General features: G+C 39.1%; 1 protein-coding gene across 1 annotated transcript; it reads right to left on the minus strand.

Moving 5' to 3' along the window:
• Positions 1-20862: 20862 nt before the first annotated feature.
• FSHR (follicle stimulating hormone receptor) lies at positions 20863-99101 on the minus strand. The gene is made up of 10 exons (XM_008501146.2): positions 98921-99101; positions 70895-70966; positions 48634-48708; positions 48182-48256; positions 39756-39827; positions 37534-37611; positions 34541-34609; positions 34353-34427; positions 29405-29590; positions 20863-22422 (listed from the first exon to the last, which is right to left on the minus strand). The coding sequence occupies exons 1-10, from the start codon at positions 99070-99072 to the stop codon at positions 21195-21197; spliced, it is 2082 nt and encodes a 693-aa protein (XP_008499368.1). The 5' UTR covers positions 99073-99101; the 3' UTR covers positions 20863-21194.
• Positions 99102-144179: the final 45078 nt, after the last annotated feature.

Raw genomic sequence — 144179 nt, forward strand, 5'->3', positions numbered from 1 at the left:
ATTCAGCTCTTACACTCACTGCTTGCTTAGCATGAAATAGCCAATAATCAACAGTGGCATACAGGAAGGTGGTACTGCAAGGAACCAGTGGTATCTTCATGACTGATTCCTCCCCATCACATGGTTTAAGCACTTTATTATGAAGAACCACTGAACACCTCGTGCACGTATCTTTCCTTCCCTCACAAGCTATAAAATAAAATCAAGAAATGAGGTAAAATACTAAAACCTCCAAATACAGTGTACCAGTGGACAGCTGAGGATGTTTCCAGTATCCCAAGTCTTTCAAAGTGAAGTTTAGTTGGAACTGTTGTGAAGATTCAGGTTGTTATGAATAGGCCTTACCAAGTAACAAAGAAGATGGAAGCAAATAAACTAAATCAGCTGAGAAATAATGATCACTGCAAAGTGATCTGGAGAAAAACTGTTTCAAGTCCAGACTAGATGATGAGTTTGACCCTGAACAAATGAGGGTAGCAGGCCAGCTGGGCACCTAGGGTGGTGGTGGGGTAATGTCACTGAGCACACAGTATACTGTGTTCTGTGGACAAGCACTTGTGCTTTAGAAGAAAGTTGAAAAATCCCATCTCTTCAGGAACAAAAGATCCCCAGATTCTCTGTCCAAGTACTCTCAGAGATTTGAGGAATATGTAAGTGCAGAATAAATAAAGGATGAACAAGCATTATTTATAGACAAGCTCCAATCAACTCCCTGCCTTGCAAATACTTTGAAACTGGAGGTCTCAGGACTGATATAGCAGTCCTGTTTTAATCCCTTCTTTATACAATCCCTTCCATAAATTTATCGTCCTCATTTTAAAACAATGGGATGTCCAAAATCCCATTATTTTGTATGTAGACTGTTTCAAAGTTTCATTTTTTGTTAATCAGAGCCTTTTTCCCTATTTCCATTCTAAATTTGTTCTTGATTAATTCATATCCATTGGATTTTGTACCAGTATTTTTCTTCATAGAATAACAGAATAGCTAAAGTTTGAAGGGACCTTAGAGATTATCTGCTCCAATCTCCCTGCAATGGAGGAGATCTCATTTAGATGAGGTTTCTTAAGGTCACATCCAACTTGGCCTTGAACACTTCCAGGGAAGGGACACAGCATCTCTGGGCATTCTGTTCCAGAGTCTCATCATCCTCATACTGAAGAACTCTTCCTAATATCCAGTCTAAATCTATTTTCTTTCAGTTTAAAACTGTTTCCCTTGTCCTATTGCTGGACACTTATGAAAAGTCCCTCCCCAGCTTTCCTGTAGTTCCCCTTGGGTATTGAAAGGCAGCTATGAGGTCCTTCTGGAGTCTTCTCCTCTTCAGGCTGAACAATTCTAGCTCCTTCAGCCTCTCCTTATAGCAGTGATCATCTTTCTGGCCCTCCTCTGGACTCATTCCAACAGATCTATGTCCTTCCTACGGTGAGGACACCAGAACTGGACACAGTACTTGAGGTGAGATCTCACAAGTGCAGAGTAAAAGGGGAGAAACACCTCTCTTGTTCTGTTGGCCATGCTCCTCTTGACGCATCCTAGGATATGGTTGGCCTTGTAAGCTGCACGAGCACACTGCCAGCTCATCTTGAGCTTCCCATTGATCAACATCCTCAGGTCCTTCTCTTCAGGGCTACTCTCAACCCACTCTGTACTCAGCTTGTAATTGTTCCTGGGGTTGTTCTGACCCAGGGGAAGGACCTTGCACTTGGACTTGTGGATTCCCATGCAGCTGCCACAGTCGCATTTCTCAAGCCTGTTATGGTCCCTCTGGATGGCATCCCTTCCCTCAAGTGAATCCACCACACCACACAGCTTGGTGTCATAGGGAAACCTATTGAGGGTGCATTCAGTGCCATTGTCCATGTTGCTAACAAAAATGTTAAAAAGCACTGGACACAGAACAGACCCCTTGGGAACTCCACTTGTGACTGGAATTGAAACAATTACCTTTTTCTTGGTGTGAAGCTTCAAATTCAATTATAATTATAAATATTCATGATCATGTGCTGTTGAAAAACAGAATTTGGACATCCCCCATCTTCTGGCACCAAGAAGTAACTGTTGATTGACTGCAACTACTTCTGTAACTTAAATATTATTTTTTTTTTTGCCTAGTACTGCTGAAACATTCAAACCATCTCATGACAGACCTCTTGCAAGTTAGAAGTGAGAATATGATATAAATGGGGCCAAGATTAACATTTCAGAGACCTGGTCTCTCTAGGCACATGCAGTGTCCTATCGTCACAGGAGTTTTAGAGCAGAACCTGAGTGTGTTTTGAAATTCATCTCCTGCCCTTCCATTCTCACTCTACTTTTGATTCCTACTGTGGAGTAGCCTGGGGCCACATGGAGTTTTCAGAGCAAATTAGGGTCATGCAACTAATGCACTCTGTTCACTCTCCTTGTGGGTGCTGTGAAGTGCACATAAATATGCTGCTGGACCTCTGGTCTTCAGATGTTCCTCCCTGCAGTTCCACCTCTCTCTGGGCTGTGCTACCTGATAAACCTTAGATGTCCTGCATAAACCACAGCAGGTGAGCTCAAGAATCTGTGCCCCATCCTTGACATCTGTAAGACAGGGGTAAGTTGTGTTTTTTCTTGAGGTTATTAGAATTACCAGTGACTTGTGCCATGCACCTAAAGCAGTAGCAACTTTTGTATCCTTTTCATTTTTTGTGGCACCAGAAATTACCCATTGCTCATAATTACCAACAAACTGAACAAAGAAGGAAAAAAATCACAGAGAAGGAATTTACTGAAAATATGTTTTTTAAGAACTAAAAATAATAAGATGTTTTCTTTGAATTTATTAACTATTTTTGAAAGGAAAGAGTCTTTTGATATTTTGTATTACTTTTAAAAATTCACAGAGTACAAAATTTTTCATTTAAATGAATACAAATTTTATTTTAAAACATAAGACCTAACAATATAACAGAAGATCAACATATCCATATCAGAATAATTTGCTTTCAGGCAAAATATGCCATTTTTTAACTTTATCTAGCACATATATTTTCTAGAGCTTTTTTTTATTTTTCAGGTAAAACTCTAAATTTTCTTATCTGTAATAAGTTTCTCATGAGATTACCGAATAATCACAAAATAGAGATGGAAGAAAAAATCTGTTGATTCCCAAGCTAGCCAACAAAACAATGACAACCAGCAAAATAAACTGAGAGTAAGATTACTTTATCAACAAAAATCCCCACATAACACCAATATTCAGTGCAAGCCTCACGTGGCTGCTCTACATCGCTGGAGTGCAGTTTTGGATCCTAGAACAACAGTACTTTGTGCACTAATACATCATCAATGTGTCTGCCTTTGCCTCAGAGCTGGCAGAGCATCTCTGCTTGAGACTACAAGATGTAGAAGGGAAGAAGGGTTTGCAGCCTAGTGCAGCTCTGGCTTGGGCTGTCCATCCAGTGCAGTCCCCATAAACAACTACATGCTAAATATATGAGTATATTTAAAGCATTCCTCTTTTCACTGAATTAGACTCAGTTAACAACACAAATGAAATCTTTTAGTACAGTTTGCTAATAGTTCCAAATTAAGCCATTTTTTTTCTTTTTTTTTCTTTTCCTCTCATCCTGTGTTGAGAAACAAAGACAAATATCACTGATATTTTTTCTTTGTATAGTTGTGGCTTGAAATAAATAACTGGCCTCTACCCAGCAGTGAGAAAGACTTTCCATCAAACTCAAAAGTCTTATTCAACTCAACTGTTTTCTGGTTCTTGACTAGCTCCATCAGGATTTTCTTTGACATCTATTAGCAACTGCAAATCTTCTGCAGAAATAGCAAATGGAATAATTTATTATTAAAATGCTGCCTCCGGAGCAGAACAAATTTTCTGTGTCAGAATCTCATTGATTTATTTCAAGATCATTAATAAAAGTCACAAGGTAAATATTCTGGTCTTGCATTCACCTGGGCTTATATGCAGGAGCTAGTCTCAATGCCAGTTCCTTCTAGACATTTTTTAATGTACTAGATTCTTTATTTTCTTACAGCTTTTAGATACCCAGAGGACTGAATGTAAAAGGCTGCTCAGGTCTGTAAGACTCAATTCCCCAACTTGCCTACAGGAAGGGACACACTGATAAAATGTAGGGGGACAAGAAATTAATACAAGACTAGATGCCATAGAGCATCTGTTCATATTCTAGAAGAAAAGCAGTAATGTAATGTGTAGCAATATTTTCAAGAAAGGCTTTTTACAAAAATTGGTTTTGTTGGGTTTAGCTAGGGGAAACAGTGCTGGGTGGAGCTGAACATCTCACACTGCAATTCTACTTTGTGCCAGCATCAGTTATTTTTATTTCATCCTTGAGGGAGCAAATCAGCTGGGGAGCCTTGAGCTAGCCCTGAGAAGAATATAATCTTCTAGCAACCTGTAAAGAGTTGTGTACCTAATGGGCAACTGGATTGTTTTATCCTGATTTACACATGATTTAAGCAATGAGTTGCATAGATTTGCTCCTTTGCAGGGTTAAGATTAACCCCCTACTCTGATCATGTTACTAATGTGGTACTCTGCATATTAATATAATAATTCATATGCATCTTGAAAGCTTCAATGACAGAGGATGTGAGGTAGGATGTCCTTTATTTTCAAAACTTTCTCACTCTTACAAGATCAGTGGCAGGAAGGAGATAAGCAAGAAAACCACATACTCTAAACCAAAGCACATTTTATGTTCCAGATATTTCTTTTCTCATTATCTAATGAAATTCAGGCACTCCCACTGGAATCAGTCTCCAGTCTTCTGTAGGAAAGGCAGAAAACTACAGTAATTCCATTTTGCATCCAGATTTTCCTAATAAACAAAAAAAGTTCATTCCTCAACAAACATGTATACTCAGTAACACCATTTTCACGCAGAAATAAATATTTTACAGGGAAGAGCCTCTGTTTATAGCTACAGCTCTAATGGGAACAACCAGCCCCTTTCTTCCTCAGAGACTGACTTCTCTCTTTCGTCGTATTTTGCTGCTGCTGGCAATCCACTGAACATTTTCCTTGAAGCCTCATGGTTCATTGTTGTGTATCTGGTGCTTTCAGTGGAAAAAAACATTCCCCTGGCACCTTTCCCTTCTGGGTGTCAAAATGCACTGATGAGTTGTGCAATTTGCTTTGCAGGATATCTCCCTTCTGGAACATAATATTACACTTACTCTTCTAGTGTGGTGAGTGTTTGGAGTTCATGCTGAGCAGAATGCTTGCATACATTCCTTCCCTGAGATTTCAGACAAATATGACAACCTTTCCAAGAATAACTATGGGAACATGGTAGGTTTTGAAGTTTCATTTTGTGAGGAGTGTACTGCTGCCACTTTAATATTCAGACTTTTCTCTTTTTCTTTTTTTTTTTTTTCTCAGATAAATTATCTTTTATATCATTACCATTCACAAAGTGTGAACATGCTAGGCCAATATAAGACACTTAAATTATTGACCTTTGACTAGATAACAGAGACATAGCTAACAATTCAGAAATGTTATTCCTGTATTACTTTTTCAAATATAAGCCTGTTGTCTCATTATCAAAGATTTAATACAAATTTCTCAGCAAATTGCATACAGTATCCAGTGCCATAAAATCAATCAAGGATTAATCTTTAAAGAGCACCACCACTGCAACCCATTTAAACTGCCTGTACACAAAACTCAGTGAACAGAAACAGAAAGAGAAACAAAACAACATGTTTGAAGGAGATGATGGCAGAAGTTATATCAAAATGAGTATCTGCCTTTTTCCTGTGAGTGAGTCTCTTCTGTAAGACTCCTATAAGGGTTCGCTTATGTATGTGGGCAGCACTGTCTGCAGTTTCTCATCTGATATTAAATGTATACTAACTCCTGTTAGCTTCAACAGCACTGCCAGTAGAAATGAAATCTGGGGATCTTTGTAGAATAATTACTGAAGGTGACTTAGAAATTTAAGTTCTGATCACATTTTAGGGAAAGATATAGCATTGAAGCAGGGTGGAATGCACTTAAAGTGCATTGAACCATGATAATTCCCTAGAAAACCCTCAATATCAGCATCAGGGGAACACAGTGTGCTTACTAGAACAGAAATTGTATGGAGGGTGGAGACAACTCAACCAGGCTCTATGCTAACAATGGGATCCAAAGGTGCTATGGAACTAATATGCTGAATAGCATATGCTCTAGGCCAACAGTCTGCCACCACAAAATACCATAATTTAGGTGAACTTTGCTCATTATAATCACATTATAATACCAAAGCACACCCCTGTCTAAAAGGGCACCTTCCAGGTGCGACCACCCGTCACTGATCTTAAGCTCTTAATTTTCTCTAGTCTATACCATTAAAAACAAAGTGAGAGAACTTTGCACCAGTCATAATTAAGGTATGTATGACTAGAGTCACCCAAGCTCCACCTGTAAAGTAAAATGGTATAAAAGTGGTTTAAGGATGTTAGGGAAGATACTATCGCAGGGAATACCCCATACTCCTGATCTCTGGGATTGGTTGACAGACTGAGGCTCTCTTCCTTTCCATAGGGATGCCTTTGAGTGAGATTTGAATACTTGAGCATATCAGCTTCCTCTTTAGGAAGCTTATAAACCTTATAGAGTCACTTCATAACTTAATACATTTGTGGCCAGGCTGTATTACTCATATCCTTAGTATTTGCATGTGCTTTGCAGATAGTGAATTTATTACCTAAATGAACTTGTGCATCTGTTGCTTCAATAAATTACACTATTCATTAATCTGGCTCTAAGAGTTCTCCTTGAATGTGACCAAACCCCTTAAGAGTGCCCATGCTAGTTCAGAGGGATAGGTAGTAGTGCACTTGGAATTACAAGAGAAATTGAATTGAAATTGACAGGACTATTAATGCTGAACTGGATATCATTCAGGACCTAAGGCCAGCTTTCCCTGTCCCCCTAGGTATCTGAGATCAAACCAGAATGCAAGGGCATTTGTTTTCTGGCAAATTGCTTTGTCTTTTAAAGCAACAGAAAAATTTGCATCTCTGACAGGACTGTAATGGATAAACAGCTGCAAAAATATATCTTTCCCTTCCCAGACAGAAGCTTTAGAAAGCTCAGATGTTTTAGGAAGATGGAAAAGTTAATGATATAATTTGCAAAAAGGCTGCGCCTGTTCAGAAGCTTCTTATCAAGATAGGAAAAATAAAAATAAAAGAGAGCAGGACCTAAAGAAGAAATGGAGGGCAGAAAGGCAGGTGAATTAATACTGTGTTTGGAAATAGAGCAGCTACAAAAACAGTTACAGGAAGAAATGAGGAAAACCCAGGAGGTGGAAGAAAAAGTTAGTTATGCTTATGCATTCCCATCCCATTGACATTGAACAAATTAAGAAATTGATTGCCATCCCCTGAAAACTGGGATGGTTATATTTAGACTGATTCAGATAGTAAGAGTTCAGATGAAAATAACTCTCCATTTGTTTGAATCTCTGCAGTATATTAAACCAGTAGAAACTACCAGACTACGGGGTGGTGGGATGCCATACCAAAAAATTACAACACACAATCTGATCCAAATAGCTAATTTTCAGGAATGTTATGGCAGCAAACCAGAAGATGCTTCCTTGTTTCCCTTAGATTCCTTGGAATATGAGGCTAGACCCATCATTAAAGCAGAATACATTTTGCTTGGTCCTGGACATCTATTGATAAAAATTCCTATAGATATAAGAGCAAAAATTTCAATACTAACTTCAATACTAAGACAACAGACGTAGTATAGTTTCTCCTACAACCCTAATTATGGTCAGTGATCTGACTCAGCCCAGTTATAGCTTGTTTTTGTTTTTGTTTTTTGTTTTGTTTTGTTTTGTTTGCTGTTGACATGCATAGAGCAGTAAAAGCTGAGCACTGTGCTTGCAAATGGTATAAATTCAGTACCGCCTGCCTGTGCTGAGGTCCCTCTGATGGGCTTACAGGGCTAGCCAGGGGTCATGGTGAGCCCAGTGAGCATCCCCTCTGGTTCCCTCTCCTTCTCCTGCCATGTCAAACTTGAATGTGCGCTGTGGAGAGCCTCATGGTCCTTTGCTCTCAAAGCCCCAGGAGATGCTGGGCACCTTGGTGCTTTCATGCAGGTGGGACACAATGTTTCCATCATCCTGAACTGCTAGAAATTCTTCAAATTTCTGTGGCACAAGGTATGATTGCTCCACTAGCAGCAAAGAAGATGGAGTCAAGACAAAACTTCATTGCACACTTCATGCTCTCCCTAATCAGTTATGTCCCACAGACAAAAAAGTAGTGGAACAGCATGGACAAGGTCACAGGTATTGAGGTGGAAGGAGCTGGCCCCTCCCATCCCAACCTGCCAGCACCCTTGCATTTTTATCATGCTTCTTTGAGAAAGGCTTTTTGCTGTTGTCCTTAAGGCAAGAGTATTTCTCAGCATAGGCATGATGTAACAGTTTTTTCACTTCAGAGAGAAAGAAGGAGTTACAGTCTGTACTTTAACAATATCTCTGCAGTTAAATAACTCATTCTGCAGCTGTCTGTGAAAGCATCTTGCAATGTCAGTCTTGGAGTAACTAATTTTTCAGAGGAGGAGACTGCCTGGCAGAGGAATGACCTTGGATGAGGGAAGCAGCCAAGAGACAGTGTTGTGCTAGGGGCTGCTTTTCCCACTGTTTGCCATCTGGGAGTGATGACTGATCCAGGCAAAATCTCACCCCAAAGCATACTATGAACTGAGGCAGAGCCAAGTATCATGTTCCTGGCTCCTTATGATGACCCTGTCCTAAGCAGCTTGTTCCTCTGGCTCTGTGGCTCTCTTCTGAGCCAGAAGTTGCAACAGGAGAGAACTGCAGTCCCTTACCATTTTTTGCCCTCTGCAGGGAATTTCAGACATTTTCCAAGGATGAAAAATGTTGCATCATGGAGAAGGATGCCCCTTTCCACCACCATGTAAGCCTGAGGTGCACAAGACAAATGCTGGAAAAGTCAGCATGCCTCTAGGCAATGGGCATCACTGAGAAAGCGAAACATCCCTTAATGCTCAGCAGCTTGAAACACTCATTGGTGTCAGTGGCATGTTTTCCACAGACCAAGGCATGGGTCAACTCCTCATGCACCCTCATCTTTCCAAGCATGTTGGACATGCCCTTCAAGGGTGCTGCTCACCCACCTCTTAGGGCCTGTGAACCTCTGTCATTTAGCCTGACTCTTGGCCTCCAGGTATGCTTGTCATTTGTAGGCCAGCTTTCCTGGCCTTAGGCTCTGCTGTATTCCCATAGGCAAAACATCTGATTTCAAGGTTCAAAAGTTATATTTTGCTCAAAAAACTTCTGTCAGCTCCCACTGCTCAGCCCTGGTTTTCATGTCCTTCTCTGAGCCCAAGCCTCCAGCATTAAAGCCTTTTGAATTACCACAGAGCAAGACCAGAATTCATTAGTGTTTTTATTATTTCACTACCACAAAGTGAGTATTGTGAAAGCCCATCACAATAAATTCCTCTGGGATCTGATGGCCTGCACCTGATCAAAGATATTTGGGAAGCAGACTGCTCAGCAAGTGCTTGCAGCAAGCACACGTGTGCCAGGAGTGCCATCATCCCCAAGGACTGATGTGGAAGAGAACAAAAGGAGACCAGCATTGTCCTGAGAGCAGCCAACATGTGAGAGTTGCTATGGAAAAGGGAATGTGTGTTGGTTGGGGTTTTTTTATATATACCATACCTAAAAGCTTTGCAAAATCTGAAGTTCTCTAGCATAATGAGCACGTTTTCCTGAGGTGTGAAAACACTGGATTTGATAGTTTATAATATTTTTTCCAATGGAACTGGTTTGTAAACAAAAACCTCCCTGCAGGTACATGGTACCTTACTTTCCAAGAAGGAAAAATAAATCAGAAGTCAGAAATAATCTGTGGTCTAAGCATCTGATCCACTAAATTTTAGTTCAATACAATCTCTCATGTGCCAGTACCTGCAGCCTCTACAGAAAAAGTTCTACCATTTGTCCAAACTGGCTCAAGAGAAACTTGACAAAACTTACAGAGTATATGCTGCTCTTTATATTAAAAGCAACAAGTCAGACCCTTTTTTTATTTTTATTTTTTTCCTCTTTAGTACCATGTGCACTTTTTCATTAGGCTATGTTAAAATCTCACATTCTTCCACTAAATGAACCAGAAAAATCTCTGAGTGGAAAAACTTACCCCTAAGGGAAGAAGTCTGAAGGAAGAGAATAACAATTTCTTCACCCTCAGTCATGGCAAGAGAAAGCTGTCCAGAAAAATTTGGTGAGGCTGCAGGTGTGAGAAAAGAGAAAGCAATATTCACTGGTCTGAAAAAAACCCACCAAACAACCTTTAAATTCATACCTGGTATGATGCATGGGCTGAGTCTAGAAAGCAGAGCAATCATGTTATAAAAAATGCTGGCAACTAAAATAGAAACAGCTACTGGGGACCAGCAGTGGCTAACTGCATCCCATTCAGATGTGAAACACTGGATGCTGCAGAAATCCAGGACAGCTGCTTTATGCTTTCAGAGAAAACAGAAGCTTTTAATATGGATGGGTTGAAAATGGATGTTGTATGTAACTGGGAGTTCCTCCCACTAAAGGAAATGTTTAGGAAACCTTGATGAATCATCACCAGCACAAAATTAGCACGTGGTTACAAAACCCTGGTGCTGAGAGATCATAGTTGCATTTCACCAGCTCACCGCATCCTCTGGCCTCACCAAACCCAGCTGGCTAGAGCTGGTAAGCAGCGGGGACAAGCCACCTCCAGGTCCTGTGTCCTTCCTCTTTGTCTGCAGGGCTTACTGTACAAAGAACCAGGGACCATGAAGGTGCAAAAAAAAAAAAAGTATGTTTGTGGCAATTGCTTGGCAAGTGGCACTTCTTTTTTCTGGCAGAGCTGTTGGCACTGCAAGTGTGCCTTGTAACTTGCCGGACAAGCTGCTTTCTCCTGCTCTGACCAAATGGATGCTTTAGCTTTTAAAATGCTACATGTGGAGAATCTGTAGGCTTGGGGTGGAACCAGAGGGGCTAGTACCCCTCCTCTCAAAAAGTCAGGGCCAGCCCTTAAGTAGCTGTCAGGCTCAACTTGCTCCACAGAGCCTGCAGATCATTCCACTGAGTAATATTCAAACACCATCTTTTGTGTCCTGGCTCGAAAGAAGTACCAAGAACAATCCAGTACCAAAGCACAACATGTATATTTCTCCAGCTCCATTCTTTCTTCCTTGCTTATCGTACACATTTGCCCTAAAAAGACTGGCACTAGAACGAAGGACTTGCATGAAATGGAGAGCAGGGATGCTCCAGCCCTCTGTCTGTGCTCCTCCATGCAGCCCAGCGATCTGTTTTGTTGTAATGCCTGCACAAGAGGTGGGATGATATAAGTTCAAGTATTTCACATGGTTTTCTCTGCAAGTTACTCTGATGTGACACGTGATCAAAAGCAATTCTGCAAAGCACTGAAGTCTTGCACTTGTTTTGCAGTGCCTAATGTGCTGCCTGGGGAAAGCACGCCTTGCATATACATGCACAAATTTGCCAGGCTGTGCAGCTCCAGTGACCTCTGAGGAGTGGAGAAGAATCTTGAGTCAGTCCTCAGACAGTCTTGCCTTGGTTGATTTTTGGATCACCCAGGGAGCAGTGAGGGGAGGGGTCCCAGCACACGTGTCACCATGCAGACACAAGATGGACAAGGAATTTACTTGCTCACTAGAGGAGGCATTAGTACCACATGCAGACACAGGAAGTACCCGAGAGTGTCAAATGGAATGGTCATTGCAGACAGGCTTTTTGGATGTAGGAAATATTTGGCTAGAAATTGATTGGGAAATAAAGCCCTGAGGTGATGAGGTAGTGGGGGAATTGCATTCAGCAGTAGTGAAAGTGATGCTTGGTGATGAAACAAGTAATTTTGCATGCATGTGTGCAAGTTCATCTGTAATTCAGCAGAAGAGCTTGTTTGGTTTCTTTCTAGGTAAGAATATACACAGAATCCCAGAAGGAGTGGCCAGCCCAGCTGCTTGGCTGTTGAGAAGACAGATTTTGTGGGCTCTCTCCTGCCCTCTCACCACCTTCCAGCCCTTCAGCCACCCTCTGCAGAGGGGAAGGGGTTTACTTGGAGAGGCTGGGAGATGAGAAACCCAACTCGAACTCACCTTCCCCTTGCCCAGGCTTGCTTCCCTTTATTTTTTTGTTCTGTGCAGCTAGAGCAGGCAGGAGCTCGGGTGACTCAGTAGTCTGTTTATCTCCTTTCTGGGAATTTCAACTCAAAAACCCCTATCCTTATCCCAGGTAACAGGCAGCAGTTACCTACTTTTCAGGGAAGAATTTGCCATGTTTTTTTTTTTTTTTTTTCCTCCTCTTTTAAACAGCATTTTGCTCTGGTGCTATTCTGTGATGTAGAGCCTCAGAGCCAGAAGGGCACATAAACAAATATGTGTTGGGAGTGGCTGGAGGTGATGGGGCAAGCATGGGCACTTTTTCATAGGTGAAAGGCAAGCGGTCCCTCCTCAATATGCAATTCCCTGCAGTGCAGAGGGCAAATACTGAACTTACATATCATGTTTGCCCTGCTTTAGAAGTCATTTGTTGTGGAAATAGACCTTGTGCTGGTTCTCTCAACAGGGATAAATATTAGTCTCAGTGCACAGGAGGCCTGGCTTAGAAAAATTAAACGCTATTTTTCTATGAGCTCCCTCAGTGCAAATTTTTCACTCCCCTCATCTGTATAGTCTTATTTTAAATAAGAGAAATTTAAATCTGCCTCCCCCCTTCCTCCTTCCTCAACCCTGTTACTTCAATTTGCCAACACTAAAAATTAGTTAAACCCTCTGAAAGCCTCACTGGGACTCTCTCCTCACACAGGCATCTTCTCTTTGCTGGGTGAAGACCACAGGACAAGGAAGATTTTGCCCTATGATCATCTATAGTCTGGGTGCAGCCTTAAAAAATTGTACTACTTCTGACATATGGCAAAAGCTCCTGCTAAGTGCTTTCTTGCATTTTACTTTCCTGGACTCTATCCCTCCTTCTCTCATTTGTAATTCTCCTTACTCTGTTAGCAGTGAGTGCTTCTCCAGGCTTACCCCTCAAAAACCTTTTAATTCTCATAGTCTTTTGGAAGGGGAAGAAAGCCATGAGAGTAAGGACACCACTGGGTACCTGTCTTTGCATAATTAAAATAGGGCAGATGATCATCTTATCTCATGCAAAACTATGCACCCCTCCCCCAGACACTTTTCAGAGACTAAAAAGATGCTAAAAACTCAAATCTTCGAAGGAGATCTCCCCATGAATGTCCATGCATCCCGGCTACCTGATTCCTTAGATCCCTCTGAAGATTTCTCTCTACATTCTTCACTATTACCTACATGAAACTTATAACTGGAGCTTTGAAAGAGTGAGGAAAGTGTGGAGATTGCAACAACTCGGGGTACAAAAGAACCATGTGTTATGCAAACAGCCTCAGCTTGCTCACAGCCTTAAGCATTGCCATCTGTGTCTTCTTGGCAAGAGGATGCCAGAGAGAGCACTGCTGTCTCTCACCTTTTTAAGAAGTGACACGGGATCTTTAATTAGGAAAGAAATAACCAGAAGCCTCTTGGGCTGTGACTCACATGGGACACTTCACAGAAAGAAAATAAATTAATTGTTCCTAAAGAGGAAATGAGCTAAAGGATTCCTGGATGGTTATTTTCCAGAAATTAGGTCAGGCCTAATTAGTTGCATAATTTGTTGCCTGATTACCTAACTAATTAACTGCTAGTGACCTTTTTAAACTTGTGGTGACAACTGCATGCATATTTCACAGAACAAGTCCCACTGTGCTTTACAGACCACAGCTCCAAGGCTGTGAATTCTGGGACACAGCTTATGAATGGTGAATCTGCCCTGCAATGCTATGGGATATGTGGAGGTCTACCTAAAGCAACAAGGAGAGGGGCCAGATTGTAATAACAAATGTTGTGATTTGGCCTCCTTTTGAGGTCTTGGGGCAAAGATGAGACAGTTTTGAATGCAGGTTGCCTGTTTCTTCCCTTTAAGGATGGGAGGAAAAATAACTTCAAGGCTGGCCCTCATGGACAAAAACATTGATAAACTTTGAAACAGGACTAACACAAAGAGAGAAATCAAAATGAGAGATCACTTTTGAGGAGCTGAGAAGGGTGATGCTTGTCTAGTTAACAGTGCTACACAAAGAACAGAGAAACTGGGACCAAAGGCACTACTGAGCTGGTGACTTCATTTACTGTGGGCTATAGGATAGGTGAGCACTAGTTACAATCATGTTAAATATGTGGAAAAATATTCTATAGGCAGAGTGTTACCATGAGGTAGACCTCACCTTATATGAACAAATAGCATATTGACACCCTAAAAGCTTTTTCAGTGAGCATTTCAGTGGGGACTCTGTTGGAATCAGTACAAAAAGAAGCCACAGTCCAAAGTAGGAAGGAAAACTGATACTAAAAGGAGTGATATCAGCACTAGCAGTTGTTGAAGGAAGAAGAACAAGTAGCCCAGGAGAAAGGTAATATTGGGTAGCAAGTGAAGCTGAAGTTGCTGGAAAAGCCCTCAAACCTTGGTTAATTTAACATGGTGGTAAATGCACTGCCAGAGATATGCCACCTCTAGAAAAAAGTCTAGTTCTACTCAATCTTTTACCTAGTCCAGCCCTAATTTGGATGTACTTTTTCAACTTTTGGTGGTCCCATTTTCTCCAGACCATGTTTCCTACCTCCTCCTTCCCCAGGGTCCTCAGGGATGCCTCATGTCACCAAGCATTGCCATCTGTAGGGCAAGGCAGAGCTGCAGCTGACAATGGGAGGAAGGAAAACTCTGAATCAATTATGTAAAAAATAAGGTGTGTCTTTTTCCCAAAGTATCTAGGGAATGTGCAGGAGGCAGGGAGATAGGTCTATGTGTTTCATCTGACTTATTGAAGTCAGCTGGCCTGAACAGTGAATATTTCAGAGCAGAATGTTTTCAGCTTGGTAAAGGGCCAGTTGTCTTCACAACAAGTCACTCATACTTGTGACAAGCAAAATAGGAGATAAAAACTGGAAGGCAGCATACAAGGATACATGTATGCCAGTTCACAGAGAGCAGTGAGCAGACTTCTGATATTCCAACTACAGATTCACGTAGAAATATTTCTACAGAACACGTAATCTGTTCATACATGACTACAGGTAAAGGCAGGGCATTTCTAAGCACAGGCAGCATGAGCATTCGTCATGGAAAGGACCAAGATGGTTAAGCTGAGGCAATTAAGAGACAAGAGGACAGATGCTCAAGGGACACATACCTGTCCATACAGAGTAGGAAAGAAAAGAAGAAGAAACTGGGAACATTTAAAGGTAGTTAGGCATTTGTAGCTTACAAGTGATACACAGAATTGCAATGCAAAGGTGTAGGTGAAATGTGGAGCCTGGCTGGACACTGGAGGATCTGCTATTTTCTTTTTTCCAGAGACAGCGTATGCATGTCATTTAGATCTACCCTTTGCTTTTCCTCTTTAGCAGAGTTATTTAGCAATGAAAAAAAATGTGTGACCTGAACTTCCTTTTAGGTTTTTCCCTCCATATGATTTTCTCATGCAAATTTCTCTTGCTTGTTCTCTGGGAACTATACTTCAGTCAAAAAGACTCTAATGCAGATTTTGAGCTCTGGGTATTCGGATGACTCATCAGAAAAACCCATATTCCTCCATCCTGCCCTGCAGTCTTCCACCCACTCATAAATACAGCACATGCCCATGTGTGCATTGCTCTCACTGTGATCTTTTATAATTTTTCCTCTTCTTTTTTGAAATGGCTAAGACTTGCTGCAGGTATCCAGGTTGGGGTAACAATGATCCAAGTAACACACAGCAAACTCTGCATGAGACAGGAAAAAGGAAATACAGTATTTTAGCTATAATAAGGTTAAGTGAAGCATTCATTTGATGTGTTAGGCCTGGAAACATATTTTTGCATCCTCAACATAATTTCTCTTGCAAAAAAAAATGCTTTACAAAAGGTTTTCAATGGACTTGAGAGGTAAGGGAGAGAGGATCCCCTGCAGTTATTTAACGATTGAAATCCATTCCTGCGTACTTTCATGCCTTATTAAAGGTCACCTACTGGTTGGTGAAGAACTGCTAATGAAGAATTCAATTATCCAGCTGACAGCTATAAAATCCTACTCCTGTTCTTGAATATTTTAAAGTGTCAAGGCCCATAATTTTAAATATGTGCTTCTAACTGTGTACTTAGACCAAAAACTCACTCTGGAGAAGAGTATGTATGTGCAATTAACATTTGCATATACAATGGGAAATTACACATGCCTGTACTAAAGATGCAAATGGATGAGGAGGTTTGTATATGCTAACATGACCATTTGAACCAGATTCACCTTTCATTTTTCTTTTTTTTTTTTTGGGGATGGCTGGTTAAGTTATTCCTTGAGGATAAATAATTTTCCTTTATTAACTCTTTTTAACAACAAAGGTACATAAATTAAATATTAGATTATTTGCCACGTACTCAGTGGAATGATTAGAAGGGGATCTACAGGAAAGAAATGTAGTCAGATGATATGAAGGCTTGCTAAATGAGATGCAAAGCCTTACCTTGCATTCTTAGCAAGCTCATATGTAGACCTGCCTTCTAATGAGCAAATCCTGCTTGTTATAACTGTGCAACCCTCAGAACAACATTGTAAAGAAAATGGATTATGGTTAATTTTATCTTCTGAGTCAGGTTCTTTCTTTTATTGATGATTTTGACCAACTGCTCCCATTACCTTTACCTGCAGTGGCAATTTTTGTGATGTGGCCTTTGGTCCTCCAAGCAGAAGTGGCTACATTTCACACTTCTACCACAACAGCAGATAATGTGTTTCCTGGGGAGGTCAGTTAAGGGTTCTCAGTGTCCATGCCTGAAAAAGTGATGCTTCCATCAAACAGAAGAAGCTGTTTATTGTGTCGTCAAAAGCAGCAAATTCTGCCACCATAGTCTCTTTATGCCACTCTGACAATGTCACCATAAGGGCAAAGACAGCCATAATTCTTTATTTGGACAATTTAAGGGGCTTGGTGGAGATGGAAATGCAAGGGTCACATAAAGGTAGGGAAGACAACCAGAAGGCACTATGATATTGTAGACTGTTAGCCTTTGGAGTGAGCTAATAATGGGCTTCAACTTGGAGCAACTCTGAGGTTTCTCCTGTGAGTCAGAGCCAGGCTTTGACTCAGATTCTTTGGTATCCCTGGGCTATGTCTCCTACACACACATGCACACACAGACACACCCTTGTCTGGACAAAAAAAATCAATAAAAGAGAGCTTTGAAGCCCCCAGCTAAAAAAAAATAAAAAAATCCCCAAAGCCCACCAAAGAAAATCAGGCTGCTTTGCATAAGATGAACCATTTACATATATATTAAAATTAAGAAAAGCTCCTATCAAAGTTCTGTCAATGCTTTGTCTTATTTCACAAGAAATGTGCTTTATTAAGACATTGGTTAAAAGAAAGACAGCTCAGTGCTGCTACATTGTCTGCTTGAGAGCTTTCAAGCATACCTTTCTGTGCTTTGTAAACTCTCTGGGAGGCTACAGGAGCATTTTCTTTGCAGAGTATCTAATCAGCCCAATTTCATTTGCAGGTCATAGTGACCTGACTGTGGAGGCTGTGCTGCACAAATGGAGCTCTCCAGATAAGCAGAAACATTTATTGCATACTTCGTCAGCATATCTCTGGCCATACACTTGTTCTCAAGGCCCTTAGTTTTGATATTGGTTTTATTAAAATAGATTTCAGAAAGGGGAATGTAAAAGAGTTTAAAGATTACACTCATAAACATGTTGGTCAGTGATGAGAAAAACCACACCAGACACCAAAAAACCACACCAGACACCAGCAGGCTTTTTTTACATTACAAGTGTGAATAAGCTATATCTTGCTTTTTTTTTTTTTTTTTTTTTTTTTTTTTTTTTTTTTTTTTCCCCTTATGCTGCTTTTTTCAAATTAAAAACAACACTTTAAAAATTACTATAAACAGATCAATGTTCCACCTAGGGAAATATACAGGTCTTACAATGCCCCTGACAATTTGGAGGACGCTTAAAATTAAAATCCGAAAATAATGAAAACCAAGGACATATGAGAACTACAGAAGGATGCATTTGTCTTGGCAACCACCCAGACAGTTTCCCAGCTTTGGAGCTGCTGCCACAGCCTGAGCTACCCCCAGAACTCCTGCACAGCACCTGTGGGCAGGATGACTTATGCCTCAAGTATCTCTGTGCTGTTGTCCTACTAGGAACAAGGCAACATGAAGATTCCAGTTGCTATCCAAGTATCATCTCTTGTCTCCCTGGAGGAGGCACTGTGGGCTGGACAGCCTCCTGCTGCGAGTCCTGGTCTCACTCTGGCTGCAGGACACAATCCTGCAAGGTCTCTTCTCATGGGTTTTTATTGGTCAAGCATATTTAACTGGGTCCTGACAATTATCTGGGCAATGGTTTTGAATGAAGTAGATGGGCTGTATCAAGTTCAGGTGCCTGACATAGGTGTGAGAGGGTTTATGAAACTGGCTTCTAAACTATGCCTATACTGCGTCTAGTTATGGTATCCTCACTCTAAGAAGGATATAGATCTGTTGGAATGAGTCCAGAGGAGGCCCACAAAGATGATCCAGGGGCTTAAAACCCTCTTTTACAGGGAGAGGCTGAAGAACCTGGGACTGTTCAGCCTGAAGAAGAGAAGACTCTGGAAGGACCTTATAGCTGCCTTCTGAATTCAGAAGGGAACCCACAGGAAGGCTGGAGAGGGACTTTTCATAAGCGTCCAGCAATAGGGCAAGAGGAAATCGTTTTAAACTGACGAAGAATATATTTAGACTTCTTAAGGAGAAGTTCTTCAGTGTGAGGGTGCTGAGACTCTGGAACAGACTTCCCAGGAAAGTTGTGGATGTCCCCTCCCTGGAGGCATTCAAGGCCAAGATGGATGAGGCTTCGAGCAGTCTTATCTAGTTGAGTGGTGTCCATGCCCATTGCAGGGAAGTCGGAGTAGATGATCTCTAAGGCTCTTTCCAACCTAAGCCATTCTGTGGCTCTATGGTTCCTGAACTGCCAGATCTCATCATCTTGCATTCACAAATTGCCAGGTCCCAGACAAACAGGTGTGATGCACTATAAAGGATTTGCCCTATTCATCAACAAAAATGATCTAATATTTGCTAAACACCCTTTAATTTTTGATGTAAGAATAGATTCAGGAATTTATTTATTTATTTATTATTTTTATTAAGCAACTAGAATATTTGTCATTTTGGAACATCATAATTCAGATATTTCTGCCATGATGGGCTTTAAAGGCAGCACACCAGCACAATGTGTATAACATAGAGCATTTGTGAAATAGTGAGTAGTCAGAACACTTTGTCAGATATAGATTATTTCCTGTTTTGCTTTTTCATTTTTCCTTCTCCTGGATCTTGGAGGGTGTGTTACTTGTGCTGAATAATGAATTTTCCCTCCCCAAAACACACTGTCTTTGATCTCCCCTGTTTTATGCCCAAGGGAGCTGATGTTTCCTTCCCTGGTTAGGACTGAATGATTAATCATCTCCTGTAGGTATTCACATCAGGTTCAGATGCTGAAATGTGAAGCTGATGGCAGAAACTATGGATACAAGCATCAAGAACTGGCACTGAAATCTGTGGAGTAGTAGGCAGGAAATATTCAAAGCACACCACATTTAATCATGAAGACCCTAAGGTTTATAATCTTATGGGGCAAAACCATGAATTGTTTGTGAGGGAGGAATGAAGGTCAGACTTCCTGTCCTGGTGTTTTCTTTAAGCCCACATACTCACACAAATATCCACCCACCTAAACATACCCACCCACATGTAGGAATGAGAATACCCTACCCAACCCTAAATCTTTGGTGTGACTTGGAATGATTAAACATCACAAAGTTTGATATCATGCAGAAGTTCTGTATGCTCATTATATGCTATTCAAAACCCCTGTAAAATAAAGAAATCTTGATTAAGATTTTTTTTCTTTTTTGTTATTTCATCATATGCAGAGTATTTTTTCCTTCAGGTCTTTCAATATACTTAGTTTCATGGAGTTGTTTTGGTTGGAAAAGACCTTTAAGGTCATAGGCCATCAATCTAATTTGATCTGTCATCTGATAAATGCACACACGAAGGATTTGGGTTTTTTTTAGAAAGGAAAGGGCAAATAGAACTATTAGAATGTCACAAAAGCTTTTAGACATTGTCCCTTCCACAGTCCAGAAAGTGCAATACACTAATGCTGCTGTAAAGCAAACCTGTCTCAGGTATCACAACTCAGCACCTTACCATACCCAAAGGGTCCTGACACACGAAAGTGGTTTCAACTCAACTTTGTGAGGACAGCTCAAGAAACATTCCCCTTATGATGAAGGGTTTCTCCTGCTCTCATTCTTGCTGTTTCTCACCTTGAAAACAAACTCCAAACCAAGCCCCTTGATCCAAACCCAGATGAACTCTGGTTCTCTGAGCCTGCAAATCTAGATGAGCACAAATCCTACCCAAAGAGACACTTTTGTGCAGAGTAAGGCAGGTCCCTGCAGTGTGGAAAAGCAAAAATCAGTATAACTGGTGATGCCCCCTGCCTTTCTGCTGTGGTCAACAGAAATGGAAGCCACAGAAGATATTGTCATTCCTAGTCAGTCTTGGATGAAGAAGAGCTTAAAGTTGGCCTTCTGTCTCCCTTAAACCCAGGAGACAGGATTAACGAAAAGAGCTAATTATCTCTAATTTTTATAATATGCTTCACAGGAAAATAATGCTAATTGTTCTTTTCCTTTCGACTGTCCATAAGCACTACTTGATTCTCAATAAGCAGCTAACATCTTCCTAGAATTAAAGGAATCTCTGCCTGTATTGTGGGAGATACCAGTTTAAAATCTTTATTTCTTGAGACAATTCTACAAGGATGCTTTGGCATATTCTGAAGTTTTGGTTTTTGTCCTTCAAGAACAGGTGAAGCTGGTGTCTCATGTCTGATGGCTGTTCATTGAACAAAGATAGCAAAGTGGAAATATTTTTTTTCTCTTAAATAATTATACAGGCTAGGATGAAGCAATTATTCAAATTCACAACGAAAGTGATTATCACACTGCCTCAGACACAAATTCATGCAAGCATGTCAGTTCAAGTGATTCAGAGGAACCAATGAATAAGGAGTCCCATCACTTTTTTTTGATGCAGAAGGGCAGTATCCATTTCTTGTGTGGAAGATATGAGCAGATGAGGAGGTCTCTGTTCTGTAAATCTGGGCTTGCATTTCGCAGCAACCAAACTTGCTCAACAGAACAAAGAAATCCCTGCGGAAAGTCTTTGTAAAAATGGCATAGAGAAAAGGGTTAGCACAGGAATTGATGGGGTAAAACAAAACCAGAAGTATCTTGGATTTGGACACTGTGATTAGAGGAACCTTGAGTGAGGCTGATATTGCAAAAAAAGATATGGGTGCCATGCAGAGGAAGTCTGTGAAGATCAGTATGGCCATGCGCTTGGCAATCTTGGTGTCACTGTTTGAGGAGATGACATTGGGGTTTCTCACAGTAAAGTAGATGCAGATGTAGCAGGCACATATAATAACAAACGCGAGTACATTCAACACTAAAAGAAATATAACATAAGCCTGAGAAAATGGTGTTTCTATATCCATGGGCAAACAGATGCTGACCTTCATGTAGCTGCTGACTCCAAATATGGGAAGCAGTGCCACTGTGAAAGCAAACAGCCATCCAAAAATCATTATAATCACAGCATGATGAAATCGAACCTTGCGGTCCAGTTGCATGGCGTAGGTGATGGTGTGCCACCTCTCCAGAGTGATCACAGTCAGTGTGTAGACTGAGAGTTCACTTGCAAACACTGTAAAAAATCCTGCAGCATTGCATCCTGCCCCAGTTTGCCAGTCTATGGCATAGTTGTAATACTGACTTTTGGTCTGGATATCTACAGATGCAATAAACAACAAATAGATACCTATGCAGAGGTCTGCAAACGCAAGATTGCACATTAAAAAACGAGGTACAGTGAATTTGTATTGACTACTGATTAAAATAATGAGGACAACAATGTTCCCAGTGATAGCTAAAATACTGATAAACCATATCAGGACTCTCAGAATAGTGTATCCCATGATATCTTCACATGGATTGAAAGCATCAGGTTTAGGTGAGCAAGCTACATTAACTATTTCATTGCATAAACCATAGTCAAATTCACTCTCTGCTGGGTCAAATCCTATGCTGTAATTGGAAATATAATCTTCATCTGGAGATAGTCTTTGTATCTTGTTGCCATGCTGCTGATCAAGGTCTTGCTTGGCCTGAGGTATGCTACATATTGGATGCAATTCAGTGCTGAAATTGTAAAAAGAGTAGTGTTAGAAGTTAAGAGACGCAGCACAAACCATATAATAAACAGGAAAACACCCAGCTTTAATAAGCAGCTCAGTTTTTCTGGTTAGCTGATTATATAGCATAGCCTGAAGCTTGAAATTAATAGTCTGGTTCATCCCCATTTATAATATATTACATGAAAGTACAAATGATTTGGAAGCATCTTAAAATGTAAGGGAAAGGAAAACCTGATGCTTGTTTACAAGCAAGCATGATGAGATTATCAACATGGTCAGATACATTCTGTAAGAAGTTTTCTTTGTTTCAACTGAATTTCTCCCAGCACCTGTCACAGATAAGTTGATTCTTTCATGGAGGAAACACTTGCTGATCAATTTCTACTTAAGACTGAACTGTGAAGAATGAGTAATTTCAGCTGTGCCCATAAAGTCTCTGTGTAATAACAATAATGCTACTGTTTCTTAATATTACTCTCAAATTCCCTTTTTACTGATGCTTTCGGCAATCATTGTCCCATATTCATTCTTTTAACTCCTTCAGGGCACAGAACAACTGCAGTTTGTTCACTTCATCCTTAGTATTCCATATTATAGTGTTAACTGGCCATTTACACAAATAAATAGAATAAATAAATTCATAGAGTGTTCCAGATAATCTCTAGATGTCAGATACCAACACAGATACAAAAATGAGACAGGGCAGAACATTTTGCTTAAAAACTGTTTTTCAAAGAAAATGGATTTGAAACCATGTGAAATGATGCAAAGCGAAGCCAAACCAAATGAAACCACCGAACAAATGCAATATTTTTGTAGTAACTGTAGTCACTTTGTTTCTGTCAGAAAATCTTTTTTAATCATTTTACATACTTTATAAAAAAAAGGTAAGTAATTTAGAAAAGGTACTTAAAAGAAATAAAGGAAAAGTGTTTCAAGAAAAAATGCCTTTGAAGTTAAAATTAGTATTTTTTGATAGTTGTGTGTTTGGCTTTATTTCCTAGAGGATGAACTCTATGTCCTTCTCCATGCCTAGACCAAAGGAAGAAACATGTTTTGACTGAGATAATAGAAAGATGATGAGCTCTGCCAAGCTAAGAAATATCAAGGTGTGTTAACATGAAATGAAGGATCAGACTGCTTCTCCTGGACCTTCTTTGAAGTTCGGTGTTCCAGAAGCTTACATACACAACTTTACATAAAATGGATCCATACTTAATCTTTGTTAGGGAATAAAAAAGCTGACAATGTTTTACAAAATCAACACAGTTCAGGCTCACCTGCAGGATAGTTGGGAAAAAAGCTTTCTAGGCAAGTTAGACTGAAATTGTTGAACTTTTGGTAACATCTTAAAAAGGAAGGCTCTTTTTTGTAACCTAATTTTACCCTTTGACTCTGTGGACTCAGAATGTCTTCCAAAAATGAAGTTTAAAAGATCCGCAAGAAAGGAAAACTAATGAAGGCTCAGCACCAGAAGGTGAGGGACATTTCCTATGAGGTACTGATCATCCTCTACTATTATAAATATTTTTTATTTTACCTGTCAACTGAGACAGAAAACTGATTTTCTGTGAGGTCAAGTATGCACTATGGAGGTCACCATAGCAATAACAAGGCATTACATTTTGCTCCCTTGTGTTCTGCTCGCATAAGGATGAATGAGGGGGCCAGTGTATTGATCAATATATCAACAGTTCTCTAGCTGAAAGAGAATATATGTTTCCAAGGAGCGATAACAGGAGAGTAAGTCCCTCAGTTTTGAGTGCAACAGGCACTCAAGGGCACTGAAAGCTACTGCAATAGGTAACTCTTCATAAAGCTACTGAGAGAAATGTTTTTATCCAGTCATTTCTCAGCCACGAGTTAAAAATAAACTTTTTCCCAAATTATGAACACACTGAAGCTCAATCTGTCCCTTGGTAAGACTGCTATGTAAGGCCAAAGAAATATTTTTTATTACTACAATTTAGTCATTCTTGGATCACTTTACAGTCAGCGGTTCCAAATAAAATCATGTTCCCCTGGTGTTAGCTTTTTGTTCCAAGGATGAGTGGTGAGGAGTCTCCTGGCTGCTTGCAAGTACCATGAACCAATGGGCAGTTTCAGACTCCTGAGGAAAGATGTGTTCTCTGGTACTGACTGACTGCTTACCAGCTCTTAGCCCTGGGAAATTTGCCCTTTGTGTACATTCAGAGCAAGAAGCTACAACTTTTTTTGGCAAGGGATGATGCTTGCTCCTTTTGGAGTCAGTAGGTATGGTAACATACTTCACAGAAGACCAATTCCATCCTAGGCTGCATCAAAAGAATCATGGCCAGCAGATCAAGACAGGTGATTCTGTCACTCTGCTCTGCTCTGGTAAGGCCTTATTGCATACAGACCTGTAGTGCATACAGTTCTGGAGTCCTCAATACAGAAAGGATGGATCTGATGGAGCATTTCCAGAGGAGGGCTACAAAAATTATCAGGGGGCTGGAACACCTCTCCTGCAATGTCAGGATGAGGGAGTTGGGCTGTGTTCATCCTGGAGAAGAGAAGGTTCTGGAGAGACCTAATAGTGACCTTCCCGTATCTGAAGGGGAGCTACAGTAAGGCTGGAGTGGACTGTTTGCAAGGGCCTGTAGTGATAGGGGCAATGGTTCTAACTTAGAGAAAAGTAGATTTAGATTTGATGTTAGGGAAAAAATCTTTACCAATAAGGTGCTTCAAAAATGCAACAGATTACCTAAGGAGGTACTTGAGGTCTCATCCCTGGAAATATTCAAGGTGAGGCTTGATGGGACTCTGAGCAACCTGACCTAGTTGAGGGTGTCCCTGCTTACTGCATGGGGATTGGACTAGATGACCTTTAGTGGTCCTTTCCAACCCAAATTATTCTGTGTTTCTATGATGCTACTATTTTTTCAATCTATATGTAACCCTCTGTTACTCTTTAACATCACGTTGCTCAGGTAAACCCTCTGACAAACCAACTAGAGAAAGGGCAACTTAAATAATAACACTAAAGTTGGCAGAGTGTGCTGACAAAATAAACAAAATTTACTGCCTTTGTACCAGTAGTTCTTTTATGCACTTCATCTGGATCCAGCGTAGGTTCCGTGTTAAGCCTCATCTCAAACAAATCATCCTCACAGAAACGTGACATCAAGTGAGTTGTGAGCAACTGATATTATGTTCTCATGAAACAAGCCCCAAACATGACTCCTGATGCTGCCACATCTTTTTTAAAAAGTAGGATTTCAAGTGACACATCATCCAAAGAATAATGATCAATGTAAGGACAGAGTCAGATCAATGTCATTCTTTTAGGCACAAGGTGATCTTTATGTCAAAGGAAGCTGAAAGCTTGCTGAAGTTCATAATGTTCTATGTCAAGTTGAGGGTTTTAACATGCAGCCTCTGCTCTATCCACAGTTCAAGAATATTGTTTTCCAGTCACAGAAAAATGTGAGGGAAGTTCAGCTTGTCCTAAAAAGTAGTTTACTGTGTGTTCGGCCAGCATCAGAATATTCCAGTGTGATAAATCTACAGATCATTATTTATCAGACAATTTTTTGTGGAATGAAATAAAAAAAAAAAAAAATTTCCTATCATTTACTTTGTGTCAGTGTGGCAGAGCTATGCTTCATGCAACAACTTCCAAAATTCAAAAAGCACTGATGCTTTAACAAGTTTAAGATTTCTGTTATCATAACAGAGCCTATTTCCCGGTGTAAGCAGGTTTGGAAGAGGTGACTGGCCACAATTCACTATCCTATTTTATCTAAGACTCTCAAATGCAACAAAAGAGAGGGGAAATCTTACATACACATGGCAATCAGGATGGGGCCACACATCTTTCTCTTCATGCCTTCCCAGGTTGTAGTGAAATGAGGCAACCAGGTGCCACTAATTCCCAGGGAGTGGCATGAGCTTGTGTTAAGCCCACCTGTGCCTGATTAGGGTGGGCCCCCACTGCGCATGAGCTACCTTTTATTGGCCCCCTAATCCTGCTCATGCACAGTGGAGGCCTGCCCTAATCAGGCACAGGTGGGCTTTTAACACAAGCTCATGCCACTCCCTGGGAATTAGTGGCACCTCGTTGCCTCATTTCACTACACCAGATTTTCCATGTGAACATCAACTGCTGCCATGATCCTTAGAAATGCACCTCTCGGGGTGACAAGGAATCCTTTTTATCATCCCTGGGCTACCTGGAATCATTCTGAGACCCAAATACCCACGGGAGAGCAGCAGTTGCACAGCACATCAGGTCACATCATGGTTGTCACCACTCCAAGTAATGCCTGCTGCACTGACCTTGGCACAGCTCTCACCAAAGAGGTTGTACACCTGGTGCCACCAAGCACTGCAAACTATTACTAAACTATTAATAACATAATATTAAATGACTCGAGAGGTTTTCAGTGCACACTCAACTTGTGTGATCTGTCAAGAAACCTGCTTTGAAATGAAGGTGGGTGTAGCTATTGTATGTGTGACTAACCTCTGCTAAAGTGTATGGAAATATTACTGATATTCAAACTGAAGCAAATACATCCATTTTCTCTTTTTAAGCTGGAGGGATGATATCAGTCTTCCACCAGTTTCACTACAAGACACATGGCTGTGTGAAAGAAACTAACATTTTAATTATTTTTTAAAGCAGTTAACAGGATAAGTTAATGTAAATAGTTGCTCCTAATAATTTTGCATTTATGATTATTATTTTTTGAAAGTTACATCTGGTAACTATTAAATCATACATAAATACACTCAACTTTGTTCCACTGGCCAGTGTGATACAGTTCACTTGTACGTTTATTCAAGTAATGTATAGTACACTTGTATGTTTATCCATATAAAGAAGAGCATCACCAACTTTCATACTATTTCTTACCATTATGTTACACCTGATACTCTAGGGGGCCATGAAGTCATGACCAGAAACTTGTCCCAGAGCAGCCCCACCACTGAATGGTGCTCCAGCCCAGCTTGTTGATCATCCATGATTGGGTTAGGTGAGTTCTGCACAGTTTGTTGGCATTTCTTTGCAAAATTGCACTTGCTTAGGATGTGGAAATAGCTATCAGTGTCCCCCTTGGCTTCTTACTTGACAGAGCAGAGGCTTCTTAAAGTGGGGCTTTTCCAAGGGGCGAGTGAGTGCTGTGGGCTTTATTTGCCTGGAGCAAGTGTGTTATAGTATCATAGAATTGTTTGGGCTGGAAAAAACCTTTGTGATCATAAAGTCCAACCAGTAACCTAACACTACCAAGTCCACCAATTAACCATGCCCCTAAGTGCCACAGCTCCAAGTTTTTAAATACCTCCAGGGATAGTGACTCAATGTCTTCCCTGGGCAGCCTGTTCCAGTCTGTGAAAATATGGAAGTTATTTAAAGCCCAAGTGAAGAGACTAAACACTGAAAGTTTACCAAAAGATCAGGACCATTTTAGCTTTCCTTCAATAGTAGCTCTTAGTTTGTATTTTCAATAGTAGCTCTTAGTTTGTATTTGAAATTTCCAGTAGCCTAATTTAAGGCGTAGGTTCTGGGATTTGGGTCCTGATTTGGTCCAAGCAGTCCGGAAGCCAAGTGCCTTGAGAAATATGAATCACAGTGATATCAAGGTCCCTCTGCAGACTCATGGCTACACATGCTTCCATTAGACTCTTCAGCAAATACCTCTTTGCCACCAGTGCTAGTAGGACTGGACCCATTTTTACTTAGCAAGATGCCAAGAACTGTGTCTGCATATGCCTGCAGAAGTATGTGAAAATGTCTCCTGCTGATAAGCCACTTTAACAAAAAGTTTAGCATTTTCAATGAAAAATAAACAGTGGGGGTTGGATTCCTTCCTATATCACTGTAGAATTCACAACCATACTTGCACTGTTCACAGTTTTGCAAAGACATGTAGGTCATATTTATTACCTATCAGCACAAACTAAGACCAGTTATTTTTCATTGTCTGGTGCCAGCACAAGGCTAAAAGTAAAATAAATGGCTTTTATAAGTATTAAATAGAATCTACGAATAGTTTACATTTTCTCTGCACGGCTTTACCTTTAGGCAACTTCTGAAAACGATGTCTTGAACTGTAACACTTATCCATACCTTTTTTTTCTGCGATGGAAAATTCCACGTCTTGGGTGACAAACAATAAAGGAAGAACTTTGATGTATAACAGGGGTTTCTGTAGGTATCAGTTCCTTGTGTTTTCCAGTGACACAGATTCAGGAGGTTCATTAGCTAGTTAATGTATACACTTAAAGTCTATCTGAGCAGCTGAAAAATGCTTAATGAGAATCAGATACCTGAAGTCTCACTGATGGTTGAAGCCTCGCTTAGATTTGCTAATGGAAAATTAAACCAAGCACTGAAAATTACTTTGAGAGTCTAAAAAAGCACTCCAGCATCCCACATTTCTCTTCTGATCTGGGAAGGGGTCTGCTCTAGATGAACCATTTCAGAAATCCGACCCAGAAGTGCTGTGTAGGTGAACTAGACAGCACATCTGTGATGCTTGGTTGGACAGTGTTTCAGCATCTGTGTTGCTTTCTGAGAGTTAAAGAACCCTCAGTGATCCTGTTACCCATCCAAATTGGTGGCCAAGTAGGGACCATCTTTTCTGCAAACAGAGCTTTGCCTCCAGCTACCTCCTGAAAAGTTCTCAAACTTTACCTGTTGAACGCCCTTAGCATGGTTGCAGGCTGATCCTGGATGGCAAGTCCCAGTGAAGATGGACCTATGACAGGTTGGGGCTAGAGCCTCAGCTATAGAAAATGATGATGGTAACACAGCTATCCCATTCTTTACTGTCTTGCAATGGAGAGGTAGTGCATTGTGGAGCATGCATAAGCTGTTATGTACTGTATATTTATTTATTTATATTGATTTACCTACCTGCACTGAAGACACCTTTTCTATCCTGATTTTGAGCAACTTTATTGAATTCACTATCAAGTACTGAAAAGCACCAAAACGAAAAACAAATGACATCACTTACTTTTGTCTTTTCCAGTTTGTAAATGCACAGCAGTGGCTAGGATAGGTGAAGTTTGCCTCAATCAAAGATCTAAATTTGCTTAAATCAGGAAGCTTTTTTAAATTGTATGTAGACCTTGCTCTTAGCATCTTAATGAGTTCTAATCCATGGCTTGGCAGGAAACTGATTCTTGTCCTTGAAATATCCCTTTAAGAAAACACATGAACATACTGGTAAAAAGCAGATTTACTCCTGCTTAACAGTGGTCAGGTGTTTTAGACTGTCATGCTCATTTATTTCTGGAAGGAGATCAACTGGAAATCTATGCTCAAAACAGAATCTGGGGGTGAGCTAGGTATTTCTCCAGGAAACCTGAACTAATACTGCCAAAAATCAAGTACTGTTAATCTGATCTGAGAAAAAAAAACAAAAGAAAAAAAAAATCCCCAAACTTTCTGAGTAAGAATTAGCAATGACATAAACCATCGCTGCCATATGATTCTGGGTTTAGTAAACACACAGTAAATGCTCCAACCAGAATCCTGCTACAGGATAAAAAATTGCTGATGAAAACACAACATAAGTTTTTTACACAAATGTCACATCATGGTAGACTGCTGTGGCAAAGGCAATAAACACAGAGAGAGAAGCCCATAGGGATATACAGGTGTGGGGATAGGTTCTGGATATCAGGTTTTGTACTCATTGGTAAGACAAAGTGAACTGAGAGAGGGGTGACTCAGTTCAAACTGTGAGGAACAAAAATAACAAAACATTTTCAGAAGTTTAAAAAGCAAAGAGCACAGACTTAAATGAAGAAAGGGGGCAACATTGCAAGAGGTTAGGAGAGATGTTTATGGGTAAGGCAGTTACTGAGTGGGACAGCCTCTCATGGGCAGCAATGGAAATGGCAGCTAAGAACAGAGTAAAGAGAGCATTAGTAAGGATTTTAAAAAGAAAATAATTTTACACACACTAAGTCTTGATTTAGGCCATGCAGGACCAAGGATGCTCCATCTCCAGGCTAAGGGATACTCAGAAATACAGAATGTAACATATGGCACAAAAGGTCCCCATATTTCCCCCACTAGAGCACAAACTGCATCCCTCAGCTTGTGAGAGCCGAGGGCATGCTTCTTTCCCATAGATCAACAGTAAAATGGACTATGGAAAATCACTTTGTCTTCCCTTAGCCCCTGATCTCCTCTGGCTGGAGACTGACCCAGGATGCAGTGCTTGCTAAGGCTGCTCTACTTGTTACTCTTTGAGAAAATAAAGGAATTTTCCCTAATCAAGGAACTGGACTGACAATACCTGTAAGTTTTTCCACGACCTCTACAGTATACAGGTTTCAACTAACCCGTAGCAGTATGGTATCAAGACAACATATTATTTGATCTCTATTACTCAACATTCACAAACTGTTTTTGTTATTGTTTTAATGCAGTAGAGTTGTGTCATGTGAGGAAAAGACCAGGTTTTATCAGCCTGTAGTAAATTTTAAACAGTTACTTTGTACTATATGGAAATTTTCCCTCTATTTTCTGTCTTAAGAAACAAAATCAATACTGAAAAAATGTCTCTGTTTGAACCCATGGTCTTTAGCTTATGGATAATCATGTCTAACAAACTCATAGCTAGTAAAGCAGTCAGTGGTGATGGGAAAGGTGATCTTTGTGTCCATGCTGTGCCCAGAGGTGGAGGCTTTTCATCCAGACTCTGAAGGAATGCAGCACCTTCAACAACTGGACCATGAGCTGTGGCAGCAAAGGAGAAAACATAGACTTCACTCTGCTAGCCTGATCTGGGGCCATAACTTCTCCTGGAAGGGTTAGATGGACCTGTGGAATCAGAAATACTTCAACTTTTTGTGGGACAGGCTGAGAGAAGCTAGGCTATGGTCCTGGCGTTGTTCTGTGTCTGACCCATTTCTCACAGGAGCTAAAAGCAGCAGGTACATTTTAGGCTATTTCTTACCTACATGAAAGCATACTTAGATTGCAATGAGCAACCTTGATTGTTTCATAGACTGACTATTGCCTTTAGTAGGTTTCATAGTGAAAATGCCACCTAGACTATATGCTCATGACGCAATCAAAGAGCAGTTTTCTGCCTAAACCCACAGACAGCATCACTCATGGCATAATTATGAGCTTATGAAACCTCACAAGGGCTCATATTTCTCAACAAGAGCATAGAACATGTTTTCTTTGGCTTGATAGCTAAAAATCTTGGAGTCCAAACTGTTACTATACTAAGTGGAAATGACAAGTAGATTTGAACAGGACTATCACTTAATCTTAAAAATAGTTAAATATTGATGCGTCTCTGGGCATTAATGTAATAAATGTTGAATATTTTTTCATTAAAATATGTTTTTTTTAAATAAATCATCCCTTTTATGCTAATTATTGTGCACAAACAGAAGCAAGTTAGGGAAAGTGGCATGCATACTACTGCAGGGGTTTTTTGTATGTTTGTCAGGGATAGATAGTGGCTTACTAACTTAGTCCACTGAGTTATCATGGGCAGACCACAGTGTGGAGGTTCTTTAGGATGTTCTTCTCTAGTTAGAGGCCTGATAAATTAAATAAGCACAATGACCAAGATGATAAAGTGGCAGTAGGAAATCAAGCCAGAAAGCACTGGTGACTGCAATATATGCTCTTGTATTATTGCTTTGCTGCTAGCCAGCAGCCCCAACAGCAGCTACTGCAGGAGCAGCAAAGTGAATCTGACTTCTTTTCCAGTCACTTCTTTTTCCCACCGGGAGTCTCTGTTGGATTAGCAAAACTACTGACCAACTGATGACGTTTGAAAGGCACATACAGAAATAGCAAGAAATGGCTGGAGGTGCAGAAATCAGAGAGGGGTAAACGGATCAGTGATAACAATTTTCTCCGTGCATGCATCTAAACTCTGACTGTGCTACAGGGACTCAGCCGTCAAGCTGAGGATCTACTGAAACTCTTCTGTGGCCCCCTTATGTGGGCTTCTCAGTGAAAACAAATTTCAAAGATGGGATGGAACACAGACCTTCATCTGAGTCAGGCTGCAGCCAGAGTACTCCTAAAGACTTCAATAAAAGGTGGTGTAAACCACTACAGCTCTGGGAGCACCATAAGATGATTAAATGAAACAAGATGGCTGAAAATTGAAGCTGTGAAGCTACAAGTGGTAAACACAGTGTATTTCTCTATGGAAGGATTGTGTACAGGTGTGTCAGTAATTAGGCATTTGATTTACTTGCCTACTATCATCACTGAAATACTGTATCTCAGAACATGAATGTCTTTCCAAAAGAGATATTCCAGTTCAGCCAAGAGCTGTACACATGAGAGAAGAATTGATTGGTGAAACTGTATATCCTATAGAGATCTAAAATTGATGCTTTATCACTTTACTATTTGTGTTAGTGTTTCTTCACATGCTTTTTCTAATATACTGAATCAGAAAATAAAAGTTGGTTAATAATTGATTGTGGAATACTGGTTCAGGAAGATCAAGAGTTAAAACATTCTGACATTCACCCTAATGAAACACTGCAGTCTGCAACACAATTTTTATTGAAGCACTACTATTTGTCCTGGCAAAGATATGATTATGGGTCAATCATTTCCACAAGTGAAAGTGCATTACTAATGTACAGTATAGTGACAGATGAGTAAGAAGGCTCTTCTTTCATGATCTAAGGCTAAAAAGGTAATTTTCCATCCATAGAACATCAGATGTACTGGTAATACTAGAAAACTTTGCACACAAATAGTTCAGTGTTAGAAACTGAACTACCAAATGAATGTGAAGAACAGCAAAATCAACTTGATAAACCTCCAGAATATACCAGCCACAGCTTGCAAAGAAAATGCATTTAATTTTTGCTACAGGAAAGAATTCTTTTGAAAGTAAACATCAAGGATATGTTTGCTGAAAAGATGTTCCATTGGCAGCCTTTTCCAAAAAAGGATGATGCGATGGAAATGAAGACAAGTGCAGTAACCCATACTGTAACTCTTCATACCATGTCACTGACCATCACAATGGGGAAAAAAGACCTTCAGAAAAGCTCTGATCTGAACTCAACCTTAACCAGTCTTTTTTCTCCTTCCTTATTTATATTCCTATCCACTGTCACCTGCGTGTAAAATGTTCCAACAGATTCAGTTGCGTTTTTACCTTTTCTGGGTGACTCCTGTCTCTCTCTGCACATCTAGAGAGCCTCTATCTTTCTCAAGAGATAAAGGGTCTAAGGAAGTGGTGAGACAAAAAATTACTCCCATGTTTCTGATGCAGTTCTTAGGTGGTGTAGCTTGTGCTCAGGAACACCAGCAGCTGTGTGCAGCCACAGCCACTCAGATCCCACTGAAAACTGTGTCTTGAGGTAATGGTGACTGAGATCCATGAACACCTTGCTGATGAGTTTTCTGCTGCTGAGATCCTGCTTTCCATCTTATCAACCCCCAAAGACATCCTGCTGCAATTGTGTGATATATGTCATACCCACGCTTACAGGGGATGCGACATCCCAATCCCTGTTCCTTTAAGGTTCCTTAATCTTTAGAATTAAGCTTCAGGACTGCAGGGACAGATCTTGAGAGGTAAGCAATCCAGACATAAACACTGAGGATCCACTCATCTATTGCTGGTTTTGCTCAAACAAAACACTAATAGCATTTTTCTCAGGAAAATATGTGGCAGAACTACTCTCTTAGAGAGCTTAATCAACTGTGGACAGAAATCTGGATCTAAATCCCTGGAATTAAATACTTCCAAAAACTTGAGGACAAAGTGAAAACACATATAGACTGAAATTTCAGACACAGACTCCATTTTTTTTTTATGCTCAGAACTGCCCTTCCAGTATTGAACTCCAGATTTTGTGAGATGTTGAAATGCAGACTGGCATTTACATGCTCTCCTCTTTTATCTATGGAGTTAATAGTAAGAAAAATAATAACTGAATGTTACTTACAAAACAACGGGCCCGTTAGCTCCGTGGAAGACCTCATTTGGTAGTGTTTCTAGGTTGTGATTATCACTTAGATTTCTGAAAAACACAATTGTACTGATGCTAAAACAATCTGAGATTAAAAAAAATTTATAGAAGTTACTACCTTCTAATGATTGCTTTTCAGAATGGTAAGTAACAGAAATAGTTACAGCTCATCCAGGTAGGTTCCATTAAATGCATGATTTTCAATTTCCCGAATCCCATTTTTATTTAGCCATCTGCAACAGAGAGAAAAAAAAAAAAAGAAATAGTTGTGTTATTTGTGCTTTATAACTAAAATGCATTTAATTTGAATCAGTAAAAGAGTTCTCAAGCAAATAAAAGTATTAACTGAATATTCAAATAATGCAAATTCTGTGAATAGCAGCTGTAAGATCCAAATAACTGGAGGATGGTTTTGACAGTACAAATGAGGACAGGGCCAATGAACACTGCCACCAGAGATAATACTAGAGAAAGTTTGTGAAGTGAGGGCAGAGCTGACAAAGATGCTGGGCTGTTCATGGCTCCCCCTGGGAAGGATGTAGCCAAGCAAATGGAGCTGTTCCAGATTCATCCCAGGATGCATGAGACCAGCATCTTTCCTGCTGGGGTTGTCAGTGGTGCTTAGTTTTACTTCTTTTAAAACACTGGGCCATGGATTAACATTTGCCAGTTATCAGAAAAACAAAGACTTCTGTGGTCTCATGTCTCTCTGGGACAGGTGGAGGAGGGAGGCTGACTTCACCAAGTTAGGCAGGAGGGCAGGAATAGGGTAGCAGCAGTGTCAAACTATCTGGGAAGTGGCTGATACCTCCTGTGTCCACTGCCTTGACAAATCCTCCTCCCTGTCTGCTCCTCTGCTCCAGCCCCATCTCCCTGGGCTCCATCCACTGAGAGGAGATGGGTAATGAACCTGGGAAGCAAAGCTCCTGGGGGCTTTATGTCAAGTTTTTACTGTAGTGCATTAACTAATTAATGTTTAATGTCCTTCCATCTCTTCCCTTCATGGTCATAAAAATTTACATTTTGGGTCAGTTATATTTATCATCGTTACGATGCAATCTTTCATCTCACTTTAAGCATCACTGCAGCTCATGTCCTCCTCAACAGGCAATGACAGATCTGATTGATGGTAAAAATGGCATGATTTAATTAAACCATCAGCAAATCTGGATGTTTTGTTTCTAATTCACACCGAAAGCTGAGCAAGCAAGTGCACTTATCTAAAGTCTGAGGTGGTGAGCTAAGGTCAGCACAACAATCAGTTCTGGGTCCAGCTCAAATGGTTACCATTTTGACCCTGACAGGCAGATGTACATAATAACTCCATGTCTATAATGCCTGTCAGGTCAGATCAGGAGAACTGTCACCATCCTCTTCAATTGTAAGCATCATTAGGCATGTGTGAGCAAGCACAGAGGAGAGACATGTCCCTGCTTACAGCATTTAAAACATTTATTATATTATATTATATTATATTGATCTTACCCATTCGTAGCTGCTAAGCTGATATATATGCTTTTAATCACAATATTAGCACTTGCTCCATTGTCTCACCAAACATGATACTAAGACACTCAAACACTAAGGTTGCAAAATCAGAGTCAGTGGTGCTATACAGGGTGGATTGTACACTCTTGTCACTTGGCTAATGGTACTGAAGTAACAAAAAGAGAAAAAAAATTTACCTAATCCCAATATGTCATTATGCTTCATGTAGATAAGTTCTGATTGAGACAAGTTCTCCCCTTGCTTGGACCAGAATCCTCACTGGCAATGGAGGCAGAGATCCAGAACTTGGACTTATGGGCTTTTATTTACTATTTCACAGATATAGCTGTGTTTTAAATAGCTCCAGACATGGTGACTGCACCACTTCTCTGAACGGCCTGTTCCAGTGCCTGGCAACTTTTTAGTGAGGAAGTTTTTCCTAATATCCACTCCCCAGCACAACTTGAGGCCATTTCCTCTTGTCCTATTTCTTGTTAATTGGGAGAATACACCAACCCCCACCTCATTTCATTCTTCTGGTGCACATATTCAGCAGTTATTCATAGGGAATAACGGTGACAGCAGGGCAGTGGAGAAATGTTGCACAAGTAGGGTGGGGAGATGCTGTTGAAGCAGCACAGAGAGGTCAAATCACAGTAAAAATCTGTAATATTTATCTCATCTCTTAGTGGCATTATGGAAACAAATACAGTACTTGTTGTGCGGCGCTCCGAAAAAGTCCCACCTGAGCAGCAAATAAACCTCCTGGGAGAAAAAACAATCTCATACATTTAGAGTACTGTGACTTGAATATATCTGAGAAAATGGTATGTGTGTTTAAAACTTCAGGGAACCTGACATAAACAAGAGCTTGCGATAGGAGGAAAGGGGAGATAAGTTAAGTGACTTGTTACTGGCCTCTCTTCAAATATTGATGCTTGGGCCTTGCTCCCACCAAAATCAAAGTCAGCCCAATCAGTCAATCAGATCTTGCTTGTCTGCTTTGGCATGCAAGGGAAAATGCACACACACAGTGAAAATTTTTCCAGTCTGGCCAATGGCTTGGTGAAATGTAGGTAGGTTGTTAAGAAGCAAAGATACACCAATAGAAAGGATCAAAGAAGCTGGATAGTCCATTAAGAAACATTACTGTTCAAGACAAATGTAGAGTCATGTAACCATACAGCTTGAAACTGCATTTTGAACCAGCCTGTATCAATGCATTAACACAATGTACAAATATACTGCATTTCCACAACATCTACATATATTTTGCCTGACTAGTAAATGTCTTTGAATGATGTGTCTGACTGTAAATATTTATGAGTTATGCCATCCTTCTGAACACAATTTGTATCATGTGGAACTGTTGTTGTAAATGGAATACATTTAACCTTGGCATCAGTAATTACTAAATTGGCTTTATGCTGTGCTTCTAAAGTAAAGAACAGGATTAGAATACAACAGAAAATAAACAAAAACCAGGAAAGCATTTATTTTCATGGCAAGAACACTTAATACAGAGATTTCATGTGTAAGGAAGAAGTCTAAACCCTCAAAATTAATTTGGAAGTATATGAATAATGCCCATCCCCTGATTTCCTTGATCTTGTTCTGGACAAGAAATGACCAAAGGAGGACAATAATGGATTTGCTATGTCTTACTCACAGAATCACACTTTCAGAACTCAGGCCCATGAATGAATTTTTTTTGATTGTGCGTATATTGATATTGTCTTGAATATCTCTGAAAAATAAAATAGAACAGAAATAACATATTTTTTATATTTTTGTGTGCCTTTAAATATGAAATACTATTTCAAATGCAGTATTTTTCCTAATAGTCAATTTGAGGAACTATTATAGACTCTGCAGTGATGACTTAAGTTTTTAAGATGTTTTGTCTGCAGAATATAAACCTTCCTGGTAAAAAAACCTGGAGGAAACACTACCATCTCTCCCACTCTTTTGTCTCAGATAGCCTGAAGTCATTAAAATGTATAAATGCTTGAGTCTTATTATCCTGACCTTGATGAAGTTGTTCCTCCAGCAAACACACTAGGCAGAAAATGCAAGCTGTGTGGCTTTTAGGCCATCCCTTCTTGCAACCTCCAAACCAGAATCAGGAAGAGTCATTTGCTTTTTTGGCCAGATTCAGCAGGGTACCTACCAGCCCATTAATTACTGCCAACATCAACAGGGTTGCTTATCAGCTTTGTATGTAGTTAAAACCTAAGACATAGGGTCCTTGTCAATGCAGTTTGTAGAACTGTCAAGGAGGCACTTCAGAAGTTTGGATGGATGTGAGAAAAGGAAAGGCAGATATATGTTCTGTTGCTTGCTCAAAATAGGCCTCAAAGAAGCTGAACAGCATTACTTATAATTTAAACTGGGGATATGGTTGTTTTCATGGTGTTTCTGTTGAAAAGCATGGAATGAACAGAACTACCTGCAAAGCTTGAAATTAAGTGTACTTCCCAAATTATCTCATGCAGGCAGATGGAAACAGCCACACCTCTGCATTAAATGACATTTGATCAGAGGATTCATCCTGCAAACTGAGGTCAGCAGAGGAATAGGCAGGGAGCAGCACCCATAGAAATGAAGTGTACCTCCCTGCAAAGGATTTGTAGAAGCCCTTTTTAAAAATCCATGACATATTTGGGACATAAATATTGGCATAACTGAAGCCAATGGGAATGTTCTTATTGACCTCTGTGTCGACAAGGGGTATTAAGTAGTACCAAGGCCCAGTTATTCTTACAGGAAAGCAAGGAATTTCATCTGAAAAAAAAAAACCCAAACCTCTTGCTCAGTAGGACACAGTAATTAAAATCTAGTTAAGACTAATGATAAACATGAAGGCAGGCAGCAGGAAGGCTCTGTAGCTCTGTATCTGTTGCATTTACTTGATGGTTTCTTAAAATTATGTATGCTAGCTGTATTACAGAAATTTATTTCTTATGTTATTTAAGCATATACTATATTCAGCAGCCCTCATCTGTGTTTTCTATGCATTTTTATTTATATTAATGAACACTGCTAAGAGAATTGCAAGATTAATGTTTCTAAAGCTTGAAATCTTCTAATCAAAGATTTGAACATTCAGAACTTTGACTGTGCATTGCCAATACATCTTGTCCAAAAGAAGAGAAGAAATAGTTGCTCATTTCCTGGGGTTTCTGCTTTCATTTATTGAAAGCTGCTGACTGAAGAATTTCTGTCAAGATTGTTTTCAGTGAAAAAAACTCTAGTTTTTGATGAGATAGCAATTTTTTTTCAGAAAAATGAAACTTTTTTTAAAGAAAAAAAAGCCAGTCTCACACAAAAATTGATACAAATATTTTTTGTCTATTGGCTTTGGAATTATTCATAGAAAAATAGAATTCATTCACCGGACTACCAGAGCATGTGTAGAGCACGGTAGAGATATTCTATGGGAATTTTTTTGTTGTTGTTTGGGTTTTTTTCCTTCTTTTTTTCTTTTTTGTTTTCTTTTCTTTGTGATGTGGGCACCTCTCCCTGGAAAATCACTCTGAGATCAGCAACTCTTCCCATGCAGGATGAAGAACTGTCACCAGGTGGCAACACATTTCCACTGCCACGAGTCTGGATTGACTTTCAACTGGTGAAAAAAGAGTAAAAGGCTGTCATCTATCCCCTGGGCCACCCAGGCACATGCTCGTAATTTAGCTAGAGGAAAAGTGGTCTGTAAAGTGCAAGCTATAGGGCTTTGTAGAATGAATACCTGCCTACAAAATTATGATGCAAAACACTGCCGTAAAACTAATAAAAGAACACAAGGGAAATCATACCTTGAAAGGTTTTGTTGGAGAGGCAGAACATTGAAAAGAAGGTGTTAAAAAGTGAAAAGGAGACTTTAAAACTTACAGTAAAACTTTCTGGAAAGAGAGTACATTGTGGACAGCAGGTAAAATCCGAAGGCCAGTGTTTGATATTAACCTAAGGGGGAGAGAACAGATGCAGATTATTTGCTCTGTCCCACAAACAAAACAAAACAAAAAAATTAAAAAAGAAGAAAGAAGATTGTACTTAAAATGGTAACCTCAAAGGTCAGAATTTAGTCATATATGGAGGGTTTTGCCCACAGGAAACTTGACTCTGGAACCTAAAAAAGATTTTTTTTGAGAAACCCTACCTTGGCTAATTACATGGTACCTCCTGAGGTCCAGTATTAATTTCCCAACCTTATTCTAAGAAATCAACTGCAGTGACACAGGATAATTATTTTGAGAGTAGTTCTTTAAAGATAAAAGTATCAACTCACCACAATTTTAACTTTCTACTGTAATAAGGGATATATTAATTACTCTGGAAATTACATTATTTTGTGAAAGTAAGAGAGAATTTCCAATAGCAAGGAAAGGAAGACAGGGGAAGATTTCAGCAGTTTGTATGGTTGGAAATGAGCTTAGGTCACCATATTTAACTACCTCTAGCCTCCCAACAGTAAAAGCACCTCTGGCTTCTGTGTTGCAGCTACTGTCCCTGAATCTATCCCAGAAATGATGACTCTGAAGATCAACCCTGTGCCTGCAGCCAGTGAGGAAGCAGGGCCACAAGTATCCACAGAGATGTACCACATCTAATTTAAGCAGATTGTGTTCTCCACAGCAGTAGCAAAGGCAGGAGAAACATCACATTGCCATCCAGCAGAATGGGGCTGGTGGCTATTGATGGCTGTAAGGAGGGCTGAGCACAGGAGGAAGGAGGAGATGGGCCAGGCTGGAAAATTTTCCCAGCCACCAAAATATCTCATTACTATGCTGATGCTACCAAAAAAAGAGAAAATTTGGGTTTTTGACAGAATAGTTATCTCATTGTATTTTTAATATGTGAGTTGATAGAGAAGTTAACCTCTCAATGAGAATGTTGGTTCCCTAAGAAAAAACATCAGTAGTACATGGAAAGTATTTTCTAACCTGGCACTTCAAAAGAACAATGGTCTTTCACTCCTGCATGTGATTTTTTTTTTTTTCCATAGTTGCACTGATTGAGGCTGGAATAAAACAACAGCATTCATTTGATGCTTAAAAACTTAGATTATTTCAGGGTATACACAACATTTTAGGTTTCATAAACTGAGCTGAAACTGAACACCTACACATGGCAAGTAGATCCTATGTTTAGGAACTCAATGTGACACATGGGTCATTCACTTCTATAGCTATTGTTCTGGTCTTCATGAGGTGATATTTGGATATCGTCAGATGCTCAGATAGAAAATCAAACTTATTATCTGTCTCATAGCAAAAAGAAATGTATTATATGCAGAAAAAAAAAGTGAATATTCAAGAAGCTAATTTGGGAAAGCTGCTGAAATTTCACGACTGTTGCATCTCAGAAGTAGTTTGGTCTGACTTTGCATTAGCTTAAAAATGACGTATGACCAAGAATGCTCTACAAAAGCTCCCCTGAAAAAACTATTACATATAGTAAAATACATACATATTACATATGGTAAAATACAAAGCATTGTTGATGAAGCAGGTGGATTTCACAAGGTCCTTTTTATTTAAAGTACTTCTGCACTTACACTTTGTGAAAGGAGAATTAGAAGCAACAGAAGAACCTGCAACTTCCCCCTTACAGTAGTTTAAAGTACACTCTCTAAACTACTGGAGATATAGAGGATTTTAGTTGAAAGCCTCTTAATTTTCAATGAGTCATGTTCATTGATGCTAAAAATTCATGAAGTTCTTTTTATGAGCCGCTTTTTAAATACAAATTATGGCACACTTATTCTTAGAGGGTAAATGAATAGTCAGAATGCTGCCAGATAGTGTTTGGATACTGCAAGACAGAGAAGACAAGAGAAGTTTCCTTTTCTTTAGTTCTTTCCTAGGAATTCTCCATCCTCATGTTGCAGTAACGAAAGATGCTGGTACTATATATAATGTCTGCTATTCAAATGTTGCTTTCAATGGCAGCTTACTCCTAACATCAAAATGCTTCAGCACAGCTTTCACTATACATGAGAGAAGGAAGCTGTTCATGACCAATGATGATGCCATAGTCCTGATTTTTCCAGTAATCCCAAAGCATTCGGGGTTCAACTTGTACTCATGTCTACTGAGCAGCAGTGTCAGCTCTCTTGTACTTGTGTCAAATGAGATGAAAGGTACAGCAGCTTTGACAAATTGCTACATATTGAAGTAATCTACAGGTGGTACAAAGCACTGGTTGCACAGAGGCACAGAATGTTGTTTAGTAGAAGGAAGTAATTCTTTTAATTAATTGTGGAAAAGGAAATAAAAAAAATATTTATCTAAACTGCAGCCTAGATCTTCCCTCTCTTTTTATTCAACCAGCAATTCTCTAGAGGCCTTTAAGTGGATAATCTTGTTAGCATGTATATAATCCAATTTACTGAATATCTTTCCTGCAGGACAGTTTTGTCAATATATTTACCATATAATGTATACATACATAGTAGCCCCACTTAAAATAAGTGTCCTCTTTAATCTGTGTTATAACTGAATCCTCCTTGCCGTGCATAAACGGCTCAGTAAGAACCTGATTTTCAGAAGCTGATGGCTGCTTTCCAAACCATTAATTGTCTTTCTGAAAAGGCTTTCTTCAGACAACACATAAGAAAACAGCATCAGGATCAGCAGGGAAAAAAAGCCTTTCAGAAACTAATTCCTGGAAGACTCTGCCTGCTTATCTACAGATATAGCAACATGCCTGCATTTTTTACATGCCAAATTGGTAGAAGCTCCTCTGACAAAACTTGAGAGTACAATTTACCTCATTATCGTATTTTGTGTATTTTCTAAATTGCAAGCTCAAAGTGGGCAGAGATAAACCCAACATCTCTCAGAAAGTGTTATTTTTGTGTCCTTTAATGCGGTTACTGGTTATATTCCCTGTGAGCCTGACTCCAGCAAGAGGTTCCTCAGACCCACATGTCCCACCCTTCTAGGCTAAATCAAATCTGTAATGCTCACTGCCCACTTCTGGGGCAAGGTCTTTAACCACGAGACTCATGTGCATCACTTATTTTTGTTGAAAAGCCAACTGCACTCAAAGGGTCAGCAGTTCTGTGGACTTTCATAGAATCATAGAATGGCTTGGGTTGAATGGGATAAAACTCATGCTTTTGCAACCTAAACTTCCCCTCCTCCAATAACCCAGCTCTATGACCTCAAAATTGATCTGAACTGAGTGTTACATTAAATTTTTTATATTTTAGGCTGACACTGCTTAGTACAGGACATCTTTGATGCATCCTTTAAAAAGTACCAAAGGACATAGATTACACAAGAACTAATTTTGTGAAGAAAATAGGTTTGAGAAGCCATGACTACATTATTAAACAATGCCACAGCTCTCCCTAATGAGAGCCAGATAAATAATCTTGTACCTATGAAAAGGTCATTTGTAAGTGCTTGTTTGGCAAGTATCCAAGAAGACCAATTAGCAATTCTCTTCACTCCTCCTGAAAGAATGGTGAGAGAGATGGATTGCCATTTCTAGAAGTTTAAAAGTATTTCAGAATTGCAATTTTTAAGCAATTTCTCCCTTTTTTTTTTTTTTTTTTTTTTTTTTCCTTCCCCATAGTGGTAATGATGGATTAGGAGACAGAGGAAGTGGGGTGAGCAGGAAATGTGTTTGTACCTAGGATGACAGGGAGAAAAGCATATCAATGTTCAACAGCTAGTGGCTGTAAAAAGATCATGGAGTTGATGACAGGACTGACAAGGCTAACTAGAGCTTCTGGTTAGCTCCTATTATTTATTATCTCCTGCCCATAAATAAGACCTAGTGGCTACGCTTCCATTTCTGAAGCAGCACAGAGAGAGCCTTGCAAGCAATGTATTGCAAAGGTATTAAAGTGATGGATTATGGTGCTTCAGTCTTACGCATTAACACTGATTAATTTTCCTCAGGCATATATATATACATACATTTAAAATGTCAATAAATACATATTTTTCTGTGAGATCTTGTGAACTGTGTTATAACAGTGCTGATGCAGCCATGGAGTTGTTGTGAGGAATCACACCGTGTGTCTCATACTCTGTGGGAATGTCACCATGGCTGGAAGCTTCAGAAGAACCTCAACGAGTTCAACAATGTGCAGATGTACCTAAGTTCCTTGGCTTTGGCATAGAGGTTGCAGATGGGTCTTGCTGTACCTCTTCAGAAAGCTATGAGGTGTGCCTGGCCAGCTGTTCTGACTGGGGGGATGGACCAGGAAGGGCAGCAGGAAGAGTCTGCAGCACATGGTTGGGCCACTGACATTTCTGAGTCTGGGTCTCCATCTCCATCTCTGCTGCCCTGGTGTGGGCACAGACCCCAGCTGGGGAGAAGATGCACCACATGGGCAACAGGAAAGTGTCCCAGTGAGACAAGCACTGGGTTTGCTTTTCCAGCTACACACAACTACGTATGTGGTTGGATAGAATCGCCTAATCTGTTTTATGATATTTATGAAATCAATTGCTGTTCCCTCCTAATGTCCAACAGTTAGTGGGAGAATTAGGATGTGATATACAAAAGTTTTTTAGTTTCCCTTTGAGACCTTAAAAGTTTTATAATTTCTCAAGTGGTCATTGATAGCATTTCTATCCACACAGATAGCCCTATTCTGAATTATTTTAAATGATAGTTCAACATGGTTATAACCTTTTACTTTTGTATTCATAGAATCGTAAAATCCCAGAATTTTTTGGGTTGGAAGAGACCTTAAATATCATCTAGTTACAACACTCCTGCAAGGGTTGCTCAAAATCCCATCCAATCTCTCCCATCCAATTTATCTCACACTTCCTGGGATGAGGAATCCACAGCCTCCATGGGCAACTTCCTCTAACCACCCTCACACTAAATTTCTTCCCTCACACTGATTTCTTCCTTGTGTTGAACCTAAATCTACCCTCTTCCTGTTTAAAACCATTATCTCTTGTCCTATTGCTACTACCCCTACTAGAAAAGTCCTTTCCATCTTTCTTTTAGGCCCTCTTTATATGTGTTTATGTATGGCTCTTGTAAGCTCTCCCTAGAGCCTCCTCTTTTCCATGTTGAACAACCCTAACTCTGTCATCCTGTCTTCAGAGAAGTGCTCCAGACCTCTGATCATCTTCATAGCCCATCTCTGGAACTGCACCAACAGATCAGTGTCCTTCCTGTGTTGGGGGCTCCAGAACTGGACACAATATTCTAGGTGGGGTATCATGACTGGATAATCCACAGTGGCAGTGGATTAGAGGGGAAGAATCACTTCCCTTGACCTGCTAACCATGCTTCTTTTTGATTCAGCCCAGTATATGGTTGCCTTTCTTGGCTGCAAGCACATGTTACCAACTCATGTTGAGCTTCTCATCGACCAACACCCTACGTCCCTCTCCTTGGGGCTGTTCTCAATCCATTCTCTACCAAAGCTGTATTTGTACTTGGAATTTCCCTGGCCTGGGTACAGGATCTTGCACTTGTCCTTGCTGAAGTTCATGAGGTTGGTGCCCACCTCTCAAGCCTTTCAAGGTCCCTCTAGAGGGCCTTCCTCTCCTCCAGTGTGTTGATACTTTTTGGTTTTTGTTTATTGTGGAAAAAAGCCCTCAAATTGAACACAAAACTCATTAATGCATTAATTCCCTGAGTGTCCTGCCTTATATTTTCCTTAGCTGACCCTTCCTTGTAAGCCATAGAAAGGTGAATACCAAGACTGGATTACCTTTACCAGCTGACATTTTGTAGCCTTCCATCAAGGTTTCTGCTTCCTCATTAACAGTCCTGTTCTTTAGAAGAGCAAAAGCCTCAGCTTTTCCAAGGAAGGGTTTCTAAAAGCACCAGTGAGTGAAACAAGGGGATAGAGAAAATGGCAGTTTTCCTTACAGAAATGTGCTGAGAGTGCCCAAAGGTCTGGCTATATAGAGAGTGACTTGAGCATGATGTAACTCACACCCAGTTCACTGCTGTGTGGAAGGCTCCTGCAGGGAATTTGTGTCCTGCTCATAATCCCTGTGTTCTGGGTTGCTGTAGGACTGAAGCCACATGTGTTGTAATGGTTTTACCCTCAGCACATCTACCTCAGACTTTGTTGTTAGCATGCAGAACATGTTCATCTATTCCCATGTTCCTAGCCAGGAAGCCTGCACCTATTGTACTACTTATAGACATATATAACTGGACTTTTTTTTCCCCTACTAAAATGAAGGCAAAGAGGTGATGCAGCATAAATCCATTAATGAAGTAAACACGGATTTTGTAACTTTAAATGAGACAAGATCTTTGCACAATGTGTATGAGTGTGAAATAAATGGCCGTGAAAAAAAAATCAGAGAAAATTTTCTAGTCACTAAATCATTGAATTTCTGGAAAAGTAGCTCCTGGGGAAAAAAAAAACAAAAAACAAACAAACAAACAAACAAACAAAAACCCCAAACCCAAAAAAAGCCAAATGAGAGAGAGATCAGAGAACAGAGAAGAGAGGAGAACATCAGGAATGCCAATAAAGCTCCTAATTAATGGGATTCATGGAGTGGAGCCAGTTAGAAATGGGTTACAGTAGTCTTGAAAGTATATTTTAGTGCTATATACCCACAAAAGAGAAAATCTTTAAGAATGCCCCAAAAATATTTTTAGCTAGTGAGTAAAAATATCTGAAAATGAATGACACCCTCTGTGTTTTGACTCTGGTTTGGGCTGCTGCAGCCAGATTTTTGTACAGGTAGGATCTCTGACTGAGGCAATGCACATGGAAATACAGAATGACAATTGTTCCAAAAAGGAACCATCTGCTTACATAAAAAGAAAAAATTCCACTACTTCAGATATTTGAAGTTGGGACTTACCTTTTCCTAATGACCTATTATTTCTGTGTCCCACATTAAAAGAAAAAGGACACTAATGTGTTCATTAGTTAGTTTGTATTTCTTGTTGCATTTTTTATGACATAAATGTGCTCTTATTCTTTCTACCCATCTGCACACCTGACAACTATACTACCCATAACAGCTTCTTCTGGGGATTTACAGAGGCTAAACAAATGCTTTGTTTTTATTCATAGGCAGCCAGAATTACTCAAAGACAGTAGTCACCACTGAATAACTCAAGTCTGAAAAGGAAGAAAAAAGGCATATGATTTCTCCTCATGGAAATGCAAACCTAAAGATTTATTTCCTTACTGTCAAGATAAAATCTGTGTTTCAGTTATGCACATAAAAAATTTAAAGTTTATCAAGGTGCCTGGTGATTTTGATAAAGCAGATGTAGGTCAAAATACTGGGGGGGTAGGGAGGTTGAGGTGTTAAACACTCATTAGCTTACTGGGAGCTATGCTTTTTAGACCACTAAATTGATTTCATCCCATCTTTAAGAAGTACCTAATCAGAAAATCAAGCACTTGGGTATTCAAATGCAGAAATTGTGATCAGTCTTCTTGGCTGAGTAAGGAAAAGAAGGTTTCTTGGATGACTAAGGCTTCTTCTATAAGTAATGAAAAGGAGACTGGGTAATTGTGCTCAAGTTATGGGCATACAAAAGTTAAGTTAATATCCTTTTGGGTTTATATGCCATCGTTCAGCAAAGAGCACTGTGGGGGGTTTATTTAAGCCACAGTAACTAAAACCAGCTACTCTTAAATGGAGTTCATTGCACTTCACTGATGTTTTGATACAAAGGAGAGATTATTTGTCATGTTAACATCACATGCTAAAAATCTGTGCGAATATTTTTGGGCAACAGTTTATTTTAAAGATTAATTCAATTATCTCTGAATTTTGATGGCAAGCTCATGGGAACAGTTGTGGCACAGTTGTGCAAACAGCATTCTTAAAGAGGCTGGCTAATGAAATAAAGTTAGAACATACAACAGTAAGCTTGTATTGTAGACTTTTAATCACATCAAGTCACATCAAGTGCTAATGGAAAACATTGCTATAGCACTGCAATTGCTAAAAAAGAGAGAATTTGAACGTCTAAGACCATGTATGTGAAATTTAAAAAAATCCATAGAAAATAGAGATGAGAGACATTTTTGTCCCAAAGCTATCAAGAGAAATTTCAACTGAGACTTGTAGATATAAAAGAGGCCCAACTCCTTTTCTTATAACTCAGTTTAAACCTGTTACTTAAAAAGGCTCAGGGCTCTCATTTGTGGGCTCCTCCATGGAGGATGCTATATTCAGCTTTTCTGAGGACTGTGTTAAGGTCTGGGTTGACAATGTGCAAACAGTAGCAAGGAGATGGCATTATTCTGTTTTATGACAAAAAGTGCTCAGCACAGGTTGCATAGAAACACATCTGTATCATTCTGAATGACTACAGTGCTTGCAAAGAGAAAAAGATCTTACAAATATCTGAGGTTTGGAAGGTGCTGAAAAGCATCTTGATCAATGTACACAAGGTTGTTGGCCTTCTCAATTCTTCTGCAAAGAGAAAATGAAACATCAGAGGAAATATGTTAATATATTGATATTAAAATATTTGTTGTAGCCCCGTGATGTAGTGGTACTATACACTGAGATTTTCTTTTTGACAGCAGAAAATCTGAATGGTTGCAAGAAGCAGCCTGCCACAGAACAGCAGATGTCACCACCTTCAGTCATATATGGTTTGAGGATGACCAGGGAAAGAAAAGGACATCTAGATGGGAAAATGGAAAAGACAAAGGGAGATTTCAAATGTTCCTGTATCACTATGAATTCTTCAGCTCTTACCTGAAGCCAGCTTCAAAAACTTTAATACTTGCCTGTAATGAATCTTTATAATTATGTCCATTGAATTCAGATTGCTCATTACTTACATTTCATGTAGCTGGGGAAGGTTGGAAAACACATTTGCTTCTATGACCTCCAAGACATCATTCTGTGAGACCTCTCTGAAAAATAATTTAAAAGTCAAGATATTTCAAGCCATAGTGTAGCAGAGAATGGACAAGTGGAAAATTCACATGGAACTTCTTCCTAGATTACCAATGAGTTTTAAAACCAAGGTGGATATCAGATGAGAAAACAGACTCCAGAAACAATGCTGAGCTGCCACAAGGTAAACATCAACCATCAGGAACAGATATCTTCTGAGGCTGATGTTTGTAACTGTAATGACAACCCTGCACTTCCCAGGGTAATAGAAGTCAGGGTCTAAATATTATTTTCCACTGGATCTCGGGCATCACTAATTAATGACAGAGATTTAATTAAATCTTTTAACTCTTTGAAGAAAACAGACAGTGAAATGTGACTGAAATAAAAACAGTGGAAAAGCTCCCAAGAAGTGTGACACAGCCTCAGCAGTAGGACGTGTTGCTGTCTTGATTCAATGTGAACTACAGAGATTAAAATTAAACCACCAGCAGACACATCCTTACTGACAGGAGCTGGAGACCACAGATGTGAAGAAATCTTCCACATCTTGGAAAAAACCCTATTTGATCTCTTCTGTGTATTGTTAATACCCACTTACAGTCACAGGACTGCAGCATAGAAATGTTTTTCTGTTATCAATACACCAGAATGCATCTCCTGTGGGTCCAAAGTATGTACTCCTTCGCTTCCTTAATCTGTGAGGTGGCAAAATCTCTAGTGTAATTAAAAGCTCAGGAGTTCTTCTGGTGCATCAAGAGGGAATTACTGCAGTGCAGCCTATCCCAATTACATCCCTCATGCTGGTAGTGACCAGGAAAGTCAAGCCAAAGACAACTAAGTCAAAGGACTGCCTCCCCTGCAATTTTTTGTGAAGTGTACAAAAATGTAATTTCCATGGCTGAGGTCAACTGTAAAAAGTAAAATTTGTAATATAGGTATAGTTTGGAGATAGTGTGCTGTTATATTGGGTTTTTCAGCAAGGTAACTTAATAAATCTCCCTCTACTCTGCTCTCATGAGACCCCACCTGTAGTACAGTCCTGGGCATCCCAGCATAGGAAGGACAAGAAACTACTGGAGTGAATCCAGAGGAGGGCCACGCAGATGATCAGAGGGCTGGAGCACCTCTGCTATGAAGACAGGTTGAGAGAGTTGGGGTTGTTCAGCCTGGAGAAGAGAAGGCTCCAAGAAAACCTTCGAGCAGCCTCCCAGGACAGGGGAGAATGGTTTCAAACTGGAAGAGGGCAGATTTAGCTTAGACCATGGGAAGAAGCTCAAGATATTCACTGGAACAGGTAGCCCAGGGATATTATGAATGTGCACTCTCTGGAAGTGATAAAAGAGCAGGCTGGATTGAGCTTTGAGCAACCTGGTCTAATGGGAGGTGTCCCTGCCAAGGGCAGGGGGATTGGGACTGGATGATCTTTAAGGTCCCTTCCAACCCAAACCATTCTATGATTCTACAAACTGTGCACATTGTTGGAATTAAACCTTGGATAAATATTCAGATTGTAAATCAACGAGCACTTGTCCTGGATATATTGTTATTTTGCCATTATGGTGGTTGTAAATAGATCTGAACAGGCATGAGGTAAACACTAGATTATAAGGATATATTCAAAGTAAAAAAAAAAAATCACAAACATTATTACAATATAAAAAGTATTCCCCTTCCTTCTGACTAACAGCTGAACAGTATCTGACAAATTATTTGCCCATATAAGATGAACAAAAGAAGATAAGCCTTGCAAAAGAAGATAAATTGTTCTTACGACCTTTCTACTTTAAAAAACACCTCAGTGGTTTGATAGTTTTTAGTTTAACAAGAGTGTCTTTCTTCCTTTTCCTCAAGATTTTTTACAGAAGAAATCCAGTTCACCATTGCTCTCAGAGCTTCAAACTGACTGGAGAAAAAGAAAATAAAAGTATGTGAGGACTGATAATTGGTGTGGGGTAGGGTACAGTGAGCACTGTGTTTGTTTAGCAGCAATGAACCACCAGGTCACAAAGTGAACATGTTTCTCTCTAGTGTTTAGTTTCCAACAGCAACAAAATTCTTCCAACTGAGATTGTGATTCTTTCACACCATGGAAAGTATGCAGTTGTTGCAAGGAATGCTGCATTCAAAAGCTGTGTTTTAAAAAATTCCTTTTGTCTTTCTGTTTTCTTTTAAAATGATGTATTGTAAGGCATGTGGTAGAAGCAATCAGCCCCTGTGCTGTATTTTCATGGCAGTACAATGTACTTGCTTAGTTACATTCTAGAAGATTTAGCAACATGGGAGATGTCTCAGACTTCTAAAATTTGGTTTGGTTTCACTTGTGCTCCTTTTGGGTGACCAGCATTGTATTTGCCACTTCTCACAATCTAAAAATGAGTTGTCTGGAAAACAAATTCAGAACATTTAATACCAAGAAATCTATTTAGCTAGAAAAGATTTTCATGCCACTAAATATCTCAGGAAAAAATGTTGGAGATTTGCCTTAAACAGGAAAAAAAATTATTAAGAGACCATAATACAGTAGCAACCTTACTCAACAGATAGAGCTATTGAGAGTAATATTTTTTTTATGATACCATGCACTACATAACTTTGGAACTCCTTGGACAATGCACCTCTTTCAATGGAATTATTAAAACTGACTGTGTCTGTATCAGGAGAGTGTTTAGCATTCCAAAGATAGATCTGGGTTATGGCCTGTGTTTTGGTTCAGGAAATGGATGATAAAGATCTGATAAAAGTGCACGAGCGGTCCATGACTCTTTCGATGGCTTTGGGAGTGCATGGTTAAGGAAGAAAAAAAGAGAGAGGTAAAAATATAGGAATCTATAAATTGTTTTTAAAGATTAAGTTTTAACTTATTTAACATTAATTAACACTTGTATGAGGGAAGTGTTTCAGATATTTGGGAAAAGACTGGACTTTCATTCTAATATTCCCTCCCATTCACAGGTGCAAAGGTGACAGTAGTTTTTTGAGCATGTAGTGAAAATCTGTCCATTTGAAGTTATTTTTGCTGGCTTGGAGCTCAGGCAAATAACTACTGCAGCTGTTGTGATTATGAGTTTCTCAAGATAAGTAAAGGGAACAAGAGGGAATGTTGTGAATGGCAGATGGATGTAACCCTTCTGGTGCTGGGCTTCATCCTCTGTATTCATGGGAGTGCAGTAGGTGAAGGAAAAGGCCACCTTTTGTCCCCAGTAGTGAATTGTGCATCCTCTGCTACAGACTCTCTGGGAAATCCAGTTGGTGATGGTCTTTACTCATCATCATTCTTTAGAGATGAATCTCAGTTTACAGTACTAAAGTGCTGTTCTCTGACAGAAGGCCATTCCTATTCTTGTCCTTTGAGGTGTCCTTATACATGTTACAGCTGTCATTCAGGTAAGAAGGATACATTTAAAAAAAACCAAACATTCAGTTTAGGAGATCAGTCACATGCTGCATTCAAGCCAAACAAGTCTGGGCTTTGGTTGCATAATTTGCATGAACAATTTATTTGTAACCTAGCAAAAATGCACGCCCTGCTCATGAGAAGCCCAAAGAACACTCTTGGACACAGGTGTCTCTGACATTACAAGTACAAACCACTGCTGCTCACATCAAACAACCAGCTCAGCAGGCTCAGATTCCTGTGAAGAAGAGTAAATAATACCTGCAGCAGCAGCTACAACCAGAAACAGGGTATTGCTGGCTAGTATTTGTGCAAGTGGTTTGTCTCACAGTGTAAATACAAAGAAATGATTGCTCATAATGCATATCTTATTCCATGTCATCACAAAAAAAGATGGGACTGTTACTATGTTGTTTGCTTGTAATGAATGATACTATTATCTCTATGCTAGCTATCACAGCAAATCCAGATGGCACTTTGGGAATCATTTCTAATGCATGCAAGACTTTGAATAGATGGTATGTGAAATAATCAGGGGCAATATCTTAAAAAACCCCTAAATCTCCAAACCCACAAACCCCCCAGTGGTTGCAAAGTGCTTAGTTATGTGCCCAAGCTTAGTTGCCGCAGTGTGCACTACTCTATTGAAATCAGCAGTGATCCTCAAAAACATCAATTGCTTACTCAAACACAGCCTAAAAGAGGAAAAACTGTTCAGTAAAATTGTTTGTATTTTTCTTCAAAGATAATGTAAGATTTTAAGGTATGACAACATCACACGACTAAAGAATTTCCTCTAATTTGTCACTAACATAGCAAACTGTAAACATAATTGCCTATTCACAAGCAGCTGACTGCTGTGTGGCATTGCCATGGGTGACAGCCAGAGCCAGTGACAGGAGGGAGATGGAAAAGGAAGAGGAAGAGAAAGGTGCTGGCTAGTGGTAGTTTGTCTTAGCTAGTCTTAGCTAGGTTTAAGCTGTCTGCAAAGCTGCCCTTAAGCAGGGCTAGGGATACATCTTCATGACAGTTGTGACAGAGCCCAGTGTGAAGCCTCGTAAGTATTCCTCTTCAAACCAGCTGCACTCAACATGCGACCCATAAAAATCAAGATACATTGAAATGGCCTTTTAAACAATTCTATTAACAAGGAATTCATAGTTCACGGCAGTTTCTTTGTAGTTCTCAAAAAAAAAAAAAAAGTCTCTTAGGCCTATCAAAGTCTTACAGCAAAAGCAGGACTATATTAAACTCACAAACTAATGGTCTTGCAGATGAGTGGTCTCACAGTTCAAAACAATGAAAGAGTAAGACAGGGCATTTATATGGCTTTTCTGAAAAGAATTCCTTTCAGGATCAGAGGGGGGCACACAGACAGGGATAAGGATATTTTTTCCCCTGCTGGGAAATGTCCCTACTTAAAACAAAATGTGTGTATGTATGTGTATATATACAGATACAGAAGTTTAACATGGATGAGTAAGTGGAAAATTGTGTCAAAAAAAAGAGAAAAGCATAATCATGACAGAAGACAAGCTCAGGGGCAGATGACAGGATCAGTCCTGTCAGGGACAAAAGCCCAGGGACTTTTGCTCTCAAGCAAGAGCAGCAGCAGGAATGACATAGAGAAACTGTTGTTCAACTGGTGACCACAGTAAATGTGGGATTTCTAGATTTTTGGACTTCATTTCCTCATGGCAGACCAGCAGAGGGGGCTGCCCTGTGCATAGAGATTTCTCTGGCACCTTGCCCACACACATGGCATGTGGTGTGAAGGGATAATTTCCCCCTCTCGAGATGCTCTGTCCTCCTCTGTAGAGCTGACTGCAACCTAATCTCTGCAAACTCCTGCAGCTTTCATTAAATTCCCTTCCAGAGCAGGTTCATGAATGGGCTATAAACTTGATATGGTCACGGTATATTTCATGTGATACATCATCACTGTGTCTTCCAGCCTTTTACCCTCAGTCTTTAGGACAGTATTTTTGTGGCATAAATTGTCTTTGGATTTCTTATGAACATTTTTTTCCACTTATAGGTACCTGCAATTAGCAGTGCTACAGGGGATATCAGATACTCATTCCCAAGAGCAGGTGGACTCTTCACTGGGACAAATCAATAGCTTCACAGTGATTTTAGGGAAAAGAGAAAAAAAAAAGGCTAAATCTTTTCCCTTATATAAATACTCTTTAGACTAATTTTCCAGATCAGCTTTATGTGATGGTTTGACTGATTTATGCCACAATTTATGTCAAGCTTAAGGATTAGCAGTCGTGTGGTATCAGATAGGCAATCCTGCCCAGCACTCACAGGATGAGCATCCCTGGGAACAGCCAGTTTGTGATGTGTCTGAACTAAAAACTTAAACACTTGGCTACCTTTGTCTTTATGTTATAAATGAAAGAACTCTTAATTTTTTCAGTTTGATCAGAAACAAGTCAGTCTGAAATATTTTGAAAACTTCCCTCTGAAGTGACAACAAAATGTTACTACATTGATTTAAACAGGTGACAAAAGAAAAGCTATTTTTTCTTAAAAGTATTAGAGACTTTTGACCTTTTAAAAATAGGTAGTTGACACTTTCTCCTGTCACTTTCTTTGTGAACATGAAACACTTGTCTCCTTACCATGATTTATTGAACACGAGAGAGTTACAGACTAATATATCCTAGCAGTTATTAACATTTCAAAAACAAATTCGAGCACTGACTGTTCTTATAATTGCTTTACTTTGCTGAAAATAAACACATATGTTGTACTGACCTTACTAAATAAATGGGATAACCATTTGAGTAACTGATTATTAATACTGACTTCACCTTTAGAGCAAAATAGTGCATATGTAAGTCTTTGAAGGAGTCTAAAATTGTGTCCAATATTGTGTCTTCCTTCCTTCTCCAAGGGGCATGACATCCTCATTGATTCTCAAATAAATCAGTGCAGGCATGGGAAAAATAAAATGCAAATTTCTGTACAGTAGACAGAAGCAAAGGGGATTTTATTTCTGTCTGTGCTTGAGTACCATGCCAGTAATCCAGAGGAAAGCCTGTTAAGAGTTTAGTTGCATCAAATTAACTGTCCATGTAACAGTTTTAAATTGGTCTCTCTAATGTGAAAAAGCATGTGATTAGACTGCAGACTTGGAACCGATAATGACCGGATACAACCGCAGAAGCTGCATCATTATAAGAATTGATTTTATAATCAGTGAAGTTTGGGTGGATAGATGTGTCCTCACACTCCAGCACTAAGGGGATGTATTACACTACTTTCAGTTTACTGCCAGCAAAGCAGAAAATGTATGAAGCTTCGTAAAGTCAGGAGAGCAAGGACTGAGTATTTGTAGGAAATGGCAGCTTTCCACAGAAATGCTGACTTCATGGAGGCAGCACGGAGAGGTGGGGTGTGGAATTCAGTGCCCTCCAGCTCTGGGGGCAGACATACTTGCTGCTCCCTAGATTTGGGCATCACTGCATTTTACCTTTGACTATGACAGCTTATAGGGAAGGCAGAAATATGTCTCTGGAAAAGGACACCCACCCTAGAGATGAAACTTCTTTCTTAGACACCATGGATTCCTGAGGATCTTGAGACTGTGCTGGTAGGCAATGATAGTTGTTCAGCTGAGGAACTCACTTTCTTGTTCAGAAATACTGACAAAAGCTTCATGTTCATATCATAATTCCTTCCATGGAAATAGGCTAGCAGCATTTATTGCCACTTAGATTTTATTACTTTGCTTTTGAATTTGATAGCCAGCATATGATGAGTAGTATTATCAAGATGATCTCGGGTAGTGAGAAGATTACATTTGGGATACACTGAAGAGAGCAGCTGAATGAGGAAGAGAGGAAAATAATTTCTGAGGAAAAACAATAAGCATGTTGTTTTGTCCAACTGTCTTGGATCTGGAGGACATGAGGCTTCCAGGACACCCTAGTGACAGCCTTTCCAAGCAGACAATCTTGAAGCAGATATTCCCAGACCCTTCAACAAGACAGTTTTGAAATCATAAAATCATGGAATGGCTAGGGTTGGAAGGGACCTTAAAGATCACCTAGTTCCAACCCCCTGCATGGGCAGGGTCACCTCTCACTAGACCAGGCTGCTGAAGTCCACACCCAACCTTGTCTTGAACACTTCCAGGGAGGTTCACAGCCATAACTTCCTTGGGCAATCTGCTCCAGTGTCTCACCACACTCACAGGAAAGAATATCTTCCTGATGTCTAACCTAAGTTTCCTCTCTTCAAGTTTTAAACCATTCCCCCTCCTCCTCTCATTACACACCTGTGTAAAAAGCCCTACCCCAGCTTTCTTGTAGGCCCCCTTCAGATCTTGGACAGTTGCTATTAAGGTCACACCAGAGCCTGCTCTTCTCTGGGCTGAACAACCCCAGCTTCCTCATCCTATATCTTCATAGGGGAGGTGCTCCAGCCCTCTGATCATTTTAGTGTCTATTCTCTGGACACATTCCGGGGGCTCTATGTTTTTATGTTGGAGACTCCAGAACTAGACACAGTACTCCAGGTGGGGTCTCATAAGGGCAGAGTAGGGGAGGATGAATCTCCTCCCTTGACTGACTATCTATGCTTCTTGTGATGTGCTTGGATGAAATTCCTTAAGGAAGTGTGCATGGACAGGAGATTTCACTGGAGGACAGCTCATTACTAACTCCAGTGCATTACAGAAACAGGAAGACCCAGAATAGCAAGTGCCTCAGATATGCACATTCAAACTTTTTAGCTCAGTGGGAAAATTGTGAAAATATCCCTTACTTCTCAGTTCTGGCATTAAAAATCTTACCAGGCTTGCTGCAGAATTCTAAATATTCACCAGAGCAAATCATGAAGACTGTTACACCCACTTAAGTGAAGATAAATTTCTATGACTTGATCCATCATGAAAATAATATTAGTATTACCTAACATTAAACACAATTATGGACGTCTTCCAGCTGCTAACAGCATCAAGTACTGCTTTCCAATGTCTTCCTGAAGGGATTTTGTTTTCTCTTATTCAATATTACAATCTCACTGTGATGTTCTTTATCCAGCACAAAGATTTCTGTCTTCTTTTTATTTTCACTAATTCTTCCCATCTATAAAGTCTTGTGGGTTGTATCTAACTGAGGTCTTGACCCTATAAACTCTAATCCCTGTGTTTTGGCTTGAGGCTCAGCCAATACCTTGCTGCATAAATATTTGCATGATTGGTGCCCTCAGATGTAGCCTACCTGGAAAAGGGATCTTATGCTTCCAAAGTTAAAACCAAACCTCTGCCTTCTAGCAGACTGCCAGAGAAAGCACATAGACCAGCAAGAAGCTACTGAGTTGTAATCTTTAGAAAACAAGTGTTATTTCTCTGATTGCAATACTACACTATATAAACAGAAAAAAATTACCATTAAACCGAAATCTACAGATACCTAATTGGAGGATGCAGAGATGACATATCATACAAAATGGGAATTACATACAATCCTTACCCCTTTTGCCAAATGGCTAATGGCAGCAAAGAAGAGTCTGATTGAATCATCTAGAGTCTTATTTAACAAATAACTGAGCAGATATCCTCTATGAAACCCTGAAATATTACATGCTTCCAGTTGAGTTTTTCTGACACAAATAACCCTCCACACCTACAAACGCTGCAAGTCTTAATTGGAGGAAGGGAAAATGTCCTAAACCTTGGGCCAAAATGTAACCTTTTAATATGTTTCTATGTTTATGTGCATGCACATGATATTCTAATAAAGGCAATAAAAATAATAGAGCCATGGACACACAGCAGTGCTTACTCATTGCAGCCTTTCTGCACCTCTATCCCCTTTTACAAGGAGGTCACTCATGTACTCCAGGGAGGGCTTCTGCCAGAAACATGCTGTGCAATACAGTCTTGCAGAAATGTGAGACAAACAAAGGATTCCTGTTATCATCTTCTGCTGTAGTGCTTTAATAAGAAAGTCCTCGGACTGGACTCAGCTCTTTGCTGTGGAGCCCTCAGTACGGATCCAAGAGGAGTCTCCCTAGGAATGAGACAAAATGGTTGAGAACCCAAAGGTACTTCCCAGACACTTGAGAATGACCTGTTTGTTTCTTCTAAGTAAGAGCACTTTGATCTCCCTGGGAGTCACACTATAGGCCATGTATGGCTGGGGATATGGGAAGAAGCTGGAACTTGAGATGATGCAAAAAACTTTGTCCAAAGCAGTCCTTCCTTATTCATCAAGAGAAAAGTAAGAGGAATCTTTCTCCCCAGCCACAGTGCTTGAACAAGGAGGCTGGATGAGAAACATGGTCTGAATTTTAAAAATTATGTTTTCCTCAAAAGTTGCTGTGTCTATGCCTTTGCCACACTGTATTGCATATCCTTATATTTTTCATTCTGGATTCCCCTACTGATGTAAACAAACTGGAACTTTGTTTTTTCACAGCACACATGCCTAGAAATGAACTTTTTGTTTCCAGAAAAACACTTGGAAAAAAATACTTTTGAGGAAGGGGGAGGGGGGACAGGGTGGAAATTCCTGACGTGATCATAGGCCACAGAAATTACCATTTGAAATTGTCATGTTGGCAAAAATACTTAAAAAATAAAACAAAATGTTAAAATCCATAATTTCTGATTATTACTTTTACTTTAGTTAAGACTGAAGGAGATTTCAGACTCTGTAGCAGAAGGCATGGAAATCCATTGTTTTTAATATACATTTTGTTATACATTAGTATACATTTAGAAGAGTGCATATTTTCCTGTAATTTTAAATAGGTATTGCCTCTGGAAAGTACACACCTCAATATACAAATGGACACAGAAGTTCCCAAACTTAAAGGTTGTGACAACAATTTAGCTCTCAGATTTAAAGGAATATTTTGTGTATGTTAAGTACTGAATTAAAATCTGAAAGTCAACTGCTACATTTTTTCATCCATCAGACTGAAAACAAAACAGGTATTTTAGAGTATATTAACAGGAAAATAAAGAAACAAATATAACACATGATCCAAGCTGCCTCTGGAAGATGTTCTGCCTTGAAGTTACTCAAATGCCTAAGGATCTGGTCTGCATCACTGGAGAGAATGTTTTTCTCACATACAGAAAGGTTCAGCAAACAGAAGGCAACCATCAGTATGAGTACACACATCATTCTTCTACACAAAGGTATTAGGGTTTCGTTATATTCTTTCTGTTAGTTTGGAGATGGATCTGCAGGATGGCTCTGGTGAAGAGTCCGCAAAGGAAACCCTTGTGTTCCATGATCAGGTGGGAGACTTGGGTAAGGAAGATTTGGCAGCAGATAAGTACAAGGGCTTTTTGATTTGTGTTTCTCCTGGGGCTAAATTATGAGTAAGATGAAGGGAATACTTCAAAATGGCATGCTCAGGACTTGCCCAGATGTTTTGGATTCATGTTTTGGTTACATTGTTGGAGTAATTTTATTCTAAGTTGATCCTAATTAATTAATCCTAATTAATCCTAATTAAACATACTTCTATCTTTTTTCTCCGTTTTTTTGTTTTTTTGTTTTTTTTTTTTTTTTAAGTGACATGCTCTTCTTAGTAATCAATGTTATATCTTATTTTCAGCTAAATGAAACAATCTCTGTGAGTATAAAAGTCCCAAGAAGCCATAGAGAGAATACTCCATTATTTCTGAGATCTGTTAAAAGAGATTCATGCTACACAGTGGCTATATTTCTGCTCGATATTTTCCTTATGTGCTGATGGAGTAGATTTAAGGACTTTCATCCACTGAAGACCAAGAGAGGTAGAAAAACATTCACTTGGATATGAGCTGAACTCAGTACCTTCCTATCTCCCATCCATTGCCTCATACTCTTATATCCTCCTCCTCCTTAAAGACGTGCAGATGGGTGCTCATTAGGAGAGCTAAGATTTGTGCATGACATGATTTTCATTAGTTAGTAAGGTGCCTGAGTAGGAGAAGGAAGACCCTCATTAAATAGGAAAGAATGGCCTTGGTTTTACTTTGGGTCACATTTAGGTAAAAATTAGGGGGAAAATCTCTATTAAATGTGACTGGCAAAATCTTCCATTTATCCGCGGATGAGGCACAGCACAGAAAAAGCAATTTAGCCTTCCCACAGTGCTCCACAAAGGTGTGTGGTTGCACACTGAGACACCAGCTCTGGGTGCTTTCAAAAGCCACTGCAGCAATCCAAACTTGTAGTGAATCACCATATCCTGAGGGCACAGGCTGAGATCAACCTCTCATGGTACACAAGCCACCAGCCTACCCATGTGAAAATAAACCTTTCAGCAGACACACACAGACTGGATAAAAACAAGTGTACCTAGAAATATGAGGGGTTCCAAGTCCTATTTCTCTCTTACCTGAGTCATCCTCCTGCTACATGAAGCTTTTGTGAATTATCTTGCGTGGGCTGCAGGTTGGGGAGGGGGCACAAAACAACACAAATTCTACTTTGCCATTTGGCTCTAAAATCATGCAAAACTCACTCAACAGACAAATATAAGAACAAAATTACTACAAAAGAGGAAAATGTGGTAGCAAGGGAAAAAACTTTCTTGTTGCATCTTGTATCTTCATTTGGGTTCCAGAAAAATTCTGAATGAATTACATTTTAAAATTTGTTTAACTATGCTAATAGTCACTATGCACTAGTGGTTTTAGCAGCATTTTGACTTTGTGTGTACGACTCAAGAATTACCATAGCAACTTGCTTCCTAATTAGCCTTCAGTTACTAACCATCAATAAAACCAGACAAGGTCAGTGCTGGGGAAAGCTCTTTAGTTTTTTTTAAAGGCTACTGAGAGTTAACAATGGCAAGAAGAGGAGAGAGCTCCAGGATGATTTTCCCCAAAGCGTGGTCACTGTTCTGCTATTCCTCAGTCTCCTATGAACAGAAGTTGTGACAAATAAGATCTTTGCCACTTGCCTGCCTATAGAAAGCTTTTAATCTGTCAACAAATTCACAAAATATGGAGAACAGAAGCATCCTTAGATCTACAGATAAAAAGACACCTTACTGTCAGATTGCTGGGACTGATGCTGCCTGCGCATCACCAAAATCAAGCATAAATATGTCATAGATTTTTGTGAATATAGCTACATCTGAAATCAATCTCTCTGTAAGAGAAGGATCTCTGAAACTTGGAATATGGTGAGGCCAGTCAGCTCACAGGAAGGGGCTCCCTAGGATTTAAGCCTGCAAATCTCAGCTGAGGTCCCATTAGGAAGTCCTCCGTGTAGTGACCTGATCAATTGCCCATAATTAACACTATTTTCCTCTTATTTTTACAGCCTGTTTCAGCTGCTAACATATTATCTTTTATCCTTAAAGCACAGTGCCTGGCAGCACAGTATGATGAAAATGTAATGTGCTATCCAGAGGTACAGCATACTCTGGGTCCAGGGAATATAAAACATCCTCCTTGGTACAGATAGATGAAAGCTTATGAAAAGTCACTTGTTAGCATGTTTAAGCTACCAAGAAACAACAGGCAAACCCAATCTTATTTTTAAATAGTGTGTGTTGTCATTTCTGCCTAGGCAAGTGGCTGTTGTAGATGAACTGTGATCCATTTGCTTGCCTCTTTAAAAATGGGATGCCTTCTGGCTCTCTCCTTCCTCCAGAGGCTACCTCTCTACTGTGACTGTGCCTTCAGCTAGTTTAATTCAGTCCCCATATAAAATTCTCCACTATTCCTTGTTTTAATTAAGAAACTTCAGAGCATAAAGACAACATGGAGACACCATTCCAGGAGTTTGAGATGATCAGCCCATTATTCATTAGGTGCATATCTCCGCAGAGGAGGAGATTTCATAATAATTCCAGAAACTTTCTCTTGAACATCCTCCCTCAGCAACTGGCATCAGCAGCTCCCAGCTGCTAAATTTTAATCTGGGAAAACCACCAGCCTGTCCCTGTCCCCAGACAGTTCCTAATCCTCTGCATTGGATGTTACACAGAACAAACAGTGGTCACAAGGAATCTGGTTTTACACCTGGGATTGATAGGGCCAGAGGTGTCTTTGTTAGAAAAATTAAAATGCAGATCACTGATAACATTAAATGGTCAGCTGCCTCTCCACTGAGCAAAGCAGCCATCAAAATTTTAAGTCCTCATCAATCTTTTGACATAATAGAAATAAAAGCCATACAATACAACACTGGCAGGGAATCAAGAGCTCTGTCTTAGAAAATAAACGTCTTGGCTTCATCTCAACATTTGTCTTCCGTAAATGCTGAGGGTTTTATCAGCATTTGTATTCCAATGGGAGATAGTCCTTTGCTGCCATGTGCCAATTCCACTAACATTATTTCTGAAATAAACAGAAGAGCTAGATAAAATTAATACAGGAAGGTGTTTCTGAAATTCTGAAAATGAATTGCAACTTCTGATTTGGTGTCACCCTTCCACAATCTAACAGACAATATGTTTAGAAATGACAAGAGTAAATATTCAAGAAAATCCCATGTAGAGCAAATCAGGCACAGTTTCAAGTAGGTCATATCCTTTGCACTCACTCACTCACTCACTCACTCGTATAGTTACCTACACAGACAAGAGTAATTAAAAAAATATCTCATAAAAACCTCATTTCTCATGAAAAATGAACTTTCTAATTCATGCATGTTTTATTTTCTTTTATATAGCAGCACCTTTAAAAGCAAATACAGAAGCTGGATATATCAGGAAGGAGATGGCACTACGATGCCTCTAGGGACATGTTATGACCCAAATTCCCACAGAGTCACATCAATAGAGCTCTGTGGTGCATCAGGAACCTTGGACCCTCACCAGCCTCAGATAGAGGTGCTATGTAATCTGAACAGCCAAGTGAAGTGAAACTGCTGCAATTCTGAATGTTTTTTCTCAGAATTGCTTTATTATTTGATTTCACACAAGAATGTAGATTGCTTAAAATTTATTGGTAGAAAGATGCCTTTTTATACTAATCTTCTTAGAACTCTTTAAAAATTTTTTTAGTGAATATAATGTTGGTTGCTTTTATTAATTTTGTTTGAATCTTAATTTTGCATTTATTGTTCTATTTTCAAGTCAATATATTTTATTCTGAATTCTACCCATATTCTTTGGAGTTAATATGTAATTAATATATGAGAGAATTTTTAAAGCCAAATTATTGATCTCTGAGGTCCCTTCCAACCCAGCCTATTCTATGATTCTATAATTCTATGATTTAGGGATATTGAAACTGAATATATTTATTTTATCAAGAAAATGGCAACTATTTAAATAAGATTAATATTTTGAAACATGAGAAGAACCACCTTCTGTAATGAATGTGCTATGAGTTACATTTGAAAGTGTAAAACAGTATTAGAATCAGCAATTCTCTGTTCTGATATACATACATTAGTTTAATACATGTGTAATTCAGCCAGCTTAAGAAAAGTTTTATGTTTCTTAGTAAATATGTATATTTATATTTACAAAGTAATTTAATTGGTCACCGATTCTACCTTGAAAGTACAAGAATATTATAATACAATGCTATTTGAAACTTCCTTTACTTCAAAAGAGTGAACCTTCTGGAAGGAGGAGATAGAAACTGAAGAAGTGACACATTTTGAGGAAAAAAATTTGACTCTTCCAGCATCCATCTTACATTTTACTATGTTGGTTGTGTCCTGTCTCAAAACAAAAAACCCACCTGAAAGCATCTGAGATGAATCTCAGAAAGCTGGCCAGTGAGCAGACATGTCAGCCTGCTCATTATGCATAAAGAATAACCCATAGGAGAACAGAAGGAATGTTATAGTATGAATTCTGCACTATGGGACAACTATTCATTTCAAGGCTCTTAGTTATGTTGCAATAAAAAATAACCAGTTGCAATAATCAGCTTCATGCCTCTGGTGCAAGGATCTACAGTAGAGGTAAGGCTTGCAAAACTGATTGAGTAGGAGAAAGCGAGTATCTGGATGCACAATTCCAGCATGCCAAGCCTGCATCCCACCTGGGCAGCATCCTCTTCTGGTGGTGGTCGAGTGGTGCAGTGGTGGTAGCATTGTAAGAGAAAGCAAGTCTATTGACAAATTATCTTAATAATAGAGAAAAAAATTTCCTAATAATTCCTGAAGCTTTCATTTGGAGACTTTTTGATCACTGGAATGAGGGCAGTTTAAGAACTGGACATTTCACCCTCAGATCTCATTTTGAGTGATTGAGGCTACCTCAGACCACACTTTAAGATATGCAAAAGGGCTGCCCTAATACATCCTGCACTTAGTTTTATCTATTTATTGTGAGAGGAAGAGAGAAGAACATGGGATTTAAGTGTCCTCATAAAGAGTGGGAACTCAAACAAGCATTTGCTCACATTTTGTCTTTTCTCAGCTCAGGTAATCTGAATATTGTGTCACTGAGGCGAGGGATTAAAACATTTGGTACACATTCAGGCAAGAGGATTTCCCACTTGTAGCTTTACCTGCCTCTGTGTCTAGACAGCTGAAATGGAGGGACCAGAAATGTTGCTGTAGATGGATGGTTCTTCCATTAAATACTTCAGTCTCTCATGCTGACTTCATATCAATGCAATTAACAAATAAAGATTCTCCTAACAGTTCATTACCACAAAGTTCATTCTTGTGCAACAAAAGGAGGTAATGAAAAAATGTATTTTCAATTCTTTTTCTTTCTAAATCTACGTTATGAAAGAAAGAAAGCACCAAGATACCCAGCCATGCAGAAAGAATTATGGAATACCTTTCTGATACTCTAACATGTTTCAATTAAAATATGTAAATATTAGTTTGATTTTCTGGGAGATTTTAAATAGAAAAGTTAGAAAATGTTGATATGGATGCTATGAATGGATTTTACATTTCCTAGCTTCTTCTTTTAAGGATTCTTACTTGATTTGAAGTTTTGTTCCTCTCCAGCATTAGCAAAACATTGAGATCAGGTTGTGTATTTACTGAAATCAAAAGCTGTAATTAAAATCTCTGCTCTTTGACATCAGCAGGGAGTTACTGACATGCATAAAAACCCTCTAGTTCACTTTTTTGTAATTGTGCAAGGAAGGACAACAGTAAGAAGTGTAACATCTCTTACTCAGGAAAACTTTGTCAGGGAAAAGCAGTATGTATGTAGCAAAGAGATGTATGTAGCAAAATTTTTATAAATTATAATAAAATGTCCAAATCTTCATTGGTTACTTATTATACCACAGGGCATAACTTCTACTTTCAAGAAACAAACTGAATTAAGAACACACTAGACTGGCTATGCATTCATACCAGACACTTATGTTTGCTGTCCAAGGGCTGACATTTGCAGAGGCTGCAGGAGGGTCATCTGAAGTAATGGCACCCCTTCAAGAAGCAAATGTACCCAAGCCATTTATGGCCACAGTGAGAGACAGCAGCACAAGACACTGCTTTGCCCAGCTCCTCCACTGACAATGTCTTACAGGACCCCATGACAAGCTCACATAGCTGTTTGCCTTTCAAATCCCATTTGGGGGAACTCCTTTCCAAGGACAGAGTGCAGAGATGAGCAAATGAAGGCTGACACCTCAGATGTTGTACTAAGGAATGTATAGCCAAGGATGCACTTATTTTATAGGGTCTTGGTGCTGAACCAGAGGCCTGAAGTGCAAGCAGATCCTCCAGTATAGAAAAGAGATGGTTCAAAACCACTGATCACCATCAAGAGCAGACACTCAACTGGGCTGGGGGGGCATCTGTGACTTTTAAGTTCACTCACAGGAACCAGGGAGGCTCTGGTGATGGTTCACTGCCTGGCCACCAAACTGTGGCAGCTGAGCGGCCTTTGCTGTCTCACACACAGGATTAGGCCAGGCACACAGGGAAATAAAATATTAAAATATTTATTCTTTGAGACGTCAGAATCACAGAATTATTTAGGCTGACAAAGACCTCTGAGGTCATCAAGTCCAGCCTATGACTTAACACACCACCACATTGGCTATAACATGGCACTAAGTGCCACATCCAGTCTCTCCTTAAAAACCTGCAGGGATGGTGACTCCAGCACTGTCCTGGGCAGTCCATTCCAGTATGGACTGAATGTTGAATTTCTTTGCTTATGCTGGTTGCTCACTTCAATGATTTTGAACCATAGTCCTCTGTTCCCTGAGATAAAACACATTCACAGACTTATTTAAAAGTATTAACTAGCATACTTATATTCATGCTCTGCCCTTAAGATGCATAAGAAGCTACACATAATTTCCTACAATGTAAATTAGAATATAATATCCGAGGAGCTGCACCTTGAGAATATAACTTAGAGAATTTATTACCAAAGTATGATTGTTACTTGGTTCAGTATGAATTGTGGTACACATAGTGCACCATGTCCCCTCTTAGGTATGTGAATAAATATTTTGGCAAACATGCACTATTCAATTTATATGTCACAACAGATCCTTCAAATGTGTATTTTGCTTCTGTCAAAAAACCCGTGCCAACAACCAACCAACAGTTTTATCCAAATGATGCAACAAGAGATAGAAAGCAGCTCCTGCCTAGAACCAATTTGTCTTGGTCATGTTGAGTCCTAGCCATTTCCTCAAAATAGCTATAATGATCTTCTTTAGTAATGGTTTTTGCATACCATATTAGGCAGCACAGAATACACTGTGCAAGAAAAATTGGAGAAGCTGCGAAATACTGACCAGCTTTCTTGGTAGCATAAGGCAGACAGCTCATCCTTAGGTGATCATGTGTTTTCTGTCTCTCTCCTTCTTTTCCATCTTGGGCTGCGTGCTGTCAAGTGTTACAGAATCACATGATGAGGCCGAATTAAACTGATTTCAGGAGCAGATGGAGTGATCGACATCCTTAGCCATTTGCTAGCCCAGGCAGATTTGATGGCTAATGCTGAGGAAAATCTGAAGGGTGAATCCACCAATTTTCCAGGTTTTTAATATTTACTATAGTAAAAACTTGTTACTATGTCAGCTTCTTGTGCTGAGGCTATTACAATCAAGCCAAGAGCTTTGCTCCTTCCCCACTCACAGGAACATACACCTTGATTCAGCAACGTACTTCAGCATGTGCCTCAGAATACTCTATTGAGTGGCCTCTATTTCAGTTTAGATAAAACATAAAGGTTTCAAATAGTTTGATGTGTAAGTCAATTGAAAGTGTCTTTTAGCTGATAAGTGCAAACAGTAAAGATTTCAGCCTCATACATCATGTTCATCGTATTTGAATAAAAGCTGGTGCTCGTGTAACTAGATCAGACCAGCAGTATTTGTTCATGTGAACCATCACTGGATCAACAGTCTCAGAAAAAAAAATAAAAGCTTAAATGCACAGAGTGGTTAAATAGTATTGCTTCAGACTGTCTCTCCTCCAAATTAAGCACTTTCAATGCAGGTTGAAGATGACACAGCAGCTGCAGAGCATGCTGAATTGATTTAGCCAGGTATGTGACTGCATGGGGCAGCTTTTTAATTTAGTAACTGGAGGGTAAGTTAGTTCTGTGAGTGTAAACAGGGTGGTAAAAGAGGAGTCCAGATGAGCTGCCACGTTCTGCTTATATAAGACTAAGGAGCAGACTAAACATTTAGTGTGAATAACTGATCTACCTCCCTGAATGACTATTTTTAAAATTAACATGAAGCAAGAGCTGTTCAGAAGTCAGAGAGCTGCTAGCAACAAGCTGGTTAGGTTCTTCCTCATATCTGTGGATTTCTGAAGTAGTTTTCTACAAGAAAATTTAAATTGCAGCTTTAATAAGAGAAATCTCAGGTAATTAGAAGCTGTAAGTTTAAATATTTGTCTAAGAAGAAAAGAAGAACTTTCTCCCAGAAAATACATGTGGAAAGTTATTCCTCTATGTGACAGTCTACAGAATGGGCATTCCATGTTTGCTTGTTTGTTCTTTTTGTGTGTTTGTTTGTTTGTTTTTCAGAAACTGAATGAATTTAAATGGGTAAGAATAGTGTAACAAGCTAGAAATGGTTCAATGGTCTCTCCTTCTTTCAAAAAATTTAAAAATGGCAAATGTACTCCCGTGTAAATTTAGCCAAATGAAATTACAGTCTGTATTTTGCCAAATTAAAAAAAATAAATCAGATGAAAATCAAAATATTTTGGCTTGATAACTAAAACTGGGACTTCACAAGGCAGGGCCTATCGGGTGTTGCATGCTGACATATCCATGTCACACTATTTTTTTCCGCTATGATTCATGGTGATTAGTGTTCATTCTGGAAAGTCCTTGGGCAGTCCAAGTGGGAAACAAACAAAAACTTTCCTGTGTCCTGTGACTGAAGCCTGGCACCTTTAACTATTTCATATTTTGTGGCAAAATACACCTCTTCAAAGCCCTCAGATGTTCAGGTGTTTAGGAAGAGACTAAAATGTAGAGAGAAAGCAGGAGCACTTAAAAGTGTTATTGAATTATTTTTTTTTGAAAATGAGAATTTTTCATGAACTGTATTCAAAAGCCTTCATAAAATTTGAATGTGAATACAACAGCATTATGATTCTCATGCAGGACTCATCTCTGAATTAACTTCTACTCAACCAGCTCATCCCCTGTGGATGATTCCAAAGACCATTATTTCCCTCCAGAGTATTGGTTTCAAAACTTACCCCATTCTCAGAGACACAATTATAAATGATCTAGTAAAAATCATGTGTACAGATACACAAGACTAGATATGATAATGTTTTTCTTCAGTAGCACATTCAGGAAAGATTAACACTCTTTTCAGTTTTAGTTTATTTGGTTCTAGGTGAGCATATACATAAACTGCATTGAAGTATCTCATTTGTATACATGAGGCAGTCCACATGTTACCACATGGAGGTACCAGATTATTAATAGCTGTTTTCCTCAAATAGACTATAGTTTGGTTTAATCTTTCTTTTTGTTCATGATCTTGAAATAGTAAAAAAGCTTTCATACTAAGGCTGTGTTTTAATATGCAAATCCATCATTTGATTGCACACTTTTTCGTCCCTACATTATCATGAATATTTCTGATGAATGTTTTATGGGTTGGGTTTAGGATTTGTGAGCTATTTCAAATTTTATCTGTTTGCCATATCATCTGCAAATACTGTATCTTTGTTGATGTTGATTGGTCTCATTTGCATATTTATAACACTTTTATTTTCAAGGATGTTTTGCTATAAAGTATCTGTCCCCATTTCTCCTCCACATAGGAATAGTACATAGACATATTTTCAAATTGAGCTAATTTCCATACATTATTTTTTAGGTTAACAATAAATAGCCACTTAGAGGCATCCTATTCAGGTTTGATCACTACCTTCATACCTCTCTGCCACACAGTTTTGAAGTAATTAAAGAACAGTGGAAGTAGTTTATAATACGATTGATAGTCCAGAGAGCTCAATGATTTTCCACAAGGATTGACTAGGCTTAAAGGAGCCCTGCAGGACTGTGTAGAAACAAGTGCCAACAAAACTGGTGATATAGAGCTGATCTTACTCCTAGTTGATAACTCCTGGCCACAAAATGTAAGACTTTAATTTTCTTTTCTCAAGAGAAACGATCCTTCACAGTGGTGCTTTATTTATGAGATTCTGGATTCATGAGTGGGCTGCAGCAACTGGAGGCTTTTTAGTGCATGAAATGTGGCAATAGAAGATTCCCGAACCTACAGTGATGCCCTGAAATGGATCTCAGGCTTCAGATAAGGCCAGTTGTCATCTGAGCTTGACCATTCACTGCTGACTAGCAGAAACTTGTTCTTCATCCATCAGTCCTTCTCTGTGTTCAAAATCCTTTCCCTTTCCTCATCGTACCTTCTGCTATATTCACCTTCTTGCAAAATGCCTTATTTATGCAAGAATAAGAGGGAAAAGGGTAGAGGTTATGCTGAAAAATGTTGGCAATTGATTCCTTTTAGTTGTGCTGAGAAAAAGCAGTGACTTTAAAGTGTATTTCCCAAGTCCTACTCAGTCCCAGTCCCAAGTTCCAAGTCCCAGTCCTCCTGGATGAGTAGCTGGTTGGGTGCCTCTTCTGTCAAGGTGCAAATGTGGGTATATTTTTAAACAAAATGCTGTGATTTGCTCATATATGAAATAATTCAGAAACATCATACATATCCCAGAATATATCTGGTTGGACAGACTAAACATTTCTGATGCTAGCACCAGTTAACTCAGAGTTTTGTTGCTAAAGAATAGTAGGAAATCTATTACTATGGAGTTTTCCTTCTAGAAGTGGAGGGCTGCAATACATTCACAATAGAATACTGATGGATGAATGAATGTATGAGGTGCTCATATTTATGTCTCTAGACTTATCACTAAAATACATAGACATTAGATGCCTACCCTTTTTCTGTGCTAAGATATTGGCATCTATCTCCCAGAATAAACTTCTCTTATGCATCCTGCCAGCTGACTCTGAACATGTGGAAAACAATCTTACTTATTCGTTAATGAAAGTGAATTGCCTTCTCTGATTTGAACAGGGTTCTTTCCTCCTTCATCTTCTACTGATTTATTCCAATCTATTACAAAATTCTCAAAATAATAAATTTCATGTGATCTTCTACTATGTGTATTTATTAATTGCAATGACATTCCACGCTGAGCCATGATTTTGATGAGGACTGCCTCTTGCTATTAATAAATTCATTTAAGACAACAATGTTATGATAACAACAGCATGGTCTTAAAAGAAAAATTTCTCTCTTTTTTTTTTGTTTTAAAAAGAAAGATGAAATTAGATGAAGCTCTGAGATAGGGGTCATAAACAGTAAAAGTAGCTACAACCAGAAACTGCTGTTTTGAGAAAAATAGCTGTTTTCTAGTAAATATTGATACAATACATACATCTTCTCTAGGTCACCAAGTCCTGCGAAAACTCCTCTTGGAATGATTCTCATCTTGGTGAGCACAAATCTCCTGAAAATAGAAAAAATTGAGCTATTATTGACTGTCCACAACACAGGTCCGAGTGGCAGGTACAAGGAGAGCCTCCAGGTTTCAGCATCTCAGTACAGCTGTAACGTTCAGAGGGGTCATGGGACTCCAAGTGCCTGCCCAGACCAAAATTACAGCCCAGCACTTGGCTGCCTAGCATCTGGAGATGCCCAGGGGAAATAGCATTCATCAGTAGTTGCAATTTCCCTCTTTGGTTCAGTAAGAAATCCAGTCCTGGACAATGCACCTTTGCTGTGAGCTGGAAGAAGATACCATCTTTCTCATCTTGACCTCTCTTTTGAGAGATGCTCAGGTACAGGATGAAGCAACCCTGTGGAGCCAGACAAGTGAGCTTCTTGCACAAGGTTGCAAGGTGGTACATGAATGCTCATGCAAGGTAAGCCTTAACCTGCTGCACTTATAATTTGAGTCAGCTGCTAACTCCCATCAATGCAGCTTTAATACACTATATTGCTTCTCAATCTGCTCTCAAATTAGTTCATAGTGTGCCATAAAATTAGGACTTTCAAATACACAACTTGAGCATATATGCACTAAAACAACATTTTAATAATTTTGTAAGAGTCATGGAATATGCTTTATGAAGAAAAAAACCCATTGATAGTATCATATAAGCCCCTTTTTTTTTTTTTTTTTAACCTGAACTCATCTCCATTTATCACAATAAACAGAGGACCACAGAACTTCTGATGACACTCAGAAGATGAAAGGTAAGGAATGTACTACTGCTTGGAAAAAATAAGATGTTATCTAGGTAGTTCTTTTCTTTCCCAACTATAATCATACATAGGTAATGAGCAAAATTGCATATATTAACATGACCTGCTCATTAAGATCTGTTCTTCACATGATGCACTTATATATGTCAGGTCAAGCAAGCGTTCCTGAGAAAGTCCACAGAGATTTTGTAGGGATAAATATTACCTTTTTGTATTTTCTGCTGAAAATTAAAGTTGTATTCAAACTCCCAGCAGATAGGATAAGCAATTTATCAGAGAATACCAGTTCTACTGAATGATAGCCAAGAAGAAAAATAATATATATTTTTAAAAAATATCACTTGTGCTTCATACATGCTTATTGCCCTATGATACAGTTTCTTACTCTATTTTCCCATGGAAATGGGAAGGAATTGTTTTCTGAATTACTATGGAAGTTTTTTTTTCATTTAGAATGCCTGTTGGAGCTTCACTCATTTTTATCATCTCAGAACAGGTGTTACGTATCTTCCTGGGAGCATCTTTCAGTTCCTGTCTGTGCCACCTTATGGTAATGCTTGTGGAAGGACAGAAACGGGAAATCAGACTGGTAGTATCTTCTGCATAGGTTTTAACATCTCAAAAGTAGAGACTTACTTTCTTACTGCTCATCTGAAGTATCCTTACAATCCAAATCTATTTTTTATTACAGCTGATTAGTGTAGAATTTTCATGGGAGATTATAATGTTTAATAAATGTCATAGAGAATGATTATTATCCTGATATAATATCACATTGAAAGGTAGCTATTTTTAAAATTTAAAGTCTTTAAGGGAATCTACTCCCTTATTTACATTTCCAAATATTTCCAAATGTTTACTTAAGCAGGAAAAAGTTGATGCACATACCTGCACCTAGCTCTGGAGATGTCACTGTTATTACACTGAAAGTGAATCTAGCCCCACATTTTTTAAAACACTGAAATTTACGGTATCATCAGTCCTGAAATATGATAAAGTCAATTTGGTATTTTATTATTCTTGTACTATCAGTAATGCTAGTCAGAAAGAGTTTCAACACTCTGTCTCACAAGAATTACAGTACTGAGATCATTATGCAAATGTTAGGAGGATTAAAGAGCTTCCTGAGAAGGCCTATCCTGGATTAGGCAATTTGTGAAGCACTACTGAAAACATGGTTGGTGTAATGCATGTAAAGCTATGTCTGTGCTTTCAGAGTGCAGGCAGGTACAATGGATCCTTGCAGAACACCCAGCAGGCTTAGTGCTACAAAGCTGAACCATCAGAAAACTCTTTAACTTTGATCTGCTTTGAAGCCTTTCCTAAACTCTCCTTTGTAGAAATGCACGCCTAATTTTGGAGCCCGAGAAAGCTGGCTCTGTCTGAAAAGACACCTATGCTTTTTTTGTATTGAAGTGTTCTAAAAAGAACCCTCTCTGAAGGTGCAGATCCTCAGGACATTTCCAATGTTTTAATTAAGCAGTGGTCTACACCATGCTCTGCCACAATAAAAATTTACCTCCTGATTCCAAAACTAATTAAAAGAAGGGTATCTCATTCATAGATGAGGCTACCTGAATGAGGAAAGCCATAAGTACATAAAAGTAAAAATCAGACCTTGAGTGTCTTTGTTGAAAGCTCTCTGTCCTGCTTAATAAGGCACCAGAATTCAGCAGCCATGTGTCTAATGCCCTGGAGCAGTTAAAACAGAATTGAGATTTAATAGCTGAAGTCTCACATTCCATTTTAAAAAATTAAGGTTAATTGTTTCTAAACATCCCTGAGTAGGCTAATAAAGTCAGCCTTAATGGTGTAACGAACACTGAAAATTAGCATCAGCTACTTGTTGAATTATCAACTGTATAATTAACAGAAGTCTATTATAAGTAGCTAAATGTTATATTGACAATAAATCTCACCAATTAGGCTCCAAGAATCAATCTGTACTTAACTTGAGATACTGGCTGTTCAGCACCAATTCTTTCTGACCTACATGGAGAAAATAATTGAAAAGCATTTCCTTGGACTGTTGCTGGCGTTATTTTAGGATCAAAGAAATTAATACAACCCACCTTCCTCCAAGCACGTTTTATGCCCAGACAAATGAATAAAAACCCCATCCTTTAAAAAACATGTGCTAAATGGCATATGCAATATTTGGTCCTGAAAAATAATGTTAGCACTTAGGCACCACCAAGGAAAGCACTGAAAAGCCTAAACAAAACTTAGCCATTGATTTGTGAAATGATGTATTTTGCATATTGACCAAATGAGTTCTCAGGCCCTGCTCCCACTAGCTTATTCTTAAACAATTATGAAATTGCACCTCTTTGGTGCAAATTTTCCACCACAACTTCTTCCTGCAATGCACTGGTGCCTGCTCCTTCCAGCCCCATTCCTTGGCAACCACCCCCGCACACTGGGAAAAACTTTTGCACAACAAAAGACTGCACTGATTATCAGAAATCAGACTATTTTTTAAAAAAATAATTTCTGCTTCATAAAGTGTGTCTGCATTTAGGTATTTCAAAAGACTCTTTAATTTCTCAGATCTACTTAAGTCACACACAGTTAATCAGAAAATAGTCACATTGTAGAATTATCTTCCCTCGCTCATGTAAATTGCAAATTCATTGTGTTAAAATGAACTATATCAAGCAGATAATATAAACTTCATAAATTAAGGATGAAAGGAAAATAAAACAACAAAAAAAAAAAAGAATCAGTGACCATAATGCTAAATAACTAGATTTGGTTCCAAAAAATATATATGATGGGATATTGAAGAACATGTTACTCTAATCTCTGATGTAATGGACTGATGATATCATCTTTTAATCCTCTGCAGCAATGTGTATTTTGTCAAAGTTTTACAGTGCAATTTAATTACTCTTTGTAATTTTTTGCTGTTTCTTTGGTTTTGCTTTTTGCTTTGGAGATATGCTTGAGGTTCAAGCACCAGCAACAGAGGGGTCTTTGCTTTACCTGAAAAGACAAAAAGATGCCAGGAACTCTCTAGTGTACCACTGTTTTACTGTAAAAATATAAAAAATGATGGAATCTGTTAAGCTGGATCACTTTGGCCCTCAACTTCTGTCCTGATTGTCACTGAAATGAATAATGTGATTCCTTTGAGCTTACTGTGATTCAATATAAATTTATGAAGAACATTTGTAAGCGCCCAGCTCACTGAAATGGGTTCACATTGCCATATAATTTCAGTAGGACTAAGGTTTAGTTCTGGTAAACGTCTCACTATGAAGAAGCATGTGTAGATATATGTGAACATTTTTCCTAATCAGTTACCTAGGTGGAAGATTTCCATAAAATATTAAGCACTTTGTAGCTGCTTTTACAGATTGCTCTGGTTTCCCCTTCCTAACAGTGAGGAGCCCAAACCTTATAAATTGGATGCTAAAACATGAAGCTTCAAAAAGCATGAAGCTAAACCCAAAAAGATTGATTTATTTGCTTTTTGATTTGATAGTCTTTACAGTGAATTCATAACATGTTGCAAAGCTATTTTCAACCCTAAAGAGTCTTTAATTTAAAAAAAACAGAGGAAGATTTATGCTAGTTGCCTCAGTTCCAGGGGGTGCTGAGGTTGGGACATCATAAGGCTGAGAGGCTGGAGACTTAGGCAGAGAGAAACCACATGAAGTTCAACAAGGGCAAGTGTAGGGAACCCAGGGAGAAATAACCCCATGGACAGATTAGGGGCTGACCTGCTAGAAAGCAGCTCACAGGAAAAAGACCTGGGAGTCCTGGTGGACAACAGGGTGACCATGAGCCAGCAATGTGCCCTTGTGGACAACAAGGCCAATAGCATCCTGGGGTGCAACAAGAAAGTTTCTCCTCCTCTGCTTTGCCCTGGTAAGGCCCCATCTGGAATACTGTGTGCACTTCTGGGCTCCCCAGTTCATGAAGGACAAGGAACTACTGGAGAGAGTCCAGGTCAGAGATACTAAGATGATCAAGGGACTGGAGCACCTCCCATATGGGGAAAGGCTGAGAGAGCTTTAATATGAGAGACCAACACACATGTTCAGCCTGGAGAAGATGGTACCTCATCAATACTTATATTTGTATAAAGGGCAGGTGTCAGGAGGATGAGATAAGGCTTTTTTCAGTGGTGTCCAGTGACAGTGCAAGAGTCAATGGTCACAAACTGGAAAACAAAAGTTTCAACAAAAACATAAGGAAAAAACTTCTATACTGTAAGGGTAACAGAGCAGTGGAAAAGGCTGCCCAGAGAGGTTGTGGAGTTTCCTTCTTTGGAGACATTAAAAAACTCCCTGGACAGGGAGTTGGGCAGGGCAGGTTGCACTCCAAGATCTCCACAGGTCCCTTCCAACTCCTAACATTCTTTGATTCTGTGATTCTTTCAATGGCACTGGCAGTGACAAAACACTGTTCCCACCATCCTGCTGGCTTGTCTTTCTAGAGAGCTTTCCAGAGACCTTTACATTATCTTAAGGGGAAAAAAAAGCCAAGAAAAATATTTTTACAGTAATGTCTATATATGTAACTAGAAATTCATTTCAAAAAGAGGATCCTGATGGCACAGGCATGCTTGAATAATGGAGGAAGAACTTTGCAACTAATTTTTTCAACTGAGACATGATCCATGCAGTTGAGAGTCCAAAAGACCATAGTACTTTACATGTAAAGTAACCACTTTAACTGGTTTACAAGAGAGAGATCCTATTTCCTTGCTTATAAGCACAACCTGGCCTGAAGTATCTAACCACTTCATTCACCTGCTAATTCCATTGAAATGGAAGCTGCTCATTCCCTTCCAATGCTTGTGAAAAGTTATCTGGAGTGGGCAGCTGTTTTTATTTTTCCTTTTCTGGCATAACAAAAGTTACAAAAAAATTTACATATTACAAGGAAAAGTTAGGCAATATATATTTTATGGAAAAGACAGAAGCCAAAAATCTACTCCTGAGTTTCAGGATGTAGTGGGCTGAGCTTGGAGAGAGTTAATTTTGCTCATGGCAGCTCATACAGTACTGTGGTTTAGATTTGTGACTGAAACCATACTGATAATACACTGATTTTCTAGCTTTTGCTGATCAGTGTTTGGCACAGCATCAAGGTCACCCCTGTTTTTCATTTTTGCCTCTGAAGTGAATAGTCTGGGGTGTGGGCTTTAGGCTGTGAGGGACACAACTGGGCAGGTGAACCCAACTAACCTGGAAGATATTCCACACTGTGTAACAAGATGCTTAGCAATATAGGGGAAAACCATTCTTTTCTCAGACTGAAAAATAAAAAAACAATCTGGAAAGGCACACATCCTACTGTCAGTTATGCTGCTTGGGAATCTTTCCAGGTCTGGGAGTGATGTAAGGGGCATCTTTGAGAAAGAAACTATTTTGGTTTGTATGCTATTAAACAAAGCAGTGTAAAAAGTAAATACAGCTTGATAAAGTTATTGGCAATGCCCATCTGCTTTGCAGGTCTGAATATATGTATTGGCTAATGAAAAACTAGTCCCTCATCCTTACCAGTGGCTTCCCTTGAAAATCAAATTATTTTTTTTTTTTTCTGTTTTGGATTAGATTAATCATAGCATCATAGAATCCTGGAATGGCTTAGGTTGGAAGAGACCTTAGAATCCAACCTACTTCAAAGTCTCTGCCGTGGACAGGGACACCTTTCATCTAGATATGATTGCTGAAGGCCTCATTTAGCCTGGCCCTGAACATTCCAGGGAGGGGGCATCCACAACTTCTCTGGGCAATCTGTCCCAGAGTCTCACCACCCTCATACTAAAGAACTTTTCCTAATAACTTACAGTCCTACCATATTAAAAGAATGATGAATAGTACTGATGGCATTCCTGTTCTGTATTTAGTGACTACTTGCTCAGTGTAATAATGCCAACCAGCCATGAAAACTGAAGGAAGCATTTTCAGATCATACAGCTGATGTCCTGATGGCATTTCACTTAAAGAGGACCCACAATGCTGTAACATGGATAACAAAATGCCCATTTCCTCAGCTGAGCTCTGGTGCTGCTCACATAGGCATACCAAAAAGTTACTGTAGGATTTGTTTTCCCCCCAGGACCTTGCTTAGGTCAGCTAGTAAGTTGCACACAGTGCCCCTCAACAGTTAACAGCTGATAAAGAGAGATAAAGAAGGGCAGAAAATTGTGAGGAAAAAAAAATATCAGCATCTAAAAGACTGCAAAAGTGGTCAAGCAACATGCTTGTGAAGCTTACTCTTCTTCCCCCCTTGCCTTAGTTTTCCAAAACCATGGTATGTTTAGTCTCAGCATTGATATCCTTTTCATTTCTGGACAAAGCATACACTGTCTTCAGTACCACTGTACATTGCCACAGGACACCATAGATAGCTCCCTCTGAGGTCATACCTGCAGGCAGTTAAAAATAAAGCTCCAAGGTACTTTTAAATACCTCTGGTTGAACAGGGTGAGATGAATCTGGTGGTGGGGGCTTAAGCCAGAAAAAAAGATGGAGAAAAATAAAATATAAGATTGCAAAATTCCCAATCAGAAAAAGAGATGTGACATCAGGACATTTACTCAAGCTCAGATGTTTAATGATCTGTGTACGGTGCAGTGTTTTCATTGTACTTAGGCTGGGTTTCCCTGTGCTGAGATAAAACTGGAGAAAAACACAGTTGTGACTATTCAAACCAGTTGCCTGTGCATGTTAACCCATTTTACAAAGTATCTGACATCTGTGTTGAAGCTTTAGGTGCAAGTATCAGTAATGCACAAAATACATATGCCATCTGCCCTGAGCAGACTTACTGCAAAGCACCCTCTGACACTGGACTTTGGTCCTATCAGTGGCTGGGGGCGGCTGCAAGTCAAAGGACTTTGCAGATGGCAAAACAACATCTTGGCAGGAGGGATCTTCACCTTTCTTTCAGCTTGCCTGGAGCTTTTGGAAAGCGAAACAAAGCTGGAGCTCTGGATTCCTCCACACAGAGAAAAATGCACAATTTGCAACAACAAGAAGTCCCCTTTAGGACTACCAGCAGAATTACAGTTATGTTAGCATCTGTAAAGAGTTTAGCTGCTACCAATGAGTTACCCACAAAAAAGCCCAGCAGTAAGCTTGGAAGCACAGCTAAAATTGCTTCTATTACTGTCAAAGGCAAGCTGTGAAAAGTGTTTTGTGTAAGATAAATAGCACAAGTGAATGAAGTTATCCCATCTTGGTTACAGAGGACCAGAACATACTGACGGCTTTATTTTTATAAATAGCTATATTTTTATTGGTATTGATTGTACTGGAAGATGCTACACTACTTGTAGGAAAGCACATCCTTGTTCCTCATAGCTTATTCACATGGACCTCTGAGTAACATACAGCATGTAATAAATATGCAGCTTCCTTAAAATCTGACCTTTATACCTGCAGCCATCTTTATGGAGGAGCCATTAAAAATTCATTCACTCTGAGAACATTCCTAGTATTGCATAAATTTCTATTAATATCTCTGCATACTTTCCTAACAAAAGGAGCATTGTACAAGAACTGTTTTTTTCATTCTTGCACAAAAGCCCTTCTACTTTGTGTTCTTTCCTATGGGCAACTTGTCACAGAAAATGTCCACAGTCCATCCAGGTGGAGGCTTTTCAGGTAATGTCTTCAAAACTTTTATGCTCTCTTTTGATTCACAGGAAGAATAGACATCCTGCTCACACACAGCTGGTCATGTCAACTCTTCACCTGACCCAAGGATGTATCAAAAAATATCTTATTCCACGTCAGGGAGAGAACAGTGATTTGTTCATTGGCTGAGGTCATGGCAGAAAAGTGACAGCTCTTCTTTGTGTGTAGTGTTTCTACCTCTAAGACCTAAGGACTTCCTATGTTGGCAGGCCTGTCATATTTGATGCTATTTTTATTTTCTGACATAAGTTGTCCAGTGACAACATTCCTTAAGCTCTTGGTTGGATGCCTTAGTGAAGGCGAAACAGAAGCTTTCCTGAAATATCACAGAATATTAACAAAATAAAAAGAAAGATACTCACTGTTGCATTCCTGAATTAGAACACACAGCCTAACAAGTAACAGGCTCACCAAGTATTTTTACCAATTTGGATAAATCCAGAGTCTTGTCTGAAATTGTGATGAGACAGATGATGCCAAAGCAGTCAGAAACCTTTAAGAAATAGCACTTGGAGACTAAACTGTATTTCCCCCCTCTTGATCTGAGTATGAGCTTTGTAAAAGTAAATATTCTCTCTTCATGCTGTGTTTTCCAAAGAGCAATGTGGGTGCCAAACACAGCTAACTCAACTGAGAGTCTTGGGAAAATACCATCTCCTGAATGAGGCGTCCAACTTGCAAATGGCACATACTTCACTTTTCTTCCCACTGTGGAAAATGGAGCATTTCCTTCATTTTAGATACTGAAGTGCACATTGAAATTGTTAATACTTATGTTCTGAAGTAACACTAAAAGTGACAAAGGAGAACAACCTCCAATTTTTTCACTCTAGCACCATGCAAAGAAGAACCTCCTGTTCTTCTCCTCTGCTCATGACTTCCTCTAACCCAAATGTCTCCTCTATTTCCATAGGGATAGAAGCTGTTTGCTAGAATTGCTGTTGCTTGTGCAAGAGCATGAACCACACTGCACACTGAGAATGAGAGCACCCATGAGATTAACATGAGCAACAGGCTCCTGAGTGCATAAGGGACCTCTTGATCCTCATGCTGGAATGCACTTTTGCACATTTAATTCAAGTCTGTAAACACTCCTCTTTCTGCCGTTGCTCAACATGCATTTGTACATCATTCCTGCTCTTCCTAGCTGCACAGTTTCCATGTCAAGAACTTTTCTCAGCTCATCTAGTAGTGACTGCTGAGGGAAACATTCACAGGGATATGAATTGTAGGTAGATGGACACATTCAATTTCATCCTGCATTCTCCTGAGAGGATCTCTTCTTCCTTACAGTTTTTCTCTGTTATTGAGATCTCTTCCCCATAGACATCAGCAGTTTCATAGAAAGGGAATGACAAAGCAAGGAATCCTTATTACTTCTTCTTGTACTAAAAAAAAAAAAAAAAAAAAGGATATGTTTTCCCATTATTTTAGCAAGGATTAGCTTGCCACTGCAAATGATGAATTTATCTATCTACCCTTCACTAGACGTGTGTTTTCTTTTACATGTTAAAATTGTTTACTTGGATATATAAAGCACAGCAGCTGGCATATCGGTATCCTTAGAACTCCTAGATATTCTATTTCCTTTAAGATTTGACAAGTCTCTTCCCACTCCCACACAGGGCACAGCTTGCATTGATATCAAGCATAGCTCTTTAATGTGTCTGAAAGAGAGTATTGTTTCAGAAAGATTCCAGCTTGTCCACACTGGCAACTGAAACAGTAACTTCTAAACAAGAATAAAGATGTGCTTAGTGCTTTCACCTTCAGAGTGCTTCCCGGACATTAGTCCTCCCCGGAGCACCCAAAAATAGTAAACATCTTCTTCAAAAGAGTGACAGAACAGTGAAATAGAAACTGGAGAAACTTGACCTGCTTGTGGGACAGCTGCAAGTTATGAAAGACCTCTCAGAGTGAACTTAGGAGCCATGTCTGGGAAAATATATCCTTTGTAAAATCCAACCTCAGTGGATGAAACCTGGAATCTGTCTCCTTTCTATACACTCTTCTTCCCATAAGCTCCCTTAAATGGATGATGTTATCAGCTCTCTAAATGACTGTGATAGGCATCTTCCTTCATAAAATTGGATAAAAAGTCACTGGAAGAAACAATATATATAACAGTCATCTGTGTGAAGGAAGGTCATGGACAGCATCTCATGGAGGCCTGTTTGGGGAATGCATGTCACAGTCATCAGCAATCTCAAAGGGGGGTGAAGGGTAAGGTGACAAACATGTATGATGAGCAGGGTAGTAAAACAAGAGCTGGGTGAGTAGACTTGAAGAACAGGAAGAGTTCACACAACTTCACACAACTCAATGATGCAAATCCTTGCTATGGGACAATGTGGATGGTAGACATTCAAGAAGAAATTGATGAGTACAGGAAAGCAAATTATGTGAATCGGGTTGACCACCAAGGTATCCCTCCACTCAACCTGTCCCAGAGCCAGGCAGAGGTGTGGAGCTATAGATCTCCCTGTTAAGACCCCCATCAGAGCAGCAAATAACCAGCACTACAGCCAGCCTGGGGCAGCTCTGCCAAAATTAGAATATATACTCAGATCAGCAAAAGCAAACACCATCTATTCTGGCTCTCTGAAATAGATGATCTTCATCTAGAATGAAACGTTGAAGGATTCTTCAGTACTGGATAGTTAGTGCAAGTTTTTGTAAATTGTAGAAGGGGGTGGACCTTATCTTAAATTATTTCAAAGATAGCTCCTTTCCTTTGCCAGAAGGTCAAAAGGTAAAACTGAATCAGGGATAATATTTTCAGCACTGCATTCAGACTCCTATTTCATCGCATATTATTGGCTCTGTGAGACTTTTCCAAAAATAAATGTGACAAGAACACTTCAGCAATTTTTAATGATAAAAATATTTAAAAACTGTTTCAGCTCTCCACAAATTCTTTTGCAAGGTCATTTTGATAACCCTTGTAAAATCAAGGGAAAAGCACTGCCACTGCAAAATATCGATTTGTCTTTTACTGTCCTCCCCACCCCCACTTTGAGAGGTGGACTACAAAGCAGACTGAGGCTCATAATACTTAAAGTGTTTGTGTCACTTCTTTGTTGTTGCACTCTTCTTCTTAAACCTTCCACCTCCTTCCGTATCTTAAAAAAACCCCACAAAACAAACAAAAAATCCCAGCTGTTCAATTGATCTTTGAATAGAGAGGGTGCAGTTCTGTTCCTGTTCATCAAAAAGTTGAATGAGTATAGGGAAAGGTAAAGAGGATGGAAATAAGAATGATCAAAGGGTGATCAATATGGCTTCTATAAAGGGAAGAACTAATATGGCTAGGACTTTTCAGCATGAAAAGCTCAAAGGGGTGGTAGAGGTCAATAACCCAGAGATGGTATCCAAGGACCGATGGTTCATCAGTTTTTCCAGTGAAAAAAATAAGAGGAGAGTCCAAGGGTAACTAAATTCAAAACAAACAAGAGGACCTGATTCTTCTCTCAATGAATATGGACTATCAGAACTCCTTCATGCATCTTGCCTGGATGCAAGAAGCTGATGTGGGCTCACGGGTAGAATATAAAATCAATTTGAGGAGAGATAAATTAGGGCTACTAAACAAACCACAAGAATTTCTAGCAATCCTGTGGGATGGAATTAATTGGAGGTTGGAGGGCTATTGTGATAATATGTCTTAAACTGTTTCCCTGTTCTTACTTTACCCTTAGCATCTCTTAAGGATCATGTACTATGGTACATAGGAAACTTGATTCATCTTGCTGTAACCATGGCTTATATTGCAGAGAGAGGACAAGCAAAAGAGGGCCTCTCTTCCTATAGAGGAAAAACTGATCATCACCTGCTTCTGATGGGCTATGCTTCTGCCTGGAGACAGGGGATTGTGGAAAGAGGATCTAGCATGCCCTTGACTGATGTTGGTGATCTAAATTTGAGCTGCTGACCACTCACAGAAGATCCTTGCTGGGCTGTACAAATGTCTGTGAAGCTTTGGGGTAAGACTGCATCGTAACGTAAACAAGCTGAGGGACTCTGCCTTCTTACCCTGTCCAAAGAGATGTGGTTTTGCTTACATGCTGGTTGTAGCAACTATTTAATCAATACTCTACCTGTGGCTGTCCAGTCAAAACAAAGATATCTTCCAACTGCACTGCATAAGGCAGTTGTAATCTACAAAGAAATAGTCAGTTATACTGACCCCATCTTTCTGTGTCCATATTGATTCTAAAGTGCAATGTTTTTAAAATCAGACCAGGGTTTTGGAGGCTATTACCCTATGCCTGTTTTCTTCATAACAATATGATCTGTCTGATTGATTCTAACTGATAGTTATGGCATATTAAAGAAGAAAACACAGGCTTTCTACTGTGAGGATGACCAAGCAGGTCTCAGGATAAATTAAGAACAGAAAATGAGTTTTTTTTTTCCCCTGTGGAAAGAGCAGCAGAGAGATAGCCAGTAAACATGATACGCAGTTCCTGAGCAAACAGGACACCCAGAGGGGTTTTAACCAGCTGAAGAGTTTGAAAGTTGAAGATTTAAACAGCACTGTTAAACCAAGGGGAGAAGGGCTACAACAACACCACCAGTAAAATGCACTGACAGTAAATAAATAGCAGCGTGTCACTGAATGCTTAAGTAACCAGTAAGTTACCAGATGTAAGAAAAACCTCTCCACCAGTAATTCTGGATCATCAGTCAGAGACTCAGATCCAAGTTTGTGCTAAAAGGTTCCTAGCTCTCTAAGGTCCTATTTTTAATCCCTTTTTAATACTAAGAGCTTTATTTGACTTCTCTAAATCTGAATATAGGTATTTATTTTTAGAGATCTAGCCCCAAGTCCTTAGACAAACCTGTGCTTCCCAGGAAGAAGCAGGGAAAAGATTTCTTCTACTGGTCCTTATTTTGGGCACACGGTGAGTCACATTAACGGAATATGAGTCAGGTAAATGTTCCTGATTGCACTTAGAAAAAGGAATCTAACACCCCTTGCTCTGACTGGAGGTATGAAATTATTGGGGTTTTTTGTTTGGTTGTTTTTTTCTAGAGAGGCACAGAATAAAAAGGAAAAAAAAAAAAAAAAGAAGCACAGAACAGAATTCAGCTTGAAAACAGTAAAATAAATCAACAGTGAATGGATTAGCTTTTGATCAGACTGCCTGAAGCAGCCTGGAACTGCAGAGCATTCAGGGCTTGTGTTTTTAAAATTGGTTTTAATAAATAGAATCAATAGCTCAAATTATGAAGAAGGAAAAAAACACAGGTCAAATTGATCAAGGATGTAGCTTATCATTATAAGCAAGGGGTGCCTTCTCTTGTCCGAAAGAGAGAAAGTGGCAGATGAATACACATGAAACTTTTCAGTATCTCTCCCAGAACAGCTGTACACATAGTTGTACAGAGCCTGAAAATGCTCTTGATTATCCAAAACCAAACACAGCCAACCTTTCTTTTTCCTTTCCCCAGAAGGGCAAAAAAATTAAAATAATAAATAAATTAGGAAATGAGTTCTTTGTCCTGAGGAATCCACAGGGAGGACAGAACTAGCACAGATACTCCATTATATGTGGGATTTTATGCTTAGGTGAAGAGAACTGGTCAAATCACTGGACTACATCTTTCCACATATTAGATTAGCAAGGGATGTTGGAGAGTGTTCAGGAGTTCTCTTTTCCTGGAATAGTCAGCCAAGGATTATTCACTGGAGAGGAGTGAGGGGAGCATCCCTAACTGCAATCAGGTTTTATGCAATGAGAGGGAGGATTTGCACACAGGTGCTTCCTTTTCCTCTTCGTGTTTATTTCTTTTGTTTTGTTTTGTTTTTCCCAGAGGGACTTTGCTCTGGGGAAGCTGCTCGGTCTCACTCCAGAGTCAGTTTTGCTAACACAGGGCTGGGTGACAGAGGATCCAAGTTGGAGCACTGGCACTGAGGTCCCCACTCCACATGGGGTGCCTTTGCCTGGGCTCACAGTTGCTCAGGTGCTCACAGAAAGGGAGGGATTCCAGCACTCTCATCTCAGTGTCAATGTAAAGCACATAGACACAGCACATAGACACTCCTTGTAGTGGAACAAAGCAATCAGACACCTCTGATTACCGAGAAGTGGGTGTGAGCCGGTATCAAATCCACCTGTGCCCAATCAGGGCAGGCCCCTATTGAGCATGTGCAAGACCAGGGGGCCAATAAAAGGTGAAACTCACGCCCACAGACTAGCTCACTCTTGGGCTAGTCACAAGAGAGGCTGGTAGCTTATTGAGCCACGGTCTGATCTTGCTAGTTCCACTACGTGAGTGATAGACTGAGAGCACAACTCTCAAGTCTATACTGCTACGCCTACTCAGACCTTGAGGCACCGATCCCTGAAGAAAGATTCGTCTTGCTACAACTCCTGCTACACTACACACCACCTAAAATGGTAGGGAAAAATGGAGAATCCCAGCTGTCTCCTTACTTGGGGTAATAGGGTGGCGAATCTACTTTAGAGAAGCTTGTTTTGATGAACAGTGGCCTCCTCCCCAATAATGAAACCCAGGAAAAGCATGTTGCAACTTCAAACAGCTTTCAAAGCTTCAGTAGGGCCCCAGGTCACCACCACTGGGTCTGCATGTGGAGGGTTTGGTACTGTTCATCACCAGGACACCACCATGAGCTCCTCTTTCATCACATGGGGTTTGTCCCAGACACCCACACCCATCTGGAGCTCTGAAGCACAAATGCTGCACAGGAAAGTAGAGCCTTTCTCTCCCCCCACCTCCAACATGACTTTTTTGTTAAAATTAAGCCAAGTACAAACTACAAGCACTGATTTTATTTCATCAAATACAACATGTCATGAAGATGTTTTTTGTCACACTTCATGACACTATAGAGGTGTGAGAACAATGTATGGTGCTGATAACCTCTGCTAACTCCCATTCATCCTCAGATTGAAAAACTGGCATCACTTACATGGGCTTTGAGTCCACATGTAGCACATAAGAGCTTTTCATTTGTGTGGTTGAATTATAGATAAACACCAAAAGGGAATAATAGTAATCTTATAATAATAGAATATATGACAGAGGCACTACTCAAAGTCTTTCACATGCTCCAGTGATGAGCATGATTCAAAGCCTATCTTGAACAGCCTTTCATCTTGCTACTGGTAATTCAGAGAATTTTTAATCTTCAAGGACACAATATCAAACATCTGATGGAAAATTCAGTGTAAAACCAGAAGTAGCTTTTATTACATTTCAATCAGAAGTAGATTTCATAATATTTTATAGCAAGCAGTGTCTTTGCCAAAAGACACAGAAATTCCTTGGCCAAAGAAGTCAGGGGTTAACTGGAAGTCTGGCAAAATTAACAAAATGCCAATTATAATTCAAGTGTAGAAGTTATTTTCTATTCAGTGAGAAAGAATTGATTTTCCCAGCAGTGTCGCTTACACTGTAATGATTATTGCATGTAAGACAACTTAAGAAAATGATGGCAAAGAAAATTAGGTGGGCTGCAGATCACTGGCTTATCTTGACTGCTCACCTTGAAGACAGAGTCAGGGAAACATAATATACAGTCCTGGATATCAGGGTGCTTGAAATCTCTGCTCTCCTTCCACTTCCCTGATTTTCATATTAAAATTTCAAAACAGAAATAAACATTTCCAGCAGGGATAAAGCACAAAGCAGCACGTCTTGCCAGTGTAAGGACATCTGCTTAATTAAAAACAATGATAATTTGCTGTGACAGAAGATAATTAAAGGAGTATAAATTGCATAAGAATTTGGCTGCATTCATTTTATATACACAACTACTCATGAGTCATTTGAGAAAAATGTTGCCGTGGCTCCTCAGCTTTTGCTAGGTGACACTTCAATACTGATGACCAAATGCTAAAGCAATAGACTGAGATCACTGTTATGGTACAATCTAATAGAAATTAATAGGAATTCTTGCACTGATTTTTCAGTGTGTATTGGGTAGACTTCTTATTGCATGCATAAACCTGAATAATGGGAACAGAGGTTAACAAAGCAGCAACAAAATTATAATCTCTTTATGTGGAATTGGAATTGTCCCAATCAGTCCCAATCAATTTTGTTTGCAACAAAAAAATTAATTGGCCTCACATTCTTCTCTGGCGACATTCACAATCAGGCAGTGGACTGTACAGTAAGTGCTGCACACCTTATCTAACAGATAGAATTTGCTGCAAGGAGCTTGGTTAACAATATTTGGTTTTGCTTTTGGGACAGCAAAAAGGACAGTCAGCATCATCACTGAACCTAAAATGTCACTGTGAATTTTCGAAGACACAGAGAATTGCTAAGTTGTTTCGAAGCTCTGCATCATTGCTTTAAATTGTTCTAATAGCAGCTTCCTTGCAGGTTCTGCTCTCTTTTACATGCTAAAAGGTCTCAGGTTTAAAAGATGAGATGGCCGTGCAAAAATAAGAGAATTCATGAATTTTGAAGTTGATTACTTTGTTGAGAAAATGTGCCACTAATTTATACCCCTTGACCTTCTGGGCTAGATTTGAAGCTTGTTATTTCATCTCTTCCTATTATTTCATTCTACTGACCAATGTCTCCCTTCACCATCCCATCCTCCCACTTTTTTTTTTTTTTTTTTTTTTTTTTTTTTTTTTTAATGCAACATCCATAATTTTTCTTGCAAACTGTTCAAAGAGTAGGGATGATAATGGTCATTCTCTCTCACTCCCTCAGATTAAGGTACACTTTTGGCAATGAGAAAATGACCATTTGTTCTGAGGTTAAGAATTGTGAAGTATGTTAAATGGGGCAAGTCCAGAGGAGGGCCATGAAGATGACAGTAGTCTGGAACACTTCTCTTTATGAAGACAGGCTGAGAAAGCTGGGGTTGTTAAACCTGGAGAAGAGGAGGCTCTGGGAAGAATTTAAAGCAGCCTTCCAGTCTGCAAAGGAGGCCTACAAGAAAGACAGGGACAGACTTTTTAGTAGGGCCTATAGTGACAAGCTAATGGTTTTAAACTGGAAGAGGGTAGATTTCTTTGTGTGAGGGTAGTGAGAGACAGGAACAGGTTTCCCAGGGAGGCTGTGGATGCCTCATTCCTGGAAGTGTTAAAGGAGATACTGGATGTGACTTCGAGCAACCTGGTCTAGAGGGAAGTGTCCCTTTCCATGCATTGGAACCAGATGATTTTTAATGTCCATTTCAACCTAAACCATTCTATGATTCTATGTTTATTTTCTAGGTATTTTTTTTAAGACTGCAATGTTTAAAAGATTATTTTATGCTACTTTTGAAAAAAGTTGCAATTTCTCTAAGTGCTACTGTTACCATTGTTCATTAAAAAAAAAAGTATTCAAGACTCATATATAGAGTTACAGAAGAGCAAATAACATGCAATGAAAATATAGAAAGCCACAACCAACATATTGACTGCCTTTGAATACGGTTTTTGATTTTCCTGCCTCCTTCACTCAAGGGTAATCCTCTGAAACACACAGATGTTTCAGCTGATTATCCCTTTATCTGGCAGAAAGGCCCTTTGACATTGTGAGTATTGTTATTTCAGCACAGAGATAGCAGGGAATGGTTAGTGACACCGCTAGTGTCACCAGTGTGACACCACTTTCTTCCCAAAAGTGTTTTCCATTACCACCACTTCAGAAAGGTCAACAAGAGGGAAGTTCATTCATATGATCATGTAATCCAAGCATAACTTGGAAGTGGGCTGTTGGGCAGGCTAGCAGAGGAACATGGTCATTGGGTTCTGTTACAGCAGCTGCTGAAATACAGATCCTGCTGTTGGAAAAGGATTTTCCAACCGGGATGAACTCGGCTTCATGAAAACTCCTACACTGACATCATACTTGATAATGAATGTGAAATTTAGACCTCTATATAGTCTGGATGCATCTTTTTCCTTCTTTGGAGCATTTTAAGAAAAGGAGTTGAGATCATATCAAAGATTTAGGCTTCTGGGACTCATGGGCTTCCAGCACTGAGCCAACATAAATCTGTTGAGTTTAGGCTAACAAACCTCTGAGTATTTCTATGCAATATGGGCTGAAACCTGAAACTGCTGTTCAGAAAACTAGGATGCTGCCATAAGGTGTTTTATGGGATTGTATAAACTCTTTTATATGATGAAGACTGTAATGATGGGCTCTAGCTGGCAAGTCAGGCACTATTGCTAATAAAAATAGCAACCTTCCATCTCTTCAAATGAGAGCTCAGCAAGCTTTCTGTGGAATGCAGAAAATCTTCAAGAAGACGTAAGCAGGAACTTCTGAAGCACCCCCTGCCTCATTCCCTAATTTAGCTGATAACCACCACTACGGGTGCTCACCCTGGAGGACACTACACAGATGAATCTACACCTAAAATCAAGGCCACCTCTTGGCAGCCAGTTGTGGAGGGGGAAAAAAAATATTTCAAAGCCTTCAACAAAGAGCCAATCTCCCTGTTTTATAGCACTACTAGAGTTTCTTCCAGACAGCTTTCATGCTCCTGACTGACAAACAAAATTACAAAGCAATAGATGCTGCTCTTCCACAGCTCTGAGGCTATAAGACTACAAGATTGTCACCACCAGACTGGGGCATCAGTAATCCAAGGGGAAGCACTCTTGGATAGTCATTTTGTGGGTACTCATGCCTCTGTGCCCAGCCCATGCAACGTTTCTGTCAAATCCTGGATGGACACACTACAAATTCTAGGGTAAAATGCCCAAAAAAAAAAAAAAATCTGATTTCTTTGGTGTGGGCCATGCAGTGTGTTCATCTACAAGGATATAGCAGTAGCTACATTAATACAATATATAAAAAAAATATTTATGTAGATACATCATTCATATACTGTGAAGGATTTTAGCTAAGGAGATAAGTTAAATTCATAAAATGGTGAAAACCTTCAAGGTAGTGCTCCATAGGCAGAAATACTGACCAGAACAGAGCCAAAAATCAGCCCTAATTGAAATGCCCACAAAAATCTCCACCTCAGCTTTCTATAAATTATCGGCTGTAACATTACTGTGAAATGCTACTGTTCTAATACACTGACAGAAATTGATACAAGTATAAAAATTAAGAAAGTGGAAAAGTTGCAGAGTTTCCATGTCAGTAAAGATATATATTAGAGGAGAAAACCCCCCATACATTAGTTGAACATTAAAAAATTGTAAAGCTGTGACTTTGTACTGCCTTATTTTGGAGATTCAAAGCAGCAGGCCTGTGTTTCATGCTGCTGAGCATAAAGCCTTCCTGCCATGAGAAAGAGGTGTTAAAAATATGAATGCGAAAGAAGGAATTTTATTTTTTTTTTTTTTAACAGGGAAATATTTTGCCACACAAGTGGCAATTCACAGTCTGGTACACAAGGTCTTGAAGGTGCTACAGTCCCTGATAAACCACAGATTTGCTACCTTCTAGTCTTGGGAAATTGCTCCTTAATTGTATCCTATATATTTGATTTTTCTGCAATGGAAAAAAATGTTTACATACTTAACAGGAATGCTGTGAAATCTGCTAATATTTATAGAAAACTTCATGAGACCTAAGAAAATCTTACCATTGCCATATGGTTCATTAAAAAAATTAATATCTCCCTTAATAACTTAAAATAAATTTGAACAGTTGGCTACCCATTTCATTTGTGCTTTCAACACCGATTTTATTTTTCCCTAGAGTAGTTTCCTGTCTATTGCAAAAGCACAAAATCCTGAATCTGCAAATAACAAGCAGATGAGTAGTTTTGCACCTGCGATGCATCCCACTGGAAGGCAGCAGAGCTGCTTGGGCAAGCAATTAGGATATGTAGGAATGCCCCTGGAATCAAACTTTAGACTTTCTTGCAGGGTATTTCCTCAGAGGTGCCAATAGCACTAGTTTCAAAGGACTAAAGAATGAGGCCTGGGCTTCATCTGCCATGGCAACAGCATACAGCAGACAGGAAATTATAGCTCCCGGGATTCAGGTAGAGTGAATATTTCCCCAAAGCAGTAATTCTGCCTAGAGAGAGAGTTATGCTGCTGGGGCATTTCTCGTTTTTCTGTCATTTTCTGACACAGTCTGTACTTCTTTTACAACTCTCCACTTGCCAAAAAAAAAGAAAAACAAAAATTTCCATAGCAGCTCTCTTTGCTGATGAAAATTCTGGGGACAAGATAAGGTTTTTGGCATCAACCCGCTCTCTTCCCATTGCAGGGGGGCTAATAGCCCCTCTTCTTATATCTTGCTCGTTCAGAAATTTCTGTATGTCTGTAAGTATTCCTGCTGTGCAACTGGACTCTGAGGAAAGACTCTTCAGAACTGATCAGAAGGAAAAAATGGATTTGTCCCATCTGTTCTCCTTTTATTTGCAGCTGTGGAGAGTCTGGAGATGCCAGAGAAAGCAGCACAGGCTGTGCTGCTGCTGCTGAAGGCAGATTTGCTTTGTTATCTTGGTGAGTGTCAGTGGCTGTCACAGACATGAATCAGTCCAGTCATTGTACACTACTATTCCAAATTAAAAGAATAATCTAAGCTTATCATCAGTTTGACAGTATATTGTCTCCTTGCTCCACTCACAAACAAAAGCTGAAACACTGAAAAATTGGAATTCTTCCCCACTGCCTGTTTATACATGCAGTGTTTTTGGAAAAACACCGAAAGTTTGCAGATTTCTTACAAATAAATATTTACAAATCAGTTCCAGTGAACTGACTTTATCCAGAGAAGGATTCATACCAGAAAGTACATCCTCATGTGTGCTATGGGGAAACTGTATGTCAGTAGGACCTTTATGAGAGCAGCGCTCCATAGATGTTCACAAAAGAGGATTTCAAGGAAAATGTGCTAAATGCTGGATAGTAACTGCATTCTTGAGTAAGTGAGTGGACAGAGGTGAAACTTTCAGCCTGCAGCTCACCCAGTGGGTGTATGTTTAAAATTAAGGCTGCCCTGTCTATAGCAAGTTCTGAATATGTTACAGTCAAGGGTAAAACAAACACAGAAGTTCAGAAAGTTCAATACACTCATGAAAAGAGTTCATGAAGAGTTCACTCATGAAAAGACTGGTTAATCTGAATTGGGTTGAACACTGTTTTTATTGCTCTTGGAAACATATCTCCCTGCCACTATAATAGCAACCTGTAAGTTCTCCTCTAACTTAACCAGGATCAAATGCATCTGAGAGGTTTGATAAGGTAATGGGAGATAAGAAGCATCTGTACCTGCCAGGCTCAGCTCCTGAAGCACCTAAAGAAATCTGGGGGGGAAACATCAAGCAAAAGCAAACAAATCAAGAGTTTTCTGACCCTAGACCTCCTAAATCAAGAAAGCTGCGCCAGAGTAAAGGCAGAAATTAGGCTCCTTATTACAGCGTATACAAGACAACTAGAGGAAATTATTTTCTATACTGCTGTCTGAAATTCAGGTTTAACTCTAGCGTATAATTTGAAATAAGCTTCATTTTAATGACTTAAATTTCACTGCTAATAAAAGCAGTCCAATCAAACTACAGGCAAAGAATGTGAAATAATTTACAGGTTTTGCCTGAAAAGGTGAAAGTCTTAAACAAAGAAAAGTGACTTTTCCCACAGAAGTGCTTGCATCTCTATGTATTAAACTAATAGATTTCCATGAAAAATAATACCTGCCTTCTGTGCCCAAAGTATCTTGTTTACCAAACACACACACTGATTACTAGTCTGCTACAGCCAGAATGAACAACATGTGGCGGAAAGAGATGACCACCATCAGACAGGGAAAATGAACTTAGCTCTTTCCACTGAAGTTAATGAAGCTATGACACTTTAAATTAGCTGTGGACATTCCCCAATTATCTTTAGACTTGCCCACATAAGGCCGCTCAGGAAAGTTAAGCAAAGCTAATTAAAATGCCACAAAGTAAGAAAAGAGTGAGGCATATTGAATTTATATGAATTTATTTTGCTGCTCAGGTTAGGTGATGAGCAGGTTGGTTTATTTTTCTTTGCTGGTTAATCCTTTTTTTCTTTGCAGAATGCCCCTGCTGCACACAAACTTCTGGCAGTGAGAACATCTATCCCCTTTGAGGTGGGTTTTCACTTTTTAGACTCTCCTAGATTATAATCATATGAAACAAGATTTAAATGGGAACATACCCAAGATGAAGACACTACATTCAAGGCAAGAAAATGTGACACCTACAAATGAAGAGAAGCGAAGCTGACCAGTCCCAGGAACCTACTTTGCCTGCGGGGGGATGTGACATGAGCCCTCTGCTTTTTGTGGGTGTGTGAGAGACAGGGGCTGCCAGAAAAACCAGAACTTGTACATCAGGAGACTCTCTCTGCAGCAAACCCCACTGAAAGTCATTAGCTGGCATAGAGCCTCTCAGTGCTACATACAAACAAAATCAAGTCTTGGCTTTCCCCATGTTTCCCTGCAAAAGGTTTAATGATTTAAGAAATCATATATATGCCATTAAATTTAAAGTGAATGCACATTCACTTCAAACATACTTTAGGCAGGTATATACACATCTATATATCTGCAGTATCATAGACATTTTATAGATGCACCAAGCAGCTGTCATGATAAGTCAGGTGAAAGTCATGTTATTGCCATGAGTAAGCCAGCAAAGGGTACTGCACTCCAAATCAGCTTCTATTGTGTGCAGCATACCTCCTTGTGCTGAAAAGCTCATGAAGCTTTAGATTATGGATGTTTCTATAGAGATACATATTAGGTAATTTATACTAGCTGAGGATTTGCCCTGCAGAGTTTATTATCCTTTAGTGTAAATTTCTTCCGTTTAATTTTTTTTTTCTCTTATGCTTTTTTTATCCTCCCAATGAAAATTTCAAATAAAGAATGCACACGCATTGTACCATTCCACTCATATACATCCAGTCATTGTACAGAAACCTCTGTAGCTTTTTTCTCCAAAGTATGAGCTGATCATAAAGGTAGGAAGAGAAGAATGTATCACAAACCGAAGACTTTTTTAAACCCTAACAGAAGCAAAGTTGTTTTTTAAAAAAACACACCAACCAACAAGCTTTAGATAGCATGCAGTTATATTCTCAGTATGCCCTGCTGTGCAAATATTCTCATCCTCTTTTGATAATATGGGGCTTTAGTGGTTAACTATATGATTAACCACTGTAAGACAGGGACTAGAAAGCTTCATGGGTCTTCATTTTGTTAGCCAGCTTTTTCCTATCCACACCCTGTCTTTCTTCCATCAAGGCCAGGCCACCAGTGTAACCACCTGAGCAAGATCTGTAATTTTTTTTCAGGTTTCAATGTAATTTCAACTCTAAGTGTGAAAGCATAAAAAATTTCCTAATTTCAGCTGCCAGTAATAGTGTTGCATTTACTGTTCTCATCATTTGCAGCTTCTGTCTCAGAGAAGCACAGGGACTCAGTGCATATCACAGAACTTGTTATTTCAGAGCAAGCTCTGTTTTAGTGGTTAGACACCTACTCAGCCTTGACTCGATAGTTTAAAATAAATATCCTTGAGCAATTGTAAAAAAATACCTATTTAGAGAGCAAGTAAAATAATAGTGTGGTTTATAATTTGTGAATGCTTGGGAGAAAACACTATGTAAAATGCCTCTAAACTGCTCTGACAATGACTAAACTGGATACTGAAACCAGAGAATTGTTTCAAAAATATAAAACACCACACAATCAAGCCTAGACTTTATTTATTTTACCCAAAGTTTCCTAGATAGCACTTTGACTCTTGGGGGCCGATTGACGGATGCCCTTTCTCATAAATTATTTCACTTTGTCTCCGTTGGTCCTTTCTAAAACTGTCACCAGCAGCAGCCTTTGGCAAGCTAACACATTAAATAGTTTCTTTTAATTAGCTGAGTCACACGTCCAAGTTTGCAAGCTTTTGTTGGGGAGCTTCCATTTATGTTTTTTGTATCATCTCTGTTATGTAGGAACAGGCAGAAGCAACCAGCTAGTCAGTATCTACACTCTGCTGATGGCTGCTGCAGTTGTATGTTATTTAAGGAGGGTTAACATTAAAGGAGTAAAATTTAGGAACAATCCCTCTTTATAAAAAGTACAAGTTAACCAAATTTGATTTCCTGACACATTTTTATCACAATATTATTATAGGATGAAAGTCACATTTCTCCCATGAAACTCTGCAGGACTACAAGCAGAACTGGACAAAGCAGCCTTTTTCACATCCCTTCTTAAGCTGCCTTGTACTGTTGCTTCACTTTGCCAAATCAGAGATTTACTTTACTGCCCAAACAGTTGCACCCAGATGCTGAGGCAGAGCTCCCTATTTCCCTGGGATACTATAAAAGTGATGTGAAGTCCTGTTGAGATGAGAAACCCAAAAGTAAGGAAGCGTGCTGTAAGAGAATAAGTTTTTCCCTTCATTTTGGGTTATACTCCTGGTGGATATAATTCATATATATATATATAATTCATATAATTCATATTTTTCTGCCTAAAGTAGTTTGCTAAATATTAAGATGTATCTCTTCTATTCTGAGAAGAAGTTATTTTTGTTTGAATTACTTTCTAAATGAACAATCTCTAGTGATTAAGTGAAATACTAAGTGAAGTACTTAGTGAATATTAGAAATGACATGACCTTATGCTGGATTTTAAAACTGTTTGAAATCTTCAAGGACTAAACTGCCCTAGCTGACTACTGATTTGCTCCCCGTTTTTCACTCTGTGAGGCAATTAATATTTAAGACTGATACAGATGAACCTATGTTTCCCATCTGAACTTTTGGGCTCTGGTTTCTCATGGATTACCTCCAGAGTTGTATATCACTCATCTACATTTCTCACAGGCACTTGGGTATCCAAAAAAAAAAAAAAGCCAAAAATTCTTCCATCCAAATCCTCTCCCAGACAAAGGTTACATACGAAAACAGCTGGGGGGCCAGAGCCCCCCCAGCAAATACCTGGGACATGCCAGCTGCACAGCATCTGTAGATCTGCAGGCAGCCATGCACGAACCAAGCTGTAACTCTTTGTCTCATGAGATTTGGGCTTGAAAGTCAAAAAAAAAAAAATAAAAATAGACGTGTCAATGAGAAGGGCAACAAAACCTCATGTTTTCTGATCCCTGCTCTGTTTCCACATGGTAAGTAAAAACTGAATTCCCTCACCTTAAAAGGCTGTGAACCCTCTCTATCACTATCCTTGCTAAAACAGATGCTTATCCAACCAGGAGCAAAACCTCAGATATGCCACAGAGCTCACACTTCTTGTGGAGTGTAAGCTTTCACCGTCAAAAGTCAAGCACAAAGAAACGTGACAATATGTGCTAGTGGACAACCCTCAGGAAAAAAAAAAAAAAAAAAAAAAGCCATGGCAAAGAGCAGAGACAACGGTTGTAGAGGGCAATAATTTTGCCTCTATCATGAGTTTTTTTATTAAGTACCATTGATGGCTTAAGAAACATCTAAAGTGAAACTGAAACACATAGCAACAGGAGAAGTGCTGGAGGATTACCAGACTCCTGTTCCCTCCAAAGCTTTCACTGACATGTTATTCAACATCTAAAAGGCAATAGGAAAGGATGCTAAGATAGCTTAAGAAAATGATCAAGACCACATAAAAGGAGGTGAAGAGCTCTAAGAGTACTGAAGAACCCCCTTTTGACTCACTGAGGCTTTTTGAAAAAACATAAAGCCAGCTTCTGGTGTTACCAAGAGTGCATTTGCAATAGCACCTGGAGCAGCAGAATCTAATTTAGCCACCTGAATCACCCCACTGGGGATGCAATGGAGACATGCATAGGGAAATACCTTTCCAGAGTCCCCCTTTGACCTTGAGAAGAAAATTTCAAGATTTAGATGTCAGTTAATAGCTCTTCAGCTATTATATCTGGTTTAAGTAACACTCACATTTGGTGTATTCAAAGCAGTTGCACATTATTTTTATATATAAAATATTAAGCCATGCTGAAATCAGTCCCTAGGCTCAACTCATTCAATTACCTCCCGAGGAACCAAAAATTGGTGTAAGTGAAAAGAGAGTCAACTTAATAGATTTAAAGTCCAATATTTGCACAATATTGCCAGATGAAAGGATTCATCACACAGTGTGTGTGATTGTACTCAGTGATCTCAGAGGTCCTTTCCAACCACAACGAGTTTGTGATTCTGTGATTCACTGTTTTCAGCCACAATAAGAGAGTATTCTGCCTGTTTCAGAGAACACATTCATGGTGAGCAACCTGCAAATTAACTTCCACAACAAACCCATAAAAGTTAACAAGGATCTGCTGGGAACAAATTGTATTTTCTAACAGGTGCTATTTGGTTGTAGAAAACTCTGCTTTTTTACAGAAATAATTACAAAGTGCTTTTATGAATCCTTAGAAGGCAGACCTTAACTGTGTAATCTAAAGAAACAATCAAGGCAAAGTTAAACAAAATTAGGAGTATATGCCTGAAGCAAGGCTCTACGCAGGATTTAGTGGATCTAAATCACAGATGGATTATTTTTCTCTCTAGCTGTGAGAATGATTCAAACTTTTACTGACCTTCCATGGTTAATCCAGATGTTTTCCTCAAGTTTTCACCAAAGTCTACTTATTCAGAGAGCATAACAACTCCTCCTTCTGAACAAAACAAAACTTCTGCCATAGGAAAACTGTGGGATAGTGGCCTTGGGAAAGGGGTATATTTTTCCAACTAGTGACACATCATTCTTCATTGTATACTCCCTCAAACTTGCCACTCCATTTATTAATCAAAGAGCTTTTCCAGGACTACTCCTTTTTTTGGCTTTAGGTTGTAATGATGTCAGACCATTGTGGATGTAGACAAGGGGTGACATAATTTGCTTTAAAAAAATTGAAATTAAAACAATCGCTTGCACAATTACAAACTTGCCATTGCATAAGCTCTTTTTCTTGACTGTGCTATTAACACAGAAAACAGCTGTCATTGTTTGTTAAAACAAAACATTGATTGTTAAAAGTTACTTTGCAGAAAATGTCGAGAAGCTTTAAGGCAGAGAAAACCTTTCCTCTGGTAACACAGTATGGTATCTTTATGTTGTTCACTCTTTTCAACTGCAGTAGTGCTGCTCCTCTGTTGGAGGAGGAATGCTCTCTGAATGGTTATCAGAGTCCTTTCTGTAATGCCTTCATGATTTCAAAAGGAAAACATTAAGTTTCTTCTTGGCAGACAAGCACAAACCTTTGGTAAGCTCCCACAGCACGAACACAAAAGCTTATTATCAACTTGTTCGGGACAGACGAGTTACACCCCGTGTTTCCACAACGCTAAAGCAAGCTGTAAAGAAAGCTTAGACTTTATGCTTCAAATCACTGTCACAGCACCAATAAAGCTTGTTTAAAATTTGTCTGTGCTTTGCATTATAATGTACCATACCTTTTCTTAGCAAAGACCTTAAAATGTGCATGATCAGAGTAACGGAGAGGAGCTTCAAGATGTAATTAAGCGACTGTTGGAGGACGCACTGTGCTTTCCAAACAGCTGCTGTGTCTCCCTAGTGACTCCCTAAAAACCCGACCCTTGGCTTGCCAAGCAGCAGCTTGTTTTGAGACCCAGAAATAAGGCTGCTGCTCACAAAAATTCCCTCTCCCTACTTACAGTTCAGTGGTGTTGGCGGGGATGTCCCAGGGAACCTGGACCACCTTGCTCTCCTGACAAATGAAAACCCTGCCCACACAGTGGCAGGTTTGGTGCTGGCATCCCCAGCAGCCTGCCAGGAAAACCAGCAAGCAGGCAAGGACTGGAGACATCTCTGACTTCACATCTGTGCCCGTCTCCTTCACCTCAAACCCCTGACTGGAAGATCCGCCCCAAAAGCTGGGAAGAACCACGTGGCTCTAGGGGGATGAATTCTCAGCAAGTTTCAGTTCATAGCTCCAGATTCTTTATGGCCTTAGAGCAAGGATGGAGTTGAACAATGCTGATTTCCCATGAGGAAAGTATTCTATATTTAAAGTGGTGGCAATACCACAGGCCCCAGCTGGATTAAGAAGGGTGCTTCTGCTCCATTGGGTATCTGCACTTGGAAAAGGTCCTTCCTTCTCAGCTAGGATATTTTGCATGTCTTATTTGGTCTGACCAAGGGATAACAAAACATTTTTAGTTTCTACAGCCCAGGAACTTGTGTCCCTGAAGGAGAGGCACTATTTATGCTTGCCTTCATGGCTCCAAGGGCCCCTGCCTTTGTGTTCCTCCTAGGCAAAAGAAATGTGTTATTTTTTTAACAGGGTATATAATCTACTTGATAGGTTAAGAGCTATACAGACCTAAAGCCAGAGCTAAATAACACAACTTTATTTTCAACTATGATTATTCTTTGTGTGCTTGCCGATTCATCTCCTCTTTATTTTGGCACCTTTGTAGGAATCCAAAGAGGAGAAAATACAACAGTCCCAGTAGTCCCTGTGGACTGGTAATCTAATTTCATCATCTGGAAAAAACTCCAGAAATATAAAGAATGATTATTTGTCACAAAATGGGAGGAAAACATCTTCAAGAATAGCATCATAAGACCTGGATGCTGAGTCCAGTATTTGAGTCCTTGTTTGTTTTGTTTCCTTTTTTACTGACCTAAAATATCTTTCTTGTTAAAAATGTTAAATCTGGATGGAAGGAACCTTGCTATTTTTTTCTGTCACTGAATAGTGCTGCACCAGGCTGTCATCTGAAACCAGTGATTTTCTGTAAGTCATATGAAATAAGAACTTGAGCTATTAAGGTTGTGGTGGTATTTCATTTCAGGTTTTTTTGTTGGATTTTTTTTCCGAGTTTTTAAGGCATGTGCATTTTAAGTCAGTGCTAGAGCTGTATTGCCATGGGTAATTCTGCTTAACTTTACTGATGTCCAGTCCTTCACATTCCTTGAGAGGATTTTTATCTTGTTAGTTTTTTTTTATTGATTGTGGGGTTTTTTTGTTTGTTTTTTTTGTTTTGTTTTGTTTAATTGTTCTTGTCCCATAATAAAAAAAAGCATAAACAAACAATGAGACAGAAGACAATCTTTTCTCTGAAATGTGCTGTCTGAAAGAGTCTACCATTCGTGTCTTTAAAATAAGCACAAAAATGTAGATGTTTCATCTTATTTTGCTCCTCTTAGGGTTACCCTGATTTTATGAAATTTCACAAAATATTTATTTTTCTGCACCCACTTAAATCTAGGTGAGAACAGTGAAACTTTAATTGGAAATGTAAAAACAAGCAACTAAATAAAAACAACAAAAAAACCCCAACAACCTCTTTCTGTCAGTGCTAGGCTTGTAATTAATTTACCTGCATGTGTAAAAGAGTCTGTTTTATTAAGGTGTTAAGTTCCATGAGAATGACAGTGACTGCCAGAAAAAAAGGCTTTCTAAGATATTAATTTTCCCTCCCACATATATGTATTATTAATTTGAAAGATCTCAGATATACAAGATGCTATGAAATGGGTACTTTACTTTCCTAAATACTCAATGAGAAGAAAACTGCAGAAGTAAATGCCATGGTCAAATAAATTTCCCCGTAGTTAAAAATTGCTATGGTCCACTGCAAGATGGACTAGCTAGATGTTTCAGGATTTAACCAAATGGTAGGATGACAATTCATTTGAGGCTTTCCTGGTTTGGTTTTTTCAATAGAATTTCTCTAGTTTCTACATCTGTAGCCTGAAAGTAGGCTAAAAAATGCCCCAAACTAAAAGGTAATGTCTGGAAATATATAAGTAAGCCATACTTCTTAATTTTGAAATACATTGATATAAATGTCAGGTTGCACGGATGAAATGGGTAGTATTTATGACAGTTTCAAACTGTAACATACTCTGTCACTATAATTTTCACCAATACAAAGACATTGCAGCACGGTTAACTTTAGGTTTCATATAATAAACTACAAAATTTGTTTCAGATGATAGTAACATTTCTTTTATACACAAATTGGGAGATTAAAAAATCTCACTAGAGCTCCAAGACATCTTTCCAATCAATAGTAGATTTCAAAACAATACCAAGTATGCTTTATTTTAACATAACCAATAAAACATAGGTATTAAACCTTGGGTCAGATGCAGTAGCAAACCATGAGCATAAGGAAGAAACATTGGAAGGAGGTTTGCTTCTTCCTGGTTTGGTTTGGTGAGGCCATTTTACCAGTGAAGTGCAGATTGCTCCATTTTCACTTACAACAGTTGAGAGTGAGGTGCTGATTATTAAATAATTAAAAAACTGTGGAAAAAAGACTTCTGGGGTAATCTCCTGTTTTCATTAAATTTGATACAATCAGACTAGTATGCAAAACTGAAATAACATTCCATTCATATTAGAGCAAGCACTAATTCAGGACCACATTAAAACTGGAGGATAAATAGAGATTCAAAAGGATTTCCATGCTATTTTATATACATAATCTAATGTCTTGAAGAACAGACTCTGGTGTCTACTAATTTTGTGAACTGGGAATCTGTCTCCTGATTTCTGTTGATGACTGCTGAATGACACATAGCCACATCACTACGACCCTGGATAAATTGGCTAGATGATGATCCTCTTTTATCAGCTGTGTTACCAGTTCAGAAACACAACTGTCTCCATGTAGGAAGAAAATTTACACAAAATAAGGGGAAAAATGCCAAGATACCTTGCGGTCTCGTTCTGGGAAACAGCACTCACAAGCCCTTCTTGAGCATCAAGTTGGAGCCTGAAAACCCAAAGGACCTGTTGCAGGGAATCGAGAAATCTACTTAAAGATGGTTATAAATATGCCTCATGTCTTTGTGCCATCTCAGGATTTTTCTCTTTTTCCCCAATAGCTTGCTGAGAGCAGTGCAGTGGGTAAACTCATGGCTCCATAGACCTGTCCCAGATATGCAGAATGTGCCAGGAGCAAGAAGCTGCCTCATGGAGATGGTTGACTGTGATGCTTTGCCATAGAGATACATGCTGTTTAAGAATAAATGTAGTGGTGATGGTGTTTTCAGATATTTATAACAGCCTTTGAATCTCTTTGCAGAGGAACTATGCTCCAGCTAGCAAATTGGTCTTGAGAGTGTAAACTGTTTTCCTGAGTAGGGAAACAGAATTTTCCCCAAACCCAAGCACTACAACAACAGACAAGCAATTAAGTGAGTTATGACAGAAACTCAAGGACGATGCTATAGATTATGTAATTAGATGGTTTCTGGCATAGACAGATGGGTTTATGGTCACTAGGGGATACTTTCAAGACCATAGTAAAGGAGTCTGTTTGGTAGGACTGGTCTCTGAAGTCTAATTCTGAAAGCGCTGAGCCAGTGGAATTCTTTCACAGAGTTGAGCTTTTTTGCTCTTTTGATAATTTCCAGAAAGTAGGTCTTCCTATGGGTTTTCAGGCAGCAATATCATCTATTCTGCTGGTGTCCATGCTATGATCTGAAAAAGGTGTCTTCTGTCTAGAAAAGCTTGCAATGTGAGATGTTACAGATAGATACTTAAGAGGAAATCAATAAGAGGAAGTTTGAACCATCATTGATTTATCTTTTGTGAATGACCATCTTGGGTTTTAAAACATCAGATCTGATAAAAATAGAATGTTGTATGTTTCTTTACAGAAATTGTCTTTCTGAGCAGATTTTGTTTTGCTTCATCTTTTTTTTCCATGAATGAGGATTACTTTTAAGTATACTCAAATAGCTAAACCTAGATGTGCACATAAAAGATTAAACTAGCCCAACAAAAGCAGTAGCTTATTACTCTCTCAGGCATGCGGGTTTAAACTCCACAAATTTGTGAAATGGAGATAGCAAAATAGCCACCAGAGGGAGTGCATTCATCCACTCGAGAAAACACACAAGGAGGGGATTAAACACTGTATGGAATTAGGCTCACGCAGCTTTCCTGTGACTGACTTCTGGCTTCAAAACTTGGCCATGATTCGTTCCCTTTTTAAATGACACCTCTGCAGACCCCAGCGCAGTTTGCCACATGGCATCGCGCTTAATGCACCAATCCCTGACCACACCGTGTCTGCTACTTCCCTCCTGTCACTCCCCGGACCCCTGCTCCTTCAAACTTAATTAGCAGCTGCAACAAATGGCCCTACCTGTCTGTTTGAGTAAGGAAAGATACTGCCCAGTGCAGAAGGGTCTCGATCATTTCTGAGGTTTATGCTGACACTTCTCAGAAGTGAGCATGTGCTTGTGTTTTGAATTATAATGTTCATTTCACTTCCCCTCAATCCTTTTGTGGCTTTGATGGCTGATAAGCTCCCACACAGCCTTATGATTTTTCATAGGCAATCTGAGGATATGAGAATCTCGTGTATTTATGGATCATGGGAAACATATGCAAGAGAAACACAGAAGTCAGAGAACAGCCTTTGCTACCACAACTAGTACTGCACTCTGGGCCCTGGTCTGTTCATACCCAGTAGATAATAAAAGACACAGCCCATCTGCTAGGTTTCTATCACATGTCAGTAAAAGCACTGTTATAGAATTTTTCTTTGAACTGTCCATGAGTGGGTTTGAATAGAACAAAATAATGCACAAGAGACACCAAAGCCTGCCCAGAATCACATTTTGCATCAAATACTCTTCCTCAATATCTTTTCCCAGACACCAAAATTTATCTTAAGGCTGGAGATGACAGTCAAGAGAAACCTTGACTAACTGTAGTGTCAAGCAGATCTTCCCGTGGACAACAAGAACCATCCACTGTTCACATTTGTGCCAGTAGAATCCATCAGGGACAAATGCAAAACCCCAAACCTGGGAAGGGTAAATCCCCTGCAGTGATGGATGCTGCCGGGCCAGAGAGCAGCTCTGCTGATAAATAGAGAGAAGTGGTTATTCCCCTTTCTGCAGTACTTTTTAGATCACAGTGACAGCACTGCAAGCAGTCTGGGATCCCTAGGAGAAGAAAAACATAATTTAACTCTGGGGAGTTCAGGGTCTGAGCTGAGCTGGTCAGGGCAGCATGAGCTGAAGCTGCCAGACCAGAGCTTGTTCAGCATGGGGAAGGGATGGTCTGTGGGGACCTAGTGGCATCCCCCAGCACCTATGAGGAGGTGAATAACAGGAGGACCCAGGCTCATTGCAGAGGTGCAGGCTGGGAAAACAAGAGGCAACAAGCATCAGTTGACACAAGGGACTTTCAGACTGACTACAAGGAGATGATTTTTTACCTTGAGGACAATCAAGCAATGGCCCCGGTTTCTAGAAAGGCTGTGCCAGCTTCTTTCATGGAGGGTTAAAAGCCCAGCCTGAATAAGCCCCTGAGCAGCGTGGTCTGACCTCACAGATAACCTCACTTTAAGAAGGAGGTGGGATCAGAGATCTCCTGCAGACCCTTTTTGACCTGAATTCTTTTGTTATTCTACTTATGACTCAGAGATATATCTCCCTGGGATGTTTTAAATAGAGAGTGACTATCCATACTTTTTCTCCAACCTACACTGCCACTTGCTTTTGAGTATGGTTACAATATGCTACTCAGCTATTAGTCTTTAATCCATAAATAAAGGAAAACCGTTCCTCAGGATGAAAAAATAGGCTTGCAATGCTACCTGTCCACCATTTCATGTAGCTTAGCAGTAAACTTAAATTTCTTACTCACTGAAATTCAAGAGGCCATTAATGCTATTAAGTACAATTTATTATGAAATAAAGTGAATTAAAGAAACTTTAACCTAAGGAGGATTCCATGACATTTTGTGTAATTAGGCTCTGCCTATTAAAAAAGGGCAGCCTGGCAGAGCATATATAAGGAATTTTAAGGACTGAAGCACAGAGATTACCAGTAAAGAGAAAACTTGTTTAACTGTTCTATGACTTAGATAGAACTTGTCCACAGACACTGCTAACATGTTGTGTTGCCACAGTAACTAAATTTTCTGAAATTCATTTAGATTGAATGAGCTTTTCAGGCACCAAGGCACATTAGAGAAGTCTAAAATAGAAACATCTTTACAGCATACCACAGGTCGCTTAACTTTCTATTTCTTATGTCTTTATTTTCAGGGTTCTCTCAAATGCATAACACTCTGTCCTTTCTTTTCTTAGACTCATACAGCTTAGAAGAAACCATCTCCTGAAATGGTGAGAAGGGTGAGCTCAGCTCTGACTGATACATGAAACACTAAATATTCTTAAGGGAAATTAATTTTATTCTGACACTTAATAAAAAAAAAAATTAAAAGGGAGAGTTAAGAATGACGAATTAGCATTCGGGAAAACCACTAAAAAGTATGTAAATTGCTAACTAATCCCTGTAGCAGACTGACAAAAAAGGAGAAGAAAAAAATGAAAGTATTGTGCATTAATAGTCACTGTATGTTATTATTATTTATAGAGAAAGACCAAACAAGTGGCTCAATTATTTTCAAGGGTTATAGTGTGTTGAATACTTCTTACCTTCTTAACAGGTAGGCTAAATTAACTACCTGGGGTGATAAGTAGGAGCCAAAGATTCACCGAGTCATTTTATAACACTGTACAGTGAGAATGAATATATCAGTTAAAGTATCCCTAGAGGGTATCCACAGAATCACAGAATGTTAGGGGTTGGAAGGGATCTCTAGAGATCTTCTAGTCTAACACCCTGCCAAAACATGTTCACCTAGAGAAAGCTGCACTTGATGAATTTTGAATATATCCAGAGAAGGAGACTCCATAACCTCTCTGGGCAGGCTGGTCCACTCTTCTGTTCCCTATACAGTATAGAAGATTTTCCTTATGTTTCAGTTCAACCTTTTGTGTTCCAGTTTGTGACCACTGTCCCTTGTCTTGTCACTGGACACCACTGAAAAAATCCTTATCTCATCATCCTGACATTTGCCCTTTATACAAATATAAGCATTGATGAGGTACCATCTTGTCCAGGCTGAACATGTGTGTTGGTCTCTCATATTAAAGCTCTCTCAGCCTTTCCCCATATGGGAGGTGCTCCAGTCCCCTGGTCATCTTGGTGGCTCTGAGCTGGACTCTCTCCAGTAGTTCCTTGTCCTTCATGAACTGGGGAGCCCAGAAGTGCACACAGTATTCCAGATGGGGCCTCACCAGGGCAAAGCAGAGGAGGAGGAACCTTCTTGTTGTACCCCAGAATGCCATTGGCTTTCTTGTCCGCAAGGGCACATTGCTGGCTCATGGTCACCCTGTTGTCCACCAGGACTCCCAGGTTTTTTCCTGTGAGCTGCTTTCTAGCAGGTCAGCCCCTAATCTATCCATGGGGTTATTTCTCCCTAGGTTACCTACACTTGTTGAACGTCACGTGGTTTCTCTCCTCCCAGTTCTTCAGCTGGTCCAGATCACTCTGGATGGCAGAAAGCTGTCTGGTGTGTCAACCACCCCTACCAGTTTTATGTCATCAGCAAACTTGCTGGAGGTAGACTCTAATCACCTCATCATTGATGAATATATTGAATAGCAATGTATGCAGTGCCAAACCCTGGGGAACACCACTTATTACAGGCCTCTGGTTAGACTCTATGCCACTAATCAGAATCCTGTGAGCCTTATCTTTGAGCTAGTTTTCAATTCACCCTAGTGTTCATTTATCTAACCCACACTTCCTAAGCTTTCCTATGAGGGTGCTGTGAGAGATGGTGTCAAAGGTCTTGTTCAGGTCAAGGTAGACAATATTCAACACCCTCCCCTCATTTATATATCCAGTCATGCCATTGTAGAAGGATATCAGATTAGTCAGACATGATTTCCCCTTGGTGAAGCCATGCTGACTATTTCTGACAATTTTATTTTCTTCCACATGCTTTGAAATTATTCTCAGAATGAGCTGGTCCATCATCTTGCGAGGGATGGAAGTGAGGCTGACTGGACTGTCATTCTCTGGTCTTCCTTCTTGCCCTTTTTGAGGACTGGAGTGACACTGGTTTTCCTCCAGTTCTCAGGCACCTTCCCTTTTCTCCAGGACCTTTCAGAGATGATGGAGGATGGCCCAGCAATGACTTCTCCCAGCTCCTTCAGCACACATGATTGTCTCACATCAGGACCCATGGGCTTCTGGATGTCCAGTTTACTTAATTGATCTCTAACTTGATCCTCCTCAACCAAGGGGAAGTCTTTCTTGTTCCAGACTTTCTCTGTTACCTCCAAATTTTGGGTATCCTTGGGGCTGACCTGTGCAGTAAAGACTAAAACAAAGCAAGAGCTCAATAACTCTACCTTCTCTGAATCCTCTGTCACCATGGCACCTGCCTCATTCAACAGCAGCCCCACATTTTCTCTAGTTTTCCTTTTGCCCCTGATATACTTGAAGAAACCCTTCCTGTTGATCTTGATGTCCCTTGCCAGGTTTAATTCCAAGGAGGCCTTGCTTTTTCTCATTTCAACCCTGCATACTCTGGCAGCATTCTGGTAATCTTCCCAGGTGATCAATCCCTTCTTCCACATACTGTAAGCTTCCTTCTTCCACTTTATAGAAGCTCCTTGCTCAGCCATGCAGGTCTCCTGTTTCTCTTACTTGGCTTCTTGCTTTTAGGGTCACACAGATCTTGAGGCTGGAAGAGTTGATTCTTGAGTATCAATGAGATCTCTTGAGCCCCTCAACATTCCAGAGCCATAACCCATGGAATTTGCCCAAGCAATTTCTCCAATATGTCAAAATTAGCCATACTGAAATCTGAGGCTGCAATTCTACTTAGTATTTTGTGTATACCACCCATGATCCTGAACTCTGTCTTTTCATGATCACTACTGTCAAGGCTTCCCCCAGCCTTGATGTCCTCCACCACTCTTTATAGGTACAGCAGTACCCCTCTCCTTGTGGTATCCTCCACCACCTGAGTCAAAAAGTTATCACCAGTACAATGGAGAAACCTCCTGACTGTACGTGTCTGACTGTGTGGCCTTCCCAGCAGATAGCAGGGTGACTGAAGTCCCCCATGAGACACAAGGTCTGTGACTGTGAGGTGACTCTCAGATGCCTGTGGAAGGCTTCATCACCTTCCCCATCCTGAACAGGTGCTCTGTAACAAACACCCACAACAGTGTCTCCCATGTTAGGCTGCCCCTTAATCCTTACCCACAAGTTCTCAACTCACTCTTCATCTGCCCTCAGGAAGAGATCCATACATTCCAGTTGGTCTCTCACATTAAAGAGCAACTCCACCACCTCACCCTGCTGGCCTGGCTTTTCTAAAAAGGACAAAGCTATGACATGCATGACAGCATTCCAGTCACGTGAGCTATCCTACCAGGTCTCAGAAATTGCAATGAGATCATGGCCCTATGACTGCACACAGACACCAGTTTTTCCCATTTATTACCCATTCTGTGTGTCCTGGTGTGCAAGAATTTCAGAGGGAGTTATGCATGTAGTTCTCATCTTTCAGGGGTGATGGGTCTTCTGATTCTCCAAAGTACTAATATGCTGCCCCACAAGTGCTTAGCTACTACACCCAGCTGCATCCCCACACCCAGTTACATCCCCATGCCCTTTCAAAACTAGTTTAAAGCTCTCTCAATGAGCCCTGCTAACTCTTGTCCTAGAAGTCTTCTCCTCTTTGACTTGTGCTCCCAATCCCTTGACCAGTTGTCCCAGGACCCTGAAATCCTTCTTCATTGCCTTTGGACTTCTTCTCACTGCTTCATTACTGCTTAACTGAAAGATCAAAAGGTATGATGGTGGTGGGCCTCACCAGGGAAGGAAATGTCTTCTTTACATTGTTAACCTGGGTCCCAAGGAGACAGCAGACTTCCTTATGTAGCAGGTCCAATCTAAATATTAGGCCTCATGCTCCCTTCAGAAGCAAGTTTCCTATGGCAGCAACCCATCTTCTATTCTTTACTGAGGAGGGTTTGATGCGGGGCATCTAGGACATCCTCAGGCTGGAATATCTGTCATCTTCACCATTTTCCTCTTCCTCTTACAGAGCACTCCACCTGTTTTGCAGTTGCACTTGCAATGGGAGGATGGGGCAGTGGCTGGGCAAACACACCTGCAGCACCACCTGTACCCAGCAGGAACTTTCAGGAAACATGGCATTTTCAAGTCTTTAGCGTCCCTGAGAACTCAGATGATAAGCAAGGAGATTTGACTGTTTTTTCACACCTCGGTTTACTGTCAGACAGTTGAGCACTTCAGCTTCTCTAGGTTCTGGATTCAGGTTTTTACGTACTCTTCTTGAAGCTTTCATAGCAAATAAAAAGAATAAAAAATACATAGTTTACTTCATTGAGTGACTGTTGTGAAATTACATTAAAACCTAAATATTGATCTGACCTGCAACAGCCATTTTCCTCTTACAATGTTCCCTGCTCTTCCCACTGGGACCCTTAATTGCTGAACAGTATTCTTTCCCACAAACAGATGCATTTAAATTAATACAATTATTTGTGGAAGAAGGTTCTGCTAAACATGACTTAGAAATTCCAAATCTACCCCTTGGGGTATAAAATAATAAAAAGTGACATATGCATTTAAATGTAAGGAAATGAAGACTGGAAATGAAGATGTAAGCAGGTCTTGGCAAAAGAGAAAAGGAGTAGATTTCAGTTGCTTCAGCAAGCTTGAATTGGTGTTATAAGACTGACCAGTGATAGTTTCCTCCTTGGAAGTTTTTCTTTCATAGGTTTTCTGCCAGGAAGCAGGTTATTGCACAGAAGTTGTCAGAGGAGCCTATAATTCGTGATCTGCCTGAAAGTGTTCTCAGTGCACAAGGAACAGATCAGTCACAGTTCTCTGTAAAGGGAGGAGAACAAGGTCCTGCTGTTGCTTTTAAGGCAAAGAAAGACAAGGAACATAGACTAAGCACATAGACTAATGAGATTCTGTAGATGATGAAAAAGAAGCTTCTCCATCTCTCTCTGGTACTTTATAGTCCTCATTATCATGTTCGCAAAGCACCTTGCAATTCTAATACCCATTTTTGTCCCTGTCTCTATACCACAGACAGATGTCTACCTTAATTTTAGAGATGCTGCTGGTTAATTATCAGGGAAACCTGTGGCATGTCTTCATCTGCAGTGGTGGGTGGATCCACCCAGGTTTAGAGCAGGGAACCCGGGATACAGATCCCTGGGAAGTGCAGGTCTGCCAATACAAGCTTGTGCCCACAGCCATGAGCCCAAGCCAGGAAGATGTATTTTGGTGTCCCACACTGTAAACCCAGATGTAGAACCACTGACTTCGAGAGATACTTTGTGCCCCTCTATTTGGCACTGGTGAGGCCAAACCTTGAATTCTGTACTCAGTTCTGGGTCTCTCACTACAACAAAGACACCGAGTTGCTTGAGTGAGTTCAGGAAAGGCCAGCCAACATAGTGAAGGGTCTGGAAAACAAGTTCTATGAGGAAAGGCTGAGAGAACTGGGAATGTTTAGTTTGGAAAAGAGGAGGTTGAGAGAAGACCTTATCACTCTTTCCAACTACCTAAAAGGAGATTGTAGAGAGGGGGGTATTGGCCACTTCTGTCAAGTAAATAATGACAGTACTAGAGGAAATGGCCTGAAGTTGCCCTAGGGGAGGTTGATTAGATACTAAGAAGAATTTCTTTACCAAGAGAGTAATTAGGTGCTGGAACAGACTGCCTAGGGAGGTGGAGGAATCACCATCCCTGGAAGTATTTAACAAGTATGTGGATGAGGCACTTCAGGACATGCTCTAGTGGGCACGGTGATATAGATATTGATAAATATATTTTATATATTTTCCTGGGGATGTTGACAGTTGGAAGCCATGATCTGAGAGGTCTTTTCCAGCTGTGACAATTCTATGATTCCCCCAGGCCCACCCATAGCTACTTTTGGCAGTGCTCCTGTGCTCATCCAGCTGTGACCCAGCAATGAAGAAGGATTCATGCTTCCTGTGATTCCTGGGGTACTCACTGTCATCCATGAGGGGAAGCCTGAAGAAGGGCAGAGATGCACTGAGGATACCCCTTACGTTCCAGTCAAGACTTCAGCCCCCCCTTGTCTCTAAAACTCCATCACATCTGATATTTACTTAGAACTTATCTGTTATTTAAAGGCTTCAAACAAACTTTATAAGCCACATTTAAAGTCTCAACAGACGTATAGCTACAGAAATTGAAACTGGGTCAGGGTACCAGAAGATCTTGACCTGTGTAGGTAAAAACCAGGTTTGGTTTAGCCCACCCACCCTGAGAGATTACATGTCTTCCATTCAGAAAAATCTCTCTGGCTGCTGCCACCCTTGTGATCATTCTGAAATATGGTTGACAGAAAGGTTATAGGAGAAAAGTGGTATATATCCAAAAAAGGTTTAAATCTTTTGAACACTGTAAATGAAGTAGAAAGAAAAGTTGTGCTTCATCAACATATTTCACTTTTCTGGCCTTTACCACAATTTTCCTTATCTTTTCACTCCCACGACATGTTTTATCATGATATAGTTTATCAACACATGACACATCTTATTGTTCTACATCTGTCTGAGATGAAAAAAAAAAAAAGAAATGCCTTTTGAACAAATCAAACAAGTTTAGGCCCAACAGTCTAAACCCAAGCTGCCTGTAGAAAGCTGCAAGACTATTTTACCTTCCATTATCATCTTTCTTTGCTATTTTTAAGATGGACTGAAAAGGTGAAGCACAAACTTAAATGCTGCCAAACCAAGTTATCAAGATCACACTTTGGCTACTTATTGCTGGCCCAGGTGAAGTTCAATATGCCTAGAGATGAAGCTCACAGGTGAAGTTCAATATGCCTAGAGATGAAGCTCACAGGTGAGTTTTTGCACTGTGTCTTTTAAATCTCCATGATATTTTACAAGTTCTGCATGTGGTCCAAGCTGAGCAGAAATCTCATTAGGTTTAGTTCATACCCACTGCTGGACAGTCTTACAGCAATCCTGATGGGGCTCGTATGTGGGCAAAGTGACCTTGTCTCTGCTTGAAGAACAATGTGTGGTGTGCCCTTGGAGACAGAGGGCCACGTTGCCAGCCTTGAGAAGATTACTGTTGCTTGTCTAAATACAAAGCAAAAGAAAACTGCTTTGTGTCCTCTCAAACCCCAGCAGCTTTGGGAAGTAGAAAGAAGGCCTCTGGCCACATATGGATACCCTCTTACAGAATGCAGAAATGTTGGAAATTTCCTTGTAGATTCCCCACCCCAGCATAATCTTCTAAACCTGGGTTTGCAGTGCTGTCCTCAGGAGGCAGTTTACACTTCTTTGAGACTCTGCATGAGAAAAGCAATTTCTATATGCTTAGGGTACAGGGATGCTGTTGGAACCAATTTACGTCATTCATTCTTTCCATGCATGGCAGTGTAACCATAAGGGTGAGAGAAGTATTTATTCCTAAACTGTATTGACATTCACCAAACTCTCAAGTTTTTCAATTTTGCCTTTATGTCCCACAGCCCCTATAAACATTTCATCATCTATCCAAAGCCCATCAAGCAGACCTGATTCCACCAACAGACCCATTGAGCCAGTGCTAATACGCTATTTATATCAGTTGAAGATGAAAGTGACAATAAAAAAAAAGGAAAAGTACCAATAGCATTCAACTGACACTATGGAATATGAAGGGATATAAGTGAGAAGGAGCCAGGCCATATTTCCTTTGACTTCAGTGTAGCTAAGAAGGAGCACCACTGCTGAAGATTTGGCTTGCAACAGTACAGATGAGTAGCTTGCCTCTGGATCAGAGCAGCAACAGTGAGGCATTAAAAAGGCAGCAAATCTCAGAGAATGGTGTCGTGGATGTGTTGCAGGGCTCTAATATAATCAGCTTTTATGAAGAGTTTTCCATCACTTGCTCTTAAGGCCTAATCGCAAGGCATTATCTGGCCAAACAGTATATGAAGTAGCATGTAATAATGATTTCCCTCAGGTAGTGCAGCAGGTAGAGGAGCTTTTCTTACCTCACTTATTACCCAGAAGCTGAGTCAAGGAGCAGTTGCAGTTGAGTCATTAAGCCACTGGTCACCTTAATGTATCTCAATTCAAATTCATTATAGGAGTGCTTTTACCAAATGCTAGCAGTGGCACTGAACTGTGGGAAGAGGACTGAATTTTGAATGAAGGAGAAAATTAATAAAAAGGACTCTCTGAGGAAAAAGAACCCACTAAAAAATTGAAAATCTTTAACTTCTGCCTGGTGATTATGCAACCCTGATGTGCTGCCATAACAGGAGACACACCTATGACTAAAGAAAGGAACCAAACAACAATTGAGGTACATAAGCCACTATAAAGCTGTATAAAATTGGGGAGAAACAGAAGCCCAACCAAAATGTACCCTTCAGATGGGGTACTTGGCCAAATTTAAAGATCGCAGCATCTGACAGACCAACAGAAAGTCTTCCAGCTTCTGGGGGAAAAGTATGTCAGCTCTACCAGAAAAAAGTTCTCAAGGCTGATCATGGCCAGTGTTCACACTTTCACATCCTACTACAAACCCCGGCTCTTTTTATTGGCAGACCACAGCTGTCAGAGGGAGCATTCTCCAACATGTGTAGGAGAAGGTGACATTTCTGCCATGTATGAAGGTGACAGCACCAAAGTTGAGCCTTGCATCTGTAAATAGGTTCTGTTTAATCTTTTTTCTTCTTCTTTGTCTCCAACTGATGTGTCAGTGGACAATGTGGCACATTTCTGGCATCAGGACAAGGCAGAGGAGTAATCACTGTCTGCTCTTGCATAGACTTCAGATCTCATGACAAGATTAGAGTGCCAAATTCACTAAAAAATATCAAATGTTTCTCAAATACAAAACTCTGAATCCAATCAACTCTGCAAAGAGCTTGAAACAATAGATCACACAGTCCCAGCTTTACTCACCTTCTTGGCTCAATCTAATTCTGAAGCCAGATGTCACTCTCAGATGGGACCAATGGTGCCACAACATGGGCCAAGGTCAAGCCTGATGCAGAGAAATGTCCAAAATTCAGCTTTTCTTCTTTTTATTTTTAAGTACTTCTTCTCAGGAAGAAGAAGGAAAGTGGCTTGCAGAGGATTATTAGCTCTTGAAATATCATTAGGTAGAAGGGAAAATGGCCACATCCATGAACCCTCTAACAATAAAAATTTTCCTTAGAAAACATTATTGTTAGTGACTGTCCTATGGGGTTGATGACAGTGACTCCACTGTGCTGAGAGGAATTATAGAGACAATAATGGAGGCAAATACATTTATACTGGTTAGCTTTAGCTCTAGGTAAGTGATAATCTATTGCAAAATTCAAAAATCTAAGGAAATCTAAGAGAATTCAAGACTCATATGACTTCAATAACTCAAGTAGTTGAGTTATTAATGGCAATATGTAAATATATCTACCACTTTAAATGTCCTCCAACCAAAAGAATGGGTGCAAAGTCAATCCTTAAGAAAATGTCCCAGAGAGACTTGGGGAATCATAGATCTATAATCATGATAGCAACACCAGGCAAATTAGCAGAAGCTGTATTAAGGTTGCAGCTACAGAGCATGGAAAAATACCAGACTTGTAAGGAACTGCCTTACAGATCCTTGCAGAAAAGAGGGATCTAGTTGATATAGTCTATTTGTATTTCCAATAGGTTTTTGACAACTATGTTAATTGGAATACTTTATTTATGTTAATCTTCTGAGTCTTCTCCCTGACATCCGTACTGTCTTGTAAAGAAGTTATAACACTGAAATATGCTGATACTGATAATTCTGGAAATGGGAGAAAGTTTCTAGCAGTTAGCTCTTGAGTAATATATCCCTACTGCCTCCAGATTCATGTAAGGACAGTGGTTCATTCCTAAGAGCTGAAATCATTGTTTGCCAAGTACATGTCTAATTTTATGCATTTGAATTGTTTCACACATATCAAAATAACAACTCATGCTTAAACTTGGATACTTGTTTGAGAATATTTCTCAGTTAGGGGCTTCTACTGGCAAGGGATGGCTTCCTGTGTTTTGAATAAATGCATCAAAGAAGTTTCTTTTTCCTTCTCCTTTGTTAAGCTGATCTACTTCTGAGCACCTACAACTGAAAGACCACATCTGGTCTCTCAATGTGTGGAGAGAACAAAAGCAAAAAAGATGTTTCTTTGATCATTCATGTCAAGTTGTTAGCAAAAAAAGGAAACAAGATCACCTAAACTCAGGTGTGGAGCAACCACAGTCCTGCCTTAACCAAAATTTCTAGAAAAATATCATGAGCATAGAAATCATCAAAGCAAAATTCAGATATTAAACACAACATTATATGTGTCCCCTGCCCTATGTTCTCTTACAGAAACACAGTGCTATAGGACTTTTCTACTGAGGTAGAAAAAATAAATTGCAAATTGTCTTTGCTTTGGAGGTTTTAACAAAATTTCTCTCTTCAGTGAAGAATGGACATAAAATGCAAAAAATATGTGTGTTTTTTTGGCAGAACTAATTTAGCGAAAGCTCTATGAGGTTATAGAGAGATGTTTTTAGGAACTGCAGAATTATGTGAAAGAAAAAGGCTTAGCAAGTAAAATGTTCAGAGGCAAATGCCTCAGTTCAATACTTCTGGTGCATTTAAATGTTATGATTTTTACCTTTTGATAATGATTCTCTGAATTCTAGTGGTTCCACAAAATAATGTACTGATAACAGTCTGTATAGAAACAGTATGTGAACTATTATATTTCCCTACAGAGCTTTGCAATTTCTTCTGGGTCCTGCTATGTACCTAATATTCACACCATTTGCCAAGATTAAACAGGGGTCAGCTACTGTGATATGCTATGGTTCTTTTGCTCATTAATACTTACCCTAGATTTTTGTTTTGTTTTGCTTTGTTTTAGCCTAATTTTTACTTAGTTAAGTCTAGAAGACATTTTATCAACAAATGATGATGGTATTTTGCATACATGGCACTCCTCACCCTTGTGTGTCTAACAACTGTGTTAGCATAATGCTATCAAGCCACAGCCTCTGGGAAACTCTAAAAAACACTTTGCATGTAAAATCACAACATTTCTAAGGGTGCTTCAACTTCTAAAAATCTCCTTTGACTTAGATACATCAAGGTAGCTTTGTTCCCTGAAACCAAATTGTTCAAGATTTTCCAGTGGGAACGAGAAGTTCCAATTGGATGCAGCTGTAAATCCTCTTCAGAGAACTGCGTGAGGAACATGCAGAGGATTACACTCATTTTTCCTATGACTCTAATGCCTACTGCCACAAGCAGGCTTACTTGCATTAAAGGATGCCAGCTAATGCAAGGAATGTCACAGCTGGTGGGAGATACCAACAAAAAAGGTGATGTAGACCACTGTACGTTGTTTGCTGAACATCTATTGTTTTCAGCTATGTTTCATGATCTTGTAGGAAGAAAATAATTCAAGAGTCCTTGGAAGTGGGAAGAAAGGATGTTTTTCCTTGGAAAGATCTAAGTATGCTCCAGGAGAGAAAGCAGTGACCATGCAAGGTTTGGCAGCAGCAGCAAAGTTGGGGGCCTGCAGCAGCCAAGTGAAGCAGCAGGAGATGGGAATCGACCAGTCCAACTCCAGAAGAGACAGAAAGACACCCAGGAAACAAAAAAGGATGGGCAGGGTTTGCTGCCATTTATAAAGTAACAGAAACCAAGCCTAGATGTCCAGATCAATTTGTAAGTTCAAAGGGCACTGAATAACCATTTATAATACTTTTTAGATTTCTTCTCTGTTTATCCTACTTACTTTGATATTTGTTTATTAAAAAATAAAAATGATAAATTAATTTTTAATAAATTCTTAATATTTTTGTATCTACCTCCTCTGAGACCTTCCCACTACCACAGATGATCAAAGCCCTGGACACTGGGAGATCCCACCTCCCAGGTGCTGCAGGATCTCTGTTTCAGCAGTTAATACACTTAGTCATCTGCCAATGGGACTAAGCATCACCAAAAGGATCAAAGATGCATATTGCTACCTCCATTTTGGTCCATTCTACTCCTGAACTTTGCATACTCAATATTTTTTCTCCTCTATGGAGCTGCCTTAGGCATACATCAGCTGATGGAGCTGGTTTGAACATGAATTGAAAATGAGAATCACATAATAACGGAATATAAAAAAATCAATCAGAATATCAAAAATATCAAAAGATCAATCAAAATATTAAAAAATGAGAACATTAGATGGAGAGGCAGAATGAAAAGGAAGGGTGGTAGCAAAGGGTTAATTTTGAGACTCCTCAAAATAAACATATCAGGATTAGCAGTTTCTAACAAATTCGGTGATTCTATTTAGCAGTGGAAATTCTATTTGCTGCTTGGCATGCCAGAGCTTACATAATTTATACTCTATTATTTGATGATGTATTGGGGCAGGTTGTTGTCATTGGCACCATCAAAGCTGTCTGCTAATTCACTGCTTGACCTTCTCTGCTTGCATGTAAAATGGAAAGGTGTGGGGCAGGGCACACTGTGGCAGTTTCAAAAGTGGCTTAGTGTTCAGGCAGTTTGATTTGAATGAATCTCACCACTGAGCTATGGTTTTAATTATATGTTTGGAAAAAAGTAACAAAGAGCTGGTAAAGCAATGTTTTAAAAGTCTGACACATTTCTGTTATTTTCTGCTTCTTAGTCAAGCACCATTTTATAACGTAGTTAGTGAAAATGTCCCAGGATTAGTGGGTAACTGGACACATTATGCTTCTCCTCCATACCTGTGAATCACCAATGCAGACAAAGGTGTCCTGGGTGTGCAGAGTGTTCATCCCAGAGAATAAGAGGAGGTATGCTTATTGCCAGAACACATATGGGAAGATGGACTCTGCTTGTACATAGAGGCATTTATGAAAGTATTTCACTTTCTGGATACTGAAAAAACCCCCAAACAGTTTCCTTCAGTTTTCAGAGAAGCTAAAAATATAAATGAAGGGGAAATCATCCAGAAAATAGGAAACCACCATGAAAACCCTACAGAAATAGCAATTCTTGAGAACTCTTTGCTTATATAAAAACCTGCAGTAAGCTGTGAGGGGACAACACCTATGTGCCACAAAGTCACACAACAAAACGTCAAACAAGAATGATTGACTTTTAAGCACCAGCAGATTCCCATTGACTTTGGCTTAGACTGCAGGACTAGGTACTCTGCAGATATAGAAGACAAAAGAACCAAAACCCTACAAAAACAAAACAAAAAACAAACAAACAAAGAAAAAAGCCAAAACAAACAAACAAAAAATCCAACCCAAACCAACCAACCAACCAAAAAAAAAAAAAAAAAGAAAAAAATGCTCCAAACCTGAGTTACTTTGCTGGTTCAGGCTTACAGAAGGAAGCATACAAAAGTTTGCATGAGGTGGCAAAGCTGTCAGACATCCTTCTCAGGCTCCACCTGACAGTCAACACTACATCCACTGCTGTTCAGCTGCACCAAAAAAAAAGTACTGATATGTACAATATTGCTTCATCTTTTTTTGTTTCATTTTGTGTCTAATCTGGTGGAAAAGTATGTATAACAAGGTACTGAGAGAGGAAAGGAAAATTTAAATTACTTGCTAATGTCAAAGTCATTGAAAGGGTTATTTAATTAGAGATGCTTGGTAAGGGCATGACATGGAAAAGACTACATTGTTGCAGGCTTTTCTTGGTGCTTCTTTCCCTAAGCCTGACTTTTCTCTTCCCTCATGATTAATTTGTATATTTTAGACAAAGAGTTGTGAGCCACAAATACATGTTAAGTGGAACAGATCAAGGACAAAATGAATAATTAACCACCTGAAGATCATCTATATTGCTACGGACTTTGTAGCAAAGATTTTTTTTCTGATGTTACTGCCATCCTGTTTCAGCTGCATTCACATGTTCAAGAGTCCTGCTTTGTTTCTGAATGGGCACATCCCAGCAGAATTCCTCACCTTTTTTTAATTCAATGCTTCTGATCTTAAACAGAATGAATTATTCGCAAAGAATTCCATACATCTTCAAAACGTTTCTGTTGAATGAAACTGCATGTTTAATTTTTCCTGTGTTGATTATCCACAATGAGAAATAATAATTTGAATTGTTGAAGCAGATGAATCCCAAGCAGCTCTCTACATATTACTACAATCCCTTCTACTTTTTTTTGTCAGGCCTGTTCCCAGGTCAGCACTACTTTGGCACAAAACCTTAAATTTTCATAGCTCACTATACTGCATCTATTCTTGTGATAGCAGTATTAGAATTTTTATACTCAAAACGAACAAACAGACAGTAAAACACTGAATAAAACATGAGAAGTCTCCACTCAATAAAAGAAAAGAAACAAAACACAGGTAACAAAACTGAACACAAAATAGAAGTATAGTAAAAGAGTGAACTCTGTCATTTTTGTTGAAAGTCTTTTTAAGTTCTCGTTTTCAGGTGTATACAAACTCTACAACTACAATTTTAAAAATGAAAGAAAATAACAAATTTCAGCACTGAGTTAAAAAAAAGTTTGAAATTCTCAAATGTTTGACTTTTTTCTATTAACAGTGCTCAATCCATCATATTGTGGCTTTATTTCTCTGTTTCACTCTTCTTTGGTTTAGGTTTCTGAGAATGACACAGAATAATAAATCTATCACAGACCTACATAACCATCATACCCATGTGTATTTTAACTGCCATGCCCTAAAATGGGAAGAAAAGTATTCTCCTCTACAGGACTAGCATAAAGAACATTTTATGTTTGTACGGCTCTCATTCACTGAGGCCTTGAGATCAGTGAATTTTTAGTTGTGCATATAACAAATATTGTAGTTGTGTATGAACCACTTCCTCAAAACTTTTGGCCTAAAAGTTAATACGACAAAGTTCTCCAAACACTTTTGGATCTCAAAGACTTTTTTACATTTTCTATTATATTGGAAGTGTATTTTAAAAATACTGGTTTAGAGTGTCAGCATTCACCCTTGAAGCTGAGAGTTACTGTTGTGCACAAAAGAAGGAAGGTCAAAAAAAGCAGCTATTTCTTGTACAACTTGCTTGAACAGCAACATTTCTCAGTGAAGAACACTCAGCCCTCTAAGTACTATCAAGCTCCAAACTGATCATAAAATCATAGAATCATAGAATCGGCTGGGTTGGAAGGGACCTCAGAGATCATCGAGTCCAACCCTTGAGCCACCATTGCGGTTGCTAGACCATGGCACTGAGTGCCACATCCAGTCTCTTTTTAAATATCTCCAGGGACGGAGAATCCACTACTTCCCTGGGCAGCCCATTCCAATGCTTGATCACTCTCTCCATCTTGATCACTCTCTAACCTAAACTTCCCCTGGCACAACTTAAGACCATGCCCTCTTGTCTTGTTGAAAGTCATCTGGCAAAAGAGACCAACCCCCACCTGGCTACACCCTCCTTTCAGGTAGTTGTAGAGAGCAACTGAAAAACAAGTTCCCTTCTCAGTCTGGGAGGGCTTTTTTTTCATTATGGACACATTTTTTACAAAGTTGGAGGGCTAAAGTGTACCACCACCTAATCCCAACCACTTATTATAGCTAAAACATATAATGATGTCTAGGAATCACCTTACAGAGGAAATTTAATAAGTGATGGTTATACAACACTGAAGGTCTGCATGCTTCCTACACCTCAATCCAACATTTAGACTCCCTCTTAACAAACAGATTTTAAATTCTGTTGTTGTTAAAAAAATGAGGTTTTCTCAGTAGATGGGAGAAGAGAAGGAAAATTTTCCCAGAACAGAAAGATGATAACAGCCACACAACTCTAAGAGCATACTTGCACTGATGTGATATTATGCAGGATGACTGCATGGCACGCACAGACCTTTAACTTGATGGGTAGTGAACAGATTTTCTTAGAAAAAGTAAGCAGGCTGTTCACAAAGTACTAAATACAGAAAATACAGTATAAATTTTTGTCTCTGCCCTAGAGATATTCTCCCTGTTGAGACTTGAAATGTAGAAAGTGCAAAAGGAGGAAGAATTTGAGGGAAAAACCATGGCATCAACGTATGTGTGTGTATATATATATCTCAGGTAGTACCTATGCTGCATTTTCAGCACTTCTGAAGTAATGTGCTAAATGAAGAGTAACTGAGTTTACCAGCATGAAACTCTCTTATTTCATAAGCCAACTTGTTGTGTGCAAAAAGTGGTGTAAGTAGTCTAGTGAGATACATGTCAAGACAGAGAAGATGTGGCACTGAGTGACCCATACCTTTGGTCATGCTGGATTTCTAACAAAGAATCTGACACAAATATAAACTCAGTATGCAGTACTAGTGATGTCTTCTAAATATACAGAACTGAAATGGAGAGAGGGTGGTTTAGATATTACTTTGGGAACAAAAAAAAAAAAAAAAAAAAAAAAAAAAAAGAAAACTGAGTTAAATGCCATTGCCAAGAACAATAGCTGAAACACCAGAGGTCCAATTGAGGTGCTGAAGAAGCACCCTAAATAGACTAAGCCAGAAGAGACTTACAATGTACCTACACAAAAAACCAGGCATTTGGAATTTTAGACTTCAGAACTAAAAACTTTCTAACCTACCTGTAGTGTTGGAGATGACTCCTTATCAACCTAGAATCCTATCTCTGAGTTTGATGTGAGGACAGTGCTTCCAGGGAGGCAAAGCCAAATCCATGCCACTTAGGCCACCAACATGACTAGAGAAAACAGTAAATCCTAGCATATTGGGTGGATTTGAGTCTAATCAGGCATTGAAATGGACTGCCCAGGAAGGCGATGGAGTCATGATGGATGAAAGTATTTAAAAAATTTGTAGATAAGTCACTTCAGGACATGCTCTAGTGGGTGATACAGATATTGAACAACATATTTTATTTAGGAGGGATGTTGACAGTTGGACACAGTGATTTTAGAGGTCTTCTCCAACTGTGGTGATTCTGTGATTTAGTTGCAGGAGAGGGATCCCAGGGGTGGCTCCTGTGAGAAGCTGATGAAAGCTTCCCCAGCTTCAAAAATTAAACCCCTCCTCTGGCCAAGGCCAAGCCCATCAGCTGCTGTAAGAGCCCAGGGCAGAGGAGAGGGGAAGGTGAGACAGCATCACCAGAAGTGGGAATGATACTCAAGCAGAGATACCAAGGTCAGTGAGGAAGGAGGGGAAGAAGGAGTCTGAGCACAGGTTCTCCTGCAGCTTGTGGTGAGATGGCAGCTGTCCCCCTGAGCAGCATGGTGGAACAACACACAAGAAGGATCATAGTGGAGCAGATGTGGATCTGCAGCCATGGAGAACCATGGTGGGGCAGATGTGACCTGAAGCTGTGAAGGACCCTGTGCCAGGGGAGGCGACTGTTCCCAAAGCAGCCATGACTGCTGGCAGCCTGCATGGGAGCAGTCAGCTCCTGAGGGGCTGTACCTGGGGGAAGCGGCTCATGTTGGAGGGGTTTGTGAAGGACTCTCTCCTGTGGGAAGGACCCCACATTAGAGTAGGGGAAGACTGTGAGGAATCCTTCTCCCTGAGGAGGAAGGAGTGGCAGAAAACCACTTGTGATGGATGCACCATGAACACCACTCTTTGTGTCTGTGTGGTGCCGTGGAGGGGAGGAGGTAGAGATATTGGGAACAAAGTAATTTGGGAAGAAGGGAGGGCTGGGTCAGGTATTTTAGCTCTGTGGGTTTTTTTCCTTTTTTTTTTTTTTGTGTTCTTTAATTTTCTTGTTCTCTTTGTCCTGTGTTAATTTAATTAATAATAAACTATGTGTGCATTTTTCTGTGACAAATTTGCAGAATTGGTGGTGAACCCTCCTAGTCCTTGTTTGGACCCAAAATTTTCTCCTCCCCATCCCACAGTGCAGGGAATGAAGATGTAGGGCAGTAAGGAGAGTGTTACAACCATTTTCTGCAGAAAAGTTTCCCAGAGGCAGAAAGAAAGGCATCAGAACCCTTCCTAGGCTAACTTACTACAGTTGTGGTACCTTCACAAAGAGATTTCTTCACAAATGACCCATTTAGTTTTACAAGCCTACAGACCATTTGAGACCTAAATAGTGTGGGAGTGCTCACTGCTGATACTGCATGTTCATCTTGCATGAAGGCAGCATCATTTTGCAATGTGTCTTTCACTGGTACATAATCCCTTTTATAATAAATTGGGATGTAATCTTAGTAGAATTCCAGAGATTTAGAAGTTACATTGTTAATATTTATTGACAATTCATATTGAAGAGGCTTCTAGTATTCATTGGCTTTCTGGTGGCCTCAATGTTGAATTGTAATTGCATTTTTCTCTTTTTCGTTTTATTTATTGTTTCAGATTAAATTCTTATTTGATTAATAACAACAGTGACTGTATACATTAGAAAAAAATAATCTTCAGGCCCTTCGTGGAATGGTAATTAAAGGAGCCATTAGTTAAATCACAAATGCATGTGGGACCTAGCAGGGAGTCATGGAAGAAGGATGGTGAAAGAACACTGATTTACTCAGGCTAAAGAGCCTGCAAAACTTTACAATAGTGAAATAAAGTTTGTGTAACCATAATCTAGTAAGTACAACCATAAATTGCTATATTAGTTTGCTATAGCATCTTTACAATTCTTGAAGCAGGATTCAGCCCATTCTGATGTCACTATTGGGCTAAAAAACATGCCTGTGTCTTTCAAGATAGCCAGATAAGCAACTTCAGTCAGGACACTCGTGACATTTCTTGCTGAGTATGTGTTTGAATTCAAATCCTCTTTTACTTTGGCTTTACATCACATTTAAATTTGCACACTAAAGATTTGTTTCAATAAGTTTGTCAAATCACAGTTTCCTGTACTTAATAATTACATCATCACAATGAAGCAATGCTGCATGGGGTGTCATGCCATCTTCCTTGCTTGACTGGAGACATTGCAGAGAACATGGGAATCTGAGAGTCTCACAGAAATCTGTTTCATTCTGCACCAACTTTGAACCTCTTCTAATGGTGTAATGTGGTTCCCATGCACTAACTTGTTTCTAGTGGCTATACAGAAACATCTTTAAAATTCAATTTCTAGGAGCTGTCCTTCCCAGATGAACATAGTAGACCTCAATAACTGAGCATTAGCACAATGATGATTTCATATATATACGAAGCAACACCATGAAACAAATACATATGAAAAAAAATTGATACTCTATTAGTGTGGAGATGTTCTGCATGGAAACCTGAAGGCTCCTGCTGATTCATGACTAGTAATTATGTAATGAACAAATCCATTTATTTTTTCCCTCTTCCTTGGAGCTCAGTAAGTCTAATTATCAGAGCAAGACAAAAATAAAGAATAATCCATGTTATCTGTTAGAAAATAAATCTCTTTGGCTTTACTCAACCAATATATTTCTTTCCTGTCATTAAAGCCTTTACTTTGTTATCTGAATATTTCTCTTATTACAGGGATAGGAACAAGTTGGTACAATCTGTTTTCCTTTGGATTAATGCAATTCATGGTCATAAAAATAAAAAAATTACTAAAGGTTTGGGTCATCAAACAAACCTGTTGGATATTTGGGCCACATCAGTATTGCATTTCCCAACCCACAACCATGGCATGTCAGAGTTTGAAGGTGACAAGTTTTCCTAATCAAGCCTGACTGTCCTTCAGGGGATTTGCAAATATTTGACAGGTACATTGGAAGAAAATGTATTAGAAGAGGAGTCCTCAGCCTTGACTGGTAAAGCCTTTTGCTGTGGCTGGTTGCTGCTCCCTGCTCTTGGTGTTGTATGAAAGAATGGCCACCAGTAAAAAGAAAACAACCCGTGTGAATTCAGACAGATAAAATGTCTGGATAGAATAAGCATTTAACTTGACATCCTCTCTGTTTTATATGATTTATAAGTGTTGCAATTGGGTAAGACTATGCAAGGAAGGATGAGTAAGAAGTTACATAATAGAAATACATTAATTCATTATCATAATTTAGGGGAAAAACACTGAAAAGTCAGATGTCAAAGGAAAAAAAAATTGTTTTCTTGTTACTGTGAAGTTGACTTTCTTGACAGAACCTTCTATTGATCACAGCCTTCTTCAGACAAGAGAAATCAGATCCTTTTCTTGGGACAACAAAATGACACATAAAAATATTTTCTTTCTTCTTACTATTCCTTTTCACTTTAGGAACACTGACAACACATAAATTTTGAGAATTTTTTTTTCCCCTCAAGTGCTGGGTGAGCAAAGTACGAAGGAATTTGCTCATTAGCCTGTGGAAAACAACACTTTTTTTTCAAGTGAGGGGGCAACACCTCCTGCAGAGCTATGAAATAAAACGAGACAGAGATGCAAAACTATTATCAGCACTGCCACTTGAGAGTCCTGCCATGTGAAATTATTCTCTCAGGTAAAATAAAAAGATAAAAAAGATAGGTCTTTTTTTTTTTTTTTTTTTTTTTTTTCCCCCAGTTTATTTCTTTTGGCAATTTGTTTAAAGTTAGGAAAACACTTTCTGTAACCACAGCTTGTAAGTAGAGATTTGTGGTAATTCATGCTGGTAACAACTCTTCCTCAGGCTCTGTTGCAGAAATCATTTTCCCAAGGACTGAGATGGAGCAAAGACAGGCCCCAGGCTCTGGCAAGTTCCCCTCCCTCTTTGAAGATGTCACACAAACATCCCTCTATTAAAAGTGACCAGCCAGAAGCAAGGATGGCTCAGCAGGATGTGTTCATTTGTTAAGTTACTGATGAATTTAAATACCCAACAACAAAGATTAAGTGGTGCAAATGTGCACTGGAGGTATCTATGTCACACTGACTACCTCCACAGCTACAGAGAATCAACAGGTGCCAGGAGCATCTACACCAATACAGCTTGTTTGGCTGGAGGATGGTTTTTAGAGAGGTCACTCACCATAACTCACTCACTCTGAAATTATCCTCTTCCCATTCCTCCTTCTTCCTTTAAAGTAAATGGTGTCTAGCTGCCAGGAGTAGTGCAAATAATGAGAATGAAATAGACTTTGCAGAGACTGTGGGTGACCAACTGGTTGTATCTGTGAGGAAAGCAAAAGGATCCTTCTAGGCACTGTTAACAGAGATATTCCAATACATATTAATATAAAAGCTATTCTGGAGTATATTTTGCCAGGTAGGATGTATAAACACATCAATAAGTATACATATGTTATTTTACTTATTTCTGTATTTTCCCTTGATAATTGATTTGTTCTGAATTTTGGTGACATTTTGGTAAATTTTGCAACTTATCAATTCAAAAATCAAACACAAATACATTCTCAATATATACCAGATTCCCAGTCCTGAATACATTCTTTTTATTGGAAAAATGCAGGCATAAATTGAGATTACTAAATTGGTGAGGCTTATAGAGAAAGAAAATAAAACATTTTTACCTTTTAATCAAATCAGAATACTTACTGATGAAATGTAAGTTTTGCTTGTTTTTCAACAAGCCACGAGAAACATGCTTTTAATAGCTGTTCAATTCCTTCTACCTCACACCATACCAAAAAAAAAAAAGTTTTGAATACCATTTGCTGTGCTGATAAAATGGAAAATCTATTTTCTAAACTGCTGGTGAGCACTGACACAGAATGCATTCCTAACAAAGAGAAAGGTGAAGATTTTAGGGTTTTAGATTTTTGTTGTTGTTTAATTGTATGACTGCAGTATGGCATTCTGGTCATTTCAATGGTAAGTCGTTAAAAAAAGCAAAATTTAAAGAACCTCTCATTCTCCTCCCAGATCATCTTTGCCATGCAGCTACTTATTATATCTTGATTGACAAGTGCAAAATAAATTTGCCTTAGTAACTTAGCCACAGTATAATCATTGCTTAGGACAAAATCTTATTTAGCCATGTGCTGCATGAACTCTAGGCCAGGTGTCAAAGACAAAGAAAAAGCACTTGTGAGAGCTATAAAACTTGGATGTGCTTGTACTCCTCCTCTCCCAGATTCTTCTCTCCTCACTGCCCTTATACAGTCTCTGGAGATACATGTTCTCTGAGGAGCAGAGAATATCTTGGTAGCCAGCATTTCTGCTCTTCTGAGCCAGCTGTGTCACAAGTCACTCCACACACTGCTGCTCTGATGGTGGCAGTGGCCTGCAAGGAGATAAAATGTGACCAAAAAACTAATTCTAACTAAAATTCATAAGATTTCTATAGCTTAATATTATTATTATTATTATTATTAAATAATCCCCTCTCTACTTGCTGACAGTGCTTGCAGTTTTTCTTCTTTGTTTTGATGCATGCCTTCAAATTTCACCTGCTGTAATGAGTAAAATCTGCCCAGCCTTCTCTGAACCACATGAAGTAATACTGAATGATGAATTGCTGGGATTGCCAGGGTTTGTTATATCTTTCAAGCTGGATGAAAGGAACTGTGCAATCTTAGTCTTTCATTTTTCATTTCCTGCAGCTGTGATCAAGACTAGAAGGACCTTGGTAAGGAGACCTGGGGGTCAACTTCCAATACTTGTGCTATTAACAAATGAGGACACATTCAAAAAGTCTACAGTGGCTTTGAAAGGAAACAGACACAATTTCTAAGGTTGCCATAGAAATGTTTAGCAAGGTGCAAATACATGCTGCAGAGCCAGTTCACCAAGAAATAAATATTGATTGGGATGGAGCTTACATACTTGCACTATTTCATTGCATGGATTTTATAGATGACATTTTAGAAGGTTAATATATTCATCTCCTCTCCTCCTGAGTCAACCACAGAGTCATGTAATAGGGTCTGCTCATATATACTGAATGAAGGTAATTTTGATAGACAACTGCAAAACTTTTCAAAATGGTAATAACAATGTAAAAATGCCTTTCAAAAAAATAAGCTGTGTCATATTTTTGTTAACCTTAAGGCAGTGATAACAGGAATATAGAATTCTGGTCTCTAGAAATTTTAAAATTAAGACTAGGAAAGCAAATTTTGTAACAACTTGCCTCTTTGTCTCATTCATGCAATTCTTTCAAGTAGATGTTCTCAGACACACAGAGTACACAGTATAGATTCCCAAAGGTACGAATCTATAGTAAATAATCTCATAATTTAGCTATTGAAAGTACAAAAATTGAATGCTTTTTAAAAGCATTACACAACTTATCAGATGGAGATAGGACCCTATAAAGACTAACTGAATTTTATTTTTAAAGTTTATCTACTGTACATCACCTGTTTTCTTATTGTGCTTTGCACTTTTAACAAGAAATGTAACAACATATCCTGAAAAATGCTCTACAGATGCTTGTGTACACCACAGGCAAACTGCCTATTAAATAGTCTGTTTCTATTACCTGAAATGCCACATAGCTGAGTCAAACTTAGAGATGGGCAGACTGATTCAGGTTAAAGTTAAATTCCATCTTAGCTTTGCTCCAGAACTTGGAAACCAAAGGAGACTTGTCAGTCTACGGTGAGGACTCTAAAGCACTGTGCGTACGACAGTGCTTGCAGAAATTCTTGATTTTTCCCCTGACTTAAAAATGAATTACCTTGCTGGAGGCCACTGCCATTGCATCTCAGATGAGCTTGGGATGAGAGAACACCTGAGCCTTCTCCTCCCCAGGTTTTGGCTTGCTTAAGGCAAAAGAAGAGAAGGCCAGTGGAGAGTTTGTTCCCCTCCTCTCCTTCCAAGAGAAGGCGTGACAGGAGCGTTACACAGGGAGGCAGCACCAACTCATCCACAATGCCCAGGTACCCCACTACTAGCAGAGAAGGTGCCCAAAGGTGCAATTTTCTAGGTGAGAGCATACCTAGTGATAAAAAGCACACACTCTGCTTTGCAAGGTGTAACACCAGTGTGGCAAGAATTTCATAGAAAGGACAATGAGGCTAAACATACAGACATGGTCAGTTTGGTGGGTGGGATATGAATCAGCTAAATGAATCACTGTTATCAACAAGTCAGTGAAAAGGTCTCCATCACTGTTCACTTTCATCAAAAGCCAGGGCATTTCTTCACACCTTCTGGTGTCTGCTGCATAACTCATTGACTACTTACATTTTCTACATTCTGATCTAAATATGACATAAAAATAATTTATAATCAAACGTTTCACTTTTACTATCCCATTGTGACATTCAGCTCTTCTAGTTCTAACTGCCCATATGTCCAGTGAGACCAATCATTCACTCGTGACAGATCCATTTTAAGAAAGAATCCTTCACATGCCATGTGATATAGCCACATTGAAGAAGTTCCATCTTCAAGACAGTCTTCCAGCAGGCAGGTGCTCAAGAAAATAGATCCCATGTTAACCTTGGACTGAGCCGTGTCCAGAAGCAAATCAAAACTGAACCTGATTTTCAGGAGTGGCTTGGTGTAATGCACAGGAGCTGAAACTGAGAACTTGTGCAACCCCCTGTGAGCTGGGTGAGGAAAAGCACACTGGCCATGATTTTCATGCTTATATTAGTGAAAGAAAAGTTAGAAATCCAACAATTGACATTTATCTTTAGTACCTTTGGTTTGGTTTAACATGACCAAGCAAGGTCCTGTATGTTGAAGTAACTTAAGTTCTACCTCTAAACATTAGTCAATGTAGATGTAATACATGTTACCTGCTTCCTCAGCCAGAATTCTTCTTCTGGGATTACAATGGGAAAATAAACACCAGCAGTCTTCCTTCTTCTCTTACTGGAAAAGTGAATATTAATGCTGATGGTAATTTTCCTGCAATGTAAGTGTAGCACAATCGCATCAAGTCCAAGCAGAAACTCAGGACACATAAATGTTAGAGGGCAAAGCTCCACAGGCTTTTGGTTTTAAAACTCTGTCTTCTTATTACCCACTTCACTAATATGTTACCTGAATTATGATAAGAAATTATTCCCTGTGAACTCATAAGGCTATTTTAAGAGTGGTGGAGTGTGTGCGCAAGGATGGGTCAGAGGAAGGAATCCAGACAAAGAATGTTTCAATACTCTAAATTTTCCTTTAGCCAAAATGAAAGAAAAAAAAATGTTATTTTGGCCTTGTCAGTTTTCACACAAAAAACATAAGGACTTACCTACAAAAATATAAAATAATTTCAAGTCTTTGAGAGGTGTCGTGCCTTTCATGAATTCCAGGGGGAGTATAATTTACTTTCAGGGATTGGTATTTCCATGCATGCCCAAAATTTGATAATGACAAATACATACATGAATATATCTATGACAAGAGAGAGAAATAGATTGCTACAGATGTAAACTTCTAAAATTGAACCCAATACTCCCCAAACTTTTTGTTTGCTTGAGAGACAGCAATAGGTGATGACAGAAATGGGTTTTAGCAGCTTCATAAACTGCTTATTTGCAAGCAGCACAGGAGTCTGAACTGAGTTCTGGCTGATCAAATGTTGAAGTTTTCCTTTTGTTTAATCTGCAAGACAAATTGTAGCCTTTATTAGCCTAGATGACTTACTAGCAAGGAGAAAAAACAGGAATGCTACCATTACCCTTGAAGTTTTGAAAAAATACAAATCTATAGAAACATATTTTGAAGAAGAGATTCCTTTAGATGTAGTGAAGAAGAATATAAAAAATCCACCTTTTATATCTGAGAATGAATCTGACTCTGTAAGACGAGTGATGTATCACAACATTAGATGCTGCAGAAAGGAAAAGTGAGGGAAAAACCATGACTGGACAAAATAAGATCTCAACAACTCTATGTGTTACTTGCTGGTGGATACTGAATCCTGCTATATCACTGGGTGTTTAAGAGTAAGTCCCTATACATACTCTGTAATTGAATGTCAAGGAAAATGAAAATATATTGGTTTATTGCTACTGTTCATTGATTTATCAGAGTGATTTATTGTCATTGGACATGAGGACCCACAAATCATTTTACTGACACCACCAGCTGCCTTAAGTAGGTTGTCAGTTCATGACATTAAAGGTAATGGATGGTGATTATTTTACTGTAATGGGTTTAATCAGTGCTTTGAATGACTTAGTAGTCATGTCATTGTATAGCCAACTCATCATTCATCAAGGCAGCATTTTGTTTACCAACATCATCTATAATTAATTTGATTGTTGACAATCATCAGCAAATACCTCTCAGGTTAAGTTTTATCAGAAATGAAAATCTACACAGCTGCAGCATACTAACTAACCCCACAGTTTACAACCAGAGGAGAAAGACTGGAAGTTGTTTGCTTCTTTTCTGAGAGAAGGCACTCGGAGGCACTGCCAGTCAAGGCGACATTCCCATGAGCTGCTCTTCAGTCCAACACTAGGATTTATAGTTTTTTGAAACACACAGTATTTGTTCTGTTGTATCTGAAGGCTCAGAGCAACACTTTAACTCTGTTCAACAGAAGGTTTGGCTTATTTTAGAAAAAAGAAGTGCAACCAACCTGTTGTGTGTTCCCAACAGATGAGCAAGTGTAAGCATAACCTGTCTGATTTTCTCTCCCTGAATGGGGTGAAGCTGAATCCTATGCTTACTTGTATTATGAGGAAATAATTTGTGTATAACTCCGGATTCATAAAAGTGCTTGTTAACTTTATGGAAAAGGGTAGAGTATTAAAAGCTTTGTGGTGGTATCACCTTAAGGCAGACCTTCACATCATTATTTTTATTATGTTTTCTATGGCAAGGCACAAGATGCAAATTGCATAAAATTTTTCATATTAATCTGACATCTTAATTACACACAAGGGTAATTATCCAAACAAACTGATGGAAACTTCCTAAAACTCCAGTAGCTTTTGTGATAGCTTTTAGTGTCAATTTTTATCGCATGGCATCATAGATCTCAACTTTGATATTCACCTGATCTGCTGATCCATGGACAGACAGCTACTTTAGATGTAGCAAAAGAAAAGTCCCAAAGCTCTGCCTTTGAAACGTGAGAAAGACCCTGGCTGAGTAAAAGACAAGCCGTGGCAGTTCTGGATACCTCACTTGAAAACAATATAATTTCAAAGTTTTGTGAGAATCTTTTACAATTCAAAACCATACTTGCTTAAAGTAAAGAAGTATCTGAGAGACCTATGGAAATGGTGTATATAGAAAAGGCATTTGAAAAGAATATTCAAATTAAGAATAATCCCCTCTCCCTTACTCCATACTCAACATTTGGTCTACAAATCTTAGAACTGTGACCAATTTTTGAAAGCTTGAGTAGGATAAAATAACTTATAAAAATAAAAGGTATCTTCAAAGGCAACAGCAAACACAAACCAGTGTTTTAGTCAAAAGACTAACCTAGAACCGGCTGATGTGGGGAAAAAAAAGTGTTTAAAACACAAATGAAAATACTGTTGCACCCTGCTTCTTCAGGAGAAAATGTAAGAGTACATGTTTAAGAAACCACACTCACTTTGTCATCAAGTTCATCAGAAGATACTATGAAATAATGAATGGAATAAGGTATCACACACTTTAGTAGTATTCTGGCAATATTCTAGAAATTGCTTTTATTACAGTTAAGAGGAGATTAAATAACCTACTAAGGATTTCCTTCAACCCTAATAATCTTTCACATGTAAAAGTGAAACTGAAGTGAATAGGAAGAACAGATAAAAATTGATACATAGACTAAAAATATCATTATGATATAACAGAAAGATACCAATGCCAATGAAAAAACAAGGCTACGGAAGCCATACCTATTTAGTAATGTTTCTTTAATCATTTTAAAAGCAGTTGATATTAGTGTCAGACAATGAGTAAAAATCAAACCCCCAAAAAGCTTGAGAAAACTTTGAGTTCACAGGCATTGAATATTGAGTACTTTCACAGAAAAAGATCTTGAAATCTGAAATACTACATTTATTAACATCATGAGAGTTATGTATGATTTCATTAGGAGAACATTCTAATTCAGTCAGACTTTATGTTCTTACAAAATTGTTGCCTAAATACGTTAGAAATTGCAGGATTCTGAAACTGGATGTCTTCATGCTTTTTTCCAAAAGCATTGTTTGCTCACAACTTCCTATATGTTTCTTGATAAACTTAGCAACTCCTGTGATTCATTTATCTACAGATATAAGTCTTTGTATTTAGTACATTAAAGTGAAGTTTAAACCTGAAGTTTAAACGCTGTGAAGACCAGGCTAGGGCTGACTTAGCAGGTAATAGGGTACCTCATCAGAAAGATGTGACGACATTCACCAAAATATGCTATCTAAAAAGCAGTTGCTAGATCTTAAAATAAATGAAGCAAACCTGAAATACATGCGGAGAGTATCCCATTCAGAGAAGCTCAGTATTTGGTACTTAAATATTTTCTTGATGAAACCTGCTTAGGGGGGAAGTTTTCTTTGTTTTTATTTTGTGATAGTTTTGGTTTGGATTTTTATATAAACTGTCTGTAAGTCCAAACTCAAATCTGCTTCTTGCCAGCAAAAACTTCTGCTATACAGAATATATATAAAACACATGACTAATTTTTCACCCCTGCAGCCACCTGCCATCACCCTTTTCTCAGACAAATGTATTTGTAGAAACTCACCGCTTTAAATATCAAGAACATGCCATCTATACAGTCAGACAACATGTGCCTACAGTTTTCTTTATTATTATTTCCAACACAGTGAACCAGCATGCAGTCTCCTTTTAAAGAGGTGTTTTCTTTTCAAGATGTTCTATTAATGTCAGTAGCAACACTGGGCAAAACAAATGAGGGACATTAATAACAAGTGCCTTCACAGAATTGCTTTCATGCCATTCTGATTTCAGAATATTCACAGATATCCAAGAGAACCCATGTAAACAGAAAGTGAACTGTGAATACAATGTCTAGGTTTATAATTAATGTCCATCTAAGGTGACATGCCTCAGATAGCTGAGGTGGCAAAAAGCTGTGTTGTAGTCAATCCTGAGTAATAACCATCTCCAGTGGTGTGAGTACCAAAGATATATATCAGCACTGACTGCAGCCAGGAAGTTATTATCAGCATACTGAACCCATGCTGCTGGCTCTTCATTTATACTCATGTTTCATCACATTGCCAAAGAGCTGTTGGGGAGATGAAATCCCTTGGCATGGGATTGATTGAAGTATTGATTGAAGAAGGAGATAATTCACATGCCAATTTTGTTAACCATTTCATTTTTTCTTGTGAAGAAAGGGAAGGAGAATAGCAAATCACAGTGGAAAATGCATCCAAGCTTTCAGCAAACCAAACGAATTAAGAATGGGAAGCTATACTTGGCTGAAGAAAATGGGGAAAGGCACTTTAGGAAGCCAAATCTGAAAATCATAATACAGACAGGCAAAAGGGATTTTAAAGATCAAATTACAAAAGGCAAAGATTTTTTTTCAAAAGAATATATCGGGAGTAGTGCATCTGCCAAAGAGTTTATAGAAGCAGTAACTGGTCAAAAGGACTGTGCTTTCAGAGAACTGAAACCAATTATTTCTCTTTGTAGGAAAGAACCAACAAAGGTGGCACACGATTTCTTTACAAGAGAAAAGTCAGAGAAACTATCTCAACCCAAAATACAAACATGGGAGGTGTAAGAATAGAAATAGTAACACTCCAGTAAGAGTCCTGGAGGAAATCACACATGAAGGTACTCACTTAAACAGACTTCAATTGAGACACATGGATTTTTGAGGATTTTTTTTTGAGATTAATGGAAAACAGGGGAAGGTTCAGACCAGCAAATCTGACTAATTATACCAAGTGAACTGTTAAAAATTTTAATAAAGTAGCAGACACACTAATAAATACAATGCAGAAAAGACAAGACACAAAGTCATGTCTCATGAGGGTATTCAGGATCTCTGAAAGAGATGATAAATAGGGATGAGAGCATTGCAATTGATTTGCTATACTTGGATTTCCAGCAAGGTTTTGACAAGCCTTCTCACCAAAGGCTCTTAAAAAAATTTAAACTATATGGAACTACAAGGAAGATCTTTTACAGGATAAATGACTTGTTAAAGGTACAATATAAAATATAAGAATGAATAGCTATTATTCATAACATAGGAAAGTTAAACTGTGGGCCCATATGAACCTCTGTCAATGTATTTAAAGCTTAGGAAAAGAGTGAATAGAAGGATGACACCATTTCTTCATGATTCAGAATTATTCAGGGTACTAAAAATGAACACTGACTACAACAAGTTACAGAATGATCCCACAATACTGACTAATGAGGCAATCAATCAATGTCATATGAAATTTAAAGCACAGCATTGAGGGAAAAAAACAGTTTCTCTACATGTATTTATTAATGTATCCTAAATTATCTCTCAACATTCAGGAAAGATCTAGGAGTCATTATGGATAATTCTTTGAAAACATCATTTCATGGCTCAGGGGCAGTGAGGGAGGAAAACAGAATGGTAGGGATCTTCAACAAAGAATGAAAAACAACAGCAAAAACATCATTATGCCACTTTATAAACCTGTGGTGTTCCCACAGCTTGAATACTGCATGCCTATCTAGGCACCCTACCTCTAAAAGGATAGAGCAGCAGAACAAAAACAGATAAGGACAGCCATGACTTTCTAAACTTGGAAAACAATGACCAAGGAAAGATAAGAAAATAGTATGCAAAAATAAGGAATGTCATTGCAAAGAAGTTCAGAGAACAAACTATTAATTATGTCCCAGATTGTTCTGGTGCTTCCCACTTTCTGTTTTATCAGGCAAAAGTTTTGAAACTAGGAAAAATAAAACAGGTTGATCTTTTTGACCATGATCTGTAACTAAAATGTCAAAACTCATTGCCAAGGACACTGTGGGAGTCATCTGTATAAACAGGTTTAGAAAACTAAAACAAAATCAAAACCACCACAAAACACAAAAACAATAGATAAATTAATGGAAGGAATGCCCTATAACAGCCAGAAAGATGTAACTGCAACAGCAAGCTTGATCTGTAGGTCAATAGCCAAAAACAGCCAGTAGCTGAGGAAGTGCTGCAGAGTTCTGCTCTTCTGCTCTTTTTACAAATATCTGCTTCTGACCAGTACCAGAAAAAACCCAAAGGGATACCTGGACCAATGGTCATCAGTAGCAGGAGATATTTTTGTGTTGCTTGTGTGTAAAGTGGTTGACATCAAGAGACAGATTCAAATTTAACATAAAAACACAGCTAGGTCCTGGTTTTTGTTTCATTGTTTTCTTTTTTACTAACTTTGCATGGTTTTGTCTCCTTTCCATTTAGCCATTATTATCTTACTCATCTTTTTAATCTGCAAGTAAAACTCATCTTACTCATTTTACTAATTTTTTTACTCTGGATATATAAAATTTAACACCATTCTTCTTTGAGTCTTCTATTAATTTTGTGATATCTTCCATTTTGTTTTTAGGCCTCATACTTGTAGAGAAGTTGATCTTTCTAAACCTAAGTCTGAATTAACCTGAGTATGCTCTAGGCAGTTAGATACAGTCTTGAGGAAAAAAGACAGCCTAGAAACTAAAAGTTTTTAATAGTTCATCTCTCAGGATTACAAAAATATACTCAAAACTGCAGAGTTCAGAGTGAGGACTTGGAATTTAAAAATTGTCACATTCGCATCCTAACATGGCATTGTAAACCACCTACTTCCTCTGTAATAAGCCTTAACCATTTTGCTTTCACTCAAATCTTCCCTTTTCCAGTTGCAAAAGGCTAAATTATAAGCTTCTCAGTCTATTTGAAATATGGTTACACAATGCAAGAAGTATAGGGATTGAAACCTTGACTAGAACCTATAATGTAACAAAAATAATTCAAGTTTGACGAAACGAAAATGTTGGAGTGGTGCTCCCCCATAGGATTCCCTGCAGGTTCCTCATAAAAAATGTATGTAAAGTATGAAGAGAAAAAGGATAAATATTTTTTTCCATTCTTTGGTGTCTTCTACATGCAACAAGGATCTTAACCCTGTTGAGGAGCCATACTTGAAAACTGGGTCCCACTTTCCTCTGTATCAATACATACAATCTTACGCTGTTTTCTTGATGTCGTTAAAGTGAGGAAAACATGAAGGTCCATCAAGACCCCACAAATGTCCTTTGCAGTGTAAGTCATCCTAACCGGAGGCAGAAACTCTTAGTTATCCCAGTCCATTTGGAATCTGCCTTGCACTTGAGACTATTTTTTAGTGCCTAATTTGAGAGAGGACAATGACAGTGCTTTTTACACCCCAGAGAACCATCCATTCAAGTTCAGTGATGACTCAAACTGAATGAGGAGAAAATGAGGGCTTTTAAAACAGCTGGAGGAAGCTCCTGTTCCATCCTTCATGAAAATACAATTTTTCCTCTTTTATGTGAATTTGGTTACAGTGACTATACCAAGTCTGCAAGAAGCCCTGCCTGGATTAATAAGAATACAGTGGCAAAAAGAAACACGTTCTTCCTTTGGTTTTTATTTCCTGCAAAAGGTTATTAGAGTTTCAAATTCAAGCAATCAATGTGAAGGAGAATAGAGCATAAAAAACCAGGGATTATTGTCTCAGAAATAGCTCCACTTTCCCTACATTTCAATAATGAGGCAAGAACTTTAAGGAAGATATCAGAGTGATCAGCATGGTGTAAAGGAGAAAGTGATTTGATACTGGTAAAAAATTATAATTAATTTTATATGGTATAGAAGGGAGAGCTAGAGAGAAGGAAAAGAGAAAACTCTTTTTTCAAATAGTTTTCTCAAACCTAATGGTGTGATCTGTCTTTTAAAATCTGAACACTATTATTCTGCACTTATAAAATTAAATGCAATGACCAGAGAAAAGTGCCAAAAGTCAAATGTATTATTGAAAATCTGCAGTGTATAAATTGCATTCAAATGAGTTGTCATCTTCTAAGATCACATCTCCTCCCATTGAAAAGAGAAAACTCAACTCTAAAGCATGCTGTTCATATGCTGTATAAAAGTTATTAAGGTAAGCGATGTTTTGCTAATCCTTTTTTCACCTCTTTCTTGCTGATTAAATACAACTGAAGATCTACTTCTAAAACACATACAAAAGTAATTTGCTCTTCGGTATGAAGTAGAGTAGAATTCTAAATGTTTTTGATCATAAAGACATACCTTGCTGTGAAGTATATGCCAGATCCTTAGATTCTGAGGGTCTGGGATTTTGGGTCAAATTCTGTCACCAAAATTGTTTTTCTTTATATGAACCATTTTTAAAAGTCTTTTATCAAATTCCCTCTGAAAGTATTTTAAATGCTAGCTTAGCTATTTTCTTTTCACTTTCACCGTATTATGTATATGTCAGAGTTGTATCGAAATCTGCTACACTATTAATATAAATTTCTCATATCTACTTTAAGAATCCTTAAATAGCAGCTCTTTAATGTATCAACCACAGCAAAAGCAGAGACTACTGCACATAAAAACCCCCAACTTCCATTCCCCCAAACCAAAATCACTGCTAATCTGCAATGATAGCTGAATCTCAAGTGTCCTTAATGATATTAAAACTTGAAAGACAATTGGCACTTTCCCTCTGTTCAGGTAATGTACGGAGTCCATACTCAGAATTATCCATGAAACGAAGCAAGAAACTTTCATGTTTCAGAAATTCAGTTTTCTCAAACCCAAAATTTTGGGGAAGGAATTTCATGGGAAGTTTTGAGGATTTGCTTATTTAAAATAAAAAAAAAACCAAAACAATAAAACAGAATGAAAAAAGTTATTGACATAACAACATTCACCATTAAGAGAAAAATAAGCTGAAAATAGCTCTGCCCAGCAATGTAGGCTCCTTCAGAAGCAACTTGTGGTCTAACCCAATTTTTAGAAGAGATTCAGCATTTAAACTCATTTAGAACCTACGACAGCACGGGTGCCAGGCTTTAATGACTTGAAAAATCTGTGGCATATAGTGCACAAGCCACCATTATCCATCTGCACAACAAGGGTGACAGGAGGGGAGCAGTCTGAAAGCAAAACATCTGTGTGAATAAATTCAGGAATATGCTAAAAAGTCACCTGATAGCTAACCTCACAGAAGTCCAAATTTGAAACAAATATGATATATATTCAACTCAAATGCCTAAAAAATTCCTCTCTTCAAATATGGTTATTATCCTATATATTAGGACACAAACATAACAGCAATCTCAAAATGTCCTTGTTCCCTTTTTTAATGTAACATTTATTCTGTTCTGTTGATTTTGTTCATCTCTGAGCTGGAATTTAAGAGTAGATTAGATCACTTTAGAGCTTTTGTTACTATGGTAACACTGTGCTGCAGTTATATTTCTTCACCTCCAATCTTGATTTTGAGGTGACTGGTTATATTTATTTCTGTCCTTTACAGGATCTCAATGTGACAGAAAAGCAACTGGTAGAAGAAAAATGCTAGCATAATCTCCCACTTTAAGGTGGGCAGTCCATAGCAGTTAATTAGCACTGAAGGTTAAGTGTGCTGTCGGTTAAACACACTCACTTTTCAGGGCTTTAAGTTCTCAATTAAATTAAATTACAGATGAATGAAGTTTGTGGTAGCCTCACTTGGATCTCCTCTCTGAATAGCTTAGAAACAGTATGGCACTATCAAGGTATTCTAAAAAGAGACCAGATCCAGTTCTGATGGGAGATTTAACATCCAACACAAAGAGGCAGAAAACCAATCAAGAAGCATCAACCAGATCTTACTTTATTCTCTAAAAAACCTTCTTCCTCATCAAAGCTGAGGTCCATGCTACAGAAATTTCCTGTACATTAAGACCACAAGACTTGAAGACTGGCCCAAACAACCCAACAGTCCCATGGGCAGCTCAAGGAGGCTGCATTTGTGCCTGGCTGCATTCTACCTGGCTTTCTTGGCCTATAATAATGGGCACCTTTGATGATGACTGAATATTAAAAAAAAAAACCCTCACAGATGGGACTACCAGCAGGGCATATTAAAATAAGCATTTGACACTTTCCCCTAGACACATTTTATGTTGCTTGTAATTTTGTTATGATGAAGTTTTAAGATAGGGTGGTGATCATATAAGATGATTTAAGAGTAGCGGGCTTTATTATCTCAGTTTTTCTTTGGATAAGATAAAGGCTTCTCAGGCAAAGTAGCCTGCAAAAAATTGCCCTTCCAAGGGAGAGCTAAGAAAACTCAGCTAAGAAAACTCTCAGAAAACTCCTACAGAAATTTAAGGCTATTTTCTGATTAAACTATGATTACTATTGTCGATAGTGCCCTTTAGGCTTTAATACCAGCTGACTTTTTAATGGGAAATTTCAAGAATATTTAGGCAATTTCCAGTGTAGAATTACAGAAGAATCATCGTGCTGTCCTGAGAAAATCAAGTAGAATTCTTACAAATGAGGAACCTTTAAAATCTATAGCTCACACACAGAGGAAAGACTCCCATTTTTGAAACATAAACCTCTCCAAAAGAAATCCTCTCTCCACAGGCAAACTAAAGTCTCAACTCTCAGTCTCCATTCTGAAGAGAGCAACTCACACTGTTCTATCTTCTCTGATCTCTCACCTGCTTCCAAAACCACATGCAAAAGCCTTTGCTGCAGACAGCAGGAAGGATTAATTAATTTCTAATTAGGGAATACATTACATTAGCCTAATTCTACCAGCAACCACAGGGTGGCGATCATGTTCTGTGCTAGCAAATTAATGGCTGTTGGATGGCAAGGTCACTTAGTGAAAATAAATGTCATGTACGTCCTCTCGAAGGAGATTCTACTGATTCCTTCCCCTAATGCTGAAGAATTGCAGAATTCATCACATCCCTCCTGAACCTGATTTTCTTTGCCATAAATCTAAATCCGCACTCTTAGCTGATTTTGTCAGTTGGTCTTGTTTCATTTTTTATCCCTTTTGTCAAAGAGTCCAATGAAAATTATTGCATGATGTCATGCTAGCATTCATTTCAACCCAGTAATCATTTTAAAGTTTTCAGGCTACCTCTCATAAAAATATCTGATTGAACTGTAACTGAACTGGTAAACATTAAACTGCATATCAAGTAGCATAACTCATTCCAGTGGCTCACTGGGTTTGTCCTTGAGGCAATGAATGTAACTACTTAATATTTCACCATCTCTTTGATCATTTTAATAAAATGTAGTTTCCAAACAACATGAGCTGAAATGTAACATCTGCTTGTCAGAAAAAAAAGTACAGTTTTATTTTGGTCTTGTGGTTTTTTTAACCTGCTCCTTCCAGTGAGATTGGTTGATACATAAAGACAACAGGTATTCACATAGAAACCAGGAGCAATTCCAAAGGACCCAGTTAATCTGCAGTAGTACAAACAGCAAAATAATAAAAATCAGGACATGATTCAGAGCCCAAGAACAGCTATGGTTGCATTTAGCAATTAACAGAGGGCGGACTTGCAAAGCACTGATCACAGCTGGAGATGAAGGCAAAATTCTTTGGGGATAATGGCAATTTCTTAATAAGAAAATTTGATTTGTCTTTAATTTGTATGATCTACTGTCTGTCTGGCTGTAAATGCCCTCAGATCCACCTGGCAGAACTCATGTCAACTTTGTACAGGACCAAACAAACACAAGAGAGCACAAGAGGAGAATCAGACTGTAGGTATTCCCTCTGCCTGGATTTTTGATTTTAAAATAAAAGGGTATTAGCATCTAGGTAGGCAGACAAAAGTTTATAGATAAAGTAGGCCATGTTGATCTTGATGGAGCGGGATAACCTGTCTAGAATAAAGATGATTATGCCCTAAAGGAAAAAATAAGAATGGGCATCTTATTTAGAATGCAAATATTTTGACATTTATTCCATGTTTTACTTGACAGCAGCAGCAGAAATAGCTCATAACCTTCCTGTACCACTTGACAGAGACCTTAGCAAGAAGAGCCAAAACTACTGAAACCATATGAGCTTGATGTAGTACCACGAGGCAGAAATCTTTGGAGAGAACTACATGCCTTTATTTGATCTGAGGGCTAATTCACAGCTGTGATAACCTAGGCACTCTGATTCTATGTCCATAGTATGATGCATGCTAGTATAGCAAAATTTAGGTCTCTTGATAGACATATCCAGTTCTGTCCCAAAACCAAGCAAAAAGACTCAGCCTTTCCTGATTTGTGCTTTGAAGCACCAGATTCATGGTTTTGATGAGTGCTAATTGGCTCTTGGGGAAGATCTCATAGACAAAAAGAGTGAGTTTTATCCATATGTGAATTAAATGTTCTGCATCATTGATGGAGCATTGGTGGAAACTGTCTCCCAGCTTCCCTGATGAACAAAGGCAATCACTACTCTTAATCACTACTTCATCTAGAGGCTTGCAGTGCTTGCTGGGTTGGGGTCATTCCTCCATAATAAGAAAGAAAAATGAGACTTTGACTTTGTCTCCTCATTTAGCAGCATTTTTGTTTTGTAAACGGGCAGAAAAGAATTTGCCTTCCAATATTTATTTTGTTTTAAAGTCTGTTTTTGTTTTCGACTGTGTGTTTCCTAATCTACGAAACTATATTTCTATTCATGTTTTGTTCTTGTTTTTTTGTGTCCTTCAGCTAATTAAAAAAAACAAAAAAGGATGCTGAAGAAAGAATAGCAGGATTTTCATGGTAGTCTTTAGCTGATAAAAAATATTTAAAGTGATAGCTGATCATATTTTAAAAAAAATTCTCAAAATCAAAGGTAATTTGAATATGACATATTTAGATTTAAACTGTAAATGCTGTATGCTGAGTTGATGCTTTTTTCTGATCTGCACACAGCTTTCAGTGACAGATCACACTCAAGGAATCAGGCACCAAAATGTGAAGCATCTATCTTAGAGTCCTATATACATTCAAATTAGGTTTACTAAAATAGAGAAAGCTGTTTGACTCTGTTCATCCCCTGATTTTCAGAAGTGAAGAAGTTAAGGTGATTTCATGCTGCTTTGTTTCTAACACCTGGAGTCATGGGGCTGACAAGTCTACCTGCAGTACTGCACTTAGCTACAGGCAATGTGGTCTTCTTGCTGTTTACATTGCTTGGATGTTTCATGAGAGTAAAAATAAGATTAGCTGCAAGAAGCTAAATGCATCACCCTACACTTGTGTTGTTATGCTTCATACACCAGAGGAGTGTTAATCTACTAACCTAGATTTAGTAGCCTTTGAAGGCCGAAGTATCAAAGATGTTCCACCTCTGAGACAAATTTTTGTTCCTCAATAAACATGCACTGTTTTGCCATTCAAAAGAATGAGAGAAACTCTTCAAGAGAAATATTATGGGCCCAATCAGCTCATGTATGGAGTATCCCTGACTAAATGAAACACTCTGTCCTACTGAATTGAAGGTGTGATTCAATGTCTAAATTTTATGCTCATTTGGCATAAATTACTATGGTTTAAATAAAATTAATTATTGTTATGGCTTTCCTTTCATAATCTTTGAATTCGGAGTAAAATTGCAGCCCACTGAAGTTTTAAAAGAAAACTTTAGTACCATAATTTATGGTTAAAATCTTTGCTTCCCTTTCATTAGTGCCTCCAGGTATAAGACCACCTTTCTCTTGTCAGGATCACCTCTCTCCTTTCCCCTCAGGACTACAATTTTGGGCTTCAGAGTCCATGGCAATTTGCTGTGATTCCTCCAAGAAGCTAATCTTAATACAATTACTTGCCTTTGTGTTCTCTCTAAGGGGCAATAATAGGAGGGCAAGTGGACAAACACAAGCTTTCAGAAAGATCTGTGTCTTCCTGTGTTACAGAAGAAGAGTTAAAAGAGAAAATATATTATAAAAAAAATAATCCAGATATATGCTACATTTACCAGCTATCATCATCCATTAGGTATCCTAATGTATACAGACACAAATTCAGCTAGTTCAGCATTCCTGCCTCCATCTCCATGTTAGCCTTCTCTCCTTACATATCAGGAAAGGCTCTTTGTACCCTTTTGGCTTTTGTTTGCTTTTTTGACTGCTTTCTTGAGCGGAGCAAACAAATACATCCAGGTTTCTTTCTAAAAGAATAACTTTTACCAGATTTTTTGACCCACAGACTGGTTTAAATATTCAGACTGATTTAACTATTCCTTTGTCTTAACAGCCAAGGGCAGCCAGAGAGCACAAACATACATGTTACACAGAGCACTAACAAAATCTTGCTTTATTTTTTCTGTATCTTCTACCTTGTATCATTACATTTGCCTCCTTAGGCTACATTACTTGAGATGAAGACCTTCCAAAAACTGT

Source organism: Calypte anna, chromosome 3 (genome assembly GCF_003957555.1).
Source record: "Calypte anna isolate BGI_N300 chromosome 3, bCalAnn1_v1.p, whole genome shotgun sequence".
Taxonomy (NCBI): Eukaryota; Metazoa; Chordata; class Aves; order Apodiformes; family Trochilidae; genus Calypte; species Calypte anna.

Excerpts from the sequence above, each read along its gene's own strand:
- FSHR (XM_008501146.2), bottom strand. The coding sequence starts at position 99,072 with ATGTCTCCAGTCCTTGCCTGCTTGCTGGTTTTCCTGGCAGGCTGCTGG. Across the intron at positions 39,828-48,181 it reads CTTCCAAACCTCAGATATTT|GTTAATATCAAACACTGGCC; the intron begins GTAAGATCTTTT and ends TCTCCCCCTTAG. Across the intron at positions 34,428-34,540 it reads GGAACCTACCTGGATGAGCT|AAATCTAAGTGATAATCACA; the intron begins GTAACTATTTCT and ends TGTGTTTTTCAG.